A 144,179-nucleotide genomic window follows, 5' to 3' on the forward strand; every position below is an offset into this window, starting at 1 on the left:
AGTAAATTAATCAGCAGTGTTGGGTAAGTTACTCAAAAAAAGTAATCCATTACCAATTACTTCTTTGAAATTGTAATTTGATTACAATACTGATTACTGCATTTAAAAAGTAATCCGATTACTAATTACTTTCAAGTTACTTTACTTTTCAAGTTATCAAATCTAGAAAATACACTACAAAGATAAACTGGTTGCACTTTATTTTACGGTACGTGTACTTATATGTACTTATAGTGTACTTACAGTGTATTTATCTAAGAAAGTTCTGGTAATACAAGGTAACTACATGGGGTAAGATTAGGTTTAGGGGTAGGTTCAGGGTTAGTACCTAGTTATTACATAGTTATTGTAATTACTATAATAAGTACATAGTATGTACATGAGGAACAGGACTGTAAAATAAAGTGCTACCGATAAACTCATAGTTCTTTCATTAATTTAATGACTGAAAAAAATTCAAAAGTAGCCTATTATTTTTATAGCCTAAACTCCCATTATCTTCAAAACGTTTTTTGTTTAGTAAAATAAAATAAAAAATAGGGTGCACTTTCTGCAGTCTCTGTGAATATCTTCCTAAATTAGTAATTTAACTGAATGAAAATGACCTGAGAAATACAATATATCTAAAGAAAGCTTGAAGTGTCTATTATTAAATTAAGTATAAGTCATGTCGAAAAAAATATTCTATTAAAATAATCCATATGAAACCAATGCGAGTTAAAGTAGATTTAGATTTCATCTAAACTTTACCGCATTACCAGGAAAAGTAACTTGAAATGTAAAACAGGTATTTCAAATGTAATTACAAAGATAAAGTATATCCTGAAATCCTAAAGGAGAAAAGATATATATGTATATAATCTAACCAAACTCTGTTTGAGACTGAAAAACAGTTGTAATTTTCCTATAAAAAGCACAAATTAGGACCTTGTTCATTTCTTGATATTTGAGATCAAGAGATTTGAATAAACGTTTTGTTGGACTAAAATTATGTTTGACATCCTAAGGTTGAAGATCAACAGTTCCTCAAGGTTAAGCACCATATGTTCACTGACAAACTGTTGAAAAAGACAAAACAACAGGCATTATTAGGGGTTTAAATCATACAGTCTATGGTTTAAATATACACGTTTAAAATAAAAAAAATATGTTATAATTATATATATATATATAATATATATATATTACCAACCATATCTAATAGTTATCACCACAAAACATTACTAACTTTACATGATTAATGTATGATGTATAAAACTGAGGGCGTTTTCAAATGATCTTTGGTCAGCAAGTAAGCTATGAACATTCAAAGGTATCATTGAAATAACTAACTAAACGTTCGCCGTACTTCCACGATAAAATCCACATCGAACAGGACATTTTACTTTTAGGCTTATCGGGAAAAACACGTCTTTGTTTGAAGATGAACTAGATGTACAGCACTAGACTGTACTTGTTTGAGCACTGAGCAGCACTCAATATCCATGCGCACGTGCAGCACTTCGCCTTCCGCCTTCCGTACAGTCACATGTGGCGCCCGTTTAGGTTCACTTCCGCGTTTGAACAGAAACCATTAAATCCTTTGAATAATGCAAGCGTTTTAACGCGAATATAATCAGGAGTTTGTTTATTCAATGTGTGTTTATTGATTCCACCGGATATTTTGGCGTAATGTCGTTAAGTATTGTTTAAAGACATTAAGTGCGACAGTTTGGGAAAGAAGATCCCAGGCTGGGTGGACAGCTATTAAGATCTTTACTTGTATTTATCTACAGTAAACACGGTCATAGGAATTCCGAAAGGTTGGTTTGTGATCAGATTTATGCCTTTATTTCATTTCATGCATTTTAAAGATGACAGTTTATGCTAACAGCATGTTTGTCTGGTTCCTAACTAAAGTTCTTCATGACCGTTTGCTTCATTGCTTACTTGAACCATGCAGTATAGCTTTAGTGTTGTCTTTTTCAGTCATTTAAAATAAGCATAACACCGTTTTTGGCTTTACAACCAGGTTTATGTAGTTTTGGTAACAGTTTGTAAACATGCACAACAATAGCATTCTTAGCGAGTTTTATCAAATTGTAAAAATAACAGTATCTGTCTGTAGTTTAAAAAAACAAAAGTCTTTATTAAAGAACCTACGATGATCTTTCTGATTTAGCGTTTCAGAGTGCACCTTTTTGGTTTAAATCCTAAGCAGTTTAGACCAAAAATATTTCACGTTTCAGGAAGTAATTGTTCAAAATCTTGGGATCATTAAGATTTTAATGTTATTTAATGCAGTCTTCTATGCTCATCAAGAATGTATTTATTTGATCTAAAATACAGAATTTATATGCTGATTTGATATCAGTGTTGAAACTGTTGTGCTACTTAATATTTTTATTGGAGCCTGTGATATTTTTCTTTGATTCCTTTATAAAAACAACAGCATTTATTCAAAATAAAAATTATATTCAAAAAAACATTTAAGCAGCACAACTGTTTCAGACATTGATTATAAATCAGCATACATAGAATGATTTCTGAATGATCATGTGACTGAAGACTGGAGTAAAGCTGAATGCTGAAAATCCAGTTTTGTCATAAATACTCTGTGCATATGGAGTTTGCATAGGGAAACCTGTATTATATGCACTGCCCACATTTTATGTGCATTCGCAAGTCAATCATTGCATAAATTCACTGCTCAGTTTTTTTAATGTGTTGCCCTTTTCCCATCAGGTGTCACCTGTGAAAGTCATGTTGCTGTCTCTGAGACTAATCGCTCCTCTTTTCCTACTACTTGCTGGAGTGCAAGCTGAGTTCACCACAAAAAACTGCAAGCTGATTTCAGAGAGCGAAACTGAGAAAAATACGCTCAATTTACTGGAGCCTCTCACCAATCAAAAGTAAGACTGTTTTTTTTTTTTTTTTCAAGTTGATCTAGCATTCTTTCGGTTTGCAGTTTGTGCTGGTCTTGTTAACTGTTTTCATATTGCCTCTGAACAGCTTCACCGCAGAAAGACCGGGGGACGCATATATGTATATTTTTCAGGTGTGTGGAGATGCTGGCGGAATGAAAGATGCAGGTCTTGTGCAGAAAGAAAAAACAGATGGAAAGGTTGTGCGAATCGGCAACTACAACCAAACACGAGCTATTAGAGGAAGTATGTAACCTTGCTTGCTGCTTTTTGCTACAGGTGGACTTTTCGAAATGTATCTTTCCTAATGTTTATTTCGGCCTTGGTATCTTTTTGGAATTAAAATTTGAAAGGTTGAATTGTTATAATTTATAATAATGACTACTGAATATTTCTGTTCTGTCAGCTGATTCTTCTGTGTATTGTGGCTTTTGTTTAATTTGGTTATATAGTAGCAGTTAGCAGGGATGCATTGTAAATGAAATAAAACGCATCTAATTTGGCTAAATCACAGAACTTTTTCCACTTGTCACAGGAAGCCTTGCTAGCTCATTTTTTGACCCTAATTCTCCTTTTGTCCTTTATGCAGGTGACTGGATTCTGCTCTTCTATGAGGGGGGAGATGCATACGACACCCATTGTTCAAAAGAGCCGAGAAGTGCCTTGATTATGATTTCATGCAGTAAGAGTACTAAGGTATGAACTTTTCATTGTTTTTTAAATGGCATTTGGCATTTTTTACTCTCCACCCCTATATTAATGAAATAAAAATGCATTTATTAATTTTTCATGGACTTTTAAAATCTATAATTAGATCTGGATAAGAAAAAATTAAGCATTATTATTGATCCTCATAACCAGTGTTTTGAGGTAATGCATTACAAGTTACGTAATCCGATTACTTTTTCAAGTGACTAGTAAAGTAACACATTACTTTTACCATAAACAAAGTTAGTAGCATTAGTGCATCATCATGTTGGAACTAAATAATGATCTCAGGTATGCAAGATAGACCCTGACAATGACCAGAATGACCTCATAATTTCAACTGCAATTATTTCTTAGCTCTTATTACTTTTTGTAATTTTTTGTATGTGTGGGTGTGTTTTCTTAGAATGCATTTTCGGTGGTTTTGGAGGACAATCAGAAGGACAGGGGATGTTATTACCTGTTTGAACTGGATTCTGATGCAGTCTGTAATGTAATCCCATCCAAACTCAGTGCCGGCTCCATAATCCTTATTATGTGAGTGCTTCAAAATTCTCACAGCGATCCTCACACAATTAGAGACCATCAAGGAGCAAGATGAATGTCATACTTTACATGTGATCATGTTCCTTTTTGCTCTCCATAGTGTACTCTGCTGCCTGGCTGTGTATCTCACTGGTGGATTCCTCTATCAGAGACTCGTAGTTGGAGCCAAGGGAGTCGAGCAGTTCCCTAACTATGGCTTTTGGTCACAGATTGGCAACTTATCTGCTGTAAGTATAATAATTACATAAACATTTGTCTCAGTTTATCATTTTTTTTTTCTTAATGAATCAAATAAAAAAAATGTTTTATCCTAACAGGATGGATGTGATTTTGTCTGTCGGTCCCGTGGCAACAGAGAAGAAGCGCCCACATATAGAGGCGTGGCTACTGAACCTCTTGGGGAAGAGCAAGAGGAAAGGGATGACCATTTACTTCCCATGTGACCAAATCACATGAACCAATGAGAAGAGGCTGGACAGTTATTACGGTTTTGGAACCCAAAGAGAGATGTTCAGTTCAGCAGATGTATTTCTAGTTCAGAGCTGATGTTTTTTTTTCTTCACAAAAGCGCTTATTCACTATTTATCCATAAAAATGTTGATTTGGTGTTTGTTAAATGTTATGGTTTGCTAATTAGTTTTCAAAAATCCAAAGACATATATTGGATCATTTGATACTTATTACAAGATATCATCAACATGCAACACTGCCCCTGTTTTCTCTCTTTATAGGAAGTAAAAGACATCCAAGCTGCTCGACTGCGTTACTTGTAGTTTTGTACAAGTGCTTAATTTGTTTAGAACGGTTAAATCCGCTTTTATTTGGAGAATGAACCCATCTTTGGTGAAACTTAAATGTTGTTGTTTTTTTAGTTGTGCTCCACCAACTCAATTAAATGTTGAAAAAGATTTTTCTATTTCCAGATTTTCCAAAAAAATTAACTTATATTGATTATTTCAAAAATTGAATTAAAATATGCGAAATATTGTGGTAGTATAAAGAAGTTACAAGGATCTGATGAAACCTGCCTCTTTAGTTTGTTACAGCCTGTATGCAATGTTTCTCAATGATTTTGTTAATGATAAATTGCTATCATAACTGTTATTAATAAGATACTTAAGAAAAGTATGCTTTATAGAAGTTAAAAAGGTTTTCTGCGAGGGACCCATTTGTGGCACATTACTGTTGATATCAGTTAACAGATTTGACACAACATCTTTCCGTTTTTCACTTGATATTGCAAATGTTTATGATACTTTGACTAAGGGATATATTTCATATGGTATAAAAAACTACATCCTCACCGGAAACCACAGCGCAAATTCCCAGACTATGACAGAACACTATTATGTTTGGCTTTCACCGTTTTTAAGTACTGTTTGTTTGAATGCACTGAAGCTTTTTTGTTTTTTTAGTGGAGTCATATATTTTCTCTAAACATAACCATGTTCTTGAGGAGCCTAGATGTTGAATGAGTTTAAAAACTCCTGTTTTTGAGGTAATAGATCATAGCCTTACATGTATTTGCAGATCCAGGAGGAAGAGAGCTGATGGTTATCAACCCAAGCCATACGAGGTGTTGTGAAGATTTGGTCTGTGTATAAAAGCTAGAGGCTGGAAGAGCACCTCTTATCATCAGATTGAAAGTGCTGGTTTAGCTTTTGCTTTAACAACTAGAGTCCAACTAATAGCATAAAGAGGAATGATGCATTGATTTGGCTTGATTCTGATGTACAGTACATCAGGCCTGTGCAAAGACGTGACTTCACTGTTCTTGCTACTGCTTTATTGTTCTTTACAATTTTAGTGTGAAAAATTAATATTTTGTTTGCTTTGTTTAGGAGAAAGTGTGAATAAAGTGTTTGATTACTGGTGTGTGTGCGCACTTGACTAGTGTTTCTGTAGAACTAACTAAATCTAATGAATTAACTATTAGTTATTAAGTTTGATCTATTTTTTTTTGTCCAATATTTAAATTACTAGACAGTTAAGACATTCAATTTTTCTTTCGTTCCTCCCTTTCAGTTCCCTTCTACTGATGGCTAAATCTGACTGGACTAGTTTAATTTAATATTTTGTTATTGCATCATTTAGGGTACCCCGTTGCTTAGTCATGTGGGTATGATGTAGAAAGGTGACTAATATTGTTACTTAAATGGACTTCCATTTCATTCATTCTTTCAGATTAATGGGACCCGTCATTTAGGAAGAAAAAGCGACTCTACATTATATCCTGGTGGAAAAACGTAAAGTCGTGTGATCTTTGTCAGTTCAATTATATTAATATTGAATTGAGATGTTATATAACTGTAACTGCAACAAAATATAACATTGATTTAACTGGATACATTTATTATTCTACACTGTAAAATATAAATAAAAAAATAATTATAACAATATATCTACTTAGAATCTTGCCAGCAGATTGTAAGCAATATTAATTAAATTCAGCAATTAAGAATTAAGTTAGAATGAATCAAATGAGCTGTTTAAGGGTCATGCATGCAAGTGCAAATAAATAACCCCCCCCCCCCCACCATGATAATAAATACTACTCCATGACATTATTTTGCTAAGACAAAGATAAAGTTACTTATTAAAAACATTGAGTGGATTAATAAAAAATAATGTAACTTAATTAAATCTGATCTCAGTACTATAAGACATTCTGAAAGAACGCTTGATTTATTATTGCCAACAACAGTCATAGATATTTGACTCTGATTTCCACTTTTCCACAGGTTCTATATCAGCAATCTGGGAACTTGGTTTGGATGCAGTGATTGGAATTCAGGTTTATATATTACATTTGGACGTTACATTACAGTCTTTTTTTGCACTAATCAATATTCACCTCTAAATTAAGCACCAATTATTGTTACATATAATGGTACAAATATTAGAAGAAAACAATAGTATAGTATAGTAAAAGAATAGTATTTTCAGTTAATGCAGTATAATATAAATTAAAAAAGAGGCAGCCTCTAGTAGTCCTACTACAACCAAGCCTGGTTGAGTCTGGGAAATATGGAGACTTTAAATAAAATGTGAAAAGAAATTAAACTTGTGCTGATATTTTATGGTCATTTGATATCATGAAATCACTAAATGAACTGTATTTCTAAGTTTCAAATTTCAAATTTCAAGTGGATGAAACAAACGTCCACACCTTTCGTGGGCGGACAAGGCTGTGATAGGCTGCTTCTCACGTCAATCATCTACATGCACAATGCTATTGGCTGGCCAGTAGGCTGGCTCAATCATCACCCGCGGAAGTTTGTATTGAGATAATCTGAGAGCTGTCAGTTATTTTTTAAAAATACATTTTTTTTCGGTACGAATTTTGTCGTTTTGCGTGTTGCCTCGAGAACGAAGACGAAAAGACTAAGAGAAATTACTTTTAAAGGATGAATTTAGCATCGAGTACATGAAGCCTACACGACGCGCTAGCACCTGACTGCTAATAGTATTGTGTAGCTTGTTGTTATTTTAATAATAAAAAAATTATCGCTCCTCAATTTCATAACCAGCCTAGGAAAGGATCACAAAACTATTTAAGCTGCAATTTAGCAGCTGTCTTGCTTTTATTATAAGGTTAGTGTCAGCATTGTTATGTATCGTTTTGATTAGCATGCTAATCTAGTTTGCAGCGCGAGCTAGCAAATTTATCATTCTGGATTTACATCAAATGAACCTCACGCTTCATACATCATAATTATAGTGTAATTTTCTGTCATCTTCACACGGCAAGGACTGTACCAAAACAGGTAAAGTGAACCTTGAAGCCTTTATTACTTGTTGACACTAGCAGGACACTGTGTGTGGAGGCACGCGGATCTCTTGAGCCTCCTCACCTGTGTGTGTACATGATCATGGTCGATGTTTTGACATCATGAACACAGACGAAGGTCACTTTCACCCCGAATAAAAAAGAAAAACCTAGTAAATTAAATCTGATAAATTATAGGCTCTATGCAAATAAAGGCATACCTAAAAATTAACATCTTTTCGCAGTGACATTGACAGTTGCATGTTAATATAAAAATAGTATAGTAAAATGTTTTAATTTAAAGTCAGAATGAAGTCAACACAAATTAATAAAAATCTAAAATAATAAATATTAATAATGTACAGGTAATAGTTTTTTTTTACATAACTATAATATAATCATGAAAATTAAAGTCTTAATAAATTCCAGTATCACTTAAAAAAAAAATTTAAACTAATTTTGTTGAGTTATAAACATTTTTATTTTTGTATAATTTATAACCGTTTAACTGTTATTTTATAATTTCTGTTAAATTGTAAAAAAAAAATAATAATAATAATAATTGGATGGATGTTTTCCATTTTTAAACTCAGAGGTTCATCATGCTGGGAGATTGTGGCATGAAAGAGTGGGAGAGACGAGCGCTCAGGAAGAACTCTGTCACAATTCTGCAGGATTTAGTGGTGGATGATCTGCTGATCCAGTGTCTGCAACAAGATGGAATCCTTACAGAAAACATGGCTGAAACCATTATGGTACGTAGTATTACATCACTTTGTTGATTGTTTTCTGCGACAAACAGTTGTTCTGCTATGGTACAAGTCACTTTAGAAGCCACCAAACATTTCCATGTTTTCACTATTTAAAGACAGTTACATAAGTAGTTACACGAGTAAGTAGTGTGGCACAAAATAAAACGTGTCGATTTTCTAAGTGGATAAAAAATGAAAACTATAATGTATGGTGGAATTATCTTCCTTGTGGGTTGTGTAGAGGCACAGCTCCAGCGCACATGAATCTAATGTTTTAGAGGAGAATGTGTGTGTGGCAGTCAGTTACCACCCCAAGTGTGGATATTTACTGTACTTCGCAATCACAGATTCTAGCCTATGTCTTGGAGTATATGAGCCAAGTAAGAATTTTCACTGGATATTGTCATCTGAACAAGTAAGAAGTCTGGCATGTTTGTTCTGACCAACTGAGGAAAAAAAGCATCACAATGAATCACGCTACCAATGGCGATTTTAATCTTAAGATCGGTTAGCTCATGTCACATGCAAATTATTATTATTGTTATACTTTATTCTCAAATTATTCATGTAAACAACAGCAGCATTGCATGACTGTGAGGAGGCCTATAGTGTGTATTAGATTTCAATTTCTGTACAGTCTAACTTCTAATTGTCATACCATTCGAATTTCAAATTAAGAAATTCATTTAACCAAAAAAAGCTAATTATGCTTCCTTTGAACTGGTTGTCTTTCAAATACAAATCTCTTGTAAACCCAGGCTATCTGTAATCAGATGCACATTTAAAACTGGAATATAATTTAATTTCATTCACATCTGTTTCATGAACATATAATCCTTTCTGGATCACAATCCGCCATCATGATACATTTAATTATTCCAGCTGCTGTGAGAAAAGGCTATAAAGGATCCGCCACCTGGAGGATCCTCACATGCGATAGTCTAGTAGCTGGGACAACTTCTTTATGTTAACGGACGTGACGTAACGACGCGGCACCATGCTTGAATTTCCCATGAAAACCTAGAAAAAAATGATTATAAGCTAACCGTTGTGAAACGGGCTAAAGTAAGGTGATAGTTTTGAACACCGGCTAGTTATGTACTTGTTCAAATATTGATTTCGGATGATTTTTTACTAAAAAAAGTTAAGGACTGCAGCTTTAATGCTGGTTTTATATATATATATTCATATATATATATATATATATATATATATATATCTATATACACACGTAGAGTCTGAGAAATATGTTTTAAGTAGAACATGTTGCTTAAACTGAAATTTGATGTATGATAATGAAAAAGATAATTTATTAAGCTTTCAGATGATGTACAAATATCAATTTCAAAAAAAATTTATGGTTAAGGGTCACATGCGCACACACACACACACACATATACACACACACACACACACACACACACATACATATGTATAGATATATATAGATTGATTTAATAGTCCTAATGTGTAAAGACTCATAAATAAAGCTTTGATTATTTTTAACTAAGGTGAAATTTTAATCTTTTAGGCTAAACCGACATCCCAGGGAAAGAGTCGTCATTTGTTGTTTCTTTTGCCTAAACGTGGCCCTCAAGCATTCAGCAGCTTCTGTGCTGCTCTTACGGCAACAGAGCAACAGCATCTCTGCAGACTGCTCATGGACTTTACTGAGAAAGACGTGAGTTCTTGCCCTCACTTCAGAATCACACCCACTTAAACTGACTTGACCGGTTTCTTTAAGAACAATGGTTGCAGTGATCATGCAGTGAGGGACTGGAAAAGTCTTCAGCAATAACAGCACATTTGGTGAGTTGCAGGGAGACAGATGTGCTGTAATCATAGGAATTATTTTTTTATACTTAATGGAAGGAGAATAAAGCATTTTTTTTCTTTATATTGAAAATTATATGTTTTTCCTAAACACTATATATAATCAACTATATGAAGTATTTTCTTTTCCATTATACAAAATGTTCTCTGGTCATTAGTGGCAGGAAGAGTTTTGGGATCAGTCTTCATAGAGATCACACCACGCACAGAGTTCAGATCTGGGTCGGTGGAATAGAGAGAGTAAAACTAAAGGGGAAGTTACAATGCAGCAAAGTCAATATTATGCACCAGTTTATTACCACACCCAAACTGCACTGATTCTTTAAAAAAACAATTACAAACTCTCCTTTCCTTTGTATTAGAGACTGACTGTAACTGTCATCGTGGTGTATATTCTGCATTTTGTTTATGTAGTCAGTGTAGAAAAGTGATTTTCTGTTTTGTTTATTATCTTCACAGAAAAGCTTTTCAGAGCCATCACTGTCCTTTCCAACTCAGGAATGTGTTATACCTGCGAAAAGAGCCCGGACTCATGGTGAACACTTTACTGTAACAACGATAAACCAAGCCAAATATCTGATACTGTTGTACACATGGATAAGGACATCCTATCAAAGAGGATGGTCATAAAAATTACTTTTTAAAATTGGTGATAAGTTTGCTGTAGGTCTTTTATTTTTACATAATAAACATAGCCTTATGGATGTGATTTCCAGTAAGATCTGTCCTGAAACTCTGAAATCATTGTTATTGGTTAATAAAAGTGTATTTATTTCAGGTGCCAAGACAATATTTACAATATTAAAATGTTTAATTTAATATTTTATTTTGTTTCAGCTTTATTTCAGTTACTAATAAGCATGTTTAGTTAAAAGTTGTAGTTTTTGTTAGCAATAACAATACCTTTTTACATTAACTGTTATAGAAGAAAGAACAGTTTGTAAAGGCAAATTATGTTAGATGAGTTTAATATTTTTGAGTGAAATGGGGTGGTTTTTGTGTGTTTTAGGGTCCATGGAGATGTGTTTGGATGCCGACTCTCCCGTGACCACAGCTGTTCTTCCCTGCACGCCGGATTTTTACCAGTCCCATAGATCACAGGTACAAGGACACAAACCCTATTCCTTTGCACACATAACCCATTTTATTTGCATATAATTTAAGCTATGTTAGCACAGTGTGTAACCTCTATGCAAATGTCTTTCCTTTCAGGCTTACCCGATGCGCTCCTGCCCACGAGGACTGGCCTTGGTACTGAGTAACATGAGGTTTGACTCGGCTAACAATGAGTTAGATGTCCGAAGGGGAGGAGAGGTGGATGAAGAGACGCTGAGAAGACTTTTCATGGAACTGGATTTCACAGTCAGCCTCCACAAAGACCTAACAGCAGAGGTGAGTTAGACACGCTGACAGATTCAGACTGCACTGCAAAGCAACGTCTTTTATTATGGTTTTGTTTTTCAGGCAATGCGCAGGTGCCTAGAGCAGTTTGCCCAGCGGCGGGAACATGCACAGTATGACTGCGCTATTGTATGTTTGCTGTCACATGGAGTTGAGGGATCTGTCTATGGCACTGATGGACAGCTGCTGGAGGTGCGCTTGATTTTAATACCTAATTCTTATTGATGCACTGAAATTTTGGCAACCAACAATTTTGGAAAGGCCAAAACAGTTGGGTTTTATTTAACGATTTACTGATTTTGTAAAAAAATGCATTATATTATGTAGCAAATGTCCATCACCTGGTTTCAAATGGGGCGCCATTTACTACACAGAGCCGTAGTTCACTGACAAGCTACGCAATATCACGTCATAATCGCAGATGATTCGCATTCGGTAAACTATAATATTTTATTACTTGAAATTAGGGGGGGCACGGTTCGCTGAAAAATACAGAACCTTTTTGATCAGTTTATCATTCTCAAAAAATAAATAAATAAATAAGGTTAGCGTCATAATAGGAATAAAGTCAAAATTACGACAATAAAATCATATTACAATGTGTGAAGTAAAAATGAATATATTACACCTGTATACCCTGCCAAAAATAATTTATAAAAAAAAAATGTGGCACTTTTCATTCTTCATATTTAACACAAAAAACAGCAACAGGCTTACTGATAATTTTTTTAAACTCAAATTTATTTCACTTAACACTCATTTGTATTAAATTGTTCAGTTTTTTTTTCTCAACACAGTTTTTATTTTGTGCTGCAAATATTAAACGGGAACATATCTATGATTCACATGCTGCTTGAAAGGAGGCGAATATCTCGCTACAAATTAAAGAGTGTGAAAAACATGTATTGTTTGTATTTGATCTTAAAATTGACAGAAGGCTGATGCTTTGTGTTATAATAAAAAGTAACAAATGCCAAAGCTTATTAGGATAAAAAATTTACATATTATTTCCAAGCATATATATATATATATATATATATATATATATATATATATATATATATATATATATATATATATATATATATATATATATATATATATATATATATATATATATATATATATATATATGGCCTGTAACTAATTTATCATTATCAACCAGTGGAATATTAAATTTTATTCTTTCAACAAATAACAAATCATTTTTATGCAGATAGCTAGTAACCACCACTTAATGCATTGGAAACAGGACGTTTCTCGCTCAGCGCAGTGGAGTGCATTCTTTTGTTAACTTTGTGGTTTATTATTTTGAGTCGTTTGGGACGCGGTGACACAGAAGACCCTCTTACAACATATTGCTTTATAGATCTATTGCGTTTGACGCTCAGAAATGTTCACATAATCCATGCTGCACATATCAGTAATGCAGCCTAATTAAACTGAACCGCACTCTGGCCCACCTCTTCCAACCAACTGTGTCGAGCGCGGCACGGATCGATCACATTAGTCAACCGAGCTTTGGTGGTCAGACGCGCTCGTGGCACGTTTCTCATCCTTAGAAAATAATCGCATAGCCTAATCGGTATTCTGTAATTAAATCGACTAATTCAAAAATCGTGACCCATCCCTAATTATTACTATTCTATTTCAAACTATTTCAAATTTAAGTCTGTTTATGTTCGGCCAAGTGCATTCCGAATTTCCAGTTTTGACACAATTTTTATTTCGGTGCATCACTACTAATTTTTAGCTATAAATATACAGGTGTGATTTTATCAGTATGTTAGTTCCATTTGAAGTAAATTTATTGCATCACATAAGATTATTTTATATATCAGATTTTCAAATATCTCTCTCTTTGTCTCTCAGTTGGACTGGGTGTTTGAGGTATTTGATAATGCCCGCTGCCCTCTGCTCCAGAATAAGCCAAAGATGTTCTTCATTCAGGCTTGTCGTGGAGGTGAGTTATCAGTGATTAACCAGTCATTGTTAATGTGTTTTTAAACACAGACTACCGGTCAAACAAATGGACACACTTGACTGACTAAATAAAATAATGTTTTTGTTCATTGAAATAAAGTTGAAATAAAGAGTATAAAAAAGTAGAAATATTAGATTAAAAAATTTAAAATTAAAAATCTTTAGAAGAAAGTTGCCTTGTTAACTAACCAAAATAAAATACATTTAAGTTGATGTGATGAAATTAATCAAATTAGAACTGAAATTAAATGATAATAAAAATGCCAGAAGCACATAACAAAATTACAAAAACTAAAAAAATTAAGCTTAAATATATACTATATTATAAATAATACTTAAATAACACTGGACTGACTTTGTCTTTTTCTCCTCATTTTTAAAATAATTTAATCACTTCAGTGTTAGAAATTAGTTTTATATACATAGCGTTAATTTCATTAACAAAAACTATGACAAAATGTTCATTTGACTAGCTTTGTTTCCCATGACTAAGACGAAATGAAGATGAAACATGAAAGTGTCATTCAGCTAGTGTGACTTCTGGACTATATTGTTTGCTATTGGGGTGCTGAAAAAATGCACTTACTCAACAACTGTTGTTTTAATAGAGAATTTGGAATTAGTGGAACTACTAGGAATTTCATATTAATTTATACAATTAAAAGCCTATAATGGCCTATATCAGATCAGTGAGCTGCCAAATTGCTCAAGGGTCTAACCTCAGTCATAGTATTTTAAGTTGGAAACTGAAAATCCCAGGGTGTCCGCGGGGTTGTAAAAGGTAGTAAATGAAATTAGCCAAAATGAAGGGCATTAAAAAGTAATAAACGTCATCTGACAAGGTATAAAATTTTCGAGCTCAATTTTTTTTGATACACTTTAAATTCGTGTTAAGTGCAGGCCTTTCGTCTAACATTTGCGTGGATTTATTTATATGTTGAGAGAAGGACCTGAAGGATATCATGTGAGGTGTTCGTTGGCACGCGCGCACACTGAAAAAAACTGGGTAACCGGCTGGCTTGCTGCCAAACATGTATGCGAGCTCGCTTCCATTCAGTAATTAAAATATGGGGAAATGCAAGTTTTCGGACTAGTTTTCACAAAAGATTGCAAATTTTTGTAATTGCCACAATTTCCGCAGAACCTGGGCTTCGAAGCGTCCAGTGATGTCATCGCAATGCGCATTAAGTCCTTCTCAGTCTTATCCTTATTCATTAAATAATGTTTAGACATTATAAATGGCAGTAATAAAAGTAAATTTTATCAGATGTAATATATTTATTACCTCTGTAAGACGTCTACTAAAGATCTGGGAATCATCTGCTGTGTACTCTGATAAAAGTCTAAGAAGTAGTTTTACATGGATTCTAATAAATGTCTATTTGACATCTAACAGGTAACATTTTAGAGACATACTGCAGATGAAGAAGCACTCTTTAAAATACATCTTTCATATGTATATGCTGACATTAATTATGTACATGTGCGATTAAGGTACATCACTGTCAGGTGCTGGAGCCTCCTTCTGTAGAACTTAATGGCACTAGTGCTGGTGTTGTCAAACATTAGTCTGGAGACCTACAGTAGTTCTCCAAGTCAGAACAGTCCTAACAGTGTTAAGAGAATGTTCTGTGTGGTATATTTTCACTGCAAAACAAAAAGAAATGTCGCAAATATAATTGCACATTTTGAGAAAAGCCGCAGAAAAATCTGTTATTTTGATCGCAAAAATTGTGAAATCCTGGAAACCCTGTTTGGTAGACCTTACATAGTTGTTTGTATTCTAACATTTTCACGAATTTGTGATAATTTTATTATTTAGCCTACTGTTGATTTTCGATGATAGTAGCTATAATATTGGAAAATTGATTTAATTAAATGGAGGTTGGATTAGACTAACTTACCTGTTAAATATGCAAATTCAGGATTAATAGCTCCAGTCTAGGCCACAAGCAGGCAGGACATGGCATGACTTACTGGCTATAATAAAGCCAAACATAAATTATAGGGATTTTGTTAAAATGATTTTATCGTATGTTTAATCATATCCTGAGTATCCCCAATAGTGAGCCACAGCTGGAGAACGAATGATCTAACTTTGACAAAACAGTCCTGACATATCTAACACTGTCAAATGTTGCCCAACACTTGGCTCATGTTTTACTTTAGGTTAATAATGCTATAATTATAGGCTAAGGTTGTCTAATAAAGCAATAAGCCCTGCGAAGCCGTGGTTTTTGCTAAGCTATGGACCAAAACTATGGACAGAGGCCCATTGTGATTAATCCCTCTGCTTTACTTAAATGTATCAGCTTAATTTATTTTAATATGTTTATGATTAATTTGAAATATAATCATGTAATTTGTGTGGAAGTATTTCGAAATCTGTGGGCACTGGAAGTGTGGTGCTACATGTCTGAGGCACAGATAGCAGGAAGTGAACAGCCGTTGGTGTATTGAAGCACAAATAAGAGTCTTTCCTGCTCACTGAAGCTGCACGAGAGTAGTACACTACCTGTCCATGCCCTGCATAAGCGGAGACAGTGAAGGGATGTTCAGCTCAACTTCTCGGGTGTTGGATGAGAAACGAAACCGACTAAACTGTGACAAAACTGAAATGTTTATATATATTTTTTTGTTAAGTAGGATCGGAATCGGCCATGAAAAATTATGATCGGTGAATCACTAATCATAACAATTATAATTTTTGAGCAAAAACAATTTGTATTCATTATACAGCATGACAAAAAAGGGACTAAGATTTCATTGACTAAAATCTGTCTTAAATGCTTAACTTAAACTTGACTAAACAAAAACAGGACAAGGTTGACTAAACATGATGAGTAAAATGTACATTTGATTAAGACCAAGACTAAATTACAAATGGCTGTTAAAAAAAAAAAGTTTGTAAAATAACTTTATTTTATACCTTTATTGTACTTTAAATTGTCAATGAAATAACCACGGAAGTTAGCATGGCGTTCATGAACCCTATCACACATGCAAACAAACATTTCTTTCTGTTTCAGAGGAGATGGACAATGGTGTGGACCAGTTGGATGGTCAGGAACGGACTCAATCTCCAGGCTGTGAACAGGGGGATGCTGGCAGAGAGGGGGAAAGAGATGACAAACAGAGGGAGGAGAATGACAGGGAGAGACTGAGAGTCAAACTGCCCCAGAGATCCGACATGATCTGTGGCTTTGCCACCCTCAAAGGTTTCAGTGTGTACACATTGATGTGTCTTCGTCTGATTTCTTACCATTCATCATGTCATATGTCACAGCCTGTGCTGATTTCTAATGTTTTGTGTTTTGTGTTTCAGGCACTGCTGCAATGAGAAACACCAAGAAAGGGTCCTGGTTCATTCAGGAACTGAACAGCGCAATCCGACAGAGAGCCAACAACACACACCTGGCAGACATTCTTGTGCAGGTAAAACGTTTTAGTCCTTTTATTTGAGTGACTTTTGCACATCCTGTCTGTCATAGTCTGATTGCGTTAAACTGCAGTAGATGAATTTTGCACCATTAAGGTTAATGATTAACCGATTAATTGATCGTTAATTTAAGCAACAATCAATCATTGAAATGATCGTAAATTGACATCCCTAGTTAAAATGTATTTTGCTTTCTCTGTTGTTCTCTGTAGGTAAACAGTCGAATTAAAAGCAGAGAGGGATATGCACCCGGTTCAGCCCATCATCGCTGTAAAGAGATGTCAGAGTTCACCAGTTCCCTCTGTAAAGACCTCTACTTCTTCCCCAAGTACTACCCCAACAACTAGACACACACACACGCACTCTCCAGACATGAAGCACACACAGAACACACTGCCCTCAGAACTGATTTTGATGCAGTTGCTGGAGCTCAGTGCATGTGTGTACATCCATCACCTGCTGTACACTCAGCGCTCAGCACATAACACACAGAGTCATGTAAATCTACTTACACCCATTCCATGTGTCGTCTGTTTCACATTCCTCAGCACAATGACAGGTTCATTAGGATGTGTGTGCATCATTTACAAATGAGTGTTTTTTATTTCTTTTTTGTCTACGATGCACTTAGAAAATGTATTTTTTTTATGCCTTGCTCTTTTTTTTTAACCCATGAAATTACTAAGAGTAAAGATGCCATTTGTGAGAAATATGTGGGAAAAAAAATCCATTTGTTTTCATGTTTTATAGGGGGAGATTGGGGTTAAAAATATTTTTTTTATTCAAATATTATTCTTTTTTTCATTCAACAGCTGTATAAAATTTTACACAGAAATACCCTTTTTTTTACTGAAGCCAATATTTGATCAGGCTCTTGTTTTAACAGATTTATTTTTATTGTTTTCAATTAACTTTGTACAGTTTTTTTCTTTCTCAAGTAACTCATGTTCTGTATGTTTTGTAATTGCAGAGCTTTTTTTATAGCCAACCTGTAATCTTGTTGATACATTCAGAGCAGCTGCCTGTCACACATACGGTTGGTTGTATGGATAGACATGCATAGTAACATTGTGCCAGTACTATACCAAACCCCTCCTGCCATTTCACTCATTGGATTCACTCATACTTTATCTTTGGTTTCCTCAGTGCAGCTTTTCATGCATTCTATCAACATCAGTACAACTTTAAATTAATGTTTTCTATAAGTACTGTGGCATGACAAATGGTAATTTTCTTTAGTAACCCTGTGTTCACCATGGCAGCTTTATTGGATTTTAATAGGGCTTCCTGACTCAAAGTTAAATAATTTCTCTATTTTGGTTGGCATATAAAAGTTATTTAAAAAAAAATATAAATACTCTTGATCGTCCTGTAAATATTCATGCAATTCAAAAACTTCCGGATTTCAGTTTCATTCCAAATGGTGTTTTCAATGCGGAGTATTGTTAAAAAAAAAAAAAAAAAAAAAAATATATATATATATATATATATATATATATATATATATATATATATATATATATATATATATATATATATATATATATATATATATATATATATATATACTCGCACACACATCCTCATAATGTTTCATGATTATGCCTGTACATATGCATATAATCTTGCACTTTTCTTTTCACTTTAAACATTCTGTGTGCCAACAAATGCACATTATGGAGACTGAAAGGATGCTGTCTGGAAGAAAAGCCTGCAGGTGGTGGTAGAGAGCCTTTGTGCTTCTTTAGCTCACCTCGTATCATTTAGAGAGCGGTTCCAGGGTTTAGACTCAGTCTTCTTGTTCTGCACACACACCATTATTCCTCCTGGGAATCTAGAGCGTAAATTTGATTCCATCTGTGTCTTTGTCTTCCTGATTCTGTAGTCATGACCTTAAGGTTATCACTCAATGTGATTCTTTTATTTTACTGTATTTTATTTGTACTGTTTTAGAAGCCAATGATGTAGATGTACACTGTTCATGCTGATATTGCTTTCAATCAACCTGCTTATTATTTTTTATTTTACCTAATAAGCTTCTTTGAACTTGAATATAGGGATAGGTTAATTTTAAGCGAATTTAAAATCCTAAATATAAAGTGAGGGGCTGGTGCAGATAAATAATTTATAAAAGATTACTTTCATAATGGGAAAAAGTGCCATGTTTATTTAGAAAAAAAAAGTATTTAAACAAATGTCTGGGTATTTGATGAAATATTATTGTCATCAGTCATATGAAGTTTTAAATAAAAAGCAAAACTAAAGTAGGAAACATAAAAAGGTATAAAACTAAAAGGTATACACTAAGAAAATGTATTAAATTCAAACCCAAAGTTTTGCCAAACTGTATAAGTATTTCTTTAATCCTGCACTCATTCCATTGAGAGAATGCCAGCGCATTTACAGTACGTTCCCCAAAACCAGCCTAGCTTTGCTTTAAACAACTCAGGCTATTTCTCAGGCTGTGTTAAACTGGTTTTGAATGTGTGTTCAGAATTGTAATAGGGGAAGCGTTGTGATATTTAGCCCCTTAGGTTCTAGTTGTGGGAACAAATGTTTAAAAGTTCCCTTATGATGGTATTGAAACCCACAATGGACAGAGATGCATATTATAAAATCCAGTTTAGTTCCTGCCTGATGAGTGCCTACCTTGATATTACATGGTTTATTCACTGCCTTTTTCATCTGTACTAACCAACTATGAAAGGTGCTTAAAGAATCTTTAGGGAAACTGCCATTTTTGTATTTTTGTAATGCAAAAGCTTCCATGTAATAAAGAAATACTGTTCCAAAGACCTTTGACTTGCGTCGTTGATTGCTGAGCTTTGAGTGTATTGTCTGGCTGGTTATAATAGAGTATCAGCCATGTTGTATTAAGTTGTTTAGTATTCGATGTCTCTCACTCCCTCTCTGTTTTTCAGAGTTGTCCTCGGCTTCCGTGGTGATGCATTTTTATCCGCGTGCTCGGGTTTCTCTCTCCTGCCGTGGCTGCAGGGACGGCCGTCATTGTACCGATCCCGTAACACCTACCCATCTGAACTGCTAGCGTGACTCCAGCACTGAAGCCTTCGCCGCAAGGCCCAGATGGTATGTATATAAATGCGTGGAGGATTACTTTAATCGCTTTATTTATTTTTAGGCTTTATTTAGTTGTCCACTGAGGTATATCCTGACCCATCGATTGGAAGGGCCAGTTGTGATATAAAAAGCGACACGACAAACAACAAAAAAAGTCACGAAGGACCCCGTATGCAGCACTCTCGTCAGATCAACGGATGCTTCACTCGGACGTCTCTCTAGGTTAATATCTGTAAACATTTCAGACTCCACGAAGCCACGAGTTGGCAGAAAGTTTACGTATTCACCAACCCGTTAATCAGAGTAGTGGTTGAATAGCAGCAAGAGTGTGTTGTATTTTAAGACTCTGTGGGGCATCTGAGTTTCCTCGCTGCTGCATTGAACGCTGTTGTATTGGGTCACGTTGCCCCCCCCCCCAGCTCCTTCCAAAACGCATACTCTCTCATCATGTTACACGGGTGCCCCCGAGGGGGTGGTGTCCTGTCAAAAATCAGGACTCCTCCTCGCTCGCCAGAAGGAACAAAAACAAGAGGTGGAAGTAAAACGGAAATCCGACAGGGAGGGGTTCAGGCCCGCAGATTGATGGGGACGTCTAGTAATGACTGAGAGCGGGGATGTCGTTAATGTGAAAAGACAAGCAAATCTGGACCTGTGTTATCTATTTAACACAAAACACAAGTGCGCTCATTTGGGCTCAACTGTTTCAGTCACTCTCTCTCTGCCAGCTCTCTGTTCGAGTCTTTGTCTTTTTATTCACAACAGTACACTTACAGTAGTAATGTTTTTTTGTAAACAATTTTTCTTCGTAAAATTGATCCTTATTTATTTAATATATCCTGACAATGCTTGTGTTAGAATTTGAATCATGTTTCTGTTGACTACAGAATGCGTAGATTAAAAGAATGGTCACCCTACAAGAGTTTACCATGGTAAACATAACAAATTCAATAAAAGAAAGTTATTGTTAACATTGCAAAACTATGACAGATATCGGTTTATATTTCTGTATTAGTTCTGAAATATATATTAGAGTATTTCAAGTGGTTTTTTTTTAGAGCACTGGAAAAGTCATGTCAATTAATCCGATTCTGAAGTCTTTTATCAGGTAGAAATTATCGTAGATTTTTTATATGAAAAAATATTTTGGTAACTTTACAGTTAGGTTCTGACTTCTAACGTTAATGTCAGTTAATATGAGCTAACAATGTCAAATACGGATGAAGGGTTTATTAATATTTGTTAATGGTGATTTTGATGTATACTAATACATTATGTATTAGTTAGTAGTATTTAATAGACCTGCACTAAAATGATTGTACAGTGAGCAGTTGTATTTTTATTAACTAACGTTAATAAAGATGATTAAATACTGTAATAAATGTATTGCTCATTGCTAAAGAGTTCAGAATTGGGACCCTAAATGTGAAGTGTTACTAATAATTTTTATTTATATTCATATTTTATGAATTTTCTGACATTCAGGTAATTTTCTGACTTTTATCCAAAGTTATTTATAGTGCAATTTATTTATAGTTAATTTTGTTTTGGAAATACTGGAAATATCATGGCATTTCAAAGTTAAGATTCCTGGGCCTTTAAAGTACCAAAAAAAATTCTAAAATGGAAATGATAAAAAAGAAGAAATTTTCATAGTTTTTCTATCAACCTCTGTTAAGTTGATTGATTAAAAATGCTATCCATTTGTCGCAAATTACTGTAAATGATAATAATTCTTAGAAAGTGTGGCAACCCAGAATATTCAAAGTTTCCTAGAATATTTCTATAATTCCAAATAGAATTACAGTTAATTTAAGGTATATCTTTTTTTAAGGTTTTCACAGCCATGAAATATATCAGGTAAAAAAAAAAAAAAAAAAGAGGAGTTCTAAAATAGTGATTGTAGGTCCTGGAAATGTTTTGAAAATTAATAAAATAACATTTCATGGAAATTTCTTACTGCTTTCTGAACACTAAAGCATTGCTCTTTGAGAGTGCAGTCTCTATAAAATAATTTAAAGTCCCTGTCCCATAGGATAGGAACAATTCTGGAAAATCGTAGGTCAAAATCATTGAGAACCCTGACCTTTGTGTTACCAGCTTGCTACTTTACTAAATTTGCCAATACCATGTGTTGGACAGAAACTATGGAAACCATGGTAATGTTTTGAAAGAGTTGTGAATGTTTGTGATGTGCGTGCGTTCACTGCTCCTTCATAAGTGTTGTTGCAGCAGTGTTTTACAGGTAGGCCGACTCTTTTCCAGTTTGTGGATGGCGTGTTCCAGTGTATCTAATTGAAGAATCACACGTCTCAGCATTTTTCTTGCATGTGTGTGTTGCGGGTACTGTAACATAAGAGTGAGACAGCGTGTGTGTATCTCGTGCTTTGAGAGGGGTGGTGTGTGTAACTGAATAAATGGGTAAGAGTCGGTGAGTGTATGTGTTTCATATGCTGTAACACAGGAGTGAGACTGCGTGTGTTTATTTTTGGCTCAGTGCGAGCGTGTCGATGGCTGCCGATGCGTCGCAAAGGAAAGCTCTGAGATACCAGCAAACCCTGGTCAGTCACTGTCTTTCTGTGCCTCTTTCTCTCTCCCGTTGTTTTGTTGTCTTACTCTGAGGCGTTTCACTGTTTTGCTTTTGGTGGGTGGCTTGCTGAGATTTGTCATGGTCAGTCTGGTCTGTTCTAACCTGGAAACGCTTGTCTTCCCAAAATATGACTCTTTAAATAATGGGTCTCAAAGTCTTTCACTTCACTAGCCTCGGCTTTAATTGATTTTCCATTCTATTCTTAGTGGTGGTGACACACATGGAGCTCACTGGGCTGTTCTAGCACAACTCATGAATAAGTATGAGAATTGTCGTAACCTGTGTCAACACCCGACTGATTAAAGACAATCTGTCTTGTAAACTTGCATTAGAGTCAATACAATGGATTTGTGATTTTTTTTTTATCAGATGCTTATTCAGAGAGAACCATGTTTTGCGTGTTCTGCTTCCAATCTCCTAGAGTTTTTTTTTAATGCTCATCAGTCATTTTACGTTTACTCCAGGTTGCTTCCCATTGCAGCGTTTACATTTTGTGAAATCCGTTTACTGGTGTCATTCGGAGTGGAAAAAAAGTCTCTGGTTTCTAAAGGTTCTGTAAAACACCTCAAATGCCCTTGAGGATTATTTGCAATGTCGTAGACTTGCTGAACTAAGCAGATGTGTGGACCAAATCCGTGATTTCGTATTCGTGCTAACCTACGCACTCCATCTTTGCTGCTATACGCTAGCAGAAACCTGAGCATGCAGGTTAAATATACGCCTGGCCCTGCTGCTCTGCATGGACGCTATATGGCAGAGAGGAACGTATGGTCAGCTGGTCAGGTGCATTGAGCTATTTGTTAGAGTTTGGTTCTATTGGACAGCTTATTAGGAAGGCCGAAAGATTGTATTAAAGTAAAAGGAAATAGTTTGAGCACAAAAGGTCAAGTGTCAAAAGAAAGCGCGAGAGAATAGTCGTAAATTTGGTGTGTGAGAAAGTGAGATGATGGGGCGAAAGAGCGTCAATTCTTTAGCTGTCAGTTTTGCACTGTCACAAGTCATTAAGTTCCCACACACGGGCTCCCCTCAAACTTCCATTTCTCCACCTGTCTTCCTCTCTTCTCTCGCTCGCCAGTTCCCACATCGATTTTCCTCTCCTGCTGCACAATATGGGAAGATCGCCAGGGCTGGGAGCTTTTTTTAACCTCTGTAAATTTTACGCATTAACGCATAACTGCCCCTGCCGTCCCCTTTCTGTCCGTCTCGCACACGCAGGAGATTCCTGTAGGGAAAATAATCCAGTCAGAGAAAAACTTGATCATTAGCCTTATTAATAGGCTTTATGTGAGTGTTTTCCTCTTTATAATCAGATTTAATTCACTGTTGCTATTCATTTGTGCTCTGAAGATGAACAAAGGTCTTATGGGTTTGGAACAACATTAGGATGAGTAATTAATTACTGAATTTAAATTTTGGGGTGAATTTACCGTTTAAAGGGATAATTCACCTTAAAAAATTATGTTCTTTTATTCACTTTAATGCTGTTCCAAGCCTATAATACACAAAAGGACAAAAAATTATTTTGTCAACCAGATGTTTTTGGTTACAGAGACATTATGGTTGCATTTAATTTGACAGTATGTTTAATAGGGATGCAACAATACAGTTAGCCCACGGTTCAATTAGGGTTGCATCGATCTGATACTCCGGATCGGTATTGGCTCCGATACTGGGATTTTCTTCAGGTTGGGTATTGTTCAGAGGAGACCGATCCAAATCTGATATTGTCCTTATACTATTGTGTTATTGTCGAGCCCCACGAAAGGCATGCAAACATTATAAAGCACCAAAACGTTTTCGTGGACATATTTCAAGTGTTCTAAAGCTGTTCCATAGTTTCATGTGAGGTATTAATATCGAAGTAACGTTAAATTCAAGTTCACATAAACTCTTCTTTCAGCTGCATATGTCATGCTCCATTCAGCAATTAAAACAGCGTGTTGCGTTCGGTTACAAGCGTTAGTCCAAATGATGAAAGACTCTTCAAGAGCGCACATTAACTGAGGTTTAAAACTGTTCAAAGAAAAGGCTCATTAAACTAACGCACAGATTAATACACTACATATCAATATCTCTTCCCTTTGAACTATGTCCAGCTCGCGAACGAATCGTTTGATTTAACCGGTTCTTCCCAGTGAACCAGTTCACCAAATATGACTGAATCGTTTGAACTGGTTCGCGTCTCCAGATTAATCCACAAATTACTTAAGTTAATTACTTTTTTAACGTGGCTAACACTTCCTCTGAGTCTAAATAAACCAATATCCTAGAGTAATTTACTCAATTTACTAAAATTTACTCACATTTACTCAAACAGTTAACTGAACTGCAATGAAGAGAGAACTGAAGACGAACTTGAGTCGAGCAGCTTGTGTGTTGTACTAACTTTTCTATGTGACTCCGTGTTGTTTCAAGCTCATCATTCTGCGCATAGGATGAGCATAAGCGCTCTGTGCCACTCTGTATTGGCGCCTTTAGTATTATAATACTTTTCTGCGCAAAGAGTATTATTTGTCTTTCTTTGTCTGTCCTATCTATCATATGTTGCTACCTTTAGTACTATTCTATACATTTAAAATAAATGTCTTTTAGATTTCCATATAAATGTCCATAAAAAAAGAGCAATGTGTAACATTTTACCAGATCAGATCGGTTCTGAAAAAATGGTTCATTGCATCCCTAGATTTAATACACACTTTGGTTTTTTAACCTTGTTTTTCGGTTTGGTTTGGTTCTGATGGCTTAGCACTTTTTCCTAAGTAAATTAACAACACAAAACGTCTGTTCACTAATGTACACTGGAGAAAGAAATGGATTATTGTATGTCTGTTTAAAATGTGTTTTTGAGAGGAGGAGTATTTTGCCTATTTTTACCCAGTTTGCTAATGAATTTGGCCATCATGAAGTGTTATTAAACATGTAATGTCTGTTTCATTCATACTGGAAGCCAGGAGGTGCTCTTGGGACAGAAACTCCATATAACAAGAAGCATTACAACTAATGCCATTCCAGGAAATCCCTAATATGAACAAAGTCATCCAGCTATTGCTATAGCTGAGTAAAGAGAAGATAGACATGTTTTGAATGATGAAACATAAAGAGAATAAAAACTTGACTGCGACAGTATAGTTTATATGTGTTCATCAAGTCATCTCGGATATATATATTTTTTAAATATATATATATATATATTTATTTCACAACATTATCACTTGGTTCATCCATGTAGCATATGATCACACCGAAATCTGCATTTACGCTGCCGTTGACCTAAAGAGAGCTGCTGTTATGTATATGAATGAAACCGCTTTACAGTCAAACAGTATCATTATTTCCGTTGCAAACATTCAAATCACAGAAGTACTGGGATAAAAGTTTATAGGTCCTATATAAACTCAGATGTGTATGGTAGCAATTAAAATAGAGTAAATAAACGTTAAGTAATTTGACACTTCAAATGAAGATTTGCTGATTGTATTGTTAATGCCAGTAGGTGGCGAAAAATGGATGTTAATGTATTTTTCTATGAATCATACAAGAGATTTTTTCCAAAAACACTTGATTTATCAGTTTAGGAAACAAGTACGTCTTGAGTGAGTCAATGAATAATCCATTAAATTACATGCAATTTTGTTTAGTTGTCTAATGTTTCCTCACGATATCTTTATAATCGTGAGAGAACCACAACTTCCATTGAAAAAAAACAAACAAACTCAAGAATTTTCTCTTCTCAGTACGTAAACTCATGGGCACACACAAAGCCAATTCGGAAAGAGATAAAACACGCAACACACAAAACCTAAATCAATTCAATTCGTAAGCTAGTATTGAACCATAGATGTCATACCAACAGTTCAATGTTGTACTGAGAACTGTGACATCCCTAATGTGTTCTTGCAGTATACTTATCTAAGAAAGTACTGAAACAAAATACAAAAATACAAAGTAACTACATGGTTAAGATTAGGTTTAGAGGTAGGTTCAAGATTAGTAACTACAGTAGTTATTATAATTACTATTATAACATAGTATTTGGAAAACTATACTAATGTTAAAGTGTAATTGACGTTTCTCTAAATTTCTTTTGTATTTCATAGTAAAAATTCATGCAGTTACATAGTCCTACTAAGTGCAAATAACCCACCTTGTTGGCTGAGGTAATTAACACTAACTCTCCCCACCACCATGACAGCAATAGCAGCAGCATCATTGGGAGGAAAGTGTGTAGCGGTGACATTTGACGCGATCAACCCACGGTCGAATACTCGTTCTCCCTTTTCACATCACATATCACATCAGATCAGAAAGACATTTATGTTCAATAAAAATTAAGGACATATTCGAAAAAGTATTGAAGTTTCGTACGGGTGTTTGTTGGGTAGGGTTACGAGTAGATGTAGTGAGGGCTTTATTATACCAATAGGGTGGCTTCCACTTAATATTTTTATTAAAAATAGTTATTTAAATTCAATACGTTATTATGGTGAACTGTTTTATAGACTGTTTTTCTGTTAGTAAACATTGTGATGTTTTTCTGTGGGCTGAGCTTAGGTGGAGGCAGAAAGATTCTCCTGAAGTTGCCAAGTCTGCGGTTTTCCTGCTGAATTTTGCTACTTAAACACTGTTGCTGCGGGTTGTTTATCTTGTCTGCGGGTTGAAGCGACCCAAACAATGTGATGTTTAGCCCCTGGAATGCATATTGTACCAGGGGAACTCTGGGCTAGCGATTGGGCTAGTTTTGAGTGGCAATTTGGTGTTTTGTTTTTTTTGGCCTGAACGCTTCACTAATGCTGTCTATGAAGTTTTTTTTCTATGAAAATCTGATTTTACCTGCATATTTAAGGTCACTCACTGTCCAGAACAGCGATTGTTAATTTAAAAGGTTAACTTTAACAGACAAAATTGTATATATTACATTTCAAATCGGAGCCTCTTCTACATCTATTCTGGCTCCAACATGACAACAAGATAATACTTTAAGCTCCTTATGTAGCCGAATCTGTGCTGGTTTGAAATGGCTGTCTCCAGTCTTTCCTTTGTTTTGCCTCCAGCTAGCATTGTGAAGTAATTGTAACGTCAGCACTAAAAGGGTCTATAACGCATTACAGTAATAAGGTGCAGATATCTGTCTCTATTTGCAGTAGTAGAAATAGCATGCAGATACTATTTACATTAATTGCTATGAAAATACTGCTGTATTTACATGGTGTAAATGGAACCTAATTTAATTATTTTGGAGGATCAGTCCCTTTTATGTGGGAATGATGGGATAGATCACCCAAAATGAAAATTCTGTCATAATTTAGTCACCTGTATGACTTTCTTCTGTGACGTACAGAAGACATTGGACAACACTGATTTTCACGGTGTAGATAAAAGTCATAGGGGTTTGGAACAAATGAGGGTGAGTAAATCATGGTATAATTTTCATTTACACGCAAACTATCTATAAAAATGCTGAATTGTTCCTGGGAGTGTCAGGTTTAGGCTTGAATGATGGAAATTATAATTTGCCTGGTGTGAAACAAAAGAAGTCAATGGAAACTTTGCACCATGATGGAAAAACTAATGCTGGTGTCTGGTCTTAGATGACCGATGCATTTGTTTGCAACAGTGTTTGCTCATACTAATGTTAAACAGCACTGCGTGTTGTTTTTAATGGGCACACTTAAGTGATTTCACTTCCAGGTTAGGCAGCTGCTGATGACCTCTTCTGTAGCACAGAGGCCTCTGGGAGTCTGACTGCTGATTGACAGCAATGAACAAACTGAGAGTCAAATGGAGAGAGTGGAGGGAGTGTGCAGGAGATGAAAGGGTTGTTGCATTTGAACTTTCACTTCATTACTGGGCAGAAATGCAAATAATAATGTTTTGAGGATGAATTAGCATATTCCAGGCGTCTTGTGAACTACAGGCTCCAGGAATATCCTAATTTAAACAAGTTTGTTTACTAGCTCCTTTTGCTTAAGTTTGTGTCCTGCTTTTAAATACATTATTAATAAATAGAAAATGCTTTACTGATCAATAGCATATGTTCTTTCAAAAGTATATGCACAGAAATGTGCCTAAATGTGTAATTAACTGTCCAAAAGTAATAATAATAATATAGTTTATTTCAAAGACTCAAAGAAATCTAAATCTGCAATTCAATTTTTTTTCAAAGCATTAACAATACTTTTTATCAATAAAAAGCATTAATACAACTGCAAAATGTTATTTTCCCCCACATTAACTATTTACACCAGAATAAATAATGCATAGTCATATCAATAATAATAATGATAATGATAAAAGTTATAAATAAATACATTTAATGTAATTTTTTTTAAATGAACATAATTAAATATGCAGAAAGGTTTTAATTTAATATCCTTCAGATTTAATGCAATTAACCCTTATTAGTAACCTGGCAACCTGAACATTTAACCTGAAAATCCAGTAGTTATTTTCTTCCTCAAAATAACTTATAATCTAAACCTATGTCGTGTAAACATGGATTTGTTTCCACACAGACTGACAAAAACGAATCTAACTCCTGGAAGTTGTATAAATCCGAAATGGTCCAATAAGATTAGATCTTTCCAATTTGCAAAAGTGCCGTACACTCAAAAAAACAAACAAACAAACAAAAAAAGTACAAAAGCTATCACTGGCATGGTTCATTTTTCAAAGGTACACTTTTAGGAACTAATATGTACACTTTGGGTACTAGTTTGTGCATTTGAAGTACCAATATGGACCCATTACGCTCAAATGTATACCTTTTAAAAAAAGTAGCACCCCATTGACAACTGAGAGAAATAAGCATTAACCTGAGACTAATGGCCGACTTTAATGTTTAATAAAACATTCTTTTATAGTCATCTATTTTTATTTTTGGACCGTGTGGAGACTTTGTCACAAAGCTGACATCTATCAACACCATTAAACTGAATTCAACTTGAGCACAGACCACAATAAATGAAATGACGCAGAAGACATGTTCACATCCAGATACCTGCAGTGGACTTCAGCTGACCGCCAGACAGGATTAGGAAGCCACAGTCCTGTGAATTAACAGCTGCTGACAGCCCACTGTCAACCGCAGTCTGCAAATGAAGTGCACTGCATTATGGGTAATGTGGTTTACCTCGATGTTAAGCTACAGGACACCCCCTATAAGGCAGATACAGTTACTATTATCTGAATATTTTGTGAAGGTTAAAAGGAGGAGAGGAGGAACATAGGTACATAGCAGACGAAGACTGAAAGAGGAAAAAGAGCAAGATGATAAGGGAACCCATCAACACTTTTGAGACTGTTCTGAATTTTGACCAGATTCTGGTGAGATTAAGCATTATAATATTTGTATTTTTTCTATATACCTCTCTATACTGTACAGAATTTCGTTAACTTGGACTAGTAAATGTTGATAGTGCTCTGTTTTATATATTTTTATGGAAATCTTGTCTTAGTATTTTCCTTTATTAATTTACTGCTTAAAATAAAGAGGAACACCTATGCAAATATGTGAGTTTAGTTGCTCATTGTCAACTACTAATAAAAAATTTAAATGTCAAAACTACATCATTTCTTACATATGATTTCATATTTGATAATGTTTATATTGATTTATTAGTAATTACATTTGATGTTAAGTTTTCTTAAATCTTTTTTTTTCTTTTTTTTTAAAGATTTGATCAGTCTTTCTTGATCTCCTGATCAGTCTGTCAGTAAATGGCTCGGATTGTATTATACTTCTACACAAACTTCTACACACTATCCATTATATTTCTGTTTTTAATTAACTCTCAAAGTCACTATGTCCTTCAGTGCTTATGTCTGTTAGCAACTTTCACTCTCTCGCCCTCGCTTGTCTTTGGGCCCTTTTTTTCTCTCAGAATAGCACGTTAGATAGTATATTTTTGGTCTTATTCTTGAACTTATAATTTGTTGATTGATTGCAGTTGTATAGAGAAGACATCGTCTGCTGTGGGGTCAGGCCCTGTGAGTTTTAGGCCACGGTTGTAAAATTAAGTCTGCATTGTGTGACCAGAGGAACAGGGGAAACGAGTGTTAGAGAGAGAATATGTTGTCATAAAGTAAATGTTTTCTGTTACAGAACAGTCTCTCTCACGCTGTCAACCTGAATCAGTTTACTGACTTCAGAAAATTGAAGAGGCGATGATAGAAACAACCTTGGGTCTTCTGTCTATCTGACACGAACTCTGCTATCTTATCATGATAATGTGATGGAGGAGAAAATAATTAAACAACCAAAAGTCTTCTTATTCTCAGGGTTTTTGTTAAACTGGTCATTCGATGATATTCGAGTGTGTGTGTGTGTTTGTGTGTGTGTGTGTGTGTGCCAGCATTCAAATGCAGTGTATAAATGGAGTTGCATAGCTGGATGTCTCATATGATGTGCTCTGTTAAAGAATGTAAAATCTATTCAGTATGTTCAAGACTGCAGCTACACAAGAGGTGGGTTTGTCTCCATTATGAATGCATGCCATAGAATTCAGCATTTTTGTTCACTTTCATTCAAATAAATAAATTCTTAATAAATTCTAGATGTAATCTTTAAGAAGTCATTTACATTTTTGGACATTATAATCAATATTTTGGGTTGTTATTTTGTATGCTAACATTTAACAATTACAGACTCTCTCTCTCTCTCTCTCTCTCTCTCTCTCTCTCTCTATATATATATAACTATATATATATATATATATAGTTATATATATATATATATATAGTTATATAGTTATATAACTATATATATATATATATATAGTATATTTTTATATTTAATCATATATTTCAATGTTTTTAAAGAAGTCTCTTCTGCTCACAAAGCCTGCATTTATTTATTCCAAAGTATACAATAAAAACAGTACAATTTTGAAAAATGTATTTGAATATATTTAAAATTGTATTTTATTTCTGTGATTTCAAAGCTGAATTTTTTGCATCCTTCCTCCAGTCATTTTATCCCTCTGGTCAAAAAACATTTATTATTATGTTGAAAACACCTGAGTAGATTATTTTAAGGTTATCTGATGAAATGAAAGTTCAGAAGAATGGCATTTATCTGAAATGGGAATCTTTTGTAACATTATAAATTACTTTATCATCACTTTTGAATCAATTTAAAGCATCCTTGCTAAATAAAAGTATTCATTTCTATAATCTCTCTCCCCATCACCAATATATATATATATATATATATATAATATATATATATATATATATATATATATATATATATATATATATATATATATATATATATATATGCTGACTCCAAGCTCTTGAATGATATAGTGTAATGTTACAAAAGCTTTGTTTTATTTCAGCTTAATTCTGATATTTTGGATATCTCTATTCGTCAAAGAATCCAAAAAAATCAGCTGTTTTGAATATTGATGATAATAATAATGATAATAATAATAAAAAAATGTTTGTTGAACAGCAATTTGAAACAGAAAATTTTGCTTTGATCACAGAAATAAAAATATAATATTTAAATGTACTTCCCTTTTTAATACCCTTAGTAAATCATCCTAAAAATAGAATTATGAAATTAAAATTAAACATGGACTAACTACTGATCTACCATGTAACAATTGTTCTTAAATTAATTTAAAAAAGCCATTTATTAGTGAAAGAGAATAACTTTGTCATAAATGAGTTCCAAAAGTTCCGAATTGCATTTGGAAAATAAACCTACAGTAGATTTACATTTGAAGGAATGAAGCACACTGCTGGTGCTGCAAAGTTTTCAATGTAATTTATTGGTGCAAGTCTCACTAATCCGCTCTAAATGATACTATAATGGTTTGATTGATTGAGTTATGTACAGAAATTTTGTCTTTTATAAATTGCATAAAGCTACCAAAAATGCAGCTCTTTATGTACTTTTGTTTGGAAAAAGAATTTGTGATAAATGCCTCAAAATGTTTGATAATTTCAGACGTTCCTTCTAATTTATTTATTTACCTTTTTATATATATTTATTTATTTTAAATGCCTTACATAAATACTCAAATATGTTGAGTTTTGTGTGTGTGTGTGTGTGTGTGTGTATATATATATATATATATATATATATATATATATATATATACACACACACTGTATTTATATATTTTTTAGTGTTTCTGAGTGGGCATGAGGGGGCTGAATCTGATCCCTCCTGTCTCGCACCATGTGGGGTCTGTGCTGATCAGGAATGTATGTATGTAGGCGTGAGTATTGGGTGTAATGGAAGGAAGGTGAAGAATGTCTTGGTGGATCACTTCCTCCTTTACTGGCCAATATCCAGAGTATGATGGGCAGCCCATTATTTTGTCATTTGTGTACTCATATAGCTCATCTAGAAATCAAAATAGATGATTCTTATTTTTATGGCCTCCATTTAGTTTGAAGCTCCCTCTTCTAATCGATCCCCACAATTTAAGCAAATCCCAAATGGACTAAATCGAGCACCACCCTATGTTGTTTTGCCATCCAATAAGCTGCTCAAATATAAATCACAATAGAGAAGATAAGACAGTTGCAATTTCTAATTCATGGCAGCCGTAAACTGTTCTTTCTTTCTTTTGATGTGTTTGGCTTTTTGAAGTTGGTGCAGTATAGTTGGGAACTTTGAGTACTACATTTTCGGCTGAATCTTGTGCATGTGTGTGTACACTGTACGTATGATTGAGAGTATCTCGGGGGAGCGCTTTTTCCATTCTGCCCAGTTAGACAGCATGACTATTTCTGTCTGACATATATAAATGACTGTTACTCACCACCACACACACTTGCATTGATTCCCTTCACGTTCCTGCTTCCACAAGTACTCACATGCACACAATCACACTGAGCCAATGTGCACTATGAGAGTTGTGAAATCAAAGGCTTTTCCACCATTAAACTGCAGTTATCCACATCATCAAGAGTGACTTTTCCCCCATATTTACTTTGTTCACTGCAGATTTTCTTTCCATTGATTTTCTTCGCATTGATCAATCTTCTCTCTTCACTGAACAATGCGGGTGTCATGTGGTCGTTTCTGTTCCTAGTGAAAGCCACATTCTGTGTTTTTCAGCTGTATGGGGAATATCGGGAACAGCTGGGTAATATTGCCAGACGGGAGGCCACACGTCTGTTGACTGAAAGGCAATGGAAGAGGCATGCCGGCAATGCCAAGGCAACCAGGAGAGGCCATGGCCGAGCACATCATGCCAGCCTGGATGTGGGGCCCATGACACCAGGTTTAAACCCCTCCTCTATAAAGAAGCCACGTCCCTATTCCAAATGCCAGGGTGAGTGACTAATGAAAACCCTTTCTGTTTAACTAGAAATCGAGTGCACTGGTCTAAAGTGACTAGCCGTTAGAATGTGTTTGCATTGCAGCCTGCCTGTCCCGGATCCAGAGGTATATAGTGACAAAGTTGGGCGAGGACTGGATCTTCCTGGTTCTTTTAGGCCTCACTATGGCTCTGGTTAGCTGGAGCATGGACTATGCCAGTGCCAAGAGCCTACAAGGTAAATGTTCCTTTTTGGTGACACTTTAAATGTGTATATATTTAAGCAAAAAGGTATGAGAGGCTCTGTTATATTGTGAAATAGTTGTGGCTTCAAATGTTATTCTTCTATTTAGACAACACTTTATAAAAGGGTCCCATTAGTTAGTGTTAGTTAACGCACTGAATAGCATTAATGAAAATTAATAATAATTACAATGAGCATTCTATTTGTTACATTTGTTTATCGTTCATTCATGGTAACTTAGATCCATTAAAGAATAGTAGTAGATGCAACATTTGATTTTAACATTTTAATATTCTGGCATTAATTGCTCACCCTCATGTCCTTCCGAACCCGTAAGACCTTCATCTTTGGAAAAACAATTGAAGATATTTTTAATGAAATCTGAGAGCAGTCAATTGTGAGTTATAAAGTCAGAATTGCAAGACATAATAAAGTTGCAATTCTGGAATTTTGACTTAACTCGCAATTAAGAGTTTATATCTCGCAATTTTGACTTTATAACTTGCCGTTTTTACTTTATATCTCGCAATTCTGTCTTTATAGCTTGCAATTTTTACTTTATAACTTGCCAATTGAGTTTATATCTCACAATTCAGACTTTATAACTCCTAATGAGTTTATATCTCAAAATTCAGACTTTATAGCTCGCAATTGAGTTTATATCTCACAATTCATAATTTATAACTTGCAACTATGACTCTATAACTCGCTATTGAGTTTATATCTCATAATTCGTACTTTATAGCTCACAATTTTGACTTTAAAACTCACAACTGAGAGTTGATATCTCGCAATTCTGACAAAAATTGTATCTATAAGGATACATCACCTTGTCTCTAAGGAAGTATTCTCAAAGATACACATTTGTGCCTTAATTCAGCCTAAATAGTGTACATTTTTACATTAAGTATATTTCATTAAATTTAATCAACACCCAATGTGATGTGTTGTATCATAGATGTGAGGAAATAATGCATATCCTACAGTGAAACTTTTCTCAACCTTTCTGTTTTTCTCTGTCAGCATATAAGTGGATGTACGGAGAGCTGAAGGGGAATGTGGCTCTGCAGTATCTGGCCTGGGTCTCATATCCCATCATCCTCGTCGTGTTTGCATCCCTCTTCTGTCATCTGGTCTCTCCTCAAGCTATAGGTTTGTGTATCTTGTATTGTGTACATCCTCTCATTCCTGCTTTTAGTACCCTGTATTATTTCTGTTTGTCCTCTGTTTTTTTCTGTTGCATTCCCATCTCTATTCTGGTTCTCTGCTCACGATGTCACACATTATGTTTGTATCTCTCTGTTCTGTCATCTGTACTCTGCTATTATGCTTTATATTCAGTTTTTGTATCGTTTTTGTCCTCAACCCACCTCAACCCCTCCACAACACTTCAAATCTTTGTGCCCTCTTTTCATGATGTGATCATCACAGTCTAGTTTCCTCTTTCGTTCTCTCTCCTGTCCTCAACACATTTTTTTGATAGCTCCACATCAGACTGGAGGATCCAATCTTTTTTCAGTTTCAGTGTGACTAGATCTACTCTCTGTATTAAATTGTGTTTATGTTTTATGGATTAATTTCATGCGCATCACTCCCTCTCTCTTGAAAATCTTTTCTCTGTCCCTCAGGCTCTGGGATCCCTGAACTCAAGACCATCCTCCGAGGTGTGGTGTTAAAAGAGTATCTGACGCTCAAGGCGTTTGTGGCTAAAGTCATTGGTCTTACAGCTGGGCTGGGTAGTGGTATGCCCATCGGGAAGGAGGTGGACCTCTGCTACATTCATATTTTATATTTTTATATAAAAATGTGCACTATTTTATTTAAATATATAGTTATTTAAATATATAGTTTATCTATCTATCTATCTATCTATCTATCTATCTATCTATCTATCTATCTATCTATCTATCTATCTATCTATCTATCTATCTATCTATTTATCTATCTGTCTGTCTGTCTGTCTGTCTGTCTGTTTTATATCGGTCTATCTGTCCATCCATCCATCCCCATTCTTTGGTTCTCATATTCTTCTGTTCATTTATTAGTTCAGTTATCTTGCTAACCGGTTGCATCACTAATTGTGGCTCTTTGATGGATTCACAGAAATTAATTTTGTTACATAAACTCTCTTCATTGTTTGATCTGCTGCAGTTTATTGATTCATAACATCCATTAAATCCCCAGGGTCCTTTTGTGCATATTGCCAGTATATGTGCAGCAGTGCTGAGCAGGATCATGTCCATCTTCACCGGTGTGTATGAGGTAAAAACCAGCCCCTGAGAGCTTGTTCGCCTGAGTGTGTGTGTGTGTGTGTGTGGCATGAGCGTGTGAGTTACTCTTCAGAAGCTGGCGACCTTAATTGGTGATCTAGGATCAAGTTACTCTCATTGGCATATAAATTCCCACTCCACGCCACAGCCATAACAAGTTATTTTATGAGTAGGCCGATGCCAAAACCTGTCTCTGATCAACAGTTAAGGATTATGATGAACCGCTTTTGAATGTTATACTTGGTTTAATATTACAGTTTGTCTGCGTGTCTAATGTTTATGAATTTAAAAAATAAATGCTAGTCATACTAATTGCATATTACTCTCCTCTCATTCCCTGTATTCTCTTTTTATCCCCGTCTCATTGTCTCTCCCCAACGCCTCATTATTTTTGTCCGTCTGTATTAATAGTGATGGTATTTTTTGGCATGTGTCTTGGATGTGTGTGTCCTGATGCTGTTTTTTTAACCCCACCCAAATTACCCAGAATAGTGCCCATGTTCAGGATCTGCTGGTGTGTGCCTGTGCGGTAGGAGTGGCCACCTGTTTCGCTGCCCCAGTGGGAGGCAAGTCACACCCACTTTTACCCAGCATGCATTGCTTTGTATTATGTATATGCACTCTATATTAGTTTAAAACATGATGTTCATCTCTCTCATCTCCTTTCTCTTTTTTAATGGGTGTTTATGCTTAGTTGGTATGTGTGTAAAGCTTTGGTTTGGCTTTCTTTGCCACATTGAAAGAATCCACACAATTGTGTATTGACATAATCCTTTTGTTTTTCCTTTGCTTTTTATCCATCATTCCCTTTATTTCTCCTTCCATTTGGCTGTACTCTTTTTTATTTTTCTTTCATGTTTACTTCTCTCTTGCTCCCACGCAATGTACCCGCTGACATTCCTAATCTATTCCTCTTTTTACATCTCTTCATCTCCTTCCCCTCTAACACTCTCGTTCTTCTTTTCTGCCTTTACCTCAAACTCCCTCTCTCTCTTTCTCTCTCTCTGTCTCGGTGTCAGTAGAACCCCTATGGTTACACAGACATACTGACAGTAGGATGTGCTGTTGGGGTGGGCTGCTGTTTTGGGACTCCCCTTGGAGGTAAAAATCTCCCCTTCTTTCTATCCTCGTTGTTTTCACTTCCTCTTCCTTCTTTTTCAGCTTGATGCCTGCTGAATAATTAAGCTCATCAACACTTCACAATTAAAAGCACCCGTGTGTTATAAATTCATATGCTGTGCATGTTTTGTTTCTTAACGAGTGTGTATACTCAGTGGAGAGCTTCATAAAGAGTGGGCCAGTACATTTTAAGTACTTTTAGAGAGTACTTGCATGCAGATTTCAAAATGTTTTTGTGTGTGAAGCTTTCATAACTCTATTAACTACTTTTATTATTACTTTTTATGAGGCTGTTGAATGCTTGTTTCTGATTGGTTGATGAACGTTTTATGGTGTGCCATTATTTTCAGGGAAACGCATGACTAAAGTAGTTCCAGACAGGTCTTGACCACATTACATGTCCATATCACTTCACCAAATGATTTCAGTTATTTCACAGGTCCTTACAACAGCAAAGAACCAAAACCCGCAACAACACTGACCAAGTAAAAAAATATAGCATTTCTCCCACTCTTTCCTAAACAAATGCACACACATAAAGTAAAGATTCACATGTGCGCACACGGAAACATACACATGCACAGAAACGTGTTGTCAGTGCTGCTCAGATGATTTTATATTTAAAACTCAATTTAAAAGCTGAGTGCCATTTCTCACAAGCAAGGTAATACAGCACAGTTCTTGAAACAGGTAAACTTACAGTTTCACTGTTAGTGGAGACGCGAGGTGTTGGATGAGATGCGGAAGAAATTAATCCTACTCACAAGAGCGTTTTAAGGACAAAAACCTTATGAATTTCTTTTAATACCTGAACAATATTTGAGGTGTGGTAACCACAGTATATGAATAATTATTCTGGTCCATTTAATCATTAGAAAATAATGCAGATCCCACATTACCACCTTGGGTGTGCATTATTTTCTAATAATTCAATGGGGCACGTCATCAATTTTTCCTTAAATAATATTATCACTTTTTTAGTGTGCACTTGTTTTATATTTGCTTATCTAATTTCTCTACAGAATCATGGGCATCGTTGTTTTTCACCAGGAATAACAACATTACACACAATTATGTAAGAAATAAGTTGAAATAGTGCGGACTGATAGCTTCAACAAAAGTATTAATGACCTCATAATTCAAAGTAGGTCTGCCTTTAAAGGTTTATAAATGATCAGATAACAATTTAGTTTAAGGCCCAGTTCTTTTGCCTCAATACATTCCTGTTTTGATGCTTATTAATAGTTAGTAAGGTAGTTGTATTATGTAGGATTAGGATCAGGGATGAAAAATGGTGGTGGTGATGGAGAATATGTGCGTTGTACTAATAAACAGACAATATGTTATGAATAGGCATGCTAATAAGCAAGTAGTTAATAGTGAGAACCAGTCCCTATACTGAAGTGTTAACCAATTGAACCTATGGAGAAAATGAATTGTGCATACTGACCAGCCTGACACAGCAACACTGTCTCAAACAATACAGTGAGTTTTGGGCAGGGCTAACTGTTTGATTGACCAATGGCAGAATCTGTTTGAAAACAGTCATTACTTTAGCAGTATTTTTAATGTTTTTCTAATTTTGTATTAATCAAACTATTTATCAATTCATAATTATTTTCAACTATTATTATTTAGTAATATATTATTTATTACTATTCACCTCTCTTGCACTCTAATGTTCTCTCTCTAAATTGCTTTCTCTGCTGTTATTTACCTTTCTTTTTTATCTATTTTTACTCATGCTCTCTTTATCTCTCAGGTGTGTTGTTCAGTATTGAGGTCACGTCAACATATTTTGCAGTAAGGAATTACTGGAGAGGATATTTCGCTGCCACATTCAGTGCCTTCATATTCCGAGTTCTGTCAGTGTGGAACAAAGATTCTGGTGAGAAGCACACACACAAACAGATATGATAAATTAATAATACATTAATTTAATGCTGTATGTCAAGCCTGTCCACTGCTTACTTAGCACTTTAAATGAAATACATTCTACAACATTTATTTCCAGCCTGTTTTGATGTTATAAAGTGCTGATGTTATAAAGTATAGTCCGACAGCACTGAGACCTTTCACAGATTCAGGTTTGATTGTGTATTTGGATGTTTCAGACAGACATTCAGTGGTTGGGATTTTTCAGTGACTTCTTTTTATTGGTCGACCAATATAAATTTAAATAAATAAATTTATGCATTTAGCAGACGCTTTTATCCAAAGCGACTTACAGTGCATTCAGGCTATCAATTTTTACATATCATGTGTTCTACCAGTTGAGCTACAGTGCTCATTTTTTCCCTTTTCTTTACTGTCATTGTAAACAGTTCTGTCTAATATGGATATAAGTCTGTCTAATAATCACACAAAGGAATTCAAATGTATACAAAAAGTATTATAACGATTGATTTTATAATATTAGTAATAGAAAGGCAAACATTATAATACTTTCTCGTTTGCTGTCAGCATAAAGCAAATATGCATTTATATCATTTAAATAAATCTTTGAATGACTAATGAGTATTTAATTTCACATAACTTGACAACTTCATCGAATCCAGCTATGAGATCTTGTGAAGTGTGTATGTTCAATCCAGCATGATGGCGTGTTCTCTGAGTTACTGCGGTCAATGTGAATTGAATGCTATAAATTTTAACCTTGTGAATTTTCTGTGTTATAAGGAGCAGATGCCACAAAACACATATTTGCATTTGTCGAACCCAGAGGCTTAAACATGAATTTAAAAAATATATTAATTATATCTGCCTTATATCAGTTATTGTCCCCCCTGCTTTCCAAGATATTGACATCTGCTGTCAAAAACAACTATATCGGTCGACCCCCTACTTATTTCGCATGTTATACTGTTACAGCAGTTGATGAGTGAGTCACTGAATTATTCACTTTACTATTTAATTCCACATAATTGTGTTTCAGTAAACAGACTTCATTATTGGTTTCAATTCACACAAAATTTCATCATGCTTTATCTTCATGTGTAACTATATCATTGGGGGGGAAATAGGCAGAGTGTCAGTATTGCATCTACTTAATATTAGCAATATTTATTGAACTGTTGTATAAAAGCAATATTGCACATGTATAGTTTTTGTAGTTGTAAATATCAGCACTGATATTCAGAACAACAGTGATTTTGCTTAAATATTACTAAAACTTTTTTTTCCACAGTTACGATTACAGCGCTGTTTCGTACAAACTTTCGAATGGATTTCCCTTTTGACCTTCAGGAACTGCCAGCTTTTGCAATAATCGGGTGTGTGGGTTAGTGTGTGTCTATGTATATGCATGTACAGTATGTGTAGTTATTAATTAGGGTAAAGTATATGTGCATCTAAATGATTGTAGAATGTAATGTTTTCTTCAAATAGATGTCACAATTTTTGATCTCTAGGTCATGTTTCTAAATGTGTTTGTGTTTGCAGGATCTCATGTGGGTTTCTAGGGGCATTCTTTGTATATCTAAACAGACAAGTTGTTCTGATCATGAGGAGACCAACGGCACTTACACGATTTCTCACAAAACAGCAAGTCACCATTTTCCCAAACTCATTTTACAAACCAGTTTTAACTTAAAGAAAATGTATTGATCTATTATTTCTCTTTTACTGCATGGGACATTGACAGTGACACTAATAACATCAAAATATTATGATAATATACTATTACTGTGGTAATTATATCTGTTTGTGTTTGTTTGTTGTAGCCGGTTGATTTACCCTGGTGCAGTGACACTAATTATAGCCTCCTTCACATTTCCTCCGGGCTTCGGCCAGTTCATGGCTGGAGAGGTGTGTATTTACTGTGATATACTGCACACATTCATACTCAAACATTTCTTTTGTTTGCAAGAACCAAATATTAAAAACAACCTTTAAACGTGCACTGAATTATTTATTTCTATTCATCTGATATGCATATATATCATATTACTGATTTCTAGAGATTGGTTTTCATCTTTTTGTGTAAAAAATGTAACCTTTAAATTGTGAGGTTACCTACGTACCAGTTCCTAGACCATTCCATAAGAGAAGGGATTTCACCTTCAGAATATGGATACTTCATTGTAGCAAAACTTATTAACCATATTTTAACCATAAAACTGTCATTGAAGAGCTGCTTGAGACACACCAGGCAGCTGCTGTTTCCCTTCACTGCTACATCGTGAATGTGTCTTTTGGAAGTCTTCTATATGTGGAGTCTGTTTCTCTTTTATCACGCAGCTGATGCCCAGAGAGTGCATTAATTCACTGTTTGATAACTTCACATGGACAAAGATCTGGGGTTCACCGGCTCCACCTGGATTGGGTCGCTCTGCTGCCTGGCTCCACCCACAAGTCAGCGTCTTCGTCATCCTAATCCTCTTCTTCATCATGAAGGTGCTCATTTGTTGAAGAAATATTTCTGTTGCCAAATTCCATTATGTATGCTGTCTAAATGTTCATTTCTTTTTTTTTGTCTCCCTGCACTTATAGTTCTGGATGTCTGCAGTTTCTACTACAATGCCGGTCCCTTCAGGAGCCTTCATGCCTGTTTTTATATTGGGTCAGTCATTATATTTTATTAGCATATCATATAACTTTCTAAGACCTAGCAATCAATTTTGGATATTATATTGGAATTATCATTTTGTTTATATCTCAGTGGGTATGGCTAGTATAGTATTAATCTTGTGCAGCCTGACTGAAATATACATACATATATTAAATGGAACAGTTAAATTAGTTTTTTTTTTCAATCTAAAAAAGAGCATATTTTTGTACTTTCATGTCTCATATAACTTGATATAGCAGTGTAATGAAGGAAGGTGTGACATAAAAGTGGGGATCCATGTGTAGGCTTTATTCCATAGAGTGTAGTCAAAACAGGCAGGGTTAAACACCAGCAAACACATCCAGGGCAAAGGCAAAAGAGTAATCCACAAGTCCCACAATGGTCAGGGCAGGCTGCAAACATTCATAAACAAGGAAACAGTCCAGGGATCAAAACACAAAGACAAGGAAACAGGGAAAATAGAAACAGTGAAATTAGGAAACATGTAAGAGCTAATCAACATTCTATCACCAGTGAAGAGATAGTATGTGTGTGCTATTCTTATAGTCCTACTAATATGAAGCAGATGTGAACTGGTAATGAGTGCTGATGAGTCCCTGCAAAAGATTATGGGAAATGAATTGAGTGAATAGCAAGGTACAGGATGGAGTGCCCTCCCACCAAGGACTGGCTTCCAGATGATCTTCAACAGCCCAGAGTTCCGGAGTGAGGTGGTGCAGAAGCAGAGCAGGGGGAGGGATGGAGGGCCAGATCCATGAGGAAGGGGAGGAACAGGAGACTGAGGCAGAGCCGGCATAAGCCAAGGCGGAGCTGGTGGAGCAGGGAGCAAGGATGGAGCCAAAGACCAACAGGGCAGAGCAGACGGAGCTGAAGAGCAACAGGGTGGAGCAAACATATCAGAAGAGTACCAGAGTGGAACTAAAGACCATCATGGTGGATCAGAAGACCACAACAGCTGAACAGACAGGTCCGAAGATACACATGATGAAAAGGATATCCACCACAGCAGTGCAGACGGGTCTGGAGATCCCCACCATGGAGCAGACGACCACAAGGCTATGGCCATGACATGACAGGACAGACTGGGAGTTTAGAAATGGCCTTCTTAGTCGTAACAGCACAGACTCAGAGTTCAGAAATGTCCTTCTTAGACCGGAACAAGACATTGAGTGAATTCAGAGGCAGTCTCTGTGACAGGCAGGGCATCATGAACGACTTTTATGGCCGAGACTGGTTGTTCTGCAGTGGTAGCAACAGGAGCTTCAATGGATACAGAGAGTTTAGAGACGACACTTGCAGCCATAACAGAGGGATCAGGAAACAGGTAGAGTTCAAACATAGTGTCCGTGGTAGGAACAGAGAAGACCGGAAACACCATGAGCTTGGGAAAGTGTGCTACTACTGTCAGAGAAGGTTCTACAAGCGAAGTTGCCACCTCAGAGGGAACAGGAGCAGACTCTGTGACAGATTCAAGGGCTGGAGTGAGCTCTGGGACAGACTTGTAAGTTGGAGCAGACTCTCGATCAGACTATTAGACTGGGGTGAACTCTGGCTCATTTTCATAGATTAGAGTGGTTTCTAGATCAGACTCATAGACTGGAGCCAACTCGGGAGCGAACCCATGGGCAGGAGTGAGCGTTGGATCAAACTCGAGGGCTAGAGGAAGCTTGGGAATGGATTTAGAGAATCCAGCAAATTTTGGAACAGACTGTAGAACTAGAGTGGACTCGGGAGCAGATTCAGGAACTAAAGCCATCTTTGTGCTGTATACTCAGGAGCTGAAGACCTCACTAGACTAAGGTCAGGGGCAGGATTTACCCTAAGCTTTGTTTCTAGGCTGAAGCAGTCACAAGACACAAGATCAGGGGAGGAAATAAACATTGGGCAGTGGTGATGGACTGAAATCATCTATGAGCTAGACTCGGAAACAGAAGCCCACTCACGACCAGGCTTGGGATCAGGAGATGGAATGAATCTCAGGGACAGCAGCCATGATGGGATGAGACAACAAAACAGTGGCTAATGATGGGACGAGACTCAGGAATGGCGGCCATAACAGGACAAGGCTCTGGAACGGCGGCCATGATGGGATGGTAAATCTTATGAAAAGTCTCTGGGTTGGCAGATAAAAAAGTCCTTAAATGAAACTCTCATCATGTAACGACACAGCACGAGAACTCGAATATCCTTTTGCCAGAGGTGAAGAAGCTGATTGATTGGGTCCATGATTGGCCTGAAGTGCTCAAAAAAATGCTGGATACAGGTGTGGCTGGTGATTCTGTAATGAAGGGAGGTGTAAAAACAAAGTGGGGATCCATGTGCAGGCTTTATTCCATAGAGCTTAGTCAAAACAGGCAGTGTCAAACATGAGCAAACACACCTCCAGGGCAAAGGCAAAAGAGTAATCCTCAAGTCAGGCAATGGTCAGGGCAGGCAGCAAACAATCATAAACAAGGAAAAAGTCCAGGGATCAAAACATGAAAGCAAGGAAATAGGGAAACTAGAAACACGATCTAATCAACTTCAATCCCGAGTGAAGAGTGTGTGTGTGTGCTGTTCTTATAGTCCTACTAATATGAGGCCGGTGTGAACTGGTGATAAGTGCTGATGAGTTTGAGCAAAAGATTATGGGAAATGGAGTCCTAAGTGAATGGCAAGGTACTGGATGGAATGCCCTTTAGAGGAGCTCATTGGCACTCCAGCTGGTGATCATGACAAGTAGAATATGGTGCTCATGCTTACAAAAAAAAAAATACATAAAAAAAAAATATTCAGAGGACCAAAATGGAGCAAAAATATGCACTTTAGTTCAATTGCTGATATTTATTTGGCCAAAGTAAAATTGTAAATTGTAATGAAAATCAGATGTTTCATTGATAGCAGTAAATTTGTAAGATGATATTTAAATGCTTAGTTTTATAATTAAAGCTCTGGAGTTTATTTTTTTATTTTTTTTATTGTGGTGGGCAAAACATATAAATTAGTAAAATACAACATTGAGGGAGGTATGTAAAAATAAACATTCCTCAAAAGCCAGGTGTATCATATTCAATACTCACATATTAAAATGATTTTTCAAAAGATTATGTATGGAAGTAGCTTTAGGCCGTAAGTGCTTTTCAAGAAATATTAAATTTAAATTTATGCATTTAGCAGACGCCTTTATCCAAAGCAACTTACAGTGCATTCAGGCTATCAATTTTTACATATCACGTGTTCCCGGGGAATCGAACCCCCATCCTTGCGCTTGCTTGCTTGCTAGCACAGTGCTCTACCAGTTGAGCTACAGGGACATAATATATATTAGTATCAATTTAAAAGATTGAAAAGACGTGTACTATGTGGACATTTTCGAATTAGCTATACTAAATGCTTTTGGTTTCTCAAACCTATAAGATATCAATCAGATGACAGAAGGCAACAGATTTTTCAGCAAAGTTATGATCACGTTATTAGTTCAGAGGCCTCAGATTAGAAATTTGCATAGCAAATATGATACCGTATGCTTTGCAGGGTAAAAATAATTACATGATGAGATTCACACATTATTTTTAATTGTAATGTGACTGAGATAATATGATAGTTTTCATCAAGCAGGAGCAGCATTCGGCCGTTTGGTGGGTGAGATCATGGCCACGCTGTTTCCGAACGGAATTCTGTTTGATGGGATTGTGTACCAAATCCTGCCTGGAGGCTATGCAGTGATAGGTCTGCAAATATTCCCCTTCCAGCTAGTCCTACACCCCTAAAATCCATTTTTACTCTTAAAGTAGCAGATTTATTCTTCCTGTATACTTTCTCTTTCAAATGTTCCGCATCTGACCGCCTGCTTCTCCCTGGGTGTGTAGGGGCAGCAGCTATGACAGGAGCCGTAACACACACAGTTTCAACAGCAGTCATTTGTTTTGAACTGACGGGTCAAATCTCACACATCCTGCCCATGATGGTGGCCGTGATTCTCGCCAACATGGTGGCACAGGGTCTACAGCCTTCTCTTTATGACTCCATTATTCAGGTCAAAAAGCTGCCCTATCTTCCAGAGCTCAGCTTTGGCCACATCAGGTACCACTACCAGATCTCTAGAGGCTGGTGTATTTTTAGACGTGATATTGCATCTGAATATATGACAGCATCTTTGACCTCTTTTCCCTTCAAACAATATCATGCTTTAGAGTTTTATTTGATGATTCTGCCACAGAAGGGAAATGAAGGAATTTACAGAAACTGTCTTGATCTCTTGACATAAAATATCTGTCTTTCTTTTTCTCTGCATGGCAGTAAATATAATATCTTTGTGGAGGACATCATGGTGAAGAAAATAAAGTTTCTGTCACCTCAGTCCACTTACAGAGAGATGAAAGATCTCCTGGAGTCCATGTCTCTCAAAACCATCCCGCTCGTCGACTCCAAAGGTCTGTGTTGGGGAACAAACCACTTTGTATTCATATTGCAGATTATATTTCCTATTGAAAAGGCCAGTTAAAACCAGTGTAAATTTCCTATTCAAGATGGTAGAACACCATAGAATGGAAAACTGTACCCATATACTAAAAGACTGTGGTAATATTGAGGGGGAAAAAAGTGACTTTATGAGAAATGTAGCCACGGTTACAAAGAAAAAGTCACATTGTGACATACAGTGTTAAAATAGATTGTAACTGTGGGATATAAATTCACGCTGCGAGATATAGTATGGAAACCCATTTCCGCCTGAGAATAAAAAATAAAAAAGGTAACTGTGCGAATTATAAATAGTCAGTTTATCAGAAATAAAGTCACAGTTACACAAAAAAGTCCAAATTAAATTCTCAGTTATGATATATACATTGTAATGTATAAAGTTTCAATTATGAAAAATAAAGTTGGAATTAATTGAAATAATCACAGTTGTGAGATTTAAAGTGACATTGCTAGAATTTTCAGATGGCAAGTCTTAATTTAAGAGAAATTAACACAATTATGAGAAAAGTCACAACTCTGAGATATTAAGTCATACTGCAAGATATAGTACACAAGCCTATTTTCACCAGGATTTTTTTTTTTTAAGAATTGTGAGATGGTTAAAAATAACACATCGTGACATTATCAGAAATAGTTGCAAATGTGAGGAGGGGGGCAGGAAATCACAGTTGTGAGAAAATATATAAAATCACGATATATAAAGTTGCAATTACGTGAAGTAATTATGAGAAATAGTCGCAATTGTTAGATGTAATGGCACAGTAACACTTTAGAGAAATTTCCCTGAATAAACTTATTACTGCTTTTTCATAGTATGTTATAGTAGTCATGTTCAGGTATTGGCTAGGGTTACGGGATCTAGAATATGGATATGTGTTAATATGTGTTTTATAAGTACTAATAAAAACCCAATATGGTAGTGATACGTGCGAATAGTGTTCCCTAATCTAAAGTGTTACCAAAGTCACACTGTAAGAAATAAAAATGCAATTACAGGAACAAAGTTTGCAATTATGATATGTAAATTTTACAGTGACTTTTTTTCCTCTGAGGCAGAAACAGCACCATAGCCACACTGTTCAACAGCTAAATTAATTTGGTTAAACTAGTCTGCCAGAATGGTCTTTCTGATGAAACTGTTTGACCAGGCATGTCTTGCTGGTTAAAGGTGGTTCAAAAGCTAGTTAATGTATGCTGATGATGACGAGTTGGTATTTATAAATAATTGAAAAAAAGTCAATTATTTCCCCAGAGTCAATGATTCTATTGGGCTCCATTGAGAGATGTGAACTTCAGGCCGCCTTGGATTGGTCCCTCTCTGCTGAGAGGCGGGTTTATATCCGAGGTGAGGGCGTGTCCAGCCCGGGGTCAAAGGTCAACTGGGAGTCCTTCGCCTTTGTGGATGACGAGGTTGGAGAGGAGAATGGAGACAAGGTGGGAGGAGCTCCAAAAGTGTGCTCACACACTGTTGTTCCCAGAAAAACCCTAGAGAACGTTTTTTTTTCCCTTATCTTTTTTTTTTTTTTTGCTCAGAGGTTCATGTTAAGTTCTCTGAACTTACATCAGTAAGCAGAGCTTTATGCCAAATAAATGTTCTTTTCTGAAAATCTAAAATTGAAGTATGCTAATCTTACACTGTAACTAAAATGATTACAGGGTAACACAGTCTCTGAAGAGTGTAACGGCCCACTGGGGTCCACCAAAACCACAGACGTCTCCACAAATCACTCCACATCTGGTGAGTTGTGTTTGTTACCTGGCAACAAGTTCTCAAATGTTCTTGCTGATCAGTATCCAACTCTACATCAGTTTCACAATTCAACATACAGACCTTGTGTTAGAAATCAAGCTCATTTCTACCAGCTACATAAATGTTTACCAGAAGAGCTTTGTGATATCAAGACTTAAATAGTCTTACTTAAGTCTTTTAAATAGTCACAATTAAATAGTGAACCAGTGATATTTATGTAGCAGGTGCCCTGCAGTCTGTGAGGAGGACTCTTCGTCGTCTTTTCTCCTCATCTTCCTCATCAGGGCAGACTGAGCTGGAGGTGTGTCTCTTAGCATTGTTGTCACTTACAAGGACAGTAACTGGCTGAAGACTTGAGCAGGGTTAACACGAGTACACGGGTTTAAAGCAGGAAATCATCTATACATGCTGTTAATTATCTCAGACAATACTAATATCTTTAATTTTGTCAAATATGTTTTATTTTATTTTAAAGTTATGTGCCTTACTCTACAGACCTCCATTGTAAATATTTTATAAATTATTGTCCATGGTATTTGACAGCATATGGATCCTGAGAAGCCTGAGAGTGCACACAATGTTTTTTATATCTATTACGTTTTACTCCCAAAGTAATAAACCAGCAAACAAAAAAAGGGAAAAATAGAATATGTATCTGCTCAGCCAATTTTATAAATGCCTAAAATTATAGAAGTATAATATTTAATTGGTGTCATAATCATGATTGGTAAATACAATTAATTGCTTTTAACTTTTGTTTCTGTTCTATGGAAAAGGATTAGGGCCTTTTAATAATAATAAAATATAAAACCATCTTGAGATTAAAGTGGTTAAATTTCAAGAAAAAGTTATGTTTCGAAAAGTGGAAATCAATTGCTTAACGAGTGTTTAATAATAATATATTAATCAGGGGTAGACAGGCTATAGTGAGGGCTTTGTTGTCCCAATAAAATAATTATTTAAATCAATGTTATTATTGCATCCTGTTAATGTACAACAAAACTGAGGTGCAAATAGTATCTACCACTATTTATAAGTATAAATAGCATCTAATTAGCTACTATTTACACTTATTGCAAAGATCTGCTACTTTTACATAACGTAAGTAGAATGACTAGTTTCACTTTGTGTAAATAGCACGTATCTAAAATGCTGCTGTTGTCACTTAGTGTAAATAGTACATACAGTATAACTATTTTCACTGTAAATAGCATCTGGCAGGGTGCCCAAAGTCCGTCTTCGAGCCAAATGTGGACCATGGATAAATTTAAAACGTTCTGCAACTTGTCTATTGAAATGTAGTCTTTTTCTCAAAACATAACGACTTTATTCTGGAAATGTAATGAGTTTAATCTCAACATTTTATCTGGACTTTTTTTCTTGAAATTTAACACGTTTTTTTCTTAACATTTAATGACTTTAATCTCGAGATGGTTTTAATTTTTTTTTATTATTATTGCTTGGCCCTAATCCTCTTCTGTACTGTTCTTCCATGTAAAATATTTCTTTAACAATTTCTGTTTTAATGTTGTAGCTTGTATATTTTTACTTTGAATAGAAAGAAATCACATATTTTTATATTTTTGCATTTTAAAATCCAGTTGTGACTTTTGTCCTGTCACTTTCCAAAATGCTGAGCTCACACCAGCAGGTGGCATCAAACATGCTGTGTAGGGCATTTGGAGTCACTAAACAAGATGCAAAATTTAAAGGGTTATTTTTAGTGAATTATTATGTTATCCTTCAAACATTCATGTACTACTTCTGACCCTCCGTCTACCTCTCATTCCTCTCTCTGTAGAGCCCTGCAGCTCCTCCTGTAGTTGATAACATGACTCCTGAAGAGGTACGGTGATGAATTGATTTATTTCCACTGCAGTTCAGACAGACGGGACAATTAGCACATCAGTCCCAAAGCCGTCTGTAAGCTGTCAGTCACTCGCAGTGACATCCTGACCCTGATTATGTTGTATTGGGGTGTTCAGATCAAAGCCTGGGAAGAAGAAGAGCTGGATAAGCCCATTGATATCGATCAGATCCGTGTTGACCCCTCACCTTTTCAGCTGGTGGAGAGAACATCCTTGCATAAGGTAATCCACAATCCGATTGTGATCGCATATGAAATACTGTGTATTATATTAAGCATTTATGTTTTGCCAAGTGAATCATGATTTAGACTTTTATCTGTATGTGAATGTCAGTCCAAAGCTCTCATTATTTCATGCCTTCAGGGAAATGTTTTTTTGTTTTGTTTTGTTTTTATGATAGAAACAACATCATTATATCCTGCATTCAGAAGTTTATATGTATGAGCCCAAAAACACACACTAAAAATGTGTTTCATTTTATTAGACATTAAAAAACAACACAAAAAATAAACCAGAACCAAACAAAAAAAAATTCAACCAATTTAAAAAGTTACTATATTTATATTTGCATTCAAATAATAATAAAAAAGAAATTATGTAAATATAAAATACAGTTTTATTTAGATATTTTATTTAATATGGTGATTAATCGTATTAATTGTAAATTAATCACACATCAAATTTGGCAGATAAATTACGTTTTAAATTACAAATATTTGTGTTAAATGTGAAAAGCATCAAATAGGCAAAATGGAAAGAAATATTTAATGTGATTCAACATAGAATGTATTACACATACATTTTTAAGCTGCAAAAGATATGTATGTATGTGTGTGTGTGTATATATATGTGTGTGTGTGTGTGTGTGTGTGTGTGTGTGTGTGTAAGTAAAACTCTAAATAAGAAACTAAAACTGTCAGTAGGTGGCAGTAAACTTCTTAATGAGTAATTCATTGAGTCATTCATTCATTCCATTCGTTCAAACATTCAGGAATTAAATAAATTTCTCTCTTTATGAATGGGCTGTTGAATCATTGAATCACCCGATTCATTCAAGTTGCGGATTCTAAACTAAACACCAGAATGTAAATATGAGACAAAATCTCTCAAATAACTCATTGTATAAGTGCATCGTTTATCACTAATCATCTGTATGAAATGTCAGATAGGTCCAGAGTGGGGTAGGTAGATTAAATGTGCCAATTAATTAAATTATCTTTATAATGTGTTAAACCGACAGCCCTAATATATACCCATACATGCATAAATACAATGTTTTTCATGTTTGTTTCAGACTCACACCCTGTTCTCTCTGCTGGGTCTCAGTCATGCGTATGTAACTAGTATTGGTAAACTGGTAGGGGTGGTCGCACTAAAAGAGGTAAAGATTGTCTGTCTACATGTATTTCTGCATTCTTCCTATCATATGCTCTAGTGTTAGAGTAATTAATTGTGCTCGTCTCTCTTTTTCACTCCCAGCTCCAGAAAGCAATCGAGGGTTCGACTCGTAGCGGAGTGCGACTGCGTCCTCCTCTGGCCAGTTTCAGAGACGCCAGACGGAAGGCCAAAAAGCCTTCGCGTTCCCCTTCCGTCCCATCCTCTCCCACTCGGGACAGAGAGCTGTGGAGCGAGAGTGTGAAGAGAGAAACTAAAGACAAGTCCGCTGATAGTTGTATCCAGACAGACGTCAAAGAGTGTGATATAGCCACAGGCAGCAGCAGCAGAAGTACCGCCAGCACCTCTCAGGAGCAACTACCTTCCGCTTCTTCTTCCACACTCCCTCTCTCCTCTCGTCATTCTGTGCCTGAAGGAGAGGTGGATGCTGATAGAGAGAGTGATGAGGAGCCTTTATAGGCCTATTGTTTATCATTTTCTCAAATTCAGCCCTCCGGGGGGATGGAAACCAAATTATGGTGCCGACTTTGGGCCCAGCACAAGAGCTGCACCTTCAGACTTGTTGATTGATTTTCTACTCTCGACTCTACTCTACAGGACTCTCTATACTCTTTCTTTCTAGAGGTTTTTTCACTTGTTGTCTATACATTTGTACATATGGACAGTCGGTCTGACGCATCTCACTGAATGTCTTCTCCTTCTTTGCTAGTCGATCCCCGTGTTTGTCTGCTGAACCTGATATTATATCTGTAAAAATGAAAAGATTTGTTTCCCTAACAAGTGATTTGTATTTGATCTGACCCTTGTCTTGGTATAACTGATATTTCTTTTTAATTGTATAGATGTGAAATTTAAAACAATATTTCAGGTTCAATACAAGTTTAACTCAGTTCAGTGCTAATGTTAGCTTTAACTAAGATTATTTTAAATTGTTTTGTAAATTGAAATGAAGCTGAAACGATATATATATAATTAGAAGTTTAAGTCAAATGAAGTTAAAGTTCTAGGTTACAGTTGTTGACATTAACGAACTAACAATGGAAGCATACTTCTAAAACATTTATTAATCTTAATGCTAATTGCCACATTTATTAATGCATTATTAAAATCTAAAGTTTTATCTTTTAATGTTATTTAATGGACCTGGGCTAACATAGGGTAACAATGAACAGTTGTATTTTTATTAACTAAAATAAACAAAGATGAATAGATATTGTAGCAAATGTGTTGCTCATTAGTTAATGCAAATGTTATTAGCTAATGGCACCTTGATTAAAATTAAAACAAAAATGAAAAATAATTATAGCTATAAATGCTATAATAGTATGTACATAATACTAAAATAACACTGGCTAAATTGAAAACATTTGTTACAATATTGATTAGAACAACATCTGTCCTTTGTTTTCTTTAAATAAGCAAAAATCATTGTTAATCTATTTTTTGGGAGGGGGTGTGGTTAAAAGTAAAAAAAATGAAGGTTTTAGTTTTATAAAAGCACTTACATTAATTATTCTGTGAAAATGTGTGAATATTTTAATAAATACGGCTGTAAAGCTGTTTAAATCATAATTGTTATCATCATTTTAGGGTTTGTGTTTATAGAATTACATTGTCAGGGTAACAAAGTTGTGAATTTGTATAATTTTAAACACAAAATGTTAGGAATTGATTTAATTCACACTAAAACCATCTTCACATTAATATATTCTATATCTTGTAGCTATAATATTGAAACATTTTGTATTTAAACGTTCACTTTCATTGTAAGTGCCTCAGTAACCAAATCATTTTAAAAAAAATAAAAAAAGAAAAGTACATTTATTTTTGTGCCGCAAATAATTTAGTCACAATGTTGATTGATCTTGTGCTGAACCTGGTATATTCATCTAATCACTAGACATTCATTATGAAGCTGATTTGTTTACTACATAATTTAAGCTGCAAAGTCATTACTCTATCATTGAATCTTTGTTTAATTATTATAACTATTGATGAATATTTGATTCGTTTTTATTTGTTTTAATGGTCTGGATAGCATGCAGGCTTTTTTGCCACGTCTTAAAAATACACAGTGCGCAATACTGCTTTGTTTGCTTCATTTATTAATTTTTTCTTCATTATTTTGGGAAAAATAAAGGAATAGTAATATTCTTGAAGGTCAGGGAGGTGTTTTGTTCGTGCAGGAAAAAGAGATGTGAAAGAGAGAGTCCGATGGAGGAAGAGGAAGAGCACATTGGAAGAACCCGCTTCAAAACCTTCAGTGAAGCATGCATAGATATACGTATCACAGAGCACTTCTTATATCACACCTCTTACAGCTCAGTCAGTCAATGGATTTGTGCCTGTATAGCTCGCTAAATGTGTTGACTCCACGCAATCATAAACCAATTTGATCACAATAGTGTTTTTTTTTTTATCCAACGTGTTACTACTTCTGAATATGATTCTTCGACCAAGAGGAGACAACACAGGGTTTGAGTAATAGACAGATATCATGGAACGAGAGAGGAGGAGAGAAAGACAAGTACACTAGTTTACAGAGAGAAGGAAAGAGGTAGAACAAAAGAGCGGTTACAGCATCACGCCAACAGACAGTTTTGTAGTGAGAGATGGCAGTAGAATCGTACAAAAAAAATCCATTTGAGATCAGTTCATCTGTAAACACAAGTGATAAACCACTACATCCAAGGAAATACATTTGGCTTTTTGTTATTTATTCATTCGGGTATTCCTTATCTTACATAAAAAGCAATAAAAGAGAACATGACATCACTCCTTTGGTTGCAGCAGTATGACCTGGCTTTGTGATTGCCGTGTTACTTTGATTGGTTGATTATGTCATTAAAATCTTTGAGGCATTTTTCAGAAATGGAATCATTAAAATGTGGTAGTGGAATTACAGGCACAACAGGGTAAATAAAGAAGTTGGTGCTCTTGAATTGACAAAGTCATTTAATATCCCTCAGGTGACAAAGTGTGCATTCGTAATCCTTTATAATATTTTACTAAGTACTAGAGTCAGAGCACTGGTGTCTGGTTTTCATGTTTTCCGATACTAGGCTACAATGTACAAAACAATCGATTTAGCAACAAGATTAACACTGCATCAACTTTACAGTAAAACTCAGGACTTATCTTTAATTCAGTCGTTAACTGAAATGCAAGATGGCACCAGTTGCGCTTTTTCGTAAATGAGAATGTGTTTGCGACGCGATAAAGATACACAAAAGTAGCACCGGTTCTAGTTATCTGCACAATGCCAAGTAAGGCTTAAAGTAATCATGAGATGAGGGAAAAACAATTAAAATACACACAAATCCATGGCCACGGTTTTGCATTTCATCCCCCTCGTATATGGTTAATAAACCATTCTCCCAAAATTCTTAAATTCGTTGGTTTAACAAATCTTGCCTATTGATAAGCTAATACACCGTACCCACAAGTTCTCAATCTGTGCTCTGAGATTCATAAACCATACCTTAGTTTTTTTGCGATCTGCAACCAAATGATCAAACTGTAACTTTTCTAACTTTTTTTTTTCAAAACGTAGGCTATGTTTTCACAATTCGTTGCCTTTGGGAAACCGTTCGGATTGCGAAAGTGATTTACAGGTGACTTCCGGGCCTCCATTTGACAAATATGAGCACAATAAATACATTTAAAGTTAATGAACTTTAACAAGTAAGCAATGACTTTTGTGCTTACAAGTCAGAATATCGTAAACGCGATAAGTGAATGCATTAATAATTATGCAGTCTCTTGAGTAAGTAGGCTACTTATTTTGAGTAGGCCTAATTAATTAGGCTACTTTGTGACCAATAAAAAAGTATGTTCTTTGCGTACGACATTCATACATGATTGGTCATTATCACATGACCTAGCAGTGTAATTTGTGTCTTTACTGCCAGTAGGCTAGTTTAGAGGAGTATGCAATTTTGAATACAGGGAATATCTCAATGATTGACAGTTTGTTTATTAAGGTTGCAATGGGTTAGTTTATTAAGACTAATTTATAATCATTGTATGCTTTAGACATATAAAACATCTTCGTTTGCACATCATAAACAAACTAAACTCAGAACGTAGGAAACTCATTGATATTGTAATTTAATAGGGAGAAAAACAATATACGCTTATAGTTATATACGATATAGTTTTTGAATTGTTTGGTGATGTAGGCTAAATCAACTTTTTTTAAATAAAGTTTTTGGAAAGGAATTGTGCTGATTTCAGAACAGCATACTAATGTGAAATATAGAAGATAAAGAAATTGTTATGTTTGACTATCACTTTGCTTCATGATAAAAAAAATAAAAAAACACGAGAAAGATGAATGATCACATGTACAGTATAACATATTTTCACCAAACCAAAGTGATACCATTACAACCAAAGGTGCATTTATCTCAACATAACAAAGAGATATCATACAGGCTGCAAAGTGAAATCCCTCCCCTATAATTCTTAAATAAATAAGTGGGCACATATTATTTCATGTGAGCAACCTTTGGAGTTCTGAATTCTTCACATAATATAAGATGTACTGTATATTATAATATATTATGACAGTGAATAAGTTATGTTTGAGTTATTATGATGTAGACTCTGCTGTTATATATTGTTATATAACCTAATAAAAAATATCATATTAAAACATTATTCCATACAAGATGTTCGGAAAGGAAAATGTGTCCTGATTTTTTTTTTTCATTGACAAAAAGTATACAAATACTGTACACAAAAATCTGTCAGAGCCTCCTCAAGAGTCCAGACGTGAAGTAATATGTACCCCAACAAACACAGGAGGGAGTGCACACAATTCTGTAGAAAAATAAACATTGTCCCAACATTGCATAAACAATCAGTCAATAAATAAATTCATTCATGTAAATACACTTCATATAGCTATTAACGCTATTTCTTCTCACCGGCAAGTTTGTATTATACACAATCATCAAAGGTGAGCGTGTCCTCCAAAGAAACTCATAATAACCGTCTACACGTTGTCCTTTTTTTATTTATTTTTTTATCCTTGGTGAATCATGCATGACATCACATTGCAGGATGATGTAATTACTTCTGTTTCTGAGCCAGACGTCTGCTCCTGCTATGGGATGCATACGCTTCATGTCCGTTTATGAACAAATACCCAGTCAACGCAAAGCTTTTAGCATCAGTTACTGTATAATCAGTGACCATGACAAACAGGAAGACGCCTGTGCAGTTCAGAAATGACCTGAGTTGTTCAAGAGGTCACTTTCGACTCAAACCAAAGTCCATTTCCATTTTCATTCCGTGGAGACATTATTCCTTGATATCTTGGTAAAGGATATTTACAGTATGAGTATTTTGTTCTATTCTCCCCTTATTATATAGTGAAAAGGAACTGTAGACAATGAAATACTGTACATATTTTGGAACAGAAATTATGACATGCTTTATTATAAAAATAAAGTAATCATCAAGAACTAGTCCTGCAAATGTAACAACAAGTACATGTACGAGTCGCCAAAAGGACTGTTTGAGACAAAAATGTTTACTGTAGATTTCTTCTATTTTAGTAATTTGAGGTTATGAAGCATTGCCTTTCCATCTTTCTCCTCTCAATTGTCATTCATCACGAGTTCGATTAATCTAGATATTTCAAAACCATCCTTAAGCCAATGTTTGACAAAACCAGAGCAAAACCAAAAATGTTCATGTGATTTAAAAAAAATTAAATAATGCAAATTTGGGATCAGAACTGAAGTACAGTCTTTTTGTCTTATGAAAGAGTTCATTTTCAATCTAAAAGGCATCTGTCCTTCACCCAGCAACCAATGCAAGCGCAAAAATGTTTTTTCCCAAATTTTTCTCTCATTTAAGTAGCCAAGTAGTCTCGGCTCAGCTCAGAGTACTGAGGTCCAGTGCAAATATCTATACAGTGCTGTGTATGACTCCAGAGTAAACTGACAAACATCATGCATGCCAAACCACACACAGAGAACGAAGCACTCCAGTATGAAATATATCTGTGTTTGCATGAATAAGTTTGTATTACTACAAAACAAAAATAATAATAATAATAATAATTAATTAATTCCAGTTATGTGGAAAATAAAGGCTAAAAAAAAAATTAAGTTGGGTGATTTAATAAATTTAATTTTTTCTCCGTTATTTCCTTTATAATTTTGCATGGAAGCACGGGAGAACATCACAGGTATGGGTGTATATATTTGTGCATGTACCATACCGTTCAAAAGTTTAGGGTCAGTAAGATTTGTGAAAGAAATTAATTATTTTATTAAGCAAAGATGCAATTACTTGATCTAAAGTGACAGTTTCTACTTAAAGTATAAATGCCGTTGTTTTGAACTGTCTTTTCATTAGATAATCCTGAAAAGAAATCTATCACTGTTTCCACAAAGGTATTAAGCAGCACAACTGTTGTTTGTTTTAAATTGATAATGATAAGATTTCTGAAGAATCATGTGACACTTAAGAAAGGAGAAATGGTTGCTGGAAATTCAGCATTGGCATCACAAGAATAAATTACAATTGAAAATATTCAAATAGAAACAGTTATTTTACACTGTAATAGCATTACTGTTTTTTTTTTTGCGTTTTTTTTTAAAAATAATGCAGTCTTAGTAAAAAAGAAGGTTCCCCAAACTTTTGATTGGTACGTACAACATCTATTTGCTTGAGTTAATGAGGGTTTGAATACTTACATACTGAATAAACAGACAACAGAACTGTGTAGGCTGTGCAGTGGTTTGTTTCAGTTAATTGATTTTTATGTTTCACAGCACAGAAACCTCTGTATTGAACCAGTGTTTCTCCCAGCAGTGTCATAAACTACCAAATCTTGTTTTTTTATGTGTAAAGGATTGTGTTTTGAAGTAAACAGGGTGAAAATGAATTGGAAAAAGGGATAATTTGTGTTAGAGTGCATTTGACCTCTTATGCTGTGTGGGAACTGAAATTCTGAAGGGCATGGGTTGTCAAAACTTGTGTTAGTGTCTATTTTACAATTATATATTTAATATTTTAGTTTTTTTGTCTTAGAAAATAATCATATTATCATCATCATCATTTAACTATAGTTTCTTTATTTTTGAATAACGAGTGCCATCACTCCTTGTAAAAGCATGCACATATTTAACCGACTGTTCTTCATATTCATCGTCCTGAATTACATACCTCCAACTTTGTTTTCCTTACTCTCTCCCTTCTACGTCCCAAGGATTTCCCATTCTGTGCCTTCCTTTTTCAGACATCCATAATATAAGGCTTACAAAATAATAATAATAATAAGAATAGTTTTCATGTAAGCAGTGCAGTAATTTCAGTTCTGATTTTCCATTTTGCATTGGAGCAGTCACTTGAATTCCATCACGTTCGATTCCTGAAAGAGGAGTTGATATTGTTTGATTAAGTTGACTGAAACAAGCTCAAGTCTCATTCCGGCCACTTAGTTGGATGCCGTGACATCTACAGACGACGATTCAGACTCCTCCTCTTTTTCCTCAAGCTCTTCAATTACAGACGGTGAGACATCAGACGCCTTGCGCTCTGTGCTGAATTCTCCAGGGGCTTGACCAGGACTGCTTCCTCCCAATGAGGTCACTTCCTCTCTCTGCGTTACTGGAGATGGAATTAATGTCACTGGTTCTGGTTCCATGCATAACGTAATGTCTTCCTCCTGGAAAAGAGGCTGGACGTTAGACTGGGTACGTGTCTTTTCCTGTTTACAGCCGCGGTGTTCAATCTCTGTGCCAACAGTGGCACTAAATGAAATTGGAAAACAACTTTCGAAACATTTGTGTTGTAATTTTGTTAAGTGGCTGGTCTGAGACTTGAACAGGCTTTGTATTGGGACAAATAACATTTGGGACTCAAATAAGCAAACTACTGTTGAAAGTTGCTTTTGCAGTAGTTCAGTTAAGTCATTTATAAGTTGTTTCTCATTACTTTGTAGCTCTATCAAATATGTTTAGTGTGATCTACCCGACCAGGAATGCATTTCCAATACAATGATGTAAGTTGCTGTTTAACCGCTGTATGATTCCTTGTTGAACATACAGTATTAACTAGCTAGTAATAATGAAACCTTAGTCGCACTTCCATTATATGAACCAAACTGGCTCAACAATATAGGAATGACATTATTGACGTCACTCACAGGTGGTGAAGTTTTACTGCTTATTCACTGGTTCTTTGCATGTTTTCGTATGTCATACTCCGAGGTTCCCTTACACATTTATGCAAATGCGCAGTTGCACACTCTTTAAAAACAGCGCTGATTTGATTTTCCATTGGCCTTACCAATAGCAGCCAGTTAGAGTGTTTAAAAAAACCTGTCTGAAAACAGCCATTATTTTTGCATTTCCTCCTGGTGGTGCTATTGGCACAGATATTACAAACTAAAGCACTGGAAAAGTTACACTGTAGCTGTAACTGATTCTGACTGTGATTTAGAGCTTATTCCAACAGTGAAAGGCGTTACAGAAAACTTAGACAGGATTCATACTTTTCTAGCTGCTGACAGATATATATAAATTCCTATTAACTTTCTACCGAAGTGCTGTTCTCCAGAGATTTTGGTGCTGACATTTTCACATTTCTATTTGATGCTCAGCATCACAAGTCTGTGTGGAGCTGTTGAGCACTTTACTGCACAACAAAACATGAAAACTACAACATAAAAGGACAAATATACTTTTCACTAAACATAAAAAGGTTAGGGTTTAAATGGAAGAATAATAGATACAGTACACTACTAAAATCAAGACACTATTTAACAGAAATATTAATTACTAGAAGTACTATTAAAGTATAAAGTACTATTATAGTATTTATTAATTTTGGTTTAAGTTTTAATAATGTGAATTTGTCATTATTAGTTTTCTAATACGTCTATTTAGCTTTTTCTATTGTTTTTCTGTTTCAGTTTTTATAATTTTTATTTCAGTTTTTCATTTTGGTACTTAAGCTTTATTTCAGTTACAGTAAATGGTTTTCATGTAATATTTATTAGAGAAAAATTTACACTAAATGTCTCAGCCGATGCTTTTAGCCTATTATCCAGAAGGATATCTGCAGATACTGATGCCGATACCGATTTGATGTTCATTCATGTTCATTGCACGCTAAAATGTATTAAAATGCACTGCCGCTTGAACTGAGGCACTACAGTGATCCGTCTTGTCACAATTAAAGCCGTCAAAGTGTCATTCATTGTCTGAATTTCGTGACAGAATAGACAGAAGTACGAAAACACAAAGATCTTTGAGATTACTGGGGTGGCGTGCTACAAATAATATCTGGTATAGAAAAAAACTGCCAATTATCGTCCATTCTAATATTCTCATAATCATCTCAGATATTTATATTTATTTAAATATATTTTATTTCACTCACTTTGATCTCTTCCTCTTCCTGGGCTTCCAGTAAAGGTGAGTGATCTGTCGTCACCTCCTCTGTGGGGGCTGTTAGATTTCCATCTACTGTTACAGGCATACCCATGTAGCCCAACATGTCTGCCTGGTAGGCCTCTGTCTGCGCTGCCCCCCACAGATCCACTAGTGGGGGGTGAGTGCGGGGCGGCAGGCTGTGGATGGTGCTGTTGGGAGTAGCTTGTAAAGACTGAGTGGCACTGTGTAGTCTTTGCTCTATCATCTGCAAACACAGAAAAACTGTTTAAGTCACCATTGCGGTAAAAATGTGCAAGCCACTTTTTCAGCTGCTTCTCTTTCCCAATTCATGTTATTCATTCCAAAAACTGACATGGACCAAAACAACCAGCACCTAAAATGACAAACATCTATTTAAAGGGGGACAATTATTTAAAATCTGCATATTTATAAAAAAATATTATAAAGAATGAACAAAGCATCTCATAAAACAACAGCAATAATTGATCAGAAATCAGAAATTAGTATTCATATTTCAATAGGTTAAGACAATGTAAAATATAAAACAATCTATTACAAAAAATCTTATAAAATTTTTTTTTGAAATGCATGCACAGGTATTACACCATATCATCATATATTTACAAATATTTTTACCGTATCAGATTTGTAATTTTCAAATCTAAAGGATCTAAACACATTTAAAACAAATGCATTAATAAAAAAACAAAGTTGACAGATAAAAGTACACAAATAGAGTGAGGGTCATGCTTAAAAACTATTAACCAGCGAGTTCATTTATCTTATCCAGTTTTCAAAGAGATTTTTCTGACTCGGTTAGATGATTTATTTGTTTCATGAAATGGGCAGTTAATTAAACATCAAGCCAAAACCACAGTGAACGATGTCTTCTACAGAAGCGTAAAAGCTCCTAGTGAGTCTTGAAAAGTTTATACAGAGATCAGAAATGAGATTTTTTTACTCTGTTGTGTTACAATCGCAATGGCTGGTGGAATTTGTGTTGTTTTTATTCCCCATTTGCTCCAGCGAGACCTCATTTACTGTAACGATCAGTGGCTTCTGGTTAATGGCTGAATGATGGAACCTGATTAAGTTTTTACTGCTCTCACTGCTGATCCTGGGGCTGCTGTTGAAATGACCGCTGGGACCTGTGCTGTTCAACACCAACATGATTCTGCACAGCAGAGCAAGAGATGTCCTTGCGGTGGCTGCTAAGTGGAATTGGTAGTTTTGTAACTTACCTGTTGCTGATTGTAATATAAGATCTGTTGCAACACAGCCTTATGGGAGTCTTACGTTAATGTGCCAACAAACTGTTGTTGCAGAGGAATATGGAGTCCTTTACCATTACAGGAGATGATGATGTAGAGCTTTATTTTGTCCCTACTTCACACTGATGTCAAGCGAGAAAGGTGCACATTTTCCTTTTTCAAGATTTTTTTTATTCGTCACATACACAATTATATAGAGCATATATAACCAGCAGTGAAATGTGAGATTCCACACTGACAGTGTTTCTGCAACCTAATCCCTGTACAAAAAATGATGTGATTTATTTATTTATTTATTTTCATAACACTTTACAGTTTAAGGTTTCAGTTGTTAACATAAGCTAACAATGAAAAAGACATTGAAAAAGATGTATTGATCTTTGTTAATTTCAATATTTACTGATAAATTATTACATTTAAAAGTGGTAGCTATTAATATTATTTAATGAAAATGAGATAAAAAGTTTTTTTTTATTAACTAATGTTAATAAAGATTAAAAATACTGTATAATGTATTGATTATTGTTAGTTACATGAACTAATAAGATTAATGAATTGTTTTGAAGATTATATACATTTTTTAAGATTTAATCATCTTGGTTGATATTAATTTCAGTATTACAAATAAATTATTAAAATTTAATTGTATTTGTTAATATTATTTAGTGAATGCAAGGTTATATGAACAAACAATAAACAGTTATTTTTATTAACTAATGTTTATAAAGATTAAAAATACCATAACGTCTATTGCTTATTGTTAATGAACCAACTAAATAACTTCTAGGACATTATCATAAAGTGTTACTATTGCTACTATATGTTTTTTTTTTTTTTTTTTTACCATTATTTCATATTTTGAAGTTTTTTTAAGCATTACTTCATATTTATTTTTTTTCTAATTATAAAAGCACTTGTCAGACAACTTAAAGGTTTCTTCTGACGAGAATTTATTTATTTATTTATTATGATATCAGGACAGTTGTGTCACACTAAAATGTTTGACCTCATGCCCATAAAAAAATCTAAATTAATTTTAATTCAGAAATTTCAAAGATTCTGGTCATAAAAAGGTGTATTCATTAAGACCAAGACACTGAATTGCACTTTTGAATAAATTAATAAATCTGGATGTGTGCTGATGTTAATGATGAGATAAACATGCACAGCTTACACACTGCTTACGCATGTGAAAGAGGCCTTATGGGATTTGTAGTTTTCTGACTCACCTGTAATGCACCCGTTGTTACAGAGGCTTCTGGGAGTTGTAGTTTTCTCACTCACCTGTTGCTGATACTGCAGGAGCTGTTGCTGCTGGTATTGCTGGATCTGCTGCAGGTGCTGGATCTGATACTGCTGCTGCTGCTGTTGGGACAGGAAGTGAGCTGCTGCATTTGGGTCATATCCTCCCTCGGTCCCGACAGACATGACATACGAACCGGTGGCAGGAGAGGCCACACCTGACTGTTCATTACTAATTGGCTCCCAAGCATCAGAGGAAGAAAGGCAGTAAAGACCCTGGGAGACGTAATTGTGAGGCCACACCTCTGCAGAGGAATGGTGCACTGTCTGGTCTGGAATAGACGGAGAAAAAGAACAAAAATATGACATATTAAAACATCAAGGGTAACATTCTGTATATTTTATCTTAGTTTTAAATCTTGGATCATTATATATATATATATATATATATGAATGGACTTGGAATATCGAACCGAGTTGAAATTCTTTTAGAAGAAAGAGAACGCAGAGTGACATGAGAGAAATGAAACTAGCACAGCTACAGTATGAAGCAAATACATTACCAAAATAATCAAAATCAATTATTATAGAGACTCATGTAATAATCATTATTATTGATCAGGGTCTAAAGTTTGAACTAAAGTCTTTAAAAGAAAAGAAAATGTTCCTCAGTTATAAAATTAAAGGTGGTCAAAGTACACAAAAAAAAAAGAAAATGAAAAGAAATTTAATTATATTATTTTACATGTTGTTTCATCATTTGGCTGCTTTTCGATTCACTTTTATGTTACAGCCAGCGCTCTTTTATGATGCTTTGATTGAACAATATTTGAGATGTTAAAATATTTGAGCCCACATTCATGACAAAGCCTTTTCCATTTCCATTTTTTTCTCTTTGAGCCAAATGACTTTTCATTCTCATCTGCATGCAACAGCAAGATAATTTCTAAATTATTATCTGATTGTAAAACAAAATGTTTGATAATAATAACTGCCCATTCTATTTCTGTGGGTGAAACCTCTCGCCTCAGCATACCCCATGGCCATCGTTGTGAAATTAAAACGAGTGTTCAGTCATTTTCACCCCTCCAGCAGGGCAGAAATGAGATTCTTTATTTAGTGAGGAAATGGCTTTGTAATGCAGCATAGCAACACTCACTGGTGCACAGACTGCCCACTGAGCTTATTCTACTCTTGCCCTTTATCTCTCTATAGACCCTCTGTGCCAATGAAACCATACATTTGTGGTTTGTGCTCTACTGCAAAAACAAAACAAAAACTAGACTCACAAATGATTTTAATACAGGTCACTCAAGAGGGATTATGCAATACTGTAAACTAATAAGCATAAATACAAACAGCAGTACTTTTTACTGCTCAAATGCATGTGCATGAAAATAAAATTTGTATTCAGCAAAGATGCATTAAATTGATCAATAGTGACAGAAAAGACTTACACTGTTATATAAAAAAAATCTATTTCAAATAATATCATTAAAAACTTTTTTATTTTTCAAAGAATCCTGAAAATAATATATTATGGAGTCCATTGTTTAACAATGAAAAAAATCAGCATATTACAATGATTTCTGAGAGATGTTACCCTGGAGACTGCAGGAGTAATGATGAAAATAGATTAATATATATGAAAACATATATATGAAATAAATATTATAAAAAAATTTTACATTTACGTAAGTAGAAAACAGTTATTTTAAATTATAATAATATTTCGTAATATTCACATGGTTTAAATGCCAACAGAAGCCTCTGTGAATATAGACCTAAGAGACTTTTAAAAAATATATTTAAAAAAATCCTAAAGACCCCAAAACCTTTGAAATCTAATCTAATCTATTTTGTGTAAATTAGTTTCTGGAGCAGAGCATATTTTACTCCTTATCTGGTGCTGGAAATCAGGTTACATACTTATATTCTATGACTTGTGACACATATGTTCCAGATGTTGATGAGAAATTACCATCTGGATTAATAAAAGCCTTTGGTTTGAAACTTCCGGGCCAGTGAAACTAGTTTTGTTACACCTCTGCCCTAGCGTATGACATAATTATCCCATTATCTGTCTGTTACATGTCGTAATTTGGCATGCAGATGGCTTTGGTTGTTCTGAGCTCTCATGTGAGTCTGTAAGGCTGTTCTGAAGTGCTCACTGGATAAGTTCTCATTCTCCTGGGAGTCACGGGTCCCTGACCTTTAGTTATTCATTTATTCAAAACCCAATGTGCACTGCATTCCAAATCAGCTGCAATATAGCAATCGCACCCTCACTCTTTCAATGGAAAGCTTTCTTCTTAGAGAAAACTGGTACCAGAGCACTATATCAAAGGAAAACATAAGAAAATGTATGGGCTAAGTTGTAGAAAGAACGTGTTTAATTCTGGTTTATAATTGCAGCACTCATCAGAGCTCACACTGTGACGTGGAAGTTCTGTTGCTAAATTGATTTTATCCCCAAGTTTAGGCTAAGTTTCCAGCCTAAAGCGCAGTAGAAAGAAGCACAGTACTTTTCTGAGATTGCAAGTGCATGCTGGGAAATGTAGTCAGTACCTCGGCTGGTGATGCTCTCCTGGTTGGCCTCGCTCAGGTGGGCTACGCTCCCCTGATTCGATCCAGCGCTTGTGCTCTCGCCGTCCATCGAGCTCCAGGCCAGCAGCGTCGCCTCAGAGATCGCAAACTGCTGAAGCACACCTGACAAAATTCAGGATTAAATTATTTAGTGTTGGCCATAAAAACTCATCTAAGCTACCTAGCATTGCAAAGTTTTAAAGTAAGATTGTGAGAACAGGACAGTTGCATTTATGAATATGTGTGTATTGATACTTGTTTGTATTTTGTATTTATGCAAGTATGGGTTTTACATATTCAAATATACGCTTTTGTTCACAATGTTGTTGTCAGTAATTTAGTTTCTTTTTAGGAAAATGGATACTTTTATTCTGCGATGACACTTTAAAATGATCCAATGTGACAGTAAAGAATATTGACAGATAAATGCTGTTCTTTTAAAATGTTATATTTATCAAAGGCTGTGAAATGTTAAGCAGCACTGTTTTTAACAATATGATTTTTAATAAATGTTTCTTCAGCATTTTAGAATGAGTTCTGTAGGATCATGTGTTACTGAAGACAAAAAAAGTAATAAATTAGATGTTAAAATGATTTAAAATAGAAAACATCTATTAATTGCAATAATAGCGATTAAATTGTAATAATATTTTACAATATTCATTTTGTATTTTTAAATCAAATAAATGCAGGCTTGGTGAGTAAAATGTCTTTCAAAACTTTCGATTTACGATTGATTGATTGATAATTTGTATTTTTAAAAGATATTTTTAACAGTTTATATGCTTAACAAATTAATCCAAAACAATTATTTTTTCAATAAAATTTTTCTTTTATGTTTAAATTAAAGTCTGTAATGGACAAATTCATGGACACATTCATAAAAATATTAATAATAATAAAATAAAATAAAAAAATGCTTATTCACACCTCAAACTTAATCTATGGCCTGGTCATCTCAGAAATGGTGTCATGAATAAGAGATACAGTAGCACCAAACATCCCAGACACATTCGCCACATTCTCATAGTCGTAAATAAGGTATTATGATGCATTCAGCAGCAAATGAACTTAACATGGATAGTGGTAAATATGGATAGCGCTATCTCTCACACAGTTCAGCATTTCAAAAGAAACATTAAATGCACTCAGTTTATTTCACTCATGATTAACCCCTTAGAGAGGGAATAGGGAGATTCTGTCATCCCTTACCCACCCTTTGTCATTCCAAACCTGTTGTTCTTTCTTCTGTTGAAGATACATATTAGTAACCAAATGGTTTCGGTTCCCATTGACTTTCCCACTGTTACACTTCCACATTGAGGGTCTTGTGTATGTCGTGGGTCTTCAGTCATTTCTGAGCACTAGATTTTGTGTAGGTCCTTCTAGCTATTAAACACTCTGTCTCTCACCTGCGGCGAAGCGAGCCTCCTTCTCTCCGTCACTGAGGTCGCTGTATGCGTCATTCTCCAGCTTGCGCTCTTGTTGGAGGTGCAGACTGGAGGTGCGTCCCGCTCCACTGCCCCCCACACCCACCGTCTGCATGCCCCAGCTCTGCCACTCAATCATGTGAGCCACGCGCCCCTGGGCCATCGCGGTCGGCTTCGTCACCTTGTCCTTCATAGAGCGAGACACTCCTGAAGTGGACGGAGGGACAGAGGGAGGATGATGGGGTAAGGCGGCGGCGGGAGGACATTTTTTAGAATATGGAGAGAAAGGGGGGGGGGGATGAGAAGAGAAGAAATTAAATAGCTTTACAGTATGAGGTCATGTGCTCAGAGACTATATGGGGTATATGAGTGAATGTAACATGGAAATTGGGAATAGACTGGTGTGCTCAGAGGTTGCTCTTTATTATCCTCTTACAGACTGAATTTAAAAAGTGCCCATCATTATCTGTTTTTATCTGTTATGATTGTTTTAGTTTCATTGATTTTAACTAGGACTGTTATATAAACGTATAGCACATCAGCTTGACCTAACCAAAGTTAATACTTTCAATAATAAAAAAAATACTTTATGTGTTACATAATGTTGCAAAAATAAACAATTACAGTTCATCTTTATGTAAAATAACCTGGAGAAGAAGACATCTGTTTATTTGAACCTATGGACAGTTTCCTTGTTTCTTTCAGTTATTATCTCCTAGTTTCTGTAAATTAAATGAAGTAACTAAAATTATTAGAATTTCTTGATTCCATAAATTTTAAGAGCTGTATGTTCATCAGGGATCCCAATTTTATGTTCATCAGGGATTCCCAAGCCACACGTAAAAAAAGAAAAAGAAAAAAAAGGGGGTCACTGTGATGGTACTCTTTAAACTGCAGGTACCAATATATACAGTACATTTATGTACTATTTACAGGTTGTTGTTGGTATTTTTTTTTATTTACTTTTTTTTTGAGAGTGTATGAATTTCACCAATCTTGTGAACTTACATTTCTACTAATATATATTTTTTTAATCACAATTTCTACCCATTAAAATATTTTAAAGCTTGGTGTATCTGAAAAAAAAAAAAAAAAAAAATTGTAAGACTGTAATAAAATCTTTTTTCTGTTAAAGTGATTAAAAGTGTGTTTTTTTAATTATCCTTTAATGTTTTAACTTTCAATGCAACCTCTCCATGTGCTGTGTTATAACGTTTCTATTGTTGACAAATATGTGTAGAATTGTTTGGTAAGGAAATGAAAATGACTTCTATAATGAGATGTAGATGGTTATGGTATTGGAAAAGAAATAACCAAGTTTAAGTGGCAAGGGATGGGAATTTGTCTTGCTAGAATGACTTCTTTCCACACTAATGCAGATCTACACAAAATAATAGCCTTACACTTTCTCCTGCATTAGTTTTAGCTTATTCAATGAAGCTACAGCACATCTGTGATACACTAAAGCCAGGCTGTAACGATCTGTTTGAATACCAGTAAATTCTGTGTGCAGACTTTATATAAGACACAGAGAAAAAAATCAATTGCTCTTTGCCATTTGGATAGACTCTATACATATATTTTTTTTACCAGTGCATTAGTGCAAACATACAGAGATCATTCTAAAATCTCCCAGGCTCTAAGGTAATGCCTAATGAAATGATGAACATGAATTATTAAAAGTGAAGGAAAGGATCTTTCAGAGAAGGATATAGACTGCACTGCACTTTACTGCACACAGCAGTACGACAAAAACACAGATACAGGAGTCTGAGAACAACATTACAAGACACACACTGACTGATCTCTCCACTTTACATACAAAAACCTGCCTCGCACATCAACCACCGCTTAGGATAACATGAATAGCTGTATGATTGTGGGAAGCATATTGTTTACTTTTCAGGAAACTATTCGTATTTGGATCTGGAATTCACCAATGGCACGAGCCATTGGAGAGGGTTGTAAATGGAATCGGGTGGTGAAAAGGGAAACCCACAAGGGTCCATGTTGCCTCCATCTCCTCCAGCTCAGTTTGGAGTCAACATGGGGTCAGTTTACCATTTCACAGGACAGACACACACCTGACACACCTGTCAGAGAGGACTTAGCCAGAGCGCCGATTCCATAGGCGTTGGAGTTCTGCTTCTTCAGCCGAGGGAGGATTGAAGTTGTGTCCTCCATTGATAACTGAAATGAAGCAAGGAATTCAAGAGAGAAAAATGGGACAGAAAATAGGAAAGGTGAAGGAATAGATGGTTTTCGATGAAGCAGGAGCAGAAATGAAATGCACAATTTTGAGCGTGGGCGGAAGTTTATGGAAATGAAAGAGGTGATGAGAGAAGTGAGGTAGACAGTTAGCAAAGTGGTTCCTAGAGGTTTTGAAACTACATTTCCCAACAGCCTGCTAATTCATTTTTGTCCATTTGCATGATGGGAAGGGTAGTCTTTTATTATTTACATCTGCAGCAAAGTAAAACTACTACTGCACACCAAAAAAGTCACCGCATAAGAGAGACGGATCAAACCGAGGAATGGGGATAGGAGATAGGAGACAGCTACTGTGATTCCGAGGAAAATAATGAGAGGAAAGAAATGGAGGAATGATATTCACAACACTTACATTGATTCCATCCCATGAAAAGTCTGTTCGGCCATGCTGAGAGCGAGAGGAAGGAGGCATGGGGGAAGAAAGGGATGGGGATAGACAGAGTTGAAGAAAGAGGAGAGCAAGACAGACGGCCACAGAGAAAGGAGAGGAGAGAGAGAGGGGGATTGTGACAGAACAAGGCATTTTAAAAACATGTGAAGTTGAAAGAGAAATAGAGAAATTAAAAAAAAGAACAGAGAGGAAATCAAATTCTGAGAAGCCGATTTATTGGCCGGACTAACAGAGAGGTGACATAAGGAAAAATAAATAAAATTCAGTCACTTTTACTTATCCTCAGGTTAATCCAAACACTTCTTGGCACTTTGAAATACAAAATGACAAATAGTGGTTGCTGTTTTCCATGCAGTTACAGTGAACTGGAACTAAAGCTTTTAAGCACCATGATCGTATATCATAAAAGTGGTCCATACAGCTGTCTAAAATGTCTTCTGACACCACATGACAGCTTTGTGTAAGGAACAGGCCAAAATGTGTTCATCAGTGAGCTGTTAAACTATTGCGATTGAGTCCATCAGCTGAATCTAAAGAAATGGATCATGCTTTGAGTTCATAAGATATATAAACTATATAATACATTTTATAAATATACATTTTGTTCTGTTCACACAAAGCTGACGTGGTCGTGGAATATAGCGCACAAGTCATTTGGGGTGACTTTTATGATAAACATCCTTTACATCCTTGAAAGCTTCAGTGGTTGTCCATTGTCAAAGAATGAAAAAAAACTATTGTTTAAAAAAAAAAAATTCTTTTGTGGTATGCTGAATAAAAAAGTTATTGTGTTGAGGATGATTGAAATATGAGGGTGAGTAATTTATGATAGTTTTATCATCTGCCAGGTAAAAATCACATGCCTGATTGCTTAGAAAAGTAATAACACATCTCTCCTCAACAATCTGCAGGATTTGATACGTTGTATCACTCATGTGTATAGCAGAAACATAAATGTTTATTCAGTTTCTCCAGCTGTAGGTATGAGCAGTAGTAATAGTGAAGTTTGCTTTGGCAAGCACACAGAAGCATTCAGAAAATAGATTTTACATTAAAAACTACGGCCTCACACTCCTTGCATAGACTAATGGACAGATAAAAGCTATAAAGCAAGACTATTTCTATGTAGCCTATAATAAACTTGTTTTTATAATACAATAAAACAACAACACAGTGACAAAGAAAGCAAATACATGGAGTCTAATGCAGAGAGTCTATGCTGAAGACACAGTAGGTGAAGGGAATGAATGCTGTAATAGACTGTAATGATGACTATTTTTAGAGGTAAAGAGATACACTAGCCAGGAAGGTTCAGGGACAGGGATCAATCCCAGAGAGCTGGCTTTACTTACTATTACAGATCAGATGTTTTGTATATAGCACAAGAGCCTGTGGATGTTACACTACATTTAAGTACATTTTCATTTGTAGCAATATGTGCTCAGAACTGTCTGATATTTGTATATTAAATCAGATGCTGAGTAATATAGTCAACAACAAACAAAAAGTCGTTAACATAATTTGGGAACCTCCTGGAGAGCACAAACTTCAAACACAAAATCAAAACGAACATTTACTTTCAAACAGTGCACAATTGATCAGTAGCCAACATCTTGCTCCAAAGGAAAAAAAAGTGTATACTCTCCAACAATTAATCGCGATTAATCGCATCCAAAATAAAAGTTTTTGTTTGCATAATATGAGTGTGCATTGTGTATTTTTATTATTTATATATAAATAAAAAACATGCATGTATATATGTATGTTTGGGTAGCTAAATTGGTAGAGCATTGCATTAGCAGTTCAAGGTTGTGGGGTCGATTCCCAGGGAGCACATGTTAGGTAAACCTTTTTTGCCTGAATGCACTGTAAGTTGCTTTGGATAAAAGCGTCTGCTAAATACATATATTTATTTACTTTATTTATTCATTTATATTTATATATAATATGAAATATAACATAATAATATAAATATTTAAATGTATACACATGTAAATATTTTCAAAATATATACTGTATGTGTGTGTATTTATATATACTGTACATAATAAACAAGGTACACACATATATTTATTATGTAAACGAACATTTTTATTTTGTATGTGATTAATCGCGATTAATCATTTGACAGCACTACTTCTTTTCAATTATTATTTCTGTAGGTTACACTGATATGACGCTTGACTATTTTTATAAATGAGTCATTTGAATCATTAATTCCGACTCATTTAAAAACATTGATTCATTCAGCAATGAACCACCACTCGATGGTTCGGAGTGACTCTGCTTTGGCTTTGATTTAAACTAGCTTATTTTCGTTGACGGAGCATAAATAGACAAATTAACCGCCTTTTTCTGTATAAAGTGTAAGTATGTAACCAATATCGTAGATATACTGTAAACAGAAATTCTTGTTTGGTTTCAGATATGCGTCAGATATGGATCTAATTCATTTTCGAATAAAAATGTTTGTTGTTATTAGGACTTCAATCAGTTACTTCAGAATCAGAAAGGGTGACAGATGAAAGAACCGTGTGCATTTACTTATTAACAAGAACATAGTATCTCATAAAAAAACCTTTTGAATTTCATATTTTTTGTCTTCATGAAGCAAATATGGAATCAGCTTTAAAAGCTTCCAAAACTGAGAGAGAGAGAGAGAGAGAGAGAGCAAATCTCATATATATGCTTTGTGTGAGATAAAATTGATGCTTGCCTTACTCATTCAAATCTATCAACAATATGCATGAATACATAAGAAGAATTAAAAGCAAGCAAAGTGATGTGTCAGTGGTGATACTGAGCATACACTGAGCAAAATCCTCATCTCTCCCTTAAGCACAGACCCAGAACCAGTCTCCAGTGTCACTGCACTGCAGAGGCGAAGGCAAATACTATAAGCTTGCTTTCTGGGTCAGTTCTTAAGGGTGTGAGGCACAAAACACACAAACTTAACCAAAAGTAAATGCTAACTACGATAACAGCAATCTACAAGCCAGGTTGGGTAAGCACTGAACTACATGCTGTTATCTAGGCTAATGCACTAATGTCTTTCTGCGGTTAAGGAGGAGAGCTGGCTCGCTTCTCTAACTGAGATAATCTCTTCCTGTTTTGGACACCTTGTCCTCTTTCTTGAAGCAGGATGCTTTTCCCCCCAAAACAGGAATTTGTGGTGTGGAGTGTCAAAGCGTGTCAGCATTGTTGAGATATCTGTCTAATTTAGTGTATGTTTGCTAGTGTAATAGGCAGCTGGCGTACCTGTTCCCCATCCTTCTGCACAGGAACTCCATCTGCTGCTGGACAGAGAAGGAGAAAAAAAAGTGTAAATTATAGCGGGGTGCTGTGAGACCCAGATAGGAAAAGTATAAGCAGGGCATATATTTTTGTGATTGGAAGAGTAAGTGGCTGTGATATAAACATTTCAAGGATCAGGGAGTGATTTCTTACAATAAAACACTGTAAACTACATTAATTCATCATATAGTACATCTACTGAGAACTTGGACTTTGAGTACTTAATAAACATTTATGAAAGGTGAGTTGTTTGGAGTTTAATTGTGGAGTTATGGCTGGTGAACTCTTAGTATGAGTTGTCATTGTCATAATTCATGTGCTTGTCTCAATGATTAAGCTTGTGTAAATACACACACAGGCGGTACAGTGAAACCCATTCAATACAATACAGATATAAAGCACCATACTTTTAATACTGATGTGGCAAATAGAAAAAATACTGTTTAACCATTAATGTTACTACAAATTTAGCTTAGAAAATAGTGCATAAAATTAGCTTATGTAAAAAAATTTAACAAAAACAGAGAGCTCTCTTTCAGACAGAAAGCAAACAGAGTAATGATGACAAAAAGAGAAACATCTTCAGGAATATCACATTAAACAAAGGCAAAGCTAAATTTAATAATACTTTAATTACATTCATGATAGATTCTAATCATTTGCAGTTTAGGCCTATTTAATTTTAAAATTATAATTGTCAAAAAATTATATTAAATGGTTATAAGTATCCACAGAAATTGAAAATTAATTTATTTAATAGGTATCAGTATTGGTATCAACATCAGGTTTTAATAGTAATTGGTAAAATTTGAATTTTAGGTTAGATCGTTTATTATTTTAAATATCTAAATCACATCATAAACCTTCAACTTATATGATAATCTGTATGCATATAATACATGCTCTTCACTGTCATGTCGCATTACAGAACTATTTCTATAAAGTGAATGGATGGCAGTCAACAACAGAAAATGACTGTGCATTGAAAGCCTAATTGAATCCGATCCCAACACCTTTCACCTGCCTACCTACATGCTGTTCTTTCATTATAATCACAGCTTGACCTACTGATAAAACACCTTAACAATAGAGAAAAGAGAGAGAGGGAGAGTACATGTGGAGGTGGCAACCTACAGTTAACCAGGAGTCCAAGGAAACAAAAAAAGAGAGTGAGAAACCCATTTTTCTTCCCCCCCAGCCACTGCAGTGTAACATTATTATATATTTCATTAGTTCTCATGCACTGGCCCACTTCATAAGTGCCCTAATAATATAATTAAATAATTACACAATGCATTACCTAAAAAATTACGGGCCAAAACAGATACGGTGGAAAACAGGTCACCTGTATTTGGGCCTGAGTGATTAACGAATCCTATCCTTTTATTTATTTATTTTGCTCCTTCCTTCCACAGACTAATCCTGACTCCACAAAAACGTAATTACAGAAGGCCCTGTGCTAATTAGGCTTAAACACAGCGTTGGTCTCAGGGTGATTTCTCACATTATTAAATGAGTAATATTCTTTCATAATCAGCCATGACATGGGCTAGGGTGTGTAACCTTACACTGCGCTAATTATGTCGGGATATTTAAATTTAAAATTCCTTAGTGATGTATTCATTTATTACAAACACACAACCTTTCACTTCACAAGACATAAATACATTTAATGGAATTCTGTCTTTTACTTGTGGATTATTGTAACGTTTTTATGAGTTTTTTGAAGTCTCATTCTTACGGCACCCATTCACTGCTGGGGATCCATTTATAGACAAGTGATGCAATGGTGCATTTCTTCAAATCTGTTCAGATGAAGAAACTAACTCATCAACATCTTGGGTGGCCTGAGGGTGAATCACTTCATTTTTTGGGCAAACTGTTTCATTTGTTTAATTTACGAAGTTCTCATTAATCGAATAATTAGTGCAACCCAACAAATGCCTTGTGTGTGTGTTATACGGTGTGATGCAGAAATAGAAAGCCGTGTAGTTTGATATTTGAGAGGGAAACTGTAGTTGATCTTTATGACAGAGTGCTCTGTGGTCTCTGGAGTGACGGCTAACGCTGTGACACACTGACCTACTGATACACTAACACCAGCCATTTTATTCTGTCCCTTTAGAGATTACTCACTGTCTTTGTCAAGATCAGGACCCAGACATCGTGAAGATACATCTGTGTCTTTCTGGCCCAATTAAATTCAGGGTTTAAATGGCAAATTTGTGGCTATTAAGCATATGTGTATTTACCATGTGGATATACAGTGGGACTTTGGAGGTGGGGGCTTCTAAAATCTGGTAGCCATTCTGGTGACCTAAGCCAGATAATTATTTTGTGACTGGAATGAAACTCTGGTTTGATATGAAAGGTTATGAAAGATTATTGTGAGATAAAGTTTAAGATAAAAGAAAAATTGAATTGTGAGATATAAATGTACAATTGTTACGTAAAGCCACAATTGTGCGAGATAAAGTCACATTGTGATACTGTATATAGTTACATTGCGAAAGTCCCAGTAGTGAAATACAAATTCACAATTGTGAGATATAAAATCACGCCACGTTGAAATATAAAGTCGCATTTCCTAGAAACAAAGAATATACTGAGAAAATGGTAAGATATATAAAGTAACATTGCAAGATAAATAGTCAACAATTCCAAGAAACAAAGTTGACGTTGCAATATGTACTCGCATTTGGATATACAAAGTCGCAATTAACAACAATAAAAAACAACAAACTGAGAGATATAAAGTCCCAATTGTGAGATATATAGTCACTGAGATAGAATGGGGAGGCAGATACAAGGAATTGAATGAATTGACAATGAGACTGATTTTTGTTTTTTTAGAATCTAATTTAACTCCTGATGATATGTCATTAATTGATCTAACTCTAATGTTTTTTGAAAGCAAACACACTAAATAAACTCCTGCTGGCCATATGACTGATTTGATAATGACATTAAATGTCATTAAAGTTGAAGAAATGGTAATGAGGTACTGCAGCATCTAATGGTCCCCATTCTCTCAGCATCCTAGAAAACAGCAGCCAATTCAATTAAAGCTATGAATGTGGCACTCATCAGTCTATCCAGCTGGCAAACACCCTTAATGACCTTGAAGAACCTCAGCTAACCTCTGAACCAGAGAGACGATTCAATCAATTTTTATTACATTGTGATAAGACCCAAATGTCTGACGAAATATAACTAAATTCCCATACTACATACAGTCTGTTTATTATTCACAAAAACGACAGAAATAAGCATTAATATTCAGTATGAGCCTGTTTGCTCTGCAGGGCTGTCTGTTGTAGCTCTTTCTTCTCCTCTTAGCACTTAATCCCCATTCATCTCTTCCTTATTACACAGTGACTGTGATTTTCTGGTTCCCTCTTCACTTTTGACCCTTGACCTTTCACCTGTCCACTGAATTAATCACCTCCTCCAGATAAAACATATTTCCCTGACGTAAATCATAAGGTGCCTAAGGCAGTGTGTGCCCTAGATAACAACACAAGCATCCGTGCACACACATAGTAACACACCTTTGGGATTAATTTAGCCAAGATTAACACTTCATACACACACACACTGTCTGTTTAATGGCTCTAAAGCTCAGCTAACTGGATAAAGACTAAACAAAGGTAACTGCAAACCTCATAGAGTCACTTGGCATTCGCTGCTTTTGTTTTTGTGAGCATTGCAAACTGGGATTTGAATTGCTCACATTAATATCAACCATATGCCGTAAATTTGCATTGCCTCCACGATCATGGGTTGCAAGAAACAATGTTTTGGTGTTCAGGTTGAGGTTTTGTAAATCTAAGCTTCCGTGTGAGATTTTTTAAAATCATGCCAAGCAGAGTTGGAACTTCCAGCTTGCGGAGCCATTTTCAGGTTTCCTGGCCCAAAATGTATTTTAGTAAGCTGCTTTAGTGAATGTTGGCGCTGCATGTAGAATCCTGAAATAGGATAACAAAGGTACAAATTATACAATCACAAGTACTGTAGAGAAACATGTCTCCACTCTATTTTGTTTGTATGGCCAACATAAACAGTTGAAATCATTCAATCGCTTCCATCAAATTCCATCTTATTCCATTAAATCATGGAAATTAACCCTCCAAAACTTGGCACATGTTCAATCATAATCATATTCCATTTTCTGAAGAAAAATGTGAGTGGGTGTTGGTTGCTTAGGCATTCTGAGTGGTTGTTAGGGTGTTTTGAGCGGTTGCTAGGTGATCCATCCATAAATTAGACTGTGGGATTTTTTTTTCACATTTCATCAATAACCAGGTGAAGAGTTTCTATTTTTATAAAAGTAAAAGTAAGCTGCCCTTCTGCTATATTGCAGTGAAAACACTGGAAAGCAAATTATTTTCATTCAGCACAAGCAATCCAGAATGAGTCAGGCGCTGGGTCGTTTACATGATTTTCAACTAAAAACATACTTTTTGTGTGTCTTTGGCTTTTCATTTACATGCTAACAGCTGTTTAGGGGCCTGAAAATGCAAATTTTTGAACGTTTTGAAAATGATACCTTTATTGTCTCTGTGTGAACTGCAAAAGTGTGAATTTGTGAAAACTGTGATGTGTATTACGTGTTCAGACTATAGATTTGTGAACAGACGCATAGAGGGACATCGCCAACTACTGGCCTGGCATGAGTAATAGCGTTTTTAGTAGTTTTTTTGTGAATCTGAATATACTAGGATCATTTTGACATTGTTGTCATTTTGTACAAGCATTTCAAAAATGCCAATGAAAAACCTACACCCCCCCCCCCCCCCCCATTATTTAGTACGCTGCTGTCGTGTAATCATCGCTTAGAGATTAGCACCCTTGGCAACTTCATTGTAAAGACATGCTTTTAATAAAGCTGATGTGTGTGTGGTCAGCTCAAATGGACAAATGGTCTTGTCAGCAAACCTTCACTTGCAGTTAAAAGGATTTGACAAAAACATGAGCTAACTGAATTCGTTATAAAATATGTCTTCTCCAGGCAGTCATACACTGTATTGTTTTAGAAAAATTACACAAAAACATAAGAATTACATCAGTCTCCGTACAGGGTTTTAGAGATAATAGGAGAACTAATGAATGCGTGTCCATAAACAGTCATTAACATGTACAGTGTCCATTAACAATCAACACAAAACTGAATGACATGTAAGAGAATCATCTTTGCTGAATGTGCACTTACACTGGATACTGACTGGAAGGAATGATGTCCTAATATTTGGAGAAAGCTATCTGTTAACACTCATGCACAGTCCAAAAGATCTACCAACAACTGTTCTAAACTGTGAGGTTAAAGGTAGCAAATAGAGATCCCTTAAAATCATGTTAGAATAAAAATTTGCAATGTAACTGTTAGAAATGTTGTATTTTCTCAAAATATATAAATGCAAAAAGATGCCAGATGGTGTATTTACAGTAATCACTCTCTTGAGCTTTTTAAACTAAATTATAAAAAAATGAAAATCAATTCAAAACGGTAAAAGTGTTAGAGGGTTCATTTTTGTATGGTTTTAACTTTTTAATAAAAAAAAAAAAAAAAAAAAAAAAAACAAGCAGAGTTAATAGAATAGAGTGCTAGTGTTAGAGATACATTGTTTTTATAATTAATAATAAGAAAAGTAGATAGAATAGAAATTTAATAGAGAGTTGATATTGTTAAAGGATCAAGTGTGGATGGAAGAGATTGTCTTTAGACATTTCTTGAAGATAGCTGAAGACTGTTTGGATCGAGTTGGGCAGGTCATTCCACCAGGAGGGACAGTTTATGTAGAAGTCTGTGAACGTGATTTTGTGCCTCTTTGGGATGGCCCTAAGGCGCTAAGAAGCAAGATTCTGGAGGGCACAGATGTGAATTTACAGTATAGTTAAAGGGGTGCAGAGCAAAGGGCTGTTTTGTAGGCAAACATAATTGCCTTGAATTTTATGCGAGCGGCTATTGCAGTGCAAACTGATGAACAGAGGTGTGACATGCATTCCTGTCAGCTTGTTAAAAGACTACTCTTACAGGATGTTTACATCCTCTGTTGCTCAAAGTTCACAGTTCACATGCACTTGCATTTTCCGCTCTGCATTAGAAAAGAAGTGAATGGAGCATGAATACATACAGGATCCTTTTCTTTCAACCTAGCCAGATCTTAAACAAATCAGTTAAAATGGTAGCCTAATATGCTGTCTAGATTCTCATTTTACAACCCTCTACTGGGATTCCCAGTATAATCAACAACAGCATTGCTTGAGGACTCGCAGCTAATGATATCCAATCTAAAACATTCCCCAGTATCATTAGCTACTGCAACAAATTCCCACTCATGAATTAACCGACTTCCAAAACACATTATTTTCCCATTTCTTTCATTCTTTGGGTGCAATTTAATGGTCGCCCAAGACCAATTCATCAAATATGTCCAAGAAATCTGCAGAATGCGTGGACAATGAGAGCCGTGCTCTGTGTAGCCTATAAAGCTTTTGCATGTGCTGCATAAGGAGCGATATCAGGCGAGCACATGATCCTGTACGAGGAGGCGACTCGTTTTCCCCAGCGCTTCCTTCTCTCTGACACCTCCCCTGCGGCCAAGCCACGGCGCAGCTCTGCTAGTAACGACGCAAAGCTGAAGAGAGGAGGAGGGATGAGAGAGAGAGAAGCGCGGCCGTGCGGAACGAAGAACCCGCATCAGCCACAGCGCGTCTGCCGCAGCTGGAGACTGGAGTTATGACAACCGCCGCTAAGAGAGACTCTGTCCGTCTCTGCCTGTCTGCTAACGGAAGACTGAGAGGAATTCCGGTGACCGTCAGCTCGTTTCAACACTGAAGCGTGTGTTTGTGATTATCAGCTCGTGACCCGTGTAATAAATGCCCATCCGTCTGTCTGCAGCATACAATGATTAATCTATTTCTATATAGCGGTCATTAACGCGATGTAGGCTATGTGTGACTGCAGAAGAGCACTGCAGCTCTGTTAAATCTCTTTCTTTGGGGAACTCAAACAGCACTGAAGATACGGGTTGAGTCAAACTTCGTCTGCAAGGGCGTAGTTATTCAACGCTGACATCAATAGAAAAGATTGGCTAGTTTTGTGTGTCTATGAGAGAGATCGCGCTTAGTAGGCTAAACATATCATTAATCGGGTGTCCCTTAGTAACATAATATCTCACATGCCATGTTCAAACAAACATAAACTATATATATATATATATATATATATATATATATATATATATATATATATATATATATATATATATATATATATATATATATATATATATCTGAATTGTAAAACCATTGTGATGAATTGTGATATCTGAATTGTAAAACCATATTACTATATAATTTAATGTGTCAAACGATTGTATAAAAAACATCCTAAAAACTGTTGAACAAGGAAATGAACATGCAGCAGAGAGGATATTCAAGTTAGACAACAATTCCAAGGATTAAAAACATTAAAAATATATACATAGAAACTTAAACTTAAATAAAATAGGCTACATAAAATAAAATTATTTTATGTTTATTCAAAAATAAAAATGATCTTATAAATAATAAGATAATATCACTTCCAATTGTGAATTTGTTGAGCTTAATTTTACCCCCAAACCAGTTAAGTGCATAACCCAACCCACGGCTGGTTTTATTGTCCAACTAAATCAAGCCGTTACCTGTCAAGGAAAGGTCAGACTTTATGGATTCAGTTCAGAATAAATTACGACTGGATGCGAAGTGTGACAATCAGTAATGCTATTTATAAGGATGTCCAATCAACTAAGATTGAGGTCAGGGTGAATTTTTTTTCAGCATTTTGCAAATAATCTACAGGCATCTACAGAAAATTTAACTAATTCAAATATTAAATGTATGCATATATATATATACACACACACACACACACACACACACACACTCATACACACACACACACACTCAGTGCAGAATGCCTCTATATGTTGAAGTAAGAAGTCAGCAATATTAACACAAAAACAGGACAAATAATGGCTTATAAAGTTCATGTTTGATACACACGTTTAAGGCCTCTAAATGATTATTATGATTGAATATGATTAATAGTTTATACTTTTATTTAGCAGGTCAAAGTCCTTTTAGTATAAATATAAATATGTCCCCCTTCTGGTTTCAGTACACGTGTGTTTTTGCGGTGAAATCTTTATTGGTTTTTCTAAGCTAAACATTAGAATAACTTTTATATTGTTATTAATATTTAAAGGTGAACTTTTGCTGGACTAATGCAACTAGGTTTATTTGATTATCCATACATATTGTTTTTTTTAGAAGAAGAATCATGTTTAAAGTGTGAGTGTCAAATATTTAAATGCATTTTATATACTGTAAGTCTCCTAAAGATCCCATTGATTTAGATTACAAGCTTTCAGAATTTCATCTTACTTTTTTCATATAGATCGCAGCAAACTGCTCCAACTTGCATGTTTTCTAAATTTGGGGATATCTGAATAAAATTAAGGTGATTTTTTTTTTCTCCTCATGTGAGCTCCATATTTTCCTATATTATACATCAAATATAATACTAAGGATAAACACATATACACACTTTTTAGATACATAGATTTTGTGTAAAGGTTCATTATTTATTATTTCAAATGTCATGCTTTACAGGGTTAATACAAAACCTGCTCTACACACATAAATGCAAACCCAGTCAGGAATAATAACACTCCCTGAGGAACAACACCACGCTTGCAGTGAGTTTAGTCCTGGGAATAATCACACTCTGCGTGTGAAGTATGACATTACTACATGACCAGTAATTTAGCGCCATGCCTGAGTCACACTTTTATTTACTTACTTACTGGACATTTTAATACAAAGCATATACCCCATCTGGTGTGTGCGTGTTATTTGCTTTATTATTTGCTGAGTCAAGCAGCTGGAGACACAGCAGCAAGGGGATCATTATGAAGCTCTAGCTGCGGACTCATGCCAAAGCCCACGGCATGCTGCACTGAGTTCAGAAACTACCAGAGGCACAACAACTCTCGCTCATCCATACATTAAAGTCTCAGGTGTCTAATGTGGTTAAAGCGCATTAGATCTGTGCAGGTTTCTGTTGTTAAACTGCTAATCTATAAATGTGCATTGATTTAATATAGCTAATTGATTCCATGCTTTGTTTAAAGGGATAGTTCACCCCAAAATGAAAATGTTTTTATCATTTACTCACCCTCGTGTCATTCCAAACCTTGTTTCTTTTTTATGCTGAACATATAATAAGATATTTTGAAGAATGCGACAGTTGTTGGTCTCCATTGACTTCCATATTTGGGAAAGAACGTCCCTAGGTTACGTATGTAACCCTAGTTCCTCGAGGGAACGAGACGCTGCGTCGAGCACTTTTGGGGAACGCCTTTGGCAAGAACAACTCTGAATATCGTGTGCAATCAGTTCAATGGAAGAGCGTGATGTCACGGACGGGGTGACGTAGCGAACAGGAAGCTATAAAGGCACGTGCCACGCAGCTGGCCTCAGCTTCGAGTAGGGAAGCAAGCGCAGGCAGGGGTGCCGGGAGTATGGCTCGGCTCGTTCCTCTTCGGGAACTCAAGCTGCGTCGAGCGCTTTTGGGGAACGATGTGCCAATGCTGCCAGACTACCAAGACTCTGCCTAGTGTGTATCCGAAGAGCACAGCTTAGGACGAGAGGACAGAAGAGCCAGGAGCGGCTCGCATATCGAGATTGTAAAATCTGGTGAATGTAGAGGGCGTGGACCACCCCACAGCGTTGCAGATGTCCAAGAGGGCGACACCTGCTAAAAAGGCCTTAGAGGCAGCCATACTCCGCGTAGAGTGAACCTTGGCTCCCAAAGGAAGGGGAAGACCAGAGGACTCATAGGAGACGTTGATAGCCTTGACTATCCAACGACTAAGGGTCTGCTTGGTGGCAGGAGAACCCTTTTTAGGAGGACTGTAGCATACAAGCAATTGGTCAGACTTTCTCCACAGGGCAGCTCTGTGGATGTATGCGTCCAATGCTCGCACTGGACACATACAATTTAGCTTCGCCTGGTCTGGCTCCCGAAAGGGAAGAGGACAGAAGGCCTGCAGTACGACAGGTTGTGGTGTGACGGAGGGAACTTTAGGAATGTAACCCGCTCAAGGGTATAGAAATGCTTTGGCCATACCAGGGGCAAAGTCTAGATAGTTAGGGGCCACCGAGAGGGCCTGAAGATCTCCAACTCTCTTTAGAGAGGTAATAGCCAGTAATAGGGCAGTCTTAAGTGTCAGATGTCTGTCTGAGATTTCTTGAATTGGCTCGAATGGAGCTTTGCAGAGAGCCTCTTACACCACAACCAAATCCCATGGGGGAATACGGGACCGTACTGGAGGTCTCAGCCTCAGTGCACCTCGGAGGAAACGTGTAACTAGGGGGTGTCTACCCAGTGACTGGTCACTGAAAGGGACGTGGTAAGCAGCTATGGCCGCCACGTACACCTTTAAGGTGGAGTGGGTTAACCCCGCAGAGAGCCTAGCTTGTAAAAACTCCAGAACTGTACCAACTGGGCAGTTAACAGGGTCAAGGTGGCGATCTCTGCACCATGAAGTGAAGAGTTTCCACTTCAGGGCGTACAGTTTCCTCGTGGAGGGAGCTCTGGATTGGAGTAGGGTCTCAACAACCTCGGTTGAGAGACCAGCTGCTAACAGATGTGCCCCCTCAGGGGCCACACCCACAGCTTCCACAACTCCGGGCGAGTGTGAATTATTTTGCCCTGCGCCTGAGAGAGTAGAACTGTCCTGATCGGAATCTGCCATGGAGAGCCGTCGAGGAGAGAAATCAGATCTGCGAACCATACTCGGCCCGGCCAGAACGGGGCTACTAACAACAGACGGATTCTGTTCAGGCGTACTCTCGCCAGAACTCCCGGGAGCAGAGCGATGGGGGGAAAGGCATACAGACGAAGCCTCGGCCAAGTCTGTGCCATGGCATCTAGTCCCAGTGAAGCTGGGTGAACTAGAGAGAACCAGAGGGGACATTGCGATGTCTCTCGAGTCGCGAAGAGGTCCACCTGAGCTTTGCCAAATATTTGCCATATCTGCTTCACCACCTCGGGATGAAGCATCCATTCCCCGGGCCTCGGCCCCTGTCTCGACAGCATGTCTGCTCCCACATTCAATCGCCCAGGAATATACACTGCTCTTAGCGAGAGCAGTTTGCCCTGGGACCACAGGAGGATCTGGTACACCAGCTTGTACAGGGGTGTGAACGCAGACCCCCCTGGTGATTGATATAAGAGACTACCGCTTTGTTGTCGGTGCGCACTAACACATGACAGCCTCTCAGGTCTGGGAGGAAATATTTTAAAGCTCGATATACTGCTAGCATTTCTAGACAATTGATGTGCCATGTCAGATGGCGACTGCTCCACAGACCGCGGGCAGGGTGGCTACTCATGACCGCACCCCAACCGGTGAGGGACGCATCTGTTGCTAGCTTTACACGGCGACCAAGAGCTCCCAACACCGGGCCCTGATTCAAGAACCAAGGTTTCTTCCATATGTCTAAGGGACGAAGGCATCGCCGCGTGACCTGAATAGTTCGGAAAGGATTTCCCCTCGGGGAAAACCCCTTGGTCTTGAGCCACCACTGAAGGGGCCTCATGTGCAGGAGACCAAAAGGTATCACGTTGGATGCAGCTGCCATGAGCCCAAACAGTCTCTGAAACTGCTTCACAGTGAGTGACTGGCCTTCTCTGACTCTCTTGACTGATGTGAGGATCGACTCGATCCGAGCAGGAGACATACGTGCCTGCATCGTGGTCAAATCCCATACTACGCCTAGATAGGTGGTTCTCTGAACTGGAGAAAGTACACTCTTCTTAGCATTCAGTCTCAAACCCAGCTCCCCCATATGGGCGAGAACGACACCTCGATGTCGAACCGCCATCTGCTCTGATTGAGCTAGAATCAACCAATTGTCGATATAATTTAGAATGCGGATGCCCTGCATACGGAGGGGTACCAGAGCCACATCTACACATTTCGTTAACGTGCGGGGTAAGAGTGCAAGGCCGAATGGAAGTACTCGATATTGATAAGCTTTGCCCCCGAAAGCGAACCTCAGAAACTTCCTGTGTTGTGGAAGGATGGATATGTGGAAGTATGCATCTTTGAGATCTATCGTGACAAACCAGTCCTCGGATCTGATTTGAGCTACAACATGTTTGACAGTAAGCATTTTGAACTTGAACAGAGGAAACTCTGGAACGCCGCCGCCTGCTTACGGGCCTCCTGGAACCTGTCGACGACAGTATTGACTGTGTCGCCGAACAGGCCCGAGGCTTGGAGCGGGGCGTCCAGGAGGCAGAACCTGTCACGGTCTTTAATTTGGGACAGGTTCAGCCATAAATGCCTCTCCGCGGCCACCAAGGCTGCCATAGACCGCCCAATCGCGTGAGCAGTCTCTTTGGTGGCACGGAGGGAGAGATCAGCGGTCCGTCTAAGCTCTGCAATATCGTCGGACTTGATCCCCTCTCCCTCGTCTACGTCTCTCAGCAGGTCGGCCTGATATGCTTGAAGGACGGCCATGTTGTGAAGGCACGCCCCTGCCTGACCTGCTGCCACATAGCCCTTGCCCACTAATGCTGATGTCGTTCTTAATGCTTTTGTAGGCAAGGCCGGAGCCTTCAGAGACGACGCCGAACCGGGTGACAGATAGCCCGCAAGCATCTGTTCAACCCGTGGCATCGCTCTGTACCCACGCTCATCGAGCCCTGTCACATTCCCATAATACTGCAAATCAGGGCCGAAGAGACGGGTGGAATATGGGTGTTTCCACGACCTCGCTATTTCGTCATGGAGGTCTGGAAAAAAGGGAAGACTCTGGGCTGGAGGTGGTTGTCTGGGCCTGAGATACCGCTCATCGAGTTTACTTCTCTGCGGTTCATGTTTTTTCTCTGGGGGCCAGTCTATCTTTAACTTCTCGACTGCGCGAGTAACCACCTCCAGCAGCTCCTCATACTGGGGCGAAAGGGGTGGCGAATCCCTACCAACTGTCTCCCCATCCACCTCATCAGACGAAGAGAGGTGGAGTGTCGACCCCTCGCCCTGGGGGGAAGAAACCGACGAGTGTGCTTCCGATCCCAGGGTTTGGGCGCCGGATCTAGCAGATGAGTAAGGAGATAAGGACTGGCCCGTCTCCATTCCCTCTGCCAGATCCACCTGCGAACCCCACAAGTGCAGCAGCCACTCTGCCTCAGCAGAAGCAGGGCCAGAGCCGCGGGGAACGCTGGCGAAGGCTCCCTCCTCGAAGAGAGCCCTCCGGGATCGAAGCGTCCGCATTGGCAATCTCCCTCGAGAGCCGACTCAGCGTGCTTCGACTCCAGGCAAACCACGCATAAATCATGTGTGTCTCCAGCCGTGATGTAGCGCTGGCATGGAGGAACACACAGTTTATAGCGCGATTTGGTTTCGCCCTTCAAATGTCTGGTCTTTGCTTTAGACTTAGGCATCTTAGTCTAATAATACTGGACAGACAACAGTAAATAAGACTTACAAGACAGACTTATGAACATGCAAACACAGAGCGCTTGCTGAAAGACGCGAAGCTGAGGCCAGCTGCGTGGCATGTGCCTTTATAGCTTCCTGGTCGCTACGTCACCCCGTCCGTGACGTCACGCTCTTCCATTGAACTGATTGCACACGATATTCAGAGTTGTTCTTGTCAAAGGCGTTCCCCAAAAGCGCTCGACGCAGCTCGAGTTCCCGAAGAGGAACTACTATGGATTTCACTTTCTGGCACGAACCTAAATGGCTTTTGACTTAAAGATTTTGGGTATCAGAGCGAGTTATTTCACAGAGGGATGAATGTGTTTTTCAGCCTGATTCGGTTGTTTTATAAAGTGGCTCTCCAGTGTGATTCCAGCCTCTCAGTCTGACATCTGGGTCACAACTGAGGACGTGCAGAATTATTTAGCAGATATTTGGAGAAAGTTTATTTGATACCAAAAAACTTTAGGAAAACACAAAGACATACCTTCGGGTGATTTTTGATACAGCAATAGAGCCAGAGATGATGCAGAAAATCATGCAAAAAAAATCCATTGGAAAATCTTTCAAAGTAATTAAAAGTTATTGTTCTCTGTTCTAAGGGTAATTGCATGTCTGAAATGCTGCTGTGCCATTAAATGATTAAATCAATAAGCACAGAGGACAACATTTCTTATGATCACATGACTCATAAATGCATGAAAACCTAATTTATCGGTATGATGAATCGTGGTTGTTGTTTTTGAACCTTTGTGGTGAGACTGTGATAATGGATGCTGAGAACATGCATTTCCTTTCGTGGCAGCTCATAAGCCCACACATTTCTGCACCACATCTGTTCTTGCAGCAAAACAGCAAAGCATTACTTGCATTATCGCAGTGCTAAGCTGCATTTGCTTGTTTGTTTTGAATCATTTACTACAGGGATCTCAGCAGGATGAGAGTGTGTCCAGTCTTTATGACATCCACTGGCTTCACAACACAAGGCTTCACTTTACAGATCAATATTGGGCTACAGACGTGGACAGAGAAAGTAGAAAACACCCATCTTATACCACACACACACAGACGAGGATGTCTCATAATGCTTTACTTAGTAATATTGTAGAAAGAGCCACAGGTTCTGTTGACTCTGTTCAGATTTTTCCTTATTATTACTAAAGTATATTTGCAAACTCAGTGTCTCTGTGATACAGTCTAATCCTGTACAAAACTAGATTCATAGTCATAAAGTCATAAAAAGAAATGATTGATTCAATCAGTGTAGATGAACTTGACTGGTCTTCAGAAATCCAGCTAAATGCCTCTGGTGTGACTTTAAATGCAGACCTTAAGCCAAAAACTCATCACCAAACACCAGTGGCACTTACAAAACTGTTGCAACAGAGATGGAAACACAATTTTTATAAACATGAATTATGTTTCAATCTTCCTTGCCACCGTTTTGGAAGTGCATTTTTCTGTTCTAAAGGAGGGGGTGTCTCATTTTGTCCATATAGTGTATACAAGTCACTGGTGTTTGGTGATGAGTTTTTGTGTGTAAAAAGTGTCATTTCTGGTGGCAGATTCCCAAACCTTTTTTGTCAGCCAAACCTCTCTGATGTAACAAATTTGCTTTAAGTAAACCCTGAGATTTTAAGTTTACACTGTAAACCCTAATAAGTTCACTGAACTCAACAAAAAAAAAAAGATTTTGTAACAGATTACACAAAGTGATGTTTTTAAATGTTTTAAGTTTACATAAAATAAAAAATACATTTCCATTTGCCTTAAATTATCTCAATTTTAACTTGATCCCACCCCACCTCACTCATTACAATGATAATCATATACAAATAACTTCTATTAACAGTTTAGATCTTTATAGTTCAGTGCCAGTTAGCATCAGCACACTGGTGTGTACTAACATACTTATCAAAACGACTCACAATACTTGCTTATAAATATTCAAATATCATGCAGTATATACAAGCTTTAAGTTTTGCTTTCCATCCTCAACCTAACCACAGTATCTACTCTTCACCACAACGGTAACACTACAAAACCAACATAAAAGAAACATATGTAAATCCTAACATAACACAACATTTAAGTAATAACTTATGTCTCTGTATGTTAATCTTTATCTTTATTTTCCTTGTTGGCTTGTGAAGAGCATGCTGGGAACTAGAAAACACAATAATTTTAAGTTCACCTTACTACAACAGCATTTTGAGTTTACAGAACTTATTTCAATTAAGTCCAATGAACTTCATTATTATTTGAATGAAATTAATTTTTTATTTTGTATTAATTTTCACTGTTATAATTCAATAATTTCAGTAATTTAACAATTTTCAGGGTTCTTTGACGTTTGTGACATACAGGTCAAGAAATAACATAATTTATGTTTTTTATTTAACATTTTTTAAACAATTTAATACAACAGTCTACTTCAAAACCACACACACACACACACACACACACACAAGTTTGTTTTTGTGAAAAGTGGGGACATCCCATAGGCGTATATACGGTTTTTATACTGTACAAACTGTATATTGTATCGCCCTTCGCCAACCCTACACCTAACCCTAACCCTCACAGGAATCTTTGTGCATTTTTACTTTCTCAAAAAAAAAACAAAAAAAACCCCTCATTCTGTATGATTTATAAGCATTTTGAAAAATGGGGACATGGGTTATGTCCTCATAAGTCACCCTCTCCTTGTAATACCTGTGTCATACCCATGTCATTATACAGAGTTGTGTCCTGATATTTCACAAAAACATGACCCCCCCCCCCCACACACACACACACACAAATGTTTAATCAGACCTTTGTGGCAATAGGATTTCAAAATTTGGGGGGAAAATTAAGAAAGGTTGTTTGTTTTTGTATTACCAAATTCTGACACAAACATGTTAATTTATTTTGTTACTAAAAATAAAAACAAAGAAGCACATTACAAACAATAGGACAAATATATAAATGAAGTAAAGAGTGTTTACATTTTTGGGGGTAGGTATTTAGGTTCAAAATAGAGAAAAAAATAAAAAAGATAATTTGAATAATTACATTTAAAATAAAACACTGCACTCTATATACTGAATATACACTGATCCTTTTTTAAAGCTGCACAATTTATTAAGTCAAAGGAAGTATGTAATATTCTCTTTTACTTTTGTTGTTTTATTAAGATTAACAGCATAGCAGCAGGTATACTGGGCTGCTGTCACTATAAGACAGAATGCACAGGTTCAATATACCAATGCACATCCATTTTTGTCCCTACTGTTTTCATACTTAACTGACTGTGTTTAAGTGAGTACTCACCAGGAGAGGTTTTTGGAATTTTGATGAACATTGATTTGTTGTCAGATTCTGTACAGTTCTGAGTGAAAATAATCAGAGAAGCCTCCCCTGCAGCATTTATTCAAACAAACACAAAAATAAAAATAGATGACACATCAGATGAGCCATCAGAGGGACAGACACACATTTATGTTTATGGAAACAGAATTTGAATCTCATAGTACTGAACCACATATTCAAATAAGTGGTTCGGCTGAATTGATTCTGGCACTTGATTATACACCTCAAAACAGAATATTACCGGTCCTGCACAGCACGTTGACCTCCATTTTAGTGCTGTGCTGTGTTATAAACACTATTTATCAAACCCTCCTCCCTTTTCCTCCCTCCTCTCTTCCGTTCCTCCCCCTGCCTCTCTCTCTCTCTCTCTCTCTCTCTCTCTCTTTCCTTCTCTCAGTGTGGATGTGAGGCAGGTGGCCCAGCAAGAGAAGTTTGACACAGTTTCTACGTCTGATGTTTAATGTACTGTAGTGCTGATGTTGAACTGTTCTGGGCCAAACTCAGCTTGTTCTGCACCTCTTCTCATGACACGATGCATCTGAAACTTAAACTATGTCAAATTGCAGGTAAGTGTGCAGAACGGAGTTTCCCAACCATAGCTTCATTCATAAGGTTCAAGTACCTCTTCATCAACACCTAATAAGAAATTTAAATAAGAAATGTTATTTTTCAAGTATATTTTATATCATTCATCACTATCATTAATAATCAATTAATATAATAAAATATTATTCATATGACACAACATTAAGTATAATATATTACATATTTTACAATATTACTACATATTACATTATTCTTTTTCCTTAAGGGGAACTGAAATTTTTTTTTTTAAGTTGAGGTCATATTTCTTTGACAAAAAATAGTTGCTTTTTTTAAAAAATTCTGTCAGACTAGAATAGAAAACAGAAACTGACACCACAAACCTTTTAAGCAAAGACACCAAATCAAAGCTGTGTAAGTTCTGGTTTTAAAGTGTATTTATTGAAGGCTGTAGTAAAATTGTGGAAAATAAACAATTCTATCTACATCAAGCCTACATTTACCAACCAATCTCACCTGAGATGCCCTATAGTATTTTTGAAATGCCTCATTTCTTTCTGAATCAGATTACATTTGACTTGGAGGTGTATTTAAAGGGATAGTTCACCCCAAAATAAAATCTGTCAATATTTACTTACCCTCATAAGGGTGAGTAAATGATGACGGAATTTAAATTCTTTAGGGGACACCTTAAAATGCCACGGAACCAGCTAGGACTCATCATTTGGACTTATCTGTTAAGTGTGTGTCGGATTCAGGATGGTCCCAACCTGATTCCCTCCTCTCCCTCACACACTTTCCCCTCACTTCTCCTGCATGTATCACCCCTCCCTCCACCCCTCTCTCCATCTCCCTCTCACTGCAATGAAATTCAGCATGTTTGCTATCTCTGCCTCTCACTATCAAAGTGCAACACGATACCACAAGTGCCACTCCAACAGTAGAATTTTTCGCCCTCCGTAATCGCCGTAAACAAGCTCTATCACTGTATTTCATCGCTCCATCATCTCAGCCTCCCACACACAGACACCATGCAGTAGCATAAATCAGGAGATGTGGGTTGGAATCCAAACACACACACACACACACGCTCGCTAGCGAGTCCACACTCCCCAGTGAACGCACAATGTGACAGCTCAGACATTAAACTCAACGTTTCCCTTCACCAGCCAAATTCGTTTCACACATCCCAAACGTGAGGCGAAAATCGCCAGCCACACACCAGCAACCCCCTTCCTGGTGCTGTAATTACCCCTCGCCCTTAATACACCCGCTTACGTGCACCCTGCCGGAAAGTAGAAGAAAAGAAGAGGGTCTTACTGAGGGTTCGAGAGCCGATACATCCCATGGTTTATTCACAAAGGCCCTGGGTACAAGCAAGGAAGCGCTAGCCTTTCACCATACATTCTCTCCTATCTCTCCTTTCTCTTTTCTGGCTGCTGATTCTCTCCACTCATGCTGTTCCCTCCCTTTCTTTCTTTCTCTCTCTCTCTCTCTCTCTCTCTCTCTTTCGCTCTCCCTCCCTCTCTTTCTCTATCTCTCCTGCTCCCTCTCTCTCTCTGTGCAGTCAGGGTGTCTTACCTCTTAGCCTACGAGTCAGTGTGTTAGAAATAAGCTCTTATCATAACACTGATTTAGTCATATTCACAATTGTAGGTATAATATACATTTTGTGCCCTTCATTAGGGTTGAAAATTGTGTAAATATTTTATTTAGGTGTATCTGTAGTAGATAATAGTTCATGATCTCACTGAGAACTGAAAATGCAAAGTTGATTATTGTGTGTATTTATGTGTGTGTCATACAGGATTTCATGTTTATAGCCACAACTGTGCGCTGCTGCGCGGATGGGATTCTCTCGCCCCGTATCACTAGAGGGCTCAAAAGAGCTCCCACAATGCAGTACAGATGTCTCTCTCTCTCTCTCTGTACTGACCACTGAAACCAGCTCACACAAACAGGCTTTACTGTGATACTGGAAAAATATGCGATATTGCCACAGGATATTCCTGTGAGGCTCTCAAAACTTGAAAGCGCTCTCTCTCTCTTTCTCTCTCTCTCTCTCTCCTGTCATTCTGTTCATTCTGGTCCCTCCCTCTGTCTTGGTGGCAAAAACACACAGGAGGAGTGGCTTTGTTATCTGGAGATCACCGCTGAGCACTTTATCTCTATCACTCTGCTTTTTCCTTTCCTTCTTTCCATCCTGACCTGCATATTCGTTTAATTACCATGAGGTGATGTCTTTCTCTATGCTTTCCCTCTTTCTCATGTATAATACATGCATGGGGCTGTTTCTCTATGTATTTGTCATAAACTCAGTGATGCAGAATGCAGAGAGAAATGGAGGGGTTGAGAATTTTTAAAATAAACAAAATTAGATTGAAAGTAGAAGAGAGTAAGAGAAAGGGGCAAAGGAGAGTTGAGGGAGGGAGCTGAGGCACAAGAGGAAATTTGGGCAAAGAGAGAGAGACGGAGGGAGGGGGATGGTTAATTCTGTATGTACACAAAAAGACGGCTAGACGCAGCAGTCCAGCTCTAATCTACCCAATCCTAGAGAGTCTTACTGTGCCCTGGCTATTTATAGATTATCGTCTCTTCTACTATATGTGTGTGTGTGTGTTCTCTAATGTGATGATGTGGTGTTGCTTTGTAAATTGGCCTGTTCTATTGTATGATCCAATGAATTTGTCCTGATCAAATTAATTAGAATTCTCTATTTGATCTGTGGACAATAATGGATGTTAATTGCTAGACTGTGAAAGCAGGATCTATTCAACCTCTGTGTTTGTGTGTGTATGTGTGTGCGTGCATATGAGTGTGAGTGAATGAGTCAGATGTTACCTACATTTTAAGGGCCAAATCTCTCCACAGGGATAATAAAACAGATTTAAAAACATATTACATGAAATCTTGAATAAGAGAAAAAAGAAATAAAAGAAAATATAGGTCAGTAACATTTTAAAGTAAGGTTCAGTTAATTTATTTCCCATGAACTAACAATTATTATTATTATTACAGATAGGAATAATTATTTACATGCTCAGAGTTGTCACCCACCCTCGCTTAAAAAAGTATGCAAGTAAATCAGCTGCATAGAATTAAGGGAATTTGTTCAACAGACAATTCGTTTGAAATGAGGGAAGAAATTCAAAGGTGTTTTGGATTGTGCAGAGGAGAAATTAAAAGCAGTACAAAGGGAACATCTACTCACTCCGGCTAATAAAACTCGGAATAATAAAAGAGATTTCTCTGTACAATTACAACATACACTTCTCAGGCTACAACTCTTTGTAACATTATATGGAAATATTGGCGTATTTTACAATCAGACCCAGGTCTTTCAAAAATGTTTGAACACCCCGCAACATTGTATTTGGTCAAGACCAAAGCAAGTGAACTAGCAGACTTTCCTTGTGTGAATACACCCTAAGTCACATCAATCTGTGCTTGGAGTACCCCAGGGTTCAGTCCTAGGTCTTATTCCATTTTTAATATAGGACCTTTTCTCTTCTGAATATATTATCCAGGTACATATTTTTTTACTTCAGCTGTTACAACAATGGCTCACAGCTCTACTTCTCGTTCCAGGCTGACAACTCCACAGGAGTTGCATGGATTGCAGACTGCCTGGTAGCCCATTTGGCCTAAATTATCAAAGAATATGTCCAACTCAATCTAGCAAAGACAGATTTCTCTGCTCTTATCAGTCAGTTTAGCAATGCAATGCAATTTCACACTAGCTAGACTATGTACAATAATGCACCCACCCAGAACAACTGAACTTTACAGAGCACAGAGCACACTGACAAGGTCATTCAGATTTCCTTTGTTCAAAAACAGATCTGTCCATTTCTGTCTGAGCATGCTACACATATTTATCATATTTTACAATCAGACCCAGGTCTTTCAAAAATGTTTGAACACCCCGCATTAATGTCTTTTGAGAAAGCAAGAAGTTTAAAGAGCGTTTTAATTAAGGCTGAAGTCTCTACCATTTACAATTCCTCCAGGTAACTATAAATGTGGAAATTGTATTCAGTGTCAGTACACCAGGAGAGTGAAATATTTTCAACATCCCTAGAACAGGCAAAAACATATTTTATGAAAAATGTCATCACTTGCAATTCCATTTCTATGAGGACAAGTCTTTATAATATGTTATTGCTAGAAGTACTTTATATATGTCATTGCTAGTATGTGCTTTCAACTTTGTTGCATTAAGGACCCTTTAATTCACTGTGCAGAATGTATGGTCCATATAAAGAGACTTGTGTGGAAGAACATGATTGACTTGTAAAAATCCTAGACCTGACACCCACTGAAAACCTTTGGAATTAATTTTAACACTGATTGCAAGCCAAGCCACATCACTCAACAACAGTGACTGACCTCTCTGATGCTCTTTTGTCTAAATGAGAAAAAAACCTTCCCAGAGGAACTGAAGCTGTTATAGGAGCGAAAAGGACAGATTAATACTTTTCGCCAAGCTTTGGAAATCTAATTTTCCACAGGACACAAAAGCATCAGTGAGGTCAGACATTGAAAGTTGGCTGTTCCAATTCATTCCGAAGGTCTTCAGTACAGGATCAGGTGTGGGTTTTTTTTTTTTTTACAGGCCAGTCACGTTTTTCCACATAAGACATAGTAAATCATTTTTTTTCATGGTCACAACTGCACAGTGTGATTGCAATTTTGGAGCAGAAAAGGCCCACCTCCAACTGATGCAATAAAGTATAAAGTACATAGTTCTCTAAAAAATTAATTTGATTAAGATGTGTCTTCCTTAAAGTTAAGTCGAAAAGGGTGTCCATCTCATTTTGACCATAGTTGATATGTTGATGTTGATTTGGGGTATTTTGGTGTGGACCTTTTTGGCAGTTGTGAATACAGCAATCACAACCAAACAACCGTACCAAGACCCAGCTAAAAAGGTGGTCTTTGTCTACTTCCAAATGAACTCTGGTATGGTTTATTTTACAATAGCACAGCATTTTCTTGATATTGTGTGTGCACCCAAATAAAAAAAAATGTCTTTTTTTTTATTAACATTTTTTTTCGGCAAGTCATAGTAACAACATCATATGACATTGTCTTATATAAGGCTTATAAAAAAAAAGTTTTTGCTCTTCCTGTTTTTCCCTGCTTGAGAACGTCAATGGATGACCTTAGCACACGTGGGGTTTTGTTTACTATTTCTGGTCCATTTGCAAAAAAAATGACATGGTGAAAGGGAACCGCAACAAACAATATATATATATATATATATATATATATATATATATATATATATATATCAACATTGTATTTGGTCAAGACCAAAGCAAGTGAACTAGCAGACTTTCCTTGTCTGAATACACCCTAAGTCACATCAATCTGTGCATGGAAGTACCCCAGGGTTCAGTCCTAGGTATTATTCCATTTTTAATATAGGAGCTTTTCTCTTCTGAATATATAATCCAGGTACATATTTTTTCCTTCAGCTGTTACAACAATGGCACACTGACAACTCCAGGCTGACAACCCCACAGAATCTGCATGGATCGCAGACTGCCTGGTAGCCCATTTGGCCTAAATTATCATAGAATATGTCCAACTCAATCTAGCAAAGACAGAGTTCTCTGCTCTTATCAGTCAGTTTAGCAATGCAATGCAATTTCACCACCCAGCTAGACTCGTGTACAATAATGCACCCAGAACAACTGAACTTTACAGAGCACAGAGCACACTGACAAGGTAATTCAAATTTCCTTTGTTCAAAAACAGATCTGTCCATTTCTGTCTGAGCATGCCACACAGCACCTTGTTGTGGGTCTTGTGCATGTTATACCCCTCCTTGTCTTGCTTCACTGGCTGCTAGTTGTCTCTTATACCAAGACACTGAAGATCAGATCTCTGTCACTATGTCTCACTTTCATCTCTAGTCTGTACTTCTCTGACTAACCTTGAAATTTGTATAGCAGCATGTCTCATATTACTGGCACTTTAGGATGAATCACTTATGTCTTCCAAGTCACTCGAGATGAAAGCTTCTGTCAATGAATAAATTGAAAAGAAAATAGTAGAGCTGGTGTATGTGCAAAGTTTGTGTCCAAACCCTTCCACCCCTTCCCCTACAAAATGACAAACCCCCCAAAAAACAATCACAAGATTCAATTTTGTTTTCATTGCTCAAGCTGGCATGCATCATAGTCCTCTCTTATCTGTGTATTTTTTTTTTTTTTTTTTTTTTGAGCGTCGTGCACAGCCATTTTCTGTGCCAATTTACAAATCTGGGCTCTGGCTGGGCCACTTGAGGACATTCACAGAGTTGTCCCGTAGCCACTCCTTTGTTATCTTTGGTGTGTTCACTGTTAACCCTTGCTGTATTTTCTAGGGTAAATAACTGTAAAATAGCCAGTGTTTTGCTGTATCTTCTGGGAACAATATCTTACTGTAATATGAGGTGCATCTTTAAGAATTTATGCAGCTCAAATAATAAATTATAGTAAATTACTCTATGTATTACAGGTACCAACTGTAACATTAATCAGTAAATTACTGTCCTCCGACACTACTCGAGTGCATTATGCCACATTATATTGTGAAGTGTACACATATTCAGGCAGAAACCAAAGATTTATGCAATATGCATTAACACACACATACACATGCACTGACTGCCTTATCCTAAAAGTGAAGGTGTTGCCTCTTTAAGGCAGCCTGGTGGTCAAGTCATTTGTTTACTTTTCAGCGTGCATCGTTAGTCAACCAGTTGTGACGTTTTCATGTTTTAATCCTTAAAATGGAACCTTACACAAGGAGTAAGTAAACTGTTCAAATATAAGTGTGGTTTCTAGAATACTTTATGTGAAGTTAAATCGTTATTATTTGTTCTTGGACTTCCTTTGTTTCCAGAATGCTATATGGTTAGCTGAGTTTTGAGCCTCTCCTCAAAACTTAGAGTGACATCCCTTGGTGTTGCAAAATATTGAATTGATCAAAAATGTACCAACTCAGATTGTTTATTTATTTAGTTGTTCAATTCAATGTTTTATTTATTGATTTAATTGGTTAGTCAACATTTGCCAAAGTGTACAGATGCAAACTGTGCAATGTGCCTTTCCACCAGCTTAGTGTTATTTATGCACATATAAAAAGACACCATCATAGAGCAAATTTTCAATATGCCTGTGGAATGCAGAAGTGCCCTTGTACATTTAAGAAATTCTCCTCGTTTAGGCCTTATATGCACAGAAATCACAGGCAGTCACAAAAACAAGATAAAGTTATACATAGGCATCCACACGCGAACCTCCACTGTCAGGTCCTAGGGTGTGCATTTGTGGCTTGTAATTTTTCAGAGCTGTGCTTCCACTTGCAAATTCATATGAGATGGTAGAAAAGTTTGCTCACTCCCTTTAATGCACTAATTTTTATTTAAATAATTGAATACAACTATTAAAATAAACCCTTTTAAAGGGAATATTGCTACGTTTTTGCTGAGTAATCTTTTTTTTTTTTATGTTGTTTTCAAGGAAACTTCCACCAAGATGTCAATGGAGACTGAGCAAACCTTACCAGCCACACCAAGGCTCATCATGCTTGGTACGCATAAAATATATAGTAAACAACCTATGTTTCTTTGCAGTTTTCATGGTGACTTTTCATTTTTTCAGGAGATAAACTTCTAACCTCAAGTGGATGGTCAGCATTGAGGGGAAAGTGACACATTGCATTGAAGAGAAGCTGGATTTTGCTGCAGCACTCTCTGCGTTTTTTTGGTTGCTTTTATTTTTTTTATATTGAGTACCAGGAGTCAGCCAGTGCCACGCTTGAGCTTATTCAAAGGTCAGTGTTAAAAATCATTATGTCCAATCATGGTTTTATTTAAGGAATATCTTTTTTGCCAATATGTATTTGTTGTTGTACTTGGTTCTCATAATACAGGTATATATTTTTTTTATATATTTTTTTTTCAGCCGCAAAACTGGTTCAGTTAAAAGAAAGGTTCAAAATGTGAATCCACATGTCCATACATTTCTGCAGAGCCTTACCAAATTTGCATAGAAAACATGTAATTAAGTTAGCAAAAGCAATATTTCTTAAGACTTTCATTATAAAGACAAACTGGTAATTTAATTTTTGTTGAATTATTACAGGTTTGGAACAACATGTGGGTCAATGGTGACTGAGTATTATATTTTGTCACTACATATTTTGTGTGTGTGTGTAATACTGTAAAGGAAGAAAACATTATTTATATTATGTTATAATTTTATTGTAAATATTGATTCATTAATTTGCTTTTACTGAAAATATGCTTGATTAATTAAGTTACTAAAATACACTGCCGTTGTTGTTTATTTATTTTACTTTTGTTATTATATTGTTAAGGAAATAAGAATGCTTGTATTTTGTTTATAATTTTTTTTCTCATTTTAGTATATGTTCTGATTTGTTTAATTTTGTGATATATAAAATTGAATGTATTTTTTTTCCCCCAAATTAATAAAATATATTTGTATGAACATTTTATATGCATTCTCTTTTAAAAAATAAAAATTATTGTCATTCTGGTGTTACTCAAATATCATACACAGTAAATTTATATCCAGTATTATACTGAGTGGTTTCGTGTAATTACAGTAAATAACTGCAAACACTCCAGCCAGTTATTCACTGTAATTCTTTATTTACAGTATATAACTGGCAACACTGTTGCCAGTTAGTCCCCGTAATGGTTCAGTAACAGTAAAATACTAGCAACACTGTTGCCAGTTAGTTACTGTTAAAGATTCATTACAGCAACTGGCTGGCAACAGTGTTGCCAGTATTTTACTGTAAAAAAAACCTGGTAAGGTCTAACAGTGTTGCCTAGGGTCATTATCCTTTTGGAAGTATACCTTTACCCTATAGTCAAAGATCCAGAGCGCTTTGGAGCAGGTTTTCATCAACGATGGCTCTGTGCATTGCTGCATTCATTATTCCCTCGATCTTGACTAGTCTCCTAGTTCCTGCCACCTTGCCTCACTGATGAGCGGTGCCAGGTTTCCTATATATATATATATATATATATATATATATATATATATATATATATATATATATATATATATATATATATATATATATATATATATAATTTAAGTTTTGGAATAAGGCTGTAACATCAAAATGTGGAAAATGTGAAGCTCTGTATACTGTTCAGATGCACTGTATATACATTGATGAATTGTTCACAGCAAGATCTATAACAAGCATTTGCAAAATAGTGCAGATCTTCAGTTCATCCCAACTTTAATAATCCCACTGATATTCATTATTCAGTCATAACTGAAAAATCGAGCCAGGATGATACTTTCAAATGCAGCATTCACTGTGTTCAGTTCACGACATTCAGAAGCTTGAGATCAAGAACAAACTGCATGGTTGAGTATTCCCAGCTCTTGCATACGACAAACTATTGTATAACAAACAAGAATGTCCCTTAATTAGGCCAGGACAGGGAATCCACACAGGGGGTGGTCATTATCTCAGTGTTGCTGCCCTGTGAATGATCTTTCTGTGAACTTTGTTGAACTTGGATTTTCAAATAATTGTGTTGAGATAATTAGGTCCACCTGTCGACTCACATGTTCACACACCTTAGCAGGTAATAGTAGAGCACTCTGAACCCTATAACCTCAATTTTCTTTCTCGTGCACATGTGCACACACAAAGGCAATTGGAAAGGGGCATCTGGAATCGATATGCGTTTGTTATTTTGTTGCCTTTTTGAGGCTCTCTCTGATAGTGCTCATTCAATTCTACTTAATTTGAGCAAAGGAGGAGGCCGGATTGATACACACTGATTTATATCAGCGGTGGGCTCACTGATCCTCACACACAAGCGCACAGCAGTGGATTACATACCCTCCTAAAGCATGAGCTGTGTGCTGGATTTAGACAGCTGTGATTAGCATGATGTATATGTCATTTATCAAACTCATGCACATGTAAACATATATGCACGCAAAGCAAATTTGCACACACTGATAGATCTGGATCCAGGACTGACACATGCACCCTACAGATAATGTTTGACTCGTTATTTGATCCAATCGTGAGGACATGAAATCTCTTTTAAATGGGTGTCTCTGTGTTACTAACTTGAAATGCTCAAGGAGCTCCCATGCCTCCTCTATAATTTAGATGTTCCCTCTCTTGAAGTTAACCTACATTCCCTTCCTTCATGTCTAGACTCCTGTCTATCTGTTCATCATCCTCTCTCCCATGTATCTGTCCGAACTGCTCTATGTATAGGGCTATGTCTACTGTCCATTTGCTAAACATTGTTGTCCATCAAATATGATCTGTGGTGTAGCTGTTTTATAAACACCAACTATGCCCAGGGCAAAATCACTTTGCATCTTTCTTTTCTTTTTCTTCTTACGCCATGATAAAGAAACTAAACTTTAAGCAGAGACTGTGTGCTGGCATCTGGAGGACAGTGACGGTAATACAACCATGTTTAATGATTTAAAGCAGCAATGGGTCAACTTACTGTAGCTAGATATCCATATCTTTTATCCATTAGCTGAATCTTAAATACCATGCGACGGATGAGACTGGAACTGAAGGCACATGAAGTCCTGATGCTGATGACAAGAACACACAGTCTCAAGCTAAAATATGGTTGATTTTATTATAAATTATATATAAAAAATATTACAAGTTGCATGCAACAAGCAAAAAAACAAAACAAAAAAAAAGTATTCAGAAAATATAATGTGTGTGAGAACCTGTAAACATTGCATTATATGTAATTTTAATATAAAAACGTATAGTTTTTGCAAATAAAAATTATTTCAGGTGAAAAAAAAATACAAGCATGACAACCCATATAATTAAATGCAGAGCACGAATTTCGATGGCTGTATAACTTTTATACTTCTATATAATATATATAATAGCCATATCACAACACTAAAATAATGCAATAAACTAAGTAAAAAAAATAGAACACAAAACACCCTAATGAACATTACTGACTATATAAATATATTTAGTTTTGTGTTGTATTTTCTTTTACTGCATTATTTTAGTGTTGCGATGCCCTTCTGACTTTTTTCTATTCATGTGCATGACCTGCACGCCATTTACATAATATGAGTATTGATCACGTTCTATGAAAAGGTAACTTACCATGAATGTGGCATATTATTTTACCACCTGTATTATCACGGTAGATTTTAAGTAGACGATACGTCACTTAATGGAACTTAAGTGCTACAAATTATAAAATATACAGATGACATCTGTAATACCTGAGACGTTTCCACTGTAAATTTAACCATTTGTACATTAGAAAAGTAATTACATGCTTCTCCCCAATAAGCTGCAGAATTTGATATATCTTTTGTAAGGCAAAAATAAAAGAACAAGTTTAAAACTGATGATTAGGGGATTGGAAAACCCCTAACTGTGAACAGTGGCAACAGTGAAGCTTGCCATGCACAACTAAAGTGTATATTTAGTTTACTGTAAACTGTGGATAATCAAAGCAAGTTTCCATTTACTTTCCATGAGTGGTCATACATGATGATTATGCACATTTCTGTAACAGAACACAAACAGCATTGTTTTTCTGAATGCACAGTCTCTGTTCCTAAAAGAAAAGGCAGCTGAAGGAGGAGAAAGAGTAATTTGACTCTTCTGTTTCCAGTAAATTAGGCTGAGTACGTCACTGAAAATGCATGCTAAAGTTTTGCAGTGAAGTACTTTAAGCGTACACTATGACTCATAGCGAGGTAGGGGAGAGGGATTGTTCCATGCTAAGTCTTGGCTGAGCTCCAGGCTCAACTTTGATGCCAGAGGGTATCCTTCTGTGCAAACTCTCCTTCACACGGAGAGATCCGAGGGCTTGCAGAAAGCGTTCAGCACATTTACCTCTCCCAACCTCACAATCGACAGACATGACACATGTTTTTTGTTTTTGTAAATCTCAGTCTTTTCTAAAATGTCTTAAACTGGTGCACCTCCATAAGCAGACGAACCGGATGTTGCCTGGGATTTGGATTCATGTCAATACAAGCCAGTGTTTAAGAACTGCTTTTTCCATAGTAACAAAATCCTGTTGTTGTTTTGGAGCGCTGATTTTGAATGACGGCCATATGTTCCCCTGATAGTGCCCTCAGCGTCTCTGCTAAAGCGGGCCTGCGATGGAGAGTCGTGCAGTCTGAATGAACGGCAGATATTTTCCAGGCCACTGTGTGAAAAAAAACAAAAAACATAATGCACCTGAATCATTAATAGGCCTCTGGAGGATAAAGAGTGTTAGAAAGAAAGAGACTGAAAGAGAGAGAAGGAAAGAAGGAGGTTAAAATGAACAGGATGGGTGGAACTACCTTCTTGCAGGATGTTTAAAGAACAGCCACATCCTTACAAAAGCGTTATTATTATGCACCTTGAACATACTAAGCAAATTCCCTGGTTAAATGATCTATATTGCTGGTCACCAGAATACATATGATGTGATTGGGACAAGATGAGTCCATGATCATGTCCATGAGTTCCACACTTAAGACACTCATTGCCTGCAAAGGATTCTCAACAAAAGATTAAAAATTAACTTTATTTGATTTATGATTATATATATTTGTCCAGTTTACATTTGAGACCCTGAAAATGGGGGGACTGTTTATAAAAATAGTTATAATTCCTTAACTTTTGATGCCATGTTATTGTTCAACCCCAAAGTGTCAATGTCCAAATATATATGTTCTAACTGTATTTGAACTTTAAATACATTAAAAACATAAATTTGTAAGTAGTACATCTTTATATGTTATTTTTATAATTGCTAATATATTTGTAATTACACCTTTGTACTGATTGAGTTTCAAATGAGTGTATTAAATATAATTACCTTAAATGTAATACTGAATAACACACTATAGTTAAAATTATAATCAAGCTCTTTACATGTGCTTTAGTACTTTAGTCAACACATCAAGCATGATTAAATATTATTAAAACTGAATTCGAAATGTACTTTAAAGTAAAGTAATTTGACAAAGTGTACTTAAGTCTGTTAAGAATCACTGGTCCCACTTTATATTAGGTGTCCTTAACTACTATGTACTTACATTTAATTTAATGATTTGCTACAGTACTTTTAAAAATACCTGCATGTAAATACATCTGTAATTAATTTCTCTAATTACATTTATTATTACACTGTTGGCCCATTCCTTACACCTTAACCCACCCTTAAACCTATCCATACTACCAAACCTGTCTCTTACCTGTACCCCACCTCAGTATCAGCAAACGTGTTTTGCAATACAGTATGAACACAATAACTGCACTTTTTTTGTTGTTGATAAAAGTAGTTAAGGCCACCTTATATAAAGTGGGACAGAATCACTCATGAAAATGGGCTTTTATGTTATATCTGCATGTACAGTTGTAATTTGAAAGTACAGCATGTACTTTTAGGATTTGAAGTATACTGCAAGTGCACATTTAATATAATTAAGTACACACGGCTTCAGACAGCTGTGAATGTACAGTATAGTGCACATATTGTACAGACTTCTATTCTGATTCTTTATGGTGCTTTTTGTACCTCTTGGAACTCGACAGCCTCTAATCCCCATTCACTTTCATTGAAAGGTATAGAGCAGCCACATTTTGTGTGTGTGTGTGTGTGTGTGTGGAAGAAAATCAGTCATATGGGTTTGGACTGTCATTTGGTTATATAAATAATGATTGAACATTAATGATATTATGTGGACTATCCCTTTAATGCCTTTCGGGTGACCCTGTTTGCTTTGAATTAAACTGGAACCGGCTGTGGAAAGTAGTGTGTGCAGCAAAATAGAGGTTGACCACGACTATTAAAACTAACTTGACTTTAGAAGTGTTGTTTTTGAGTGAGGCTCCAGGTTTTGTGTCAGTTTGATCGTCTCACAGAGCACTGCGTGTTCTTGTCTCTTTCCCTCTGTGTCTTGCCAACCATTCCATGTGTCTGTATCTAATAAACCCCGACCTCCTTTATCTTTCCCACTTTCCCTCCCTCTCTTTGGCTCTCTTTCTCAATCACTTGCTCACCCACTCTTCCCTTACAAGGAAAGGCAGGCAGGGTTGATGTCATAGAATGAAGAATGTTTAAAGAATCCAAAGGGGGCGAAACGGAGGGAGAGAGAGAGAGAGAAAGAGAGAGGTGTTTGGTTTGTAATACGCATGACCTGTGCGAAAGACAAACGAGAGAGAACTTGTTTGGACGGAGGGATGGTGTCATTCCTTTAAGACATGTAGGGGGAGGTCCAAAAGCTGTGCATCTGAAAGAAACAGGAGTAGAGACTGCAGGAAAAAGTTATCTTCTTTAGAAATCACATACTTTTACAGGCCTACAGAGAGATACAAGAAGAGAAGGCGAAGGAGACAGTCTAACAGGTAAGTCCAAGATATTTTCAGTACAACAACAGTGCTGATCGTTTGACCTCTTTATTTAATCACTGTCTACTGGCTTTTTTGCCTTACAAGTGAAGTAACCATTGAACAGCGTAAAAAAAAATAATAAAAAAATAAAAGAAGCAAATAGTATTTGCAATTAAACTTAATTAAACTTTAATCAGCGTTATTCCAAGTAAATTGTAGAGTTTAAGGAATTTCCGATATTAAATATGTTTTATATGTATATTATATGTAACCAATAAACCACATATATTACTTTTATACAGCTGGTCCTATAATTTTTTTGAGAATATAGAAATGCACATTCCAGGTCTGACAATCAAAAAGTGCCCATAAATGTTCGGCAAATATATTTTAAAATTAAAATATTTTCATATTTTTAAAAACGTTTTTGATCATGGTTTTAAACATTATATCTATTTTTTTATTATACATTATATCTTTTTTTTATTATTATTTACTTTTTGTGAAATACTTTGCCAGTAAAATGTCCTTTCGTTATTTTATTTCTATTAGGGATGCTATTTTATAACTGAGAAGATACAGTACATGTAATATCTCCCCCAAAATTCATTTTTCACATCTGATCATTCAGAGTTGTTCACTAACTGTGTATTAAAGGAGGCAAAAAGTGATTTAAACGCATAAAACTTTAAAAGCTGAAGCCAAAAATGTGCTGATCTCTTACCATCAGTTTAGTTCTCATTGGCCACCGGTTTTGTCCCACCTCCAGCGGTCAGGAGAATGCGGAAGCGTGAACCGGAAGTGAGTCAAGAGTCGGTACATTAAGAAAAAGTTCATGTGGGCAGATCAGATTCGCTGATGATCATCCCCACCAGAGCTTCTTAGAATTAACAGAACAATGCCTAATGCCAACACCGCGCCATAAAGCGATTCAAATTCAGAAAAGATACACAATAAAGAGGGAAATTTATTCATTAAACTGTAGGGATTAAAAATAGACGCGGAGACTGCATTAGAGAAGCTGTAACGTTACTGTTTTTTGGCACAACTGCACCTTTCCAGAGGAAAACGAACTGTAAGTGCCTTTGTTTCACCTTTTCAATAATATGTAGCTTAATTTATGGTTCGTCATAGATGCATGCTATCTGTATTTGCATCAAAACCGCAAACATTGCATGCATTCACAGTAGTTTAGCACTAACTTACACAGTTATAGTAGTGACATATGATTGTGTGACATGATAAATTAGATTTTGTTTGTGTGGTTTTTGACTCGAAACGTATTTTAACTCTGGTAATGTTTCATAGTTGCATTGTAAATATTGTCATGACTGAAATGTTCTGTGTGAAATAACGTTAGCCATGATTGTGATGTGAGGGGTGGGGCGCACGCATATGTCAACCAAATGCAATCTTATTTATAAATGCGTAGGCTACACCTAAAGATTCGTGGCGGGAGTTTGTCAAGTGTGACTATCTCCATAATTTGTGTTATTTTCAATGGAAGCTTTATCTGTCTTGTTCCTGGGTTTCCAGTCAGATATCCATATAAGGTGAAAAAGCAGCTTGTTTTAGCTCGTGCTGTTCTAGCGGCTGATAAGAGAACATCAGGAACCGCTACACAAAGTTCTCGCGCTATTACTCGTTAGGTTAATTCAGTATTTGTGGCGAGATTGGTGTGATGAGTGAACGCAGGATTTGTCTGGGTGAAGTCCCTAAAGATGACAATGGGGTTAACTGGCCTTTGGGCGACGCCAGTGTGGTTTAGGATTTTCCAGTTCAATAAGAATATGCGCTGAATGAGGCCCTCGGCCTGGAATGAAAGGTATATCAGCGCAGACTATAATAACATGGTGCCTCCAATTTTATTTACTTATTTAGTTTTTTTTTTTACTTTTGCTTTATAAATAAAAAAAATTAATATTCAGTGCAACAACTTGTTTGTAATAATAAGAAGCCTAGAGCAGCCACTTAATAATTTCATTGAAAAACAGATGGATTGAACTCTGATTGGATGAGCATAACAGGCACATCATTGAAAAGTCAGATTAATGGAACAGTTCACTACCCTCCAAAAAAAACAAATGAAAACAGTTCTTAACAAGCAGGTATGTGGATTTGGATGATGCAAAGCAGCTTCAAGCAGCTTCCTGTTGGTCCGTGTAGTCAATGTTGGTCCATCGCGAATTCTGCGAGGGGTGATATCTTCTGTCTCTCACGAAATTTTCCATTTTATTTCTTTTTTTTTTTTTTTTTTTTTTTTGACTACCAAGAAAGTTATTTCTTGTGTGTGTTTTTTTTACAACACTGTATAAAATATTTTCATGTCAAGAATACATTTTATTTTCCACAGAAATCAAGCAACAAGCACGGTATTCTACCGACACACTTTATGACCTAATTATCCACTTAATGACCCAGTTATACCCCCCACACCCACACACACACACACACACACACACACACACACATATGATAACATTGTGCGATCCTTATATGCGAGCCAAACACACCTCAGACAGAGCGTGGGTGTGCCGTACACTTATAATAATATCGCCCCAAAATAATAGAACCCCGCTGCTTCTGGAGTTGTCACTGTACCAAGTTCCAGCAGAGTGTCTTTGTACGTGTTTAAACTGGATTGAGGAAAGGAAATGAGTCGAATATTAGTCATTGTAGACGAGCATTGCCATAGGAATGATTGTTCATGCTCAGTATGTCATAGCTGACGTTATCTTTCGAAACAGACTGTAAGTTGTAAGTTGTAACTAACCAAATTAGTCTTAATTTAGCCGTGAACACTTATCTACATACTGTGTTAGTTGCAGCTACTCAGCGACTTGATGGAGAAGAGATGAAATCATCTGTAGAGGAAGCCAGAAAACTGCAATGCAGAAAATTACTGTCAGTTCCCAGCCATAGAGGAACGATGAGACATTTGTTTGGGTCTACGGTTGATGTGTTAGACTTCTTATTTACATTCATGCATTTAGCTGACAGTTTTATCCAAAGCAACTAATTGAAAAGCTTTCTGGCCACCGGCATTCACAGTAGAACATTACTCACTGCAGTTTCAACATGCCTTGTTATTTATTTCTTATGTCTCCAGTGTGGTGAACAGAATGTTGAAGAATTTGCTCGTCTCATGCACTGATCCTCTAGTTCCCAAGTTTCCCTCTGAGGGTAATGTTTACAGGCCGCAGTATCCATCAAGGCTGAGTAAAGGGGCTTTGTGGAGCCAGATCAGCTGCGTTGTCTCATTTAACCCAAAAAAGAGCCAGACTCCCTATATCACATAGTCATTCTGATCAAGTGATGAAATGCAGACATGCGTAAGGCCACTGGAATCTTCATATTGCAGCTGTTTCTCTTTCTGTGACACACACACACACACACACACACACACACACACACTGTGAGAAGGTGCTGGTTCTTTCAAATCTTATAGTGGGTAATGAAAGTCACAGAGTGTTTTCCCTGGGTAGTGTTTTGTCTGGTTTGAACTGCATTGCGTTAAAGTTAGACTGTTGTTTTGCATGTGATGGATGTCCTCTCAGTAATGTATAGTCTTCTTCACATTATCAGAGAGTCTAGCGGTGCAGCCAAACCGTTACTGTACCCATGGAGACCAAACACAGCAGCCAAAACTGGCAGCTGGTGACCTCAACAAGCAGACAACATCCTGCGCTGCTCTTAGTTAGAGCTGTGTCTGGGCTGATTTACTGTGAATTCACAATATGTTCCCAGTGGTTTTGAAGGTGAGATAAAATAAGGTCATATCATGAATATTAGGATGTGCTTTTTATTTGACCATTTAGTTTCTTCAGAGACATCCTTAAGGACCCTTCAGAACGAAAAACTGTAACTATATTGATAACTATAATTACCATAATTTTTTTTATATAATTTTATAATTATTTTTACAAAAAATGTATGTAAATATATGTTACCACTAGGGCTGCACGATGTGTCGTTTAATCATCGATATCACGATGTACGAATCGACGATAGTCACAGCGCAGGATGTGCGATGTAGGCTGTCGTAGTTGATCCGTTATTCATTAACTGTACGGGCCAGCTGCTCCCCGGCCCTTGACGAATGTGATTCGTGTAGAGCGAGAGAGAGCATGCGTGCGCGAGAGAGAGAGAGCGCGAGCGAGCAGCCCCAGCCGCAAGCTCACCATCTTCAAACAACACGAGCGCTGTCTTGCTCTCTCTCCCTCGTGCATATTAATCAATTGACACGATGGTGTCGATGTTTAAATCATTTAAAATGAAAATGTAAGTGTGCTCACCCCATTTTTGTTTGTAAGAAAAAAATTAGATTAGATTTCATATCGCAATATATATCACAGAAAAATAATATATCGCAATGTCATTTTTTCCCAATATCGTACAGCCCTAGTTACCACTGTGTTGAAAAGAATTTTTACAATAATTTTTAGTGTAAATTACAGTAGACATGTTTAGTGCTTTGACCGTCCTTCATTTGAACTAAAGGTACCCATTGGCCAGAATGAATCATTCCATTAACTCATGTTGGTTGTCAAGGAACGCTGAATAGGTTGTTGTAGCAGCGCCAAAGCTAACAGGAGATGTGGCTAACTTGTGGGTCTCCCGTTCTCTATGGTGCGCTTAGCTAAAGGGAACTCAGATTTAAGGATGTGGTCATCCTTTCCATTTTGCGGCAGATGACACTCACAAGAGTAAGTCATTGCTGTTTGCTTTGAGCACTGCTGTCACGTCCGCTCTGATGATCGCTTACTGGAAACGGCTCACTGGATCATATTTTTCAAGTTCATTGTAGGTACCCGCAAGCTTGTATTGATCTGGAGATGGAGGCCATGATGAGAAAAAATAATCTTTTTGGACCTCAGGGTTTATGGCTTGTTTTCTGTCCTGTGTGAATATTTCATCAGAATATGCACTTCTGCATTATTAAACTTAACCAGAGGCGAAAAGTTGAAGAATTTGCACTTTACATGCGACTGACTCTCACTGCACAGTGCACACTCAGCTCTCAGGACTAAAAATAGTCTTAAACCTCTCTCTTTTTTGGCCTTAAACTGTGCTTGCAGTCATGGTTATGCAGAATCCATTTCAAGCTTCACAGATTTGGAGATGGTTTGGTGGACCACAGTTACAAGATTGTCTTAAATCATGAGTCATAAGTCTTGAAGGTAGGGCAGAAGGGATCTTTACCTCAGACATTTGGGAATATTCGTGTGAGCTGGAGCTCTTCTTTTCAGGACAGAACATGACATTGTGGTTGTAGTTTCGTGTGGGACTGACTTGCTTAATGATTCATAATTACTAACCTTGAGAAAATAAATATTTGCTGGTGTATAATTGTATGGCTGTCAGTGGACTGAACTGCGTGCTAACCGATATTTACACATTGTGACAAATTGAGTTGAAACAAATTGAAACAAGCCAAGGTGAGGAGGAGCTTGCAGTTAATTGGTGTTTGTTTGGCACAATGAAGTGTGAAGAGTTGTTTATGGTTGCTATAGTGCAGCATGGCTCCGTAATGCAGCATTCAGTTGATGTATGATCACAGATGTGCATATATCAGCTATTTTACAGTGGCTTTTAACCTGAATTTGCAGTTTAAACAAGGTCTGCAAATGAATCTGAAATTAAACTATACAGCAATGTTTCATTAAATGCTCCACCACAAACTCAAACTCTGCATATGATCTGAGTTTAGGACCTATAACATGCATTTTGGAATGGAATATGCACCAAACAGCGTCCCACACTTGTAATGAGAAGCACCTATCAACAATAGAAAAGATTGTTTTCTGTAAAATGTAAAATGTAAAGTGTATATTACATATACTTCTCAAAGGGGTCATGTGACATTGTTTAAAAGAACATTATTTGGTGTATTTGGTGTTATGCAATGCCGTTTAAGGTTCAGAAAATTATTTTTCCAAATACTGAACATTATTGTTGCTCCTCTCTGCCTTTCTGAAATGCATTGATTTTTACAAAGCTCATCGTTCTGAAAAGCGCAGTGTGCTCTGATTGGCCAGCTGTCCAGTGCGTTGTGTTCGATTGAATACCTCAAGCATGTGACAGAAACAATAGGCTTGTTCGACTTCATGCAGCGCCGCAAAGACCGGCTGCTGCCTGACAAAAGTTATGCATTCTAGTTAGCCTTGATGACGAAACACTATATTCTCATCGGTCAGATTGTGTGATGATAAGGACGATATGTGTTGCGTGTTTTTTCCAAAGTTTTTTCTTCTTATTTGAAAAGTCTTGATATTCGAATATCTGATATATTCAAACAAAACACACAAAGCATTAACAAAAATTAAGATTAGGGTATCTAATAAATATTCTTCTTGTATAAGAGTAAAGGTTTGGAAGAAAACGTTCTGGTTAACCTGTTGCTTATATTTGGAAAATGAATGACATTGGTTTACCACACTTAATATATATCACACCTGGCCTGTTGTTTTGGAACCTGGTGCATTTACCCCTTAGTTTGGTTAGTTTGGGCTCATATATAAACATACATACAGTACACACATCATGTATATTATGTAAAAACAAACGTTTATTTTGGATGTGATTAATCAATTTGAAAGCACTAGTTTTAAAGTAATTTTTTTGTTGTAGTAGTAGTAATAATTGTTATAATAATAATTATTGGTATTGGTAGTAGCTGTAGTAGGTAGTAATATTTTTGTTAATATTAAATTTGTTTTAATTTATTAAAAGCAGGATATAATATATTCTTTACAATTTACATAATTTTATAAACAAAATGACAATGCCTAATAAGTTTCTGTTTGTACAGTGTGTGATCATTACAGGATCATCATTTCTTTGCATTAAAAAAAATTGAAAACTAGTTCTCCTAATTTTTACTGAACATTTTCAAACTGGATGAGTCCATTTGAATGTTTGACTCTGTTCTTCTTGCTAATTTACTACAGGGCACATTTCAGATGAGAAGGTGTCAGTTCTTCTGAGATGCTGAACTGAAACGATGAGAATGAAAGTGGACTGCATGTTTCTTTCCTACCTGACCTAGAATAGCATGATTTGGCAGGTCACAACAAGGCAGTCAGGATAGAATAACAAAAATGTGGCTCCAATTAGTATAACTAAAAGATGTTCTTTAGTCATGGAATCCTTGTACACATCATCTGCCTTGGAAGGCAACAGTGGGTTGAAGTAGAACGATAATTGACTAGGACAGTACATGCTGCAACCGATGTCTTTAAAGTGTTTGCCTTCATCCGTAATTCATACTTTCGAAGCATGAGTCTTTGATATGGTTCACTGGCTGTATTACGAGAACTATAGAGGGAAAAAAGTAATGAGTAGTCATAGGGTCAAATGAGACTTGGCTCAGTGGCAACAGCAGGAGGAGGAAAAGGGGAATGAGGTAATGCCGTCGTTTTTAATGGCAAACATGCTTGAGGTAAATATTTGCACATAGCTCATGCCATGAGAGCACTTCTGTGGTATATCACATCCACATGTCTCAAGCACTTTAACTGTTTCTTGTTGAGGCTCGGTTGATCGTACCCCAAGGCCTCGCAATGGGAAAGTCATGGTATGACTTCAGCCCCGATAACCTCGGTTTGGAGAGCTTGCTTGAGTGCACACACAATCAAAACAGAAATTATATCCACCAACTAGTGGACTTTTGTATCTTTGTACTGTGCTTTTGACCATCTGTGTTCTGTAAGTACACCAATTTAAAGACAAATAATATTTCTCCTTTATCTTTTGGCATGAAAGGGTGCCTTGTACTATGAAAACATACAGTATTGTCAAAGCTCAAAACATGTAATTCCTTTTAAAGCATCTTATGAAACAGAAGCCAATGCAGGCCATTGTGTTCACATGATCAACAGACATGTCTGCTTGGCTACGAAGCAGAACGCTTCAAAAACAGCATTGCAAATGGAATCCTCTGAAGATCTTCAATAGCTATGTTTCCATCCAAAATTCTGAATTAAACTTGTGCACAAAATTGAAATATTGCATGAAGCACGGTTTCCATCCAGTCAGTTGAAGAGAACAAAATTGTCACTTCCTGATTAACTTGCGCTAAATATCATGAAGAAAAAGTAAATTTGCTGCAGTAGGAGAAGGCACTGTATATAATATTCTTTGTTTACAATAAACCATGAACCTCGGAGTGCACAAACGAATCGCGGTCATGTTATCTTATTTTCAGAGCCTGCTGTTTAGGAACACAGTTCTGGGAGTTAATTCTAATGAAGTACTCTGACGAGACTTTGCTCAAGTATTTTAGAATGACAAAATAAGCTTTTCATTCTGTTGGTTGGTTCAGTTTCATGCGCATTCCCATTAAGGAATTCACTCTGCTAAATTGTTTCCATTAGAGTTTATGCATGTTTCCTTACTGGATAAGAAATGTATCCTACTGAGCTGAGGGCATAAGTTTTTTTTTAATTATTTTTTTTATGCAACTTTTTTGAATTTATGTGCATTTTTGTACTTTCATCTAGCATTTTTTTTTTATCTGGTATCCCAGATAAAGTTCAGTATCCACTACCTAAACACTTGATGAATTAATGAAGTAAAACGTGAAAGCTTGTGTTATTACTGGTTTTGTGTAGCACCTTCTACTCTGCACATCCTTCTGATGCATCCTAATTAGGGCTGCACAAGTAATCGAAATTAAATCGCGAAGGCAATAAATTGCAATTAGGCAGAAGCTACGATTGTCATGCGTATCTTTCATTTGAAGCACAGTTCTGTGATCAGCAGGAAATGTTCATCCAAAGGCCAGAGGGAGCTCTTGTGATGAAAATCCAAATATGTCCCAAAGAAAAAATCCAGGAAATGGCTTTCCTGCAGCTGAATACAAATACAAACACTCGACTGACGTTATGAAGTGAGTTTGGAGTAAAAACATTATTAAATGTGGTATTTTCTTTTGCTCTCAGATGGAGCAGCATTTACTTCACAGAGCCTGTTCAATGAGAAGATATGAATCCGTTGTCATTATTGCAAACGATTTCGTCAATTTCATAATCCTTCGATTATATCATCTGTGATTATGAATGTGATTTTGCATAGCTTGTCAGAGAACAACGCCTTTGTGTGGTAAATGCTGCTCCATCTGAAAGCAGGTGATGGAGATTTATTACTAATCACAGAACTGGCTTTAATGAAAAAATGGGAACGACAATCGCGATTAATCACGCAGCCCTTGTCCTAATAGTACAAATAAGTGGACAAGGTTTATTTGACAAGGCCCATGTTAATTTAAGTCTGAGCATGAACAGATTATGCAGAGCGGCTGTTGTTTGAAGTATGGGCGGTTAAAATTCTATTGTTCATTTAACATATGAAGATGTAATTTCTTAAAGACGCAGGAGCAAGCAGAAAGTCTAAACCACTCATATTTTAATAAGATTAGGCCAATAAATGGACATCAAAGGACACAAAAAAAAGTGTTATGTGAACCTTTATTGTGAAGCCGAATTCTGAGAGTGAGACTTTCCTCTCTGGATATGAAACCAAGTTAAACAAAGTGCGGATATGAAACAAGTCAACATAAATATAGACATCATGAAAGTACCTGAGATTCACAAAATGAGAAGTGAAATGCTTGGCATCTAATTCATGAAAATCATTTTTCCAGAAGTTTGGTTAAGGATTTCCTTGTTAAACCTCACCCAAGTTATGCAAAGTGTTTGAGTACACAGAACGTTTTTCAGACATGTTTCCTTCTTGTTGGACTCTGAACTGTTTGTTCTAACTTGTTCACGTTGGTTTAAGTTTAAAAAAGGAACTTTAGTTATGACGAATCTGGGAACAGCATTGTTTACCTTGATTTATTTACTTCCCTGCAATTACTGTGAAGTCAGATGCTCACCACATCTTCAGCACCGTTTGATACACATATACCAGCCATTCTATCATGAAAGGAATTTCCTGCTCGTGTTCAGGGTGTTTCAAAGGCACATGTTCAGATTTAACCCAGATGGTTGACTAACCTACATACAGGTGGGTGGCTCTCTTGAGAACAAATTCCGCAGGAGTAAAACCGTTTCATGCACCAAAGCTACAGACCACTTACTTAATTATTTTCCATATGTTGTAAATCCAAACTATGCATTTGGGCACTAACTGTGCTGAAAAAGTTGTCTGAAATGTAACCCTTCATCGTCATGTTGTCATTTTCAGATCAAGATGGCTGACTCTAGCACTGGCAAGCCTATTATGGTCACTTCCTCTGTCTCCCTCAAAATGACTGCCCCTTCTTTCTACAACCAACCCAAAAAGTTTGCGTCTGTCGCTCCACCACGCCCCAAAGGACAGATGGCCCCATCACAGCCGTCATCGTTTGTAAGCACTGGTGTTATTGGACGAGTTGGAGAGATGCCCCCGCCCCCTTCAACTCTTTGCGAGGGTAAGACAATAAAAAATGTTTTTTTATCAATGTGCTCTTTGTATAAATATGTTTTATGTTAATTAGGACAACTTTTGTAACATTTTCAAAAAAGGTTTATTTTAACATCTCAAAATGTCATGTAGTGTAACAATAAAATAAAATCTATATATTTACACATTAAGTACAGTAAATCTCTCTGATATCATTTCCTGTTTAATGTTTTCATGATTAATTTTCTCACCACATGACATTGATTTCAAATATGAATATGCTTTGATTCAATCATGTTTAAAGATGTTTTAATTTATAAAAATATATACTTTCCTAAAGAAGTAATAATAAAAAAATACACTAAACTGTTCATTATGGTATTAGTAGCAATAGTTTGTTGATCCTTTATTATACATTGAATGTGAGGTGCTTTTAAGAAAGCTAACCCTACATGTTTTTGAGAATTAAGCTTTGTTTATCTTTGCAGACAGATTTATGAGCAACAGATTGCGCAGTTGGAGTAATTCTCTCCTCACCAGAATTACAACATGTGTGCATTTTCAGACATGACTGTTGAAATATTCACTTTTGAGCCAAGTGTTAAAAGCGTATAAACAACCAACTATGACTTGAAGGATTGAAATAGCCTTTTTTTATCTTATGTCGGCCTTATATTCATTATCAGTATTGTCCGTCAAATACCAGCGCTAATAATCTAAATTATTGTTTTCTGATAGGTGAGGGAAGCAATAGTGTATGTTAATATGCGTGCAGTATGTATCATGCTTTGTGTAGAGCTGAATGAACAATGCAGAAAGGGATTGTCTTGTTATTGTATGAGGTGGTGGTCACTGGTGCGAGTGTAATCAAATTCACTGCTTCTGTCCATTAGACTTCCCGCCCCCTCCTCCTCCACCACTGGATGATGCAGAGCTTCCAGCCCCTCCTCCAGAATGCCAAATCACACTCCCTGCATCTGATGCCCCTCCTCCTGCGTTCCCAGCCCCGCCCCCTGTTGCAGAAGACCTGAACCTCCCTGCACCTCCCGAGGAATTAACCTCTGCACCTCCTGCCTCCTTCCCTCCACCCCCACCACCTCCTCCTCTCCCTGAGACCGGTGCAGGCGTCAGCTCTCAGGTAGGTTACAAAACGCCTGATTTCATCTCAACTTGATTTTAATCTTTACAAGTCTTTTCTTGCCCCTACATCGTTTTCAAACTTTATATATTTCTTCCCCTTTCTTTATGGTTAAAATTATTTGAGTTTAAAAAAAAAAGATTCTTCCATGACAGCTTTATTCAGATAAACTATAAACAATAAAGACATCATTAACAGGTTAAATAAAAATCCAATTACTTTGTAAGGTATTGCAGTATTTGGCTAAATGGGCACTCAAAGCGCTTTTGATTTTGATTATGAAATATAACGTTATGTGACACATTGTTTACAAGCTGTTTTATTGACCTTTTTCCATTGTTGAAATACTGATTGAGCTATTACGTAAGACATGATACATGTAAATAAGTTGTAATGTTTCTTTCAACATATATTCTGTCAATTCATGTTAATTTGGTGCTATAACTTGTAGAAAAGGTGTGTTGCCACTTCATTTGAATTGAGGTGGCTTCATCTATCAAGCCGCAATAAAGAGCACCAAAATTTATTAATTTATAGTTAGAATTTTGTCATTAAACTGACAAGATTTGTAGGTGAGACTTTTTCATATTAAAAGTAACAAAGTAGAGAAATCAGTATTGTGAACCCAGCCCCTACCTGCTATAGCCAAAGGAAGAAGAAGATTCGGAGAAGCACTGATTAAACTTCATGTTTTAGCCAAAGATTTCGTCCAACCAAAACCATTTTGTTTATCAACATTTTGGTGCATTACTCATTATGGCCTGAGATGGCCTTCAAACTAGTGCATTTTACATAGTCTTATGTAATTCTGATAACTCTGTTTGTAAATGAAGAAAGGAAGTTTTAATTGAGCAGTTTGCTGCAGTAAACTCTGCTATCCTGTGAGACACAGTTATGCATGCTGCCTGCTGACATGTCCATATAAGCCCTGGCTCTATTTATGGATGTGTTATTGTGGTGAGTGCGATGTAATTGGGGTACATCATCACTCTCACAGGGCCTTGTTCAATCAAACAGACCTGCTGTCGCTGCTAAAAGAACAGTAAAACTCCAGTCTAAAACATTTTTGGGAAACATTTTCTTTCCATAAGATTTTACAGATGCACAAAGCTCGCTGACTGGTTGCTTAAATGACTGGTTAATTTCTAGTTTACCCAGAGGTGAAAATTCGCAGAAAATATGTTCACCCTAAGGCCATCCGAGATGCAGATGTGTTTGTTTCTTCATCAGAACAGATTTTTACAGATTCAACATTACATGACTTGCTCACCAGTGGGTCCTCTGCAGTGAATGGGTGCCCTCAGAATGAGAGTTCAAGTAAAACATCACAATAATCCATGAATAATCCACATGACTACATCTGATCAGTCAATGGCTTGTGAAGTAAAAAGCTGCATGCTTATAAGGAAAAAAGTTGGTGTTTTAATTTTAAAGTGTTGCTTCTGGCTGAAAATGCAGTCTGTGATTCATAATAAAGCTCACATCAACATCACATCGTCCTCTCACATCAAAATGCATCAGCATACTTGTTTAGAACAGCTGTGGACTGTTTTAGCTTGTAAATGGTGCTTGTGCATATTTCTCTGCTGATTCAGACATAAAAACTTTCACTGGAGAAAGCAATATTATGGATAGAGGACAGTTTGAAGGTTGATATCTTGGTGAATTAATTACAAACACACAGGTTTAATGCCGTAATTGATGAAATTGATGCAGTAAACAATACAAGTTGCTATGAATGACCAAAGACGTCAGTCTAACTCGTCGGTTGCTGTTGGAGTAGCTGACCACAGTGCCTGATCCTGAACGTTTACTTAGTTTTAAGGCTTGTGAGTTGTGATGACTCTTTCATTTCCACTGTCAAGCAGTGCAGTTATTTGTCGTAGAAAGTGCATATTTTTTTCTTTGAACATTGTGTGGTGATTGTACAGTGCCGTGGTTTTCTCCGAGCAAGACTGTAATTTGTTTGTGTCTTTCTCAAATTTCTAAGAGCGTCATCCCTCTCATTTTGGATTCACACGCATATTCTGCCCTTTTATTTTCACATATAATTTGATCAAATGACTTGAACTAGGCATTAAATATAATCTAAAAACACTTCTCAAACAGCGTCCTTATTTATATCTGATCTTTGCTCTTTTAATATTCTCTGGATTGGTTTTATTTTATTTTTTATCTCTGACCCAATCATTTTCTGTTTCACAAATTCCTTGTTTTATTGCTTTGTACTTTTTCCCACCCTTTTATTGCCTCATATTTTATATACTCTTGTTCTCTTTTTGACACTAGATCTGTTTCATGGCTGAGTCACCCTTTCTTGTCATTCTCTCCTAAACCACGTCCTCTCTGACCTCTCCTGCATCTAGTCTCCCAAATTCTCTCTTACATTGTCTCTTGTTTTGTTCTCCATAGAGGGTGTTTGAGAAACAGACCAGTTTTGACAGGCAGCTGGGCACTTTGACCGATATGTTATCAGAAATGGAGACGAGCAGACCTTTCAGTCCAAAGGTAACTGCAGAGCCTTTGACCTCAGATGTTGTAAACCTTAACCTTCAGGGTTCAGCTATTTTTCTTTAATTTTTTAAACCTTAAAATTACAATTCTGTATCATTTACTCACCCTCATGTCACTTCATACCCGTATGACCTATTTTTCTTTAGTAGAACATAAAAAGAGATGTTTAGTAGAATGTTCATGCTGCTCTTTCACATACAATGGAAGTATACAGTGATGAAATATTACACAATATAAAAATGGTCCAAGTGACTCTCTAGCATAGGGTGAGTGTGAGTCAATTTTATTATGAGTTAAAAAAAAATAAAAATAAATACATTTTTGGCAGGGGTCAACTTGCATGGAAAGGTTTATGGCTGATGTCCGTGATTAAAGAGCAAAGAGGCCAATGACCAAAAACGCTGAAATATATTATATATGTAATATATAATATTACAAATTCTAAATATTGTAATATTTACTAAAATAAATCTACATTTAAAATGAATCAATGTAAAAAAAAATAAAATAAAAAAAAATACATTTGTTGCAAAAATATTTTTTTATCTAAAATATATTTGCATATGATTAATCCCATTATACTATTTTCACAAATTAAGAAATAAAAATGACTTACACTAAGCATTTTGTTTCAATTTTCCATGTCCATAACTGGATAATGGAGGAACAATTATTTTTCACAATCTTAATCTTGCAACATTTTGACGCAACAATTTAGAAATTTTGTAAGACTTTTACCTTCCTTTTTCCCCATCAGATGTGTGATGTATATCTGTTTGTGTTTGTTTGCTCAGTTGCCTAGCCAGTTTTCATCAGCACCAGCGCCGAAGCCTGCAGCGCCTCCACCGACCGCTCCTAAACCCACCCTCTCCTTTCTGCCCCCTCCTGAGCTGCAGGATCGTCCTCCCCCTGCACCTTGGGCTGAGGAGCTACGTGCCCGAACACGACCGGCCAATCAGAACACAGCATCTGCCCCTGCCCCTGCCCCTGCCCCTGCCCCTGCCCCTGTGCAGTCATTTCCTAAAGGCCCAGCTGTGGCTCCAAAGACCAACTTCCCTCCCAGTCAACTGAATTCAAATTTTGGATCCAAAACCGTTAGTCCTGCGCCTACTGGAGGAGCAAGAGGGTTTAACCATGCCGTTAAAACCCCTCCCCAAAGCTCTTTCCCACCACCTCCACCTGCCGCCCCTCCTGCCCCCGTTCCTCCACCAGCGAATATTCCCACCCCTGCACCTACATTCAATCACTCTGAAAAATCTCCCACTGGCTGTCAGCAAAGCTTTGCTCCGCCTTCTCCTGCTGCACCCAAGACATCACCCGTCTCGTCATTCAACAGACCAGCAGGAAAGACTGTTCCGCCGAAGGTGGGTGTGCTTCAGATTGTTATTTTATGCAGTTATATAAATTAGATAAGGTGAGGTAACAAAGTCAAAAGAACTGTGGAAAATAAAGTTAAGTTTAGGCTTTAGTTTGGTGAATAAAATGCTGTGTTAGATATGTCTTACATTTTGGTTTCATGACAATCATTGCACATGATTGGGAATAAGAATTGATGCAGAACTGACTTTGCAGTGTAAATGATTAAAGAGAACCATAAAATAAACGACTATACATTTAATATGCAAAGAAGTTATTGGTTAGATTTTGAATTGTTAAAAATTAAATTAAAAATGATCGAAAGTGCAAGATTTCTATTTCGAATTAATTTTGTCTTTCTTGTTATCATAGAATCTTAAAAATAAATCCATAGACCGTAATAAGAAATCCTTCTTGACTTCAAAATCAGCGATTTCTGAAGAATCATTTGACACTGAAGACTTGAAGTAATGATGGTGAAGATTCAGCTTGTCCATTTTATATTTTAAAATATATTCAAATAGAAACTTATTTTAAATTATAATAATATTGCAAAATATTGCTGTGTTTTTGATCAAAAAAATGCAGACTTGGTGAACATAAAATATGCTTTTAAGGATACTTAAAAGATATAAAGTTTGCAAATCTATAACTGAAATGATCTATGAAAACAATGTTTGAATGCACTGATTTCTGTTTCAGGTGTCTGGTTCAGGTTCAGGTTCAGGTCCTGGTGGAGCTCCTCTCACTATGAGGGAAGTAGAAGAGCTGGAGAAAATGACCAAGGACTTTATCAAAGACATGGACAAGCATCCTCCTGTGATCGCCTCTCCAGCTACAGGTGCACTAATACTATCAGCTCCACCTTGTGTACACACCCACACCATTAAGATTTCATCCTAATTTCAGTGAGTTCCTGGTTTGGATGTTAATTTAAGCTTCATTCATAGACGTCCATGTGGCTCTTGTTTAACACGCCGCAGACGAGCTGTGATAAACACTGACTGTGCGATGGTGCCAGACGTCTCTTGCTCATTCTCCTTCTCCCTCGCTCTTTATCAGTTTATGTAGGTGTTCAGCTTGATATAGCTTCTCAATCTCAGTTTATTACTCTATTATCAGTGTCTAAACAGCACAGCGCTTCATCTCTCCCGTGTCTGGATCTCTCTGGATGCGTGTTGTAATGATCTCACTCTGTCTTTGTCAGTATCGAGGGTTTGTTTTTCTTGGTAGCTTAGATGTGTGCAGGTTCAAGCTAAAGATACTTTTTGATCAGTTTTTGATTTGATCAGTGTATTTATGTTCCGTGTTTGTAAGTTTATTTTAAGCCTGGTATTTTCTTGTTTATAGATTGACTTAGTTCTTTGTTGCCCAGTTTGTTGCTATGACTCTTTGATAAGCCCCGCCCCCTTGGCCGCTGTCGTGCAGTCAGACAAACACCACAAAATGTCCTGTAGAAATGAGAGCTACTTCATCCAAGAATTACAATTCAATAGTGTTTTTCACCTTGTTTTCAAATCGTGTTTTATGTTGGAACCTAAAACATATTCTGAAAATGTCTTCTTTTTTTCAGTCTGATTCTGATTTTGTTTTTGCAACATCATAGATAATGACGTTTTTCACCACTGTTAAACGTGACTATTTAAAAACAAAGTTAAAATAATGCAGCCTAGCGGCTTAACCAAAAAGCAAACGTCCTTGATTAACAACCTCAGTTGTTCACAGTTGGTCTGTTTATAAATAATTGTTAAAAATCAGTTCCTCTGTGGAGAAAATGAATGGGTTTTCTACTTCTGTAACGCAACTTTTGCTATTTATGTGGTGAACTGCAAAAATTCTAAAGTAGGATTGGTCAAGAATGTTTTAGTGATTCCTAGCTGTTAAGACACAACAGTGACCTCTCCTGTCACCTAGTTGGAACGCCATCTGTTTTAATACTACTATCATTAATCTTTGTTCACCTCATAAATATCTCTAATATTATGAACATATTTTTCCATTCAGAGGTGTGTGGTAACTGTGGAGAGGCTCTGTCTAGATCTCAGCCAGCAGTAAGAGCGATGGATCAACTCTTCCACTCGCACTGTTTCTGCTGCGTGACCTGTCAGCGCCCCCTGCAGGGCATGCAGTTCTACGACCGGGACGGGACGCCTCAGTGTGAGGACTGCTACACGGTGAGACATGTGGAATTACATCTTTGTGGTTTACATTTTTTTTGAATCAGAAAAACTTATCCATGTGGCATACTTTGTTCACGTTACGTTTTCTGACATTGTTCACCCATTTTGTTCATTAAAACGTGGCATTGTTTTTCTTACTATCTGTCTTCGTGTGGGTTTCCAGAATTCTCTGTGTGTGTGTTCTCGCTGTGGGGAGCGGATCAAAGATCGTGTGCTGAAAGCGGTGGGCCAATGTTTCCATGCCCACTGTTTCCTCTGCACTACCTGCGGCTGCACCCTAGAGGGCGCTCCATTCATCACCGATGATGATAACAACCCCTACTGTGTCAAAGATTACCATCGGTGAGCCAATCACAGCTCAGTTATACACTACTGGAGCAACTGAACTAATTATCCCATTTAATCAGTCATCAAAGTTATGAACAAATCAGAGAGATTTCAAAGTCTGTTTATTTAATTTGGGATTCATTTTCTTGTGGAAATGACTTTTTATATGTTTTTGGAATGTCTATGTCTTAATTAGATGTTCATGTATCCTAAATAGACAGTTAAATTGGTATTTTCAATCTTATTGTGTAGTTGACTTACACCTTGATTGGAAGTGATGCACAAAATTGTTCAGTTCACATTACCATTTCTTGACATATCTCATTAGATATTATTTTTTTTTTTAGCATTTTATGATAGCAAAATGTTTAGTGTGGTGGAAATTATGCAATTTGTATAAAAAGTAGTAGAAAATCATTTTCATTTCCACTGAATGATTTCTGATGTCATTTTAATGATGGATTATCATATATTAAGACTGAAATTTTAACTAGCAACAGAGCCATTTTAAAATAAAAAACTAAATTTGTAAACAAAAAAAAATTAATGTGACTTTCATAGAGCACAAAATTTAGAATAGGAAAAAATTAACACTTGGTTCATAAAAGTGCATGAAGTTGAATAAACACCCATTTAAAATGTTATATAATATTAAAACCGATGTTTTCTATATCTTACCTTCTCTCCTTGTTCTCTCCCTCAGCCGTTTCTCTCCTCTTTGCGTGAGCTGCAATGAGCCGATCATTCCCGACCCTGGAAGTGAGGAGACTCTCAGGGTGGTTGCCTTAGAGAAGAACTTCCACCTGAAATGCTACCGCTGTGAGGTGCAAAGACACTTCCGTTTGTTATCTTTACCTATTTGTTTCAGCCACAGAATAAAGGAATCATGTTTAAAAATGTCAAATAAAAAATGTCGACTCCCTTTCATTGCAGGACTGCGCTCGTCCTCTTTCCATAGAGGCAGACGCTGATGGCTGCTATCCGTTGGATGGCAGAATTCTGTGCATGAAATGTCATACCCAGCGTGCCAAGAAGGCCAAACACTGATTGGTGAAACTTGCCGCAAACCAAATTGAAAACACATAATTGGCTCAGCGTTGACAATGAATTTTCAGTATGTGTTTGTGAGTGTTGTACTCCTCTCTTCTGTCTCACATTCTCAGTCTCCTCATGTTTCGCCTATCCTCAACAAAGTTCTGCTGCTTTCTCTGAATGGCCTTATTCAGAGCTCGGTTAACAGCTTGCCCTCTTTGCCCTGGCTTTTTTCTGCTAGGGCTTGATGTGTGCGAGCACAGTGTTAGTGCCTCCCTGTTGAATGTTAAATGCAACACAATTTTTACCCCTAGATTGAAATGTAAAGTGTTAGAGAAATGATTTTTAGGCTTGAATTTTTACTGTAGTGGCTGACTCAGTGCAGAGGTAATGTACTGCACTGCCGTCTCAGTTCAGTGAGCTGTACGACTCCCAGCATGCCTTGAGAAAAACTCCAAACATCCATAAATTGTACCACAGCTACTGAGGCGAGATGTAACCTCTGTATATCCACAACCATCCATGCACTTTCAATAAGGCTTTCCGAAACATACCTTGTAGTTGATGAGAAGGGCTCTGTGTGAAATGTGTCCCGACAAATGTAAAATAAGCAAAAACCAAGCCAGGGAAAGGCGAAAGAACAACGCAATTTATCTATTTGTCATGCATGCTTAGTTTCTAGAAGCGTTTACTTGTAAATGAACAAAATTTTTTCAAAAAAGCACATTTGTTTTGTCCTAAAACGTATTGAACAAAACATGTGATGATACAGTTGAGTAAGTTTGCGTTGATGATCATAGCCAGTGTCAGTTCAGTTGGTTTTCTTTCCACATATTCCCAGAGGTATTTAGTGATTGTACACTTGAAGGTTCGATTTGACGATTAATAAGTATTTCCAAAGAAAAGCACATCAGTCACTGAGCCTGTTATATTTAATAATAAGTCATAAATGTGACATTGTAGCTAAAGCTTCTTTGAAAACATCTGGATAATAGATCGTATTATCTACGCAAAAGCCTCAGAATATACTTAACTAGAGCATTTTGGTTATACATATAGCAAAATTCATTCAACATTACAAAACTGTACAGTTCGTTTGATCATTTTTGTTTAAAAACAACAGTGTTACTTACTGTAGACAAACCAGCATGTTTCTGAACAGATTGAAATATTAGATTTTTAACTGTCAGCATTCCCTGTCAACATTTGGCGTTTTAGTTCATTTGTTTAGTTTTTTTTGTTTCGCGTGTTGTCGTGTTTTTCATAGCAGCTACTCTCTCACTAACACCACTTATTTTGGCTTTAAGGTAGCACTGATATTATTGCATCTGTATTTACATCCGGTATCTCAGAAAGGTTTTATTTATCTTTGCACCTCAATGCGTGTTCCCTTCCTGGCGTTGTATCTTGACTTTTGACTAACCAAGAAATTCTCGTATGTAATAATCTAATAAAACGATGGCTGCCATCATAAAAAAAAAAAAAAAAAAAAATGACTTGACCAAATCCAACACATTATGCATGATTTGTAGTTATTGTTATTACAGTGTTTTTTTTACATTATGTTGCACGGTTGCCTCATTTCCATGCTGTTATCACAATACTGCTGATTTCAGTAAGCCGTCATTGACCATTTGAACACTTATGGTTTAGCCTTTATGTATTTACCATTTATCAGTACTTTGTCCGTTGTTGTTTTGTGCAAACTGAACATCTAAATTCCTCTCTTAATATGTGAACGTGTGTATGTTTACTGTCGAAAGTATGCCAAACGTGTTATTTTTGCTATCATTGTTTTCCTTCCATATTTGTACTGTATTCTGAACTAATAAAAGTATCAAGTTGACAAATGGAGCACTTTCCCAGTGTCTGTTTCATTTCCTTGTTACAGGAATGTGTATCTTTGAAGTTCTGCATATGTAAATGATTTTTGTCATGTGACTGCTTCCAAACAAGTTCTTTCCCACACAATGTGTGACGTGCTCTTTTGTGGTTTTGCTCCTCTCACACCCCCTCATTTCTTATCAGCTCGCCCCAGCCTCACACACACCACTGATAGCCAGGGGTCCCCACATCTGGATGTAAAATGCCACATTGAAGGTGTATATAAATCTATATTAATTATGCCACTTCCTACACTGCAGAACTTAAAAAAATGTACTTGGAGTTTTGTAGTTTCCTCAAGTTTAGCTTGGGTGACAGTTCATGGATTTTGGAGCAAAATCATCTTCTGGCCCTCATAATTTCAAGAAATGGTGAGATTCGGGAAATATTTCTAGAAATGCCCCCGTTTATGTATGTGTAAAAGAGAGGGGTCTTGTGGGAAGCCATGTCATTACATGCTTCTCGGTCAATGAAAGAGTGAACAGAGAGTGTGATGAGGGAAGATAGTAGTTGGATGACTTGTGGGTTGACGGAGGAGAGATAGAAAAAGGAGCAGTGTGACGAAATCGAAAGCTTCACTGGAAGAGCATTATGTTGGAAGAATCCTGACCAAACTGATATAAAAGAAGAAGAACAGTATGGATAATAACCCAACTGTACATCAGGTGAGGCTTTCATTTTTGGTCTTTTGCTGGTTTTATTAATAGGACAGAGGTAGTCATAGAAGGTGGGATGCAAGGGATCAGGAAACACCACGAGCTGGGTTACCCATATAAGCACCACCAAGCACTTTTAGCAGTGTGCTGTAGAGTTATTACCTAAATTTTAAAGTTATGCCTTATGTCATGATGTTTTTTAGTATATAATTGATTGGTGGTGGTGTGTAGTCAAGATTACCAGTTCAATGTCCTCTATTCATCAATAATGTGCACTATGCAAGGCACTTAACTTGAGGTTACTGCAAAGGGAAGTCTTGGTGCTGTTTAATTCCTCTATGCAATTCTTATTTTTTATGTATTTTTTTATTCAGTGGTGGAAACAGGCTTTAATATTTGTAAGCAATTAAAAGAAAAGAAAAGAAGAAAGACAATGTATGTATATCTTATGTAAGATTATATGAAGTCTAAATGTAATGTTCCTGTGTTTATATAATTTATGAGAAGCTGTATTTTAAACAGGGAAATTTACATTTTCCCTTAAAGCTGCAGTAGGTAACTTGTGTAAAAATAAAATTAAAAAAACTGTCATTATGCCCTGACTCCTGACAGTAGAATATGAGACAGATAATCTGTGAAAAAATCAAGCTCCTCTGGCTCCTCCCAGTGGTCCTATTGCCATTTGCAGAAATACGCCGCTCCCGGTAAGAAACAACCAATCAGAGCTGCGGTCCGTAACTCTGTGTTCAAAATGTAGAAAAATGTATATAATAAGAGAGTACACCATGAATCCATTTTCCAAACCGTGTTTTTAGCTTGTCCTGAATCACTAGGGTGCACCTATAATAAGTGTTTATATTCTGACTATTTTAGATTGCTTCGGGGGTACCGCGGCGGAGTAACCCAGTACCTTTGTGATTCTTCATAGACATAAACAGAGAGAAGTAGTTCCGGCTACGATGTTCTTCCGCAAGACGCAAGCAGTTCTGTTTATTAACCGCTAGAAAGTCAACAGTTACCGACTGCAGCTTTAAAACGTGAAAGACATCAAAGCAAATAACACTACTTTAACTTTTAATGAAATAATTGTGGTTCTTCATTTTCATGTTCCTTAGAGAACATTTCTTGGATTCGCTCTAATTGCGGTTGGATGTTTGACTGCCAGTGTAATTTCAGTCCATCATAAGAGTTGCATTCCTTCTTTTCCCAGTTGTGTTTTTAAATGAACATTTCCATACAACACGTCTATCTCTATAAAACATAAAGAGTGAGTCATTTACTAACTTTATATCCCCACAGAAAATGGTCACCACATCAGAGGAACAGTCTCAACCAAATCCAGAGGGCTGCTACAAGAACCGCAGGCTCCTATTGGTTGTTTTGTCCTTTTCTCTCTTTGCAGCTGCGTTAGGTTTGGGGGTCTATTCCCACCTGCAAAAGACTGCAGACCCCTGGATGTCACAGCGGAAATCAAGTACAAACCTAGCAACAATGAACTACAGTAGAACTTATGGTAGAGTTTTAACAGTTTTAACATTTTTCTGCTGCCCCTGTGACTACTTCCTGTTTGCCTGTGGGACAGGTGGATCTTCCACCAGTAATCTAGGACACAGAGTCAAGCTGATCTCCAATGAAGAGAATGAAGAACTGGACACAAAAAGGGAAGTGAGGATGAGAAGAGAGACAGATGTTCAAGGAAAAAGTGATGCACAGCTAGTCAAATTTCCAGACAGAAAGACTGCTTTAGTGAAAACTATTAAGGAAATATTAGGTTAGTGAAATTTCACTTGTGTTTTTACCTGACACAGAACAAATGACACAGTTTCATAGTGTCTTCAGGTTCCATATCTGCTTCTATCTGTCTATCTTCCTGAGCCTAAGCTGGTTTGCTGGTCTTCTTGACGGTCAGACTGGTCTGTTGGTTTTAAAGAGGTCTGGGGGACTTTGTCAAAAAAGTTGCATTGTAATGTAAATAGCAACAAATATTTTCTTTCATATTGTGACAAATGGAAGTCAATTGTAAGAAAGGGGTGGAGTTTAGGTTTACTAAATGATTGGAGAAATCTGGTATACATCACTAGAGAGAAGTTTGTTGTTTGACTGGAAGATTGAGTGATGGCATTTTGATTAAAAGTTACAATAATTTGATTACAATAATGCAAAAAATATAATAATAAATATAGCATTAAGCAGTGATTGCTGGGGTTCAAGCTCGTAAGGCATTTAAGCATACAGTACAGACCAAAAGTCTGGACACTCCTTCTCATTCAAAGAGTTTTCTTTATTTTCATGACTATGAAAATTGTAGATTCGCACTGAAGGCATCAAAACTATGAATTAACACATGTGGAATTATATACATAACAAAAAAGTGTGAAACAACTGAAAATATGTCATATTCTAGGTTCTTCAAAGTAGCCACCTTTTCCTTTGATTACTGCTTTGCACACTCTTGGCGTTCTCTTGATGAGCTTCAAGAGGTAGTCACCTGAAATGGTCTTCCAACAGTCTTGAAGGAGTTCCCCGAGAGATGCTTAGCACTTGTTGGCCCTTTTGCCTTCTGTCTGCGGTCCAGCTCACCCCTAAACCATCTGGATTGGGTTCAGGTCCGGTGACTGTGGAGGCCAGGTCATCTGGCGCAGCACCCCATCACTCTCCTTCTTGGTCAAATAGCCCTTGACGCCTTCAGTGTGACTCTACAATTTTCATAGTCATGAAAATAAAGAAAACTCTTTGAATGAGAAGGTGTGTCCAAACTTTTGGTCTGTACTGTTTATTTGTTACATACACCTTGTGTTGCGCTTTTGGACACATCATCAGTGACAGTACCTGGGGTCCCCTCACCCAGGTGACCCGACCAGGAGTGATCAGTTCCCGGCCTGCGTCCAAGAAGCGTTCGCCCATTGTTTGTCCCTCCCGATCCACAGCCTTTATGAGGCTTTTTCTGCAGCCTCTGATGCTGCACTGATGGTTCTTCTCTTGCACGCTCCTGTGATTCCCAGGAGACTGTAGGCCCTGCAGAGTGACTTTCCTGCAAAGCCCCTTTCCCCAACCTTGATGAGCAAGCACTGTGCACGCCACCCTTAGTTGCCAGTCATTCGCTGTTCCCAGCAGGCCTGTCTGAACTGTTGGTCGGGAAGGCGGGGGTTCTCCAAATCATAAATCAATGATAAAAAACAAAAACATTTTTGGCAAATCCAAATGATTTACCATGGAAATATGATGTTTCTTTTAACATTTATGAATGTTATCGCACCAGATGTGGTCCGATCCCCTTAAAACTTTACATGCTTGTTTAGAATCACCTGTTGCATGTGCTCAGCAGGTTTCATGAAGTTTTAAATTTTCCTTTAGACATTTTTTTTTTTTTTTTTTTTTGCAAAAGTAAGGTTTTTACATCTTTTGAACCATTTTACAAACAATTTGATTGACAGCAGTGGTTGTAGAGGCAAAGTTATCCAGAATACAATTCAATTCATCTTAAGTTTATTTGTATAGCGCTTTACACAATGCAAATTGTTGCAAAGCCGCTTTGCAGAAAATTTAATTTCTACAATATATTTATTGATATTTTATCAGTGGTGACTATTGTCAAATGATAAGGCAGAAATGTACGGTAAAATTCAGTTAATGAAGTAATCAAACAAATGATGAACACTTTTAACAGCAATTATTATATGTTGCAATCAAACTTGTAGCAAAATTTGGTAGTTCTGTATGTTGTTTCAGGGTTGGCATCATCTGAAGTCCTCTGAGGGGTGGACATCATCTCTTCTCAGGTGTTCTGGATCCAGACTTGAGCTTGTGTCCCGTGGCAGAAACAGAGAAACAATTAGAGACATAATTAGCATAGCTGCTGTTCCAACCAAGCAAAAATTATTTGTTCAACCCAAGCTAAACAATAATAATGTGAATTTGATCAGATATAACTGCAGTTTAAGATTATGAGATGGATTATATGAATGATTGGCCAAAGATGTGTCTTTAATCTAGATTTAAACAGAGAGAGTGTGTCTGAACTTTGTCAGGAAGATTATTCCAGAGTTTGGGAGCCAAATGCAAAAAAGCTCTCTACCTCCTTTAGTGGAGTGGAATAAACCATTTAGGGCCTTATAGGTAAGTAATAATAATTTGTAACAAAAATGGAAGTTCTATTGCATAATACGAATATCGTGGGTATGTGCGAAAAAAATGTAGGAAGTACAATCCTTTATGTCTATGTAAAATGCAATATCGCCTCCCCCAGGGGCTGATTTCTTTCAAATTTCACTCAGACCTTTGGAGTTGTGAGTCGAACAGGCCCACTGAGTTTCATTCCGATCGGAATGACATGTCCCAGTCAGTTGTGTTGAAGCAGTCTTGAAGAAGTTCTGATGATCCTTCTGGCCACACTTGAATCTGTTTTTGAACTGGTTTGGCGACTTTAATGAGCGGTCTGTATGCAGGCATTAGCATGACAGTGACGTGAGGCTCCGAGGTGGGGGAGGGGGAGGGCTTTGTAAGCTCCTCTCTTTGTGGTGTAAACAAAGTCCAAAATGTTATTACCTCGTGTTGGAAAGTTAATGTGTTGGTGTATTTTTGGAAACACACTCTTTAGGTCATCATGGTTGAAATCCCCAGCTATGATGAGAAAAGCATTAGGGTGTGCTGTCTGCTGCTCATTGATGTGCTGGTACATTTCATTTAGTGCGTTGTTCCTGTTGCTGAGGATGTTAAACGGGGGAATGTACACCGAAATGAGCAGTATAGCAGTATATTCCCTCGGCAGATAGAACGGCCGGCACTTAATAATCATAAACTCCACCAGGGGTGAGCAGTGTTTGCTGATCACAACAGTATCGCGGCTACACGCGTCATTGGTGTAAACACAAAGCCCGCCACCGCAGGGTTTTTCCTCCCGCAAACAGAGCTCTGTCCACTCTATAGCACGTCAGCTGGTCGTGCTGAATAGCGCAGTCTGGAACGCTGTTGCTGAGCCATGTTTCCGTGAACATAAAAACACAACAGTCTCTTACATCCTCCGAGTTGAACGTAGTAATCGATTGTAGTCCAGTTTATTGTCTAACGAGCGTACGTAGATGGCTTGTGTGGGTTAGCCGTTAGCCTAGCCTAGGCGAGATACCTCGGCACATACCCCTCTTCTAATTCCTCTCACACCGATACTAGATACTTTAGGACCAAGACCATGCACCCAGATTTTCATGTTGATAGGACAAATGCTTGCACAGTTATAGCCATTTTTATGTTTTCTCCCTCTTAGTGACCATGTGACCAAGCTCTGTGATTTATTTCCTGTAACCTCAGTAAGTGTTCTGAGTTTGGTGAAGATGTCTTATTTCATTCAGTTTACTAAAGTGTCCCAGCCCCTTTCACACGTTTTAGTGCCCCTTTGCGACAGTGAGTTGAAAATTACTTTTTTTTTTTAATTCTTGGCATTCACTCACCAGAGAATCTTTCTGCACTTCCGATCAGGCGAAAAACCTAGGACTAGTTCGCAAAAGTCTTTTTTTCAAATTGTTTCAAAATTTTGTACATTTCAGTTTACAAAAAAAAAAGATAACTATGTGTGTATATATATATATATATATATATATATATATATATATATATATATATATATATATATATATATATAAACGATTGAGTCTGGGGCATGCATTTTGTCGGGCGTGAGCACTGTATCGCCTGATTGGGGCGAGCCTTGGTCATCTTGTAGGCAGTGTGAGTACTACCATCCATGCAAGTTTCAAGTCCCTACAACTTTCAAGTCTGCACAATCATTTTGAGTTTGCTTATCTGTGATCATTCCGACAATTACAACAGAGTTTCATTGCTATGCACTTGAGTCCCAAAAAAAAAAAAAGAATCATGCATGGATGCCTCTTTTGTAATAAGATCAATAAGATGCATTTAAAAAATTTACAGGATTAATGTCTGGCGCACCATCATAAACCAACTAAAACCAGCAAGCCATCTTTGGCTGTTTTAAGTTATTTATTGGTTAATCTCAGTAGTTATTTATGATACATAATTGTATAAAACAATCTTGAATCATATTTGATATTCAGTCTGTATGATCCCTGTGTGATCAGAGGCTCCTGAGGAGGGTGCTTCTATAAGTGCAGCAGAACAGAAAGCAAAGAAATACTTCAAGACCTGCACGGATGCAGAATCCCCAGAGAAAGTGGGTTCAAAACCCTTCCTCACACTCCTCCAGCAGGTACAAACACTTTTTAGGATAAAGGAAAGTAAAAGCACTTGCATTCCATCAGGGATTTTGCTCCAGTGTTGTTTATCTTTTGGCTCTCTGTCTGTGTGTGTAGTTAGGTGGTTGGCCAGTATCCAACGGATGGAGTCAGACAGATTTTAACACCACCCTCGCCCTGCTAATGAGCCAGTACTCCACATTTCCTTTCTTCAGTGTGTATGTAGTGTCAGAGCCCGGTGAAGAGCAAATGGCTTCTGATCAACACTACATAAAGGTGATTATTAATCTAGGTAGAACATAAGCAATTGGTAGAATGATTTAGAGATTAGTAGCATGATTTACAGTTTTTTCAATACTTAGGTGAACAGCAGACTACATGAGCTATGTGGATCAGTTTTTATTGCTTTGGCACAAATGCATTCAATGACAACTTCTTTCATATTACGTTTTTTTTTTCACTCAACCACCATCAAAATTCTGTGTACCTACAATCTGCATGTGTGTGTACATTTACAAAACTGTTAAACTGAGAACTGTGTGAAGACTTGACCTTAGTATTGAGAAAATGGGTCTTAGCAGTTATAAAATGCTGTAAAGACCCTGTAAAATAGTTCATGGGCAAAGTTTTCTTTTCTGTTTTGATGCATTTCACTGATTTTATTATAATTTGATTACATGTATTTTGTATGGAAGTTTATTTATGGCCGTCAACAAAAAATTAAAAAGGTACAGTAATTTTGACTTTTTATCTCACAATTCTAACTTTTTTCCTTACTATCCTGAATTTATATGTCGCAGTTTACTTTTTTTTCTTCAAATTCAGATGTGATTTATTAATTCGGAACAGCTAGATATAAATGGCATTTCTGAGAAAAAAAAAGTTTTACAGAATTACTGACTTTTACATTTTTGTTGTCGTGTGTAAATACAATTACAAGATAAAAAGTAATTACAAGATAAAAAGACGCAATTGCTTTCTTTGATTTAAAGCTTTAAAAGCTTTTTTTGCAATTGCAAGTTTATATCTGAATGTCTGAACTGTTAGATAAAAGGTATCAAATACTTTTCTATTCCATGAAAGAACATACATTTGATGTTTTCGTCCTTGAGACATTTTAGTGAGTAGTAATTTGGATTCTGCTCTTGTGTACATGAATCCTCAATATTTTGGTCAATTTTTTCATTGTTTTTGAGATTGTTTTACACTCTAGTCCATATCTTGGATAAAAATGTCCATGTACATTTCCATAGATTGATGAGCCTCATTTTCAGTTCCCTATTGATTGGAACAGCAAGACACAAAAATCCAAAGCAAGTTCTCAGGTAGGTATACAGCATTCTGCTCAACGTATTATTCATAAGTGGTTATTTAATATTGTTGTCTCTGTTCCTCTTTCTCAGTATTTGCGTCCATTCTACATGTCGTGTTGTCAGTACTTGGAACTCTTGGGCGTTCCCTCCAATGAAACCACTCAGCACTGCGGTCTTTATGTATCTCTAGCCACAACTTTGGCTCTGGCCATGACACCTGTCCACTACCGCTTCAGTCAGGAGTTACTCTACAACAGATATACCATCCAAGAGTTACAGGTCTGTGTGGAAATCTGATTTACTCTATAACATATGTTAATAGCTCAATAAAAATTAAGATTGCCCTATAAGAATTTTTTTTTTTTTAATTCATATGGAAATTCAATTTGGTTTTGGAAAAAAAATGTTTTTATACATTTTAGAAAAAAAAACTTCAGTTTATGTTATGTGGAAACTAAAAAGTAAAAATAATTTTCCTTATTTTCATATTTGTCATAGTTATTTGCTTCTAAATATTTATATAAATCTACATTTTGCAGTAGCATCATATGATAATCAAATCATGTGATATTTTACAATGTTATAGTACATATAATATTGACCTTCACACCCATTAATGGGGGTCTGCAAGCCAAGGGTCTTCTCTTTCATATTTTTGTATTTCGTTTTATGTTTTTCTTCATATTTTTGCATCTTGTCAGTGTAAATTTAGTATTATTCCAATGTTATCATAGTATTTATTAAATGCTAATGCTTTTCAGTTACCTTTTATTTTTTATTATTAGTTGCCATTTACATTTTTGGTCACGGTTTAATATTTTTGGTATGTGCTTTTATCATTTCTTTGAAATCTTTTTATATCATGAATTATTTTTTATTTTATTTTAGATTTAGTTAACAATAACAACACTTGAACAAATTATGTTGCTGGTCACACCACATGACTTGGATTTGGCTGACAGAAGTTTTTCAAATAAGCAGACTTCCAAGATAAGAGACTTCCATTCATTTAATGAGACTTTTTTTCATTATTATGATAATAGCACAGTTTTACTTTATGCCACATATATAAATTAATAAAATAATGAATGAATAAATAAATACATATTTTTTTTAAATCAGAAAAACATTCACATCATAAAGACATATATTCAAGTTATTGTGTGAATGAATTGCACTTTTGATATATTTTTATTACAATAGATCTGGACAAAAAATATTGTCATATCATTAACCCATGTAATATACAGTACCTGTGATGTGTGATGATATAATTTTTTTTCTGTCCTTCACAGACTCTGGCTCCAGCCATTGATTGGCTTGCTTGCCTACAAGCCATATTTCAGCCTCTTCCTATCAGCCAATCAGATCTCGTTTTAGTCAATCTCCCGTATATTATCCACATGTCCCAAACAATCAGTAAATGGCAAATCCTGCATGAGATGATGGGCACGTAAGTCACTATTATATTAATATACTTAATCAATAGATCTTGATTATTAACACAGATGTTTGTGCTTATGTGTAAATATCCGCAGGGGTCCACTTCATACATACATGATCTTTAGTCTTTTGCACACACTCGTTCCTGCACTGGACTCGAGGTTCTTCCAAACAATGAGAAACTTTTCCATTGCATCTGGAGACACACAAGAGGTGGGTCTGCTTTGAAGGAATTACCCACAATGCCTTTTTTTGTGAAGTAAAGCAGTGCAGATTGCATTATATTTTCTAATACTTATACTGTCTTATGATTTTAGGAGATGCCACGCTGGTTGCGATGCGTTCAGCAGACGGAGCGAGGGTTTGACACTCTGCTCATTCATGCAATTAGACAAAGACATGCACAGAAGGAGGTACATGTTGATTGGATGTCATGAAGGAATAAAAGAGTATGCATTAATGTGAATTTAATAAAGCAATGACACGTGAGATTTGACAAGGGTTTTCCTCTCTCCGCCAGGCTGAAGAGTTGATTCATGATGTTTATTCATCCCTCGAGAAAAAACTAACAGATTTGATCTGGAGGGATGATAGATCATCAGCCTTTATTTTGAAGAAGGTATGATGTGAATCATATACAAAAACATATCCTACTGAAACTGTGTATGGGTCTGTGTTCAGATCATTTTGTATATATTTTTCAGATAAAATCTATCAATCCAAGACTCTCCGCTAAAACAAATAACCTCAGTCATGCAGAACTCAACCATCTCTACGAAGAGGTGAATGAATTTCGATGAATGGATTAACAGTCAGTGTAGTGAATGGAACATTTTCATTCCTGAATTCCCTCCTTCGTTCTCCATCTTCTTCTCTGCACTAGGTGGTTTTAAATGAGGAGGATTTTTTTTACCAACTACCTGCAGATGCTGGTGCTGGAGCAGAAGAGCAGGAGCAGACTGCTCTCACATGGTACACAGACTGATGGGTTAGTGCTCTCATATTTGGGAGACCTCCTTGGAGAACTATTTTGCTGCTGAATAGGTGCTAGTGAGGCCAGCAGGGGGTGATCACCCTGTGGTCTGTGTGGGTCCTAGCCCCCCAGTATTGTGAAGGGGACTGTATGTCATTAAAATCCCAGGATCTCCTTTTAAAAAAAGAGTAGTGGTGTGACCTCAGCATCCTGGCCAAATTTGGCCTATGACCATCCTGGCCTCCTAACAATCCCCATATCTACTGATTGGCTTCATCACTCTGTCTCCTCTCCACCAGTAAACTGGTGTGTGGTGGGTGCACTGGTACAGTATGGGTGCCGTCGCATCATCCAGGTGAATGCTGCACACTGGTGGTGGACGAGGAGATACCCCCCTCACAATGTAGAGTGCTTAGAAAAGTATTAACTGGTATTATATTCATATTTTTAACTAATTCACATTTTAGTCTCATACTTAATTTGTTTACATTTTTTTAATAACTGGAGTAGTGACAGATATTTTCTTCCAAATTGTGATGCACATCTGAGCGAAATGGATTAGCGGGAATAAAAAAACAATATAGGGAATAGTGGAAGATCTGAATGAGAGCTTGTGGTTGATCATAGAAATGCTAGTTCAGCCAAAAATGAAAATGAGTCAATTTTACTCACCCCTAAGGAATCCTAGGTGTATATGAATTTCATCTTTCAGACGAATCCAATCAGAATTATATAAAAAATTGTCCTGGCTCTTTCAAGCTTTATTATGGCAGTGGGCAAATGTTTGTTTTGTTCAACAGTCCAAAAGTAGTCAAATAAAGTGCACACATCTACATTAAAACGAGCATCACACGGTAAGACACTTATCCATATTTAAAATGAAATAAACCCCTTTTTCTCACTTCCGCTAACTGTCGTCGACAGAAGCCATTCTGGGATGATAACGTAGGACATATGAGTAGCGTAAGCACCGGTGATTAGTGACGAATTCAGAAGTGCAACGGAGAAACAAGACAAAACGCTGGTCACGAATTAGTAGCACAAAACAAGGATTTGTAAAGAAAAAATATATGAACCAAAAGGAGGCTGGGTTTCTTTTGCTCCTGTAAACAAATGTTTGTTTTCGTGATACTACACCTACATCATACGTTATCCGCCGGAAAGGCAGTCTCTCGGGAATGTGCGTATGACAGTTAGCAGAGGTTACACAAAACTGTTTATATCGTGGATATTTTTCTTACAAAAACGCATCTATATGCTACAGGAGGTCTTATTTCACCCCCCAGAGCCGTGTGATGCGCATGTTAATATAGATGGATGCGCTTTATTTGACTACTTTTGGACTGATGAACCAAAACACCTGCCCATGCCATTATATACCTTGGAAAAACAAGAACAATTGTATATATAAATCCGATTGGATTCATCTGAAAGAAGAAAGTCATATACACCCAGGATGACCAGAGGGTGTGTAAAACATGGACCAATTTTCATTTTTGGCAGAACTAACCCTTTAAGTGGACAAATGATTAGAAAAGTCAATCTGGAAGATCGAGTTATTACATTTTGATAAAACATCCAAGTAAATAAATAATAAATCAAATGCATTCATGGATGACTTGTTCAAAATAAGATCAATAATATACATTTAGAAAATAGATGGGGGGAACTTACATTTGTTACCAAATTTAAATCATCATCCATTTTTAATTTCTGTCTTTCCTTGCCTCTAGATTATCTATCACTCCATCCATCTCTGGAAATGACGTCATCATCCCTGTTGGAATGTTCGTGTCACCCTTCTTCCATTCCTCATATCCCAGGTATCAAGTGACATCATACCGTATAAAACAGAATATTCAGTGGAAATACTATTACATTTCAAGATTTGCACCACTTTTAGGAAAATAGTGCTATTTTGTAACTTGAATGATAGTAAACAACATCTGATCTTTTGACCTTGTTTTTATGACTAATTTTTTTTAATGAACTCTTCTACTTTTATGCGCTGAATGTAAGATGCTTAAATATGCATGCATAAAAAAAAAGAATTGTATAAAATGTTTACATCAATATTCTATAGGGCAGTGAATTATGGCACACTGGGATCTCTGATTGCTAAAGATCTTCTTCACCTTCTGCTCCCTGATAGTAAGTCAGTATGAACCTCAGTCTGAATCTGCTTGTGTGAGTGCTTGAGTCTTTTAAATCCCCTTCTATGTTTTTCCTCACTAGTCCACACACAGGCCAACAATCCAGAGTCAGAGAGCATGTGCATAAGGTCTCATTATCAGAGTGTGACCAAGGATCCAGGACGGGTCGGCACATTCTCTCTTTCCTCCTCTCAACAGCAGGAGGTTTGGGTGCAGTTCTCTGCTCTACAAGTGGCACTGGATGTAAGCTAACCTGCTCTAAACAAGGGTTTTCAATATTTTATTCCATGGACCCCCAAATATGATTATCCTCTGGTATTGTAACCACCCTCAGGCCATCTAAGATGTAGATGAGTTTATTTATTTTTTTTGGAACATATTCAAAGAATATTTAGCATTTAATTATTGTCTCACCTCTGCAGTGAATGGGTGCCGTCAGAATGAGCGTTCAAGTAGTAGTTCATAAGTAATACACAAGTCCAGTACTCAAATTAACAATTTATTTTATACTTCAAACCGGCTAAAATAATCAATAATAATGCTTCCTCCAGTAAAAAAAAAAAAAAAAAAAAATCGTCTTGCCTGAATAAGGAGACAAATGTGCACAGATCAAGCACCATTTATTAGTGAAACCAGTCCAAACGAGTTCTAAACAAAAATATTGGTGGATTTTGATGAGAAAGGACAACAGGGGATGGACTTTTTCACTGAAAAGGGCAATTATGAGCTGTTTGTTGAGCTGTTTTTATCATTTCTCTCATTCTGACGGCACCCATTCACTGCAGAGGATCAGTCGGTGAAAAAGTTATCTTCTGCTGAATTTCTCCAAATCTGTTCCAATGAAGATACAAACTCATCTCGGATGGCCTGAGGGTCAATTTTCAACTAATTACAATTTTGGGGTGAACTATATTATGATGTTTTTTCGTTATGGTTTGATTATTTACTTTTTTATTTATTTATTTTTATCTAATTTGTAATATTTATTTATTTATTATATTATTCATTATATTATTTTCCCCTTTAAACTTTCAACAAACCTCCAAACGTTCCCTTGGGGGTCCCTAGACCACAGTTTAAGAACCCCTGCTCTAATCTAAAACAATGCTCTTTTCATTGTTAGCCATGAACCCAACGTTTTTCTTTGACAACATTTTATCTTCTTTACAGGCTTATAAGAAGAGTTTCACAAGGCATCCAGAAGATTCATCTCTGTCGGGCCTCTCTTACATTCACCTGTTCCTCTCCTCCTTTACTAAGGTACTGAGAACATGTCAGTAAATGCAGAAGCACTCAAGCACATGTGAAAATGTTCAAATAATATGTTACAGGTAACGTGTGATGCTGAGTTCATGCCCTTTGAACCTTCCTTCTTGGTGACAGTCCTGTGTTCAAACTCACGTTTCTGCCCTGAACCACTGAGCTGTGTGAATAAATCTCAGAATCATCCTAGTGAGATGTGTCAGAGTCAAACACTGCACTGAATCTGAGAGGAACTCTTTTCCGCTGAGACCTGTTGGAGCTAGTTTGGGACTATTGAACCATTAGAGCTGCTAACTGTTTAGTAAAAAAAAAAGGAGAAGGTCAATCCAGAGATCATAAATCTTTTTATTTTCACTTGTTAAGGAATGGGTTTATAAATGTAATGTACAGGCCACATACATTTAAGCAATATTATCACATTTGATAACTCATCTACATAACGAACAGTTAAAACCTGCTTGGTGGATATGATCTCTCACAGCACTTTTTCTCACAGCAAAATTTACCATGTTTTTACTATAGTGTTAATTTTTGGAGGAAATGTAGACTAATACAAAATTATATATATATATATATATATATATATATATATATATATATATATATATATATATATATATATAGTTACACTGGTAAATACCAGATTTATGGTAAATTTTACCAAAGAAAGAGAGCATTTTTTACAGAGTAGAAGTGTTGTTATTCATTAATGATGGATAATTATGTGCTTATTCTCTCTGTTGTGAATACAGTTTGAGGTCTGAAGTCTGAATGTATCATAAATGTCACACTTATATTTGAAATTTACTATATTTGGATGAAACATAAAAAAAAAGTATTTTTGCATGTGTGCTTGTTGGTCTATAGGTAATTTACATCAGGAGGAAAAACGTTTTCAGCAAGTGCCATTCTGAATAAACGTGTTGTTGTGACGCACATTTGATTCGTCATAAATTTTATTTTATTATTAGGGAGTTTAGAGTTTTTTTATTATTATTTTCATTCTTATATATTTATTTCTGTTAGTCACTCTGGTCCACACTCCAGTATAGTAGATGGCGGTAATGCACCTTAACGTTGGATATGCCACCCGCCACAAACCAATAAGAAGACGAAGAAGAAGACGTTTGACGCGCCGTAGTTCTGTGTCAACATGGCCGCACGCGCTGGAGACAAGCGTGGTCTGGAGCATTTAGATGAATATGACCCAAAACAAGCAAAACAGCAAAAAAGCTTGCACGAACAGATGACGGAAAAGCGTCTTGTTGTTGTTTTAGAAGGAGCGACGCTTGAAACCGTAAAGGTAAAAGACAACTAAGCTTTTCAGAGACTGAATCATCGTTTGTTATCCACTGGATTGACACTAGAGCGTTAGAAATATTTCCCCTAACCGTATGTGAACGTGTCTCTTTGCAGGTTGGAAAGACATTTGAGTTGCTGAACTGTGATCAACATAAGAGTATGATCATAAAAAGCGGAAGAGACCCTGGGAAGATTCGTCCTGACATCACTCATCAGGTAAAGCTCTTCATCTGAGTTACAACGATTTCACTATCAACAGGCTCCTTTTAATAAAAGACGATAAAAAGTTATACATTTTTGCACATTCACTTTGATGAGAGATTATAGATCTGGTACACTATGGTTTTAGTTACAAATAAGTTTTAACTTGTATGTCACTGAGAATAAAATGAAGAAAACTGTCTTGCAAAGATATTATGTTAAGTAAACCCATGTGAATTTAGTTTAAAGCTGAGAGATTTTTTCGTTGTCCCACATCTGTCCTCTGAATGTCCTGTCTGCGTCCCCACAGTGCCTGTTGATGTTACTGGACAGTCCTCTGAACAGAGCTGGACTGCTTCAAGTCTACATTCACACAGAGAAGAACGCTTTGATCGAGATCAACCCACAGACGAGAATTCCTCGCACTTTTGCACGATTTTGTGGACTAATGGGTAAATTCAGTTTGGACAGGTTTGTAATGCGAAACATTTGTACGTTTATCTTACCACTACTTGTCCTCGTATAGTCCAGCTGCTGCACAAGCTGAGCGTGAGAGCAGCAGATGGTCCTCAGCGCTTGTTAAGGCTGATAAAAAATCCAGTGTCGGACCACCTGCCAGCTGGATGCCCCCGATATTCGACGTCGTTCAAAGCAGGAGATGCTGTGTGTCCCCGAACAATCGTCCCTAAAGATGGACCTGCCGCTGTTGTCATTGGAGCGTTTGCACATGGAGCAGTGAGTCTGAAACACTTCTCCTCACAGCTAAATCAAGGATATTCTCCATGCATAGATACGACTTTCAGAAATGTGAATTATGTCATTGCTTTTCAAGTAAATCGCTGATCTGTTTCTCCATCCTCTCGTAGGTGAATATCGACTACACCGAGAAGACTGTGTCCATCAGTAACTATCCTCTGTCTGCAGCTCTGACCTGTGCTAAGATGTGTTCAGCGTTTGAAGAGGTTTGGGGAGTGTTATGACCAAACCAGACTGTTACGAACTGTCAGGAACAGATCTTTGGACTGTGATGTGTGTATGTATACAATCCATTCCTTGGAGCAAAAATTGTGTTATATGACGGGACAACAAAGGAGAATATTTCATAACACAATTTAAACTCACACTGACGCAAACCAGCATACCCTTTAAAGTGTGGGGTATTTAACTTTGGATTCATTTTGTATAAGTTTATACATTGAATAATAAACCCAGATTTACATGTGTGAAACAACACTTTGTCTTTATTCTCCTTACAGTGAACAATAGCGTGCAACAGCGGGCTACATTTTTAGCAGCCTTGGTTTCTGGAAGTTTTCTTTTTCTATTCAAAATGTCCACGTTAAAGGAGTGTAAGCCACGTGTAAGCCATAAATAAAACTACAATTCCATGAAGCATTCTGAATGACAATAAAAATGGAGAAATATAAATTCAAAGTTGTTTTACATGAATAGCAACAGCGTTTAGGATAGATAAAATAGTACTACAGAGTTGTGTTTTAAAGGTTCTTTACACCGAACTGTTCAAAAGAACCGATTCCCACTAAAGAATCGGACCTCCAATCACTACTTCCATAGCGAGAGCATCATGTTATTCCCTGTGCTTCGTGGGAGTGGCAAAAAATTACAAATTGTGGCTCTGATTGAGAGATTTGGTGTGTGTAATCACGTGCAGTGTAATTTATCAACAGGAATTCTGCTTTAAAACTCAGTTCTTTAAAATGTGCCGTTGATTAACAACCCAAAGTTCACATCAGGTCTGTCTTTGAAGGTTTGTTATCATTAAAAATAAATTCCCTTCTAGAGAATATGAAATGATTTGTAACTTCCAGACTTTTGCAATCACCAGGTTTTATTGAGCATTATTCTGAAATGTTATTTTCAAGTTCTCTTTTTAAGCGTCTCTCCGCTTTTAGACATGTTCTGGTTTATCACAGTTGTCTTATGGTTGTACTGTATCTTTAATCTTGTATTCTCTATTCTCACTATACATTTAGAAAGATTTAAAAAACTCCTATGTTTAGGCTCTGGACCATTAAACTTCCTTGACCATCAAATGTGCTTTTAGATGTTGTTGTTTTCCGTCTAGGCTTGATGTTGTTTTCTATAATGTTGTCCTTGTTCTTTCACCATTGACACCTTTGGCTTTTCTACAGGC

At 36.6% G+C, this 144,179-nt stretch overlaps 7 protein-coding genes across 25 annotated transcripts; 6 read left to right on the plus strand and 1 right to left on the minus strand.

Annotated features, from left to right (window-relative positions):
* Window positions 1–1,508: 1,508 nt before the first annotated feature.
* Window positions 1,509–6,032, plus strand: LOC127975253 (cation-dependent mannose-6-phosphate receptor-like). The gene is made up of 7 exons (XM_052579153.1): window positions 1,509–1,802; window positions 2,725–2,891; window positions 2,992–3,149; window positions 3,493–3,599; window positions 4,018–4,148; window positions 4,258–4,384; window positions 4,475–6,032. Exons 2-7 carry the CDS (start codon window positions 2,743–2,745, stop codon window positions 4,598–4,600), a joined length of 798 nt encoding a protein of 265 aa, XP_052435113.1. The 5' UTR covers window positions 1,509–1,802; window positions 2,725–2,742; the 3' UTR covers window positions 4,601–6,032.
* A 1,351-nt stretch (window positions 6,033–7,383) lies between these two features.
* On the plus strand, window positions 7,384–20,127 carry casp2 (caspase 2, apoptosis-related cysteine peptidase). Of its 4 annotated transcripts, XM_052579110.1 has the most exons (12): window positions 7,384–7,751; window positions 7,909–7,924; window positions 8,520–8,681; window positions 10,210–10,359; window positions 10,971–11,046; window positions 11,521–11,612; window positions 11,724–11,903; window positions 11,976–12,104; window positions 13,785–13,875; window positions 16,925–17,119; window positions 17,221–17,330; window positions 17,547–20,127. In XM_052579110.1, exons 3-12 carry the CDS (start codon window positions 8,529–8,531, stop codon window positions 17,679–17,681), a joined length of 1,311 nt encoding a protein of 436 aa, XP_052435070.1. In that variant the 5' UTR covers window positions 7,384–7,751; window positions 7,909–7,924; window positions 8,520–8,528; the 3' UTR covers window positions 17,682–20,127. The 4 variants fall into 4 exon arrangements, with proteins under 4 accessions (XP_052435070.1, XP_052435069.1, XP_052435071.1 ...); XM_052579109.1 differs by having other exon boundaries at window positions 7,384–7,924; XM_052579111.1 differs by lacking the exon at window positions 7,909–7,924.
* A 142-nt stretch (window positions 20,128–20,269) lies between these two features.
* clcn1b (chloride channel, voltage-sensitive 1b) lies at window positions 20,270–53,527 on the plus strand. 3 transcript variants are annotated; one of them, XM_052579156.1, is made up of 23 exons: window positions 20,270–20,421; window positions 34,077–34,293; window positions 34,385–34,516; window positions 35,546–35,674; window positions 36,151–36,284; window positions 36,707–36,784; window positions 37,815–37,893; window positions 39,674–39,799; window positions 41,099–41,183; window positions 41,353–41,454; window positions 41,634–41,718; window positions 42,151–42,306; window positions 42,403–42,472; window positions 46,079–46,189; window positions 46,330–46,543; window positions 46,760–46,893; window positions 48,195–48,376; window positions 48,599–48,680; window positions 48,914–48,993; window positions 50,494–50,538; window positions 50,678–50,782; window positions 51,855–51,941; window positions 52,040–53,527. In XM_052579156.1, the coding sequence occupies exons 1-23, from the start codon at window positions 20,419–20,421 to the stop codon at window positions 52,412–52,414; spliced, it is 2,811 nt and encodes a 936-aa protein (XP_052435116.1). In that variant the 5' UTR covers window positions 20,270–20,418; the 3' UTR covers window positions 52,415–53,527. The 3 variants fall into 3 exon arrangements, with proteins under 3 accessions (XP_052435116.1, XP_052435115.1, XP_052435114.1); XM_052579155.1 differs by lacking the exon at window positions 20,270–20,421 and adding an exon at window positions 22,784–22,970; XM_052579154.1 differs by lacking the exons at window positions 20,270–20,421; window positions 37,815–37,893 and adding exons at window positions 30,203–30,322; window positions 37,280–37,358.
* A 513-nt stretch (window positions 53,528–54,040) lies between these two features.
* On the minus strand, window positions 54,041–92,754 carry fam131bb (family with sequence similarity 131 member Bb). Of its 10 annotated transcripts, none has more exons than XM_052579159.1 (10): window positions 92,615–92,743; window positions 90,713–90,799; window positions 73,824–73,858; window positions 70,527–70,562; window positions 69,997–70,093; window positions 67,886–68,110; window positions 66,456–66,596; window positions 63,930–64,219; window positions 61,361–61,618; window positions 54,041–59,642 (listed from the first exon to the last, which is right to left on the minus strand). In XM_052579159.1, the coding sequence occupies exons 1-10, from the start codon at window positions 92,640–92,642 to the stop codon at window positions 59,412–59,414; spliced, it is 1,428 nt and encodes a 475-aa protein (XP_052435119.1). In that variant the 5' UTR covers window positions 92,643–92,743; the 3' UTR covers window positions 54,041–59,411. The 10 variants fall into 10 exon arrangements, with proteins under 10 accessions (XP_052435119.1, XP_052435118.1, XP_052435123.1 ...); XM_052579158.1 differs by having other exon boundaries at window positions 69,988–70,093; XM_052579163.1 differs by lacking the exon at window positions 90,713–90,799 and having other exon boundaries at window positions 69,988–70,093; window positions 73,824–73,861; window positions 92,615–92,754.
* Window positions 92,755–105,458: 12,704 nt separating this feature from the next.
* On the plus strand, window positions 105,459–126,484 carry zyx (zyxin). Of its 5 annotated transcripts, none has more exons than XM_052578545.1 (10): window positions 105,459–105,712; window positions 115,886–116,111; window positions 116,977–117,221; window positions 119,634–119,729; window positions 120,530–121,099; window positions 121,794–121,932; window positions 123,096–123,265; window positions 123,435–123,613; window positions 124,302–124,422; window positions 124,532–126,484. In XM_052578545.1, the coding sequence occupies exons 2-10, from the start codon at window positions 115,892–115,894 to the stop codon at window positions 124,643–124,645; spliced, it is 1,854 nt and encodes a 617-aa protein (XP_052434505.1). In that variant the 5' UTR covers window positions 105,459–105,712; window positions 115,886–115,891; the 3' UTR covers window positions 124,646–126,484. The 5 variants fall into 5 exon arrangements, with proteins under 5 accessions (XP_052434505.1, XP_052434501.1, XP_052434500.1 ...); XM_052578541.1 differs by having other exon boundaries at window positions 105,486–105,712; window positions 120,530–121,105; XM_052578540.1 differs by lacking the exon at window positions 105,459–105,712 and adding an exon at window positions 106,503–106,772 and having other exon boundaries at window positions 120,530–121,105.
* Window positions 126,485–126,684: 200 nt separating this feature from the next.
* kel (Kell metallo-endopeptidase (Kell blood group)) lies at window positions 126,685–141,069 on the plus strand. The gene is given in 18 exon segments (XM_052579052.1): window positions 126,685–127,179; window positions 128,470–128,941; window positions 133,263–133,390; window positions 133,494–133,652; window positions 134,630–134,701; window positions 134,780–134,968; window positions 135,985–136,142; window positions 136,228–136,345; window positions 136,450–136,545; window positions 136,653–136,751; window positions 136,837–136,914; window positions 137,016–137,036; window positions 137,038–137,120; window positions 138,839–138,928; window positions 139,189–139,256; window positions 139,341–139,501; window positions 140,429–140,518; window positions 140,590–141,069. Coding segments are annotated over 18 exon segments (2,262 nt in total). The 5' UTR covers window positions 126,685–127,152; the 3' UTR covers window positions 140,743–141,069.
* Window positions 141,070–141,631: 562 nt separating this feature from the next.
* Window positions 141,632–143,255, plus strand: emg1 (EMG1 N1-specific pseudouridine methyltransferase). The gene is made up of 5 exons (XM_052579053.1): window positions 141,632–141,824; window positions 141,938–142,039; window positions 142,335–142,476; window positions 142,551–142,759; window positions 142,891–143,255. The coding sequence occupies exons 1-5, from the start codon at window positions 141,675–141,677 to the stop codon at window positions 143,002–143,004; spliced, it is 717 nt and encodes a 238-aa protein (XP_052435013.1). The 5' UTR covers window positions 141,632–141,674; the 3' UTR covers window positions 143,005–143,255.
* The last annotated feature ends 924 nt before the right edge of the window (window positions 143,256–144,179 follow it).

This window comes from Carassius gibelio, chromosome B16 (genome assembly GCF_023724105.1).
Source record: "Carassius gibelio isolate Cgi1373 ecotype wild population from Czech Republic chromosome B16, carGib1.2-hapl.c, whole genome shotgun sequence".
Lineage (NCBI taxonomy): Eukaryota > Metazoa > Chordata > Actinopteri > Cypriniformes > Cyprinidae > Carassius > Carassius gibelio.

Bases quoted from the DNA above. Each gene is read 5' to 3' on its own strand.
- fam131bb (XM_052579158.1), bottom strand. From the start codon at position 92,642: ATGGGATGTATCGGCTCTCGAACCCTCA. The intron at 64,220-66,455 runs GTACTGACTACA...CGTCTATTCCAG, and splicing joins GGAGAGCATCACCAGCCGAG to ACCAGACAGTGCACCATTCC. The intron at 59,643-61,360 runs GTGAGTGAAATA...CCTCTTTTCCAG, and splicing joins AGGAAGAGGAAGAGATCAAA to GAGGAAGACATTACGTTATG.
- LOC127975253 (XM_052579153.1), top strand. From the start codon at position 2,743: ATGTTGCTGTCTCTGAGACTAATCGCTCCTCTTTTCCTACTACTTGCT. The intron at 3,150-3,492 runs GTATGTAACCTT...TCCTTTATGCAG, and splicing joins AACACGAGCTATTAGAGGAA to GTGACTGGATTCTGCTCTTC. The intron at 4,385-4,474 runs GTAAGTATAATA...TTATCCTAACAG, and splicing joins AGATTGGCAACTTATCTGCT to GATGGATGTGATTTTGTCTG.
- zyx (XM_052578541.1), top strand. From the start codon at position 115,892: ATGGCTGACTCTAGCACTGGCAAGCCTATTATGGTCACTTCCTCTGTC. The intron at 117,222-119,633 runs GTAGGTTACAAA...TGTTCTCCATAG, and splicing joins GTGCAGGCGTCAGCTCTCAG to AGGGTGTTTGAGAAACAGAC. The intron at 119,730-120,529 runs GTAACTGCAGAG...TTGTTTGCTCAG, and splicing joins GCAGACCTTTCAGTCCAAAG to TTGCCTAGCCAGTTTTCATC.
- casp2 (XM_052579109.1), top strand. From the start codon at position 8,529: ATGCTGGGAGATTGTGGCATGAAAGAGTGGGAGAGACGAGCGCTCAGG. The intron at 8,682-10,209 runs GTACGTAGTATT...TTAATCTTTTAG, and splicing joins ACATGGCTGAAACCATTATG to GCTAAACCGACATCCCAGGG. The intron at 11,613-11,723 runs GTACAAGGACAC...CTTTCCTTTCAG, and splicing joins ACCAGTCCCATAGATCACAG to GCTTACCCGATGCGCTCCTG.
- emg1 (XM_052579053.1), top strand. From the start codon at position 141,675: ATGGCCGCACGCGCTGGAGACAAGCGTGGTCTGGAGCATTTAGATGAA. The intron at 141,825-141,937 runs GTAAAAGACAAC...GTCTCTTTGCAG, and splicing joins CGACGCTTGAAACCGTAAAG to GTTGGAAAGACATTTGAGTT. The intron at 142,477-142,550 runs GTAAATTCAGTT...GTCCTCGTATAG, and splicing joins ACGATTTTGTGGACTAATGG to TCCAGCTGCTGCACAAGCTG.
- clcn1b (XM_052579154.1), top strand. From the start codon at position 30,266: ATGATAAGGGAACCCATCAACACTTTTGAGACTGTTCTGAATTTTGAC. The intron at 46,190-46,329 runs GTCTGCAAATAT...CTGGGTGTGTAG, and splicing joins TGGAGGCTATGCAGTGATAG to GGGCAGCAGCTATGACAGGA. The intron at 51,942-52,039 runs GTAAAGATTGTC...TTTCACTCCCAG, and splicing joins GGGTGGTCGCACTAAAAGAG to CTCCAGAAAGCAATCGAGGG.